Source organism: Cibotium barometz, chromosome 33 (assembly GCF_041138505.1).
Source record: "Cibotium barometz isolate CiBa-2024 chromosome 33, ASM4113850v1, whole genome shotgun sequence".
Taxonomy (NCBI): domain Eukaryota; kingdom Viridiplantae; phylum Streptophyta; class Polypodiopsida; order Cyatheales; family Cibotiaceae; genus Cibotium; species Cibotium barometz.
In genome coordinates, this window is record NC_141078.1 from 49,208,652 (window position 1) to 49,352,830 (window position 144,179).

General features: G+C 43.1%; 2 protein-coding genes and 1 non-coding gene across 3 annotated transcripts; 1 reads left to right on the forward strand and 2 right to left on the reverse strand.

Moving 5' to 3' along the window:
* Window positions 1–17,363: 17,363 nt before the first annotated feature.
* Window positions 17,364–18,210, reverse strand: LOC147619673 (uncharacterized). Its single transcript, XM_086773476.1, has 2 exons — window positions 17,858–18,210; window positions 17,364–17,815 (listed from the first exon to the last, which is right to left on the reverse strand). Exons 1-2 carry the CDS (start codon window positions 18,117–18,119, stop codon window positions 17,364–17,366), a joined length of 714 nt encoding a protein of 237 aa, XP_086629602.1. The 5' UTR covers window positions 18,120–18,210.
* A 4,894-nt stretch (window positions 18,211–23,104) lies between these two features.
* On the reverse strand, window positions 23,105–71,646 carry LOC147619674 (Phosphoglycerate mutase family protein). The gene is made up of 6 exons (XM_086773367.1): window positions 71,514–71,646; window positions 71,310–71,390; window positions 56,853–56,975; window positions 52,846–52,908; window positions 52,303–52,427; window positions 23,105–23,599 (listed from the first exon to the last, which is right to left on the reverse strand). The coding sequence occupies exons 1-6, from the start codon at window positions 71,640–71,642 to the stop codon at window positions 23,413–23,415; spliced, it is 708 nt and encodes a 235-aa protein (XP_086629493.1). The 5' UTR covers window positions 71,643–71,646; the 3' UTR covers window positions 23,105–23,412.
* A 57,577-nt stretch (window positions 71,647–129,223) lies between these two features.
* LOC147619675 (U12 minor spliceosomal RNA) lies at window positions 129,224–129,369 on the forward strand. The gene has a single exon (XR_015261921.1). It is a non-coding gene; the product is annotated as a U12 minor spliceosomal RNA (small nuclear RNA).
* The last annotated feature ends 14,810 nt before the right edge of the window (window positions 129,370–144,179 follow it).

Genomic DNA, 144,179 nt, shown 5'->3' on the forward strand with positions numbered 1-144,179 from the left:
CCTTATGACAAAAAGAAAGAAAAGGGTCTGTCGCCCTTGAGATACTTAGCGGCCTTTAGATTCTCTTGGCAGAGGTCTCTTGGCCATTGCTTGGGTCTCATTGGGATGGAACCTTCCTCTTTATCATCTTTTACACACACACCAAAAAAAAAAAAGGAGAGAGAAAGGAAGAAGAGGTCCAATCACCATTGCTCATATTTAGGAGTAGGTTTGCTACTTAGGAATAACTTAAATACTTGTAGGACATTGAGACTGCGTTCATAACCTGTGGTGTGCAAGCACACTTGCCTTTGCATAGCACTATCTACCACTTAGTCTCACTTTGACTAGTTTTTACTCACCTCTTTTAGCACTCTTTAAAACTCTAATCAGCCTTTCACTTGTATGCTCACGTGTGAGATTGTCATTGCTGGTTTTTTTTCAATAAAAGGCTTTACTTGTATCCATTGTTTTTTGCAGCTCTTGCTTCTACCGCGCTCGAGGACATGCGCAAAATAGGAAGGGGGGAGTGTTGCGTGACGAGTGGTGATCAATGCAAGGATGCAACAAAAAGATGCAAGCAGGAAAACAAGTGACATTCTTATTTAGGGCTCTTGTAAAGAGTTCCAAGTTGTAGAGGAGTGTGGGAGTGGGCTTAAGAATAATCCCACATGGGAAGTTTTAGGAGTTTTAGAGTTTTTGTATAAAAAGTGGCTCATTTGAGAGCTTATGTACACTTTGGGCTAAGTTCATGCAAGAGCTCCTTTGAGAGAGCTACTCTCCCTCTTCTCCATAGAGGTGAAGACTCTTCTCTCACCCCATCTACATCTTTGTATGAGATTAATCTCTTCATTGAATCAATAGCAATGTCATGAGTCTTTCTCATCCTCTTCTCTAATCATTTTACTCTTATGCATGCTTTTAGTATTTCATTTTTGAGTATGTGGGCTGATTTGAAGCTTTCATGGAAGCTTGATGCTTGAGTGTGTGCATGCTTGTAGGAAGATAGAAGTGGAGTGAGGTCTTTCTCTTTGCTTGTGTGCATAGTGATTGTGTTCCTCTTGCTTGTATTTGTGAATGAATGGGTGTGTAGGAATGAGGGCAAGTTGAGCTTGTGTGTGTGCTTAGTCTAGTGTCATGTGATGGTAGCCATAAGCATTCTCTCCATTTGTGGATAAGCTTTTGTGCACCGGTACGGGTTGAATCCCTAGCTCCGAAAGGGATGCAAATCCCATTGGATTGAGCTACACGTGGATCATACTACTCTTGCTACAAGTGAGAGAGTTTTCCATCTCTCCATAGTCCCATGGGTTAGCCAACCACCCAACCACTGTAGTGATGGGATCCAATTTAGAATTTGGTTAGGTTTTATCCCGAGTACTAGGAAAAAGAGTTCCCAGGCCCCCTAGCCGGATTTTCAAGCAAATTAACTCCAGTCACACCACTTACACACCCAATATGAAATTGTAGATATTAGCATATGGCACACGTGCATTGGTCATGTAAATATACAGTAGCTAAAGTCTATGCAAGCCCAAAAATTTATTTTGCAAGTTTGCGAAAGTTTAAAGTTGATGGTATGCATAAAGTATGTGAAGCATGCCAGTTTGGTAAGTAGGCCAAACATGCTTTCCCACATGAAAATCATGTCAATGCAAGGCCATTAGATGTTATACATTCAGATATATGGGGACTGGCCATGATTGCAACAATTGCAGGCTGCAGGTATTATGTTACATTCATTGATTACCACACTATGAAAGTGTGGGTTTACTTCATGAAGAAGAAAAGTAAGGTGCTTGCTCACTTTCAGAGATTTAAAGCCTTGGTCGAGAAGTAAAAGGCATGTAAATAAAATGCCTAAGATCAGATGGTGGGGGGAATATTTCTCACAATGAGGTCAACGATTTCCTGAGAAAGTGAGGAATCAAGAATTTACATGCAGGTACACTCTGTAATAGAATGGTGTTGCAAAAAGAAAAACCTACGCACATCGTAAAAGCGGCACGTGCCTTGATTGGATGAAAAGAATATGCCACATTAATTTTGGGTTGAAAGAGTAGCAACTGTTGTGTACATTATGAATAAGACACCCACTGCAACTATTTATGGTATGACTCCTGGAACAAAAGTTTACAAGAATAAAACTGGATGTGTCTCACTTGAAAGTGTTTGGGTGTATTGCATATATACATGTTCCTTATGAAGTAAAGGCGAAGAAATGCATCTTTATTGATTATACTATGGAGTGAAAGTTTATAGATGTTATAACCCTACCACTCATGAGATGCGAGGATCCAGCTTTAAAGCTTCAGCTTCATTTTCGAATTGCTCTAGATTGTTTTGGAAGGCTCGAGCTTGCTCTCGAATCAAGATATATTGCATTATGTGTTGATTCAATGTTGGATCTTCAGAGGGACCTTCCTGGTCACCTTTGCCTTTAGAATTACTTGTAGATTGGCCTTGATCTGTTTGCATACTCTCTTTGGCTGGCTATTGAATAGGACCAGACGGTCCAGCTCCTCCGTCGAATCCGCTTGCGCCACCAGATTTATCATCATTTTGTCGTTTATCAGAGCTCATCCCATTTAGGGTATTCTAGACCACCCACATGAGTTCTATTTCATCTTAATGTCTATCTACAAGAAGAGAGACAATAGAAGATGGGAGTTATGCATCCTCATTGCTTTTTTGATTTGGCAGCTTTGATGTAACTAAGCTAAATAATGAAACTATTTACAATTACTTCTTCTTTGCTTCTCTTCTTTTTTGTAAAAACCTTTGCTAATTATGCTTACCTTATATGACTATGATTAGGTTGAAGGCAAACCCTATAGAATAGGAGACCATGTCTTAAGTTGACAAATTTGATTGATGTTATATTTCTCATCCAACTTGATTGCCTAAACCTTTTTCAACTGCCAAAATATAGAGGTTTATGTGATGCCTTGATGGGTTCTCTTTTTCTTGAATGTGAAAAATTTTGGTTGTTTTCTTCTGAGCTACTAGTAGCTGGTAATTTTCTAGTTTGAGATTGCTCCAACCCTTGGCTCGCACTCTGGCTTCCAATATGGTGTTTGCATACTAGACATTCGTCTTTCCATACCCTAATCACTTGCAAGGATAGGGAAGCATAGTGATTGGCAAATTCAATCAAGCTAAACCTTGGAAAAGCTGGCATATGGTACCTGCACCCATCAGCCCCGCAAAAGGATGAACCACCAACCATCAGCTGCCTTGGTGGCCGTTTCACTTAAAGAGGCAAGGCCACTTGAGACTCTGCCAAATTGCCCTTGGGTGGACTCAACAGCCAGTAGGAGCCCATAATTGCATGAACATTGGTGATCATGACTCGTTGAGCTGCATATCAGCAAAACGCCTTCTCTCTAACTCCAAGGCTTGCTCATTAATTTGCCTCCTCAACATATCATGATCGTCAAAAATTGAATTCTTGCATACCACAATAATTCAAGAGAGCAACCTTAGTTGCATATCTCCTAATAGAGCTCCAATTGCTAAAGAAGGATTGTAATGTAAACATGCTCCATCCCACACCTGGAGAGAAGGGAAACTCTCTGCCATCAAAACTCCTAATTGGAAGAAATGTTGAATGATCCCTCTCTACTAATCTTTTGGTTGATAACAACACGGATTAGACATGACCACACCAACAATAAGAACTAGCAATTGCTTCACCAAAAGGAGGAGGGGGTTAACTTGTCATTATGTTTTCTCTTTTATTTGTAAGGTTTGACAACAAGCACCCATTGAGCCCCGAACCATCTTGAACCACTTCACATCAAAAATGAATATAGAAAACTTTCTGAACCCAACCTTGATAATGTCTTGTATCATTCCGCATGCCAACTTCACTATTCACGTCACTTTCACTTGAATGACTTTCTTGCATGAAATTGGCCTTGACACCATAATCAAATGTTGTTCTCTTCTTATCTATTCGTTCCACTTTGAAAGTGACGACCGCGTGACCAAAGTGCACCAAATTTGTGATATTTCAAGCAAAAGAAGATTATGAAATTGTATGAAAAATGAAAACTTATAGAAGAATATGTCTTATGGTTTCTTGTGCACATATAAAAACTCACTTACATGGTAATCACAACCATATGCAAGCTCCTCCTCCTCATCGCTTATAACCTCATCACCACTATGTTTTTCTTGTTGCTCGTATGGTTTGTTAAAGCCATCTACTAGAAAGAAATTCTAGTAGTTGAGCGAGCAAATCTGGGTATGGCAATGCTCGAGTTGTTTGACTCTTTCTAAAATTCAAATGATCTTGGTCTCTTCCATTCTTTTCTAGGTTATACCTCTCGATCCATTTCTCCACATCATGTGAGTTCATTATGCAAAATTTATTAATCTTCTGTCACAATGCCATATCCATTGTTCTTTGAAGGTCTTGTCCTTGAGGCTCTTCCCCAACAAGTTGATCATCCTATTCTTGTGTCCACAATTGTGGCATATTTGGGTCTAACGTATTAAGAGATTCTATTATGTATACAAGAGATTCTTGAACAAGCCATTCCATTGTCATACTTCCTTTAGGGCAAGCTCTTTGACAAACAAAACCTTTTAGTGTCTTCATAAATCTCTCGAGGAAAAACATCCATCAGCTTATGGGGACAACCCGTGCTATAGAAACGTTGTCAACCACATAAACTAGTAAGTGAAATTGAATGGTCAAAAAACTTGTTGGAAGAATTTCTCTACCCATTGTAGCTCCTTCAATGGAGTTTAGACGAGCTTCTTCCAATGTATTTCTTCTAATCTCCTTCTTTGAAATACACCGTACCACTGCACCAATCTTGTATATTGTCACTCTTATGTCCTCAGCAGTGTGGCAATCCTTAATGTCTATTGGTAGAACAAACTGTAAGATTTTGTGCCAGGTAGCACCATATGGTATGACATTTGGATCTAGCACTTAATTATGTGGTTGAGATGTAGTAGGTGTACTTAGAACTTAAGATTTGTGCAGGCACTCAGCAGTGCAGTGCAGGCCCTTGCAATGAAAACATTGAAGAGGTTGATTGCGTGCCATATTCTGGAGATTTTGTGCTCTTTATTGTACCATGGCTTCAAAAAAATAAGAGTAGTTAACCTCTTGAGTTGGTTCCGAATGTCCATAGGGATCGTATATTGACTGTATGGATCATGTGAGTCATATGACTCGTAGATCTCCTGCTTTGGACTCTTTGTGTCTGTAGGTAATGTCACCGAGTACTTTTGTACTAGTGTTGTCTTAGGAGGAACTGGTTGAGGTGGTAATGGCATTTGTGGTTATCTATACATTCCTCTTGGTAAAGGGTCTTGGTACGTAGACACTTGGTTTGTTGTACTGGTGTTGTCTAAGGAGGAACTGGTTGAGGTGATAATGCCATTTGTGGTTGTCTATACATTCCTCTTGGTGGTAAAGGGTTTTGGCGATGCACTTGGTTTTGTGCCTGTTGTTGGTTATTTGCTGGAGAGCAGGTAAGGCTAGGACTTGCCTCTATGCAGGTAGTGCAAGACGCTAGTTACATTGGTACCAACAATGAGCAGTGTTGTGACTCTCGTACCTTTGGCAATGAGCACAATACTGTTCTGGTGGTTTAGGTCTTAACATTGGACACTCTGTGTGCTTGTATTATTTCTTCTGATAGATTATCGCACACTAAACCATGTCTCTTCTAGGGTACATATGAGGGTTTTGCAGTTGTGGAGCATCTTGAGGCTGTCCTTGCATTGTTGGCCTAGGTGATTAAGAAATTTATCAGTTAGCTCTTCAATGCTCATGTCCTTGATAAGAATATTTTCCTTCGATGTTTGGGTTCCTTTGAGACTGAAGGCCTTAGATGAACCTTCCCCTATTTCTTAATTTGGGTGAATGACTTCAACATCCTTGTCTTGCACGCTATCTACTAGTTCCACTACCTCACGGCAACACTCATCAAAGGTGTAGTGTCTAGACCTATAGAGATGGTCATGCAAGCTTTTGCTTTTTAGACCAATCATGAATTGATCAATCATTGATAGATCATCGAGCTTTTCCCAAGGACTACACCTCATTAGAAGGTATTTAGCTTTGGCGATATGATCTCTTATGGACTCCCCCTCTTTTTGCTTGAGCTTATAGATTTGAGATATTGGGCTCCATCTAGCTCTGATTGGAGAGAATTGGACAATGAAGGTTTGTCTAAAGATCTCGTATGTTTGTTTCTCGTTCCGGTTTAGTGATCTCAACCACTGGTTTACTTTGTTTTCTAAATAAAGACCAAATGCATAGATCTTGGTGGGGTCATCCATTATTCTTCTTCCACAAGCTTCACAAACTTGTTTGAATTTTTCAAGATATTGAATTGGATCTCCATTTCCATCATATTTACTCATAAGCTTAGAGATTTGGACTTCTTGTCCTACCCTGGCCTTGGGCTCTTGTTGGTAGAGGTGCTATTTGCATGGAAAATCCCCTTCCTACTTCCCTTTCCAACATCAACATATCTTCTGTGTATCCTCGTGGCAGTGGTTCGTAGGGACGTGGGTGTGCATTACTCTCTACTCCTAGATTTATTGTCTGATACCCCATGGGGTTGGGTTGTGTTGTTTCCAAGGGCACTAGTCCTGTGTTTGAGAGACCTATAGACTGTGTATTGGCATCTAATCTTGAGGAATAAATTCGGTAGCTATCTCTTTTCCCTTCCCCATGCACATTGTTCTCTCCAAACAAATAGGAACTAGTCGTTGGATGTTCTACTCCCCCTAGTACTTGGTTTACTATTGCAGGGGACCATCTTGTTTTGGGAGGTACTAATCCTGTGGCTAGTGGGTCTTGATTTGGCATTGCGAATGTGGCCCTAGGTTGTTGTCTAACTTGTGGTGGGGTTGATCGGGCTAGATTGCTTGTGTAGGTAATGCCTCTACTGGATTTTGTACCATCCCTCTGCCAAGTTCTCTAAAAGTTGTGATTTTGGATAGTGTAGGCAATGTTTCATTTTCAGTGAACCTGGAGGCTGCTACTCTTGTGCCCACACTAGAAATGCTCCCAAAGATAGAGTGAGTAAAAGCTCCTTTTACTACGAAGTTCACAACATTATTGATAGAATTAGTGGGTGAATTTGGTGCCTGTTGGACCCTGGCACTTCCCATTTTAGATTAGTCCACCAATCCTCCTTCGAGATTTGAGTTTGGTTGACTCACGTCGTACAAATATTCTTCATTGGAAGTAGACTCAATTGACTATTTCCGTTTCAAAAGAAAGACGCTTTATTGGGTACTAGTTGTTTGGTGGGACCTTTTGCTATGGGAATCAAACACAGTATGATTTGAGGAACGTTATTCTAGTTTATCATAGTCTGGGACTCTTCTTGATCAAAGGTGCATCAAGAAGTGCTCCTCACATGTCCATGGAGTATCGTCCTCTTTGCGTGTGGCCTGGGGTGTCACTCGGCTTTGCTCTTTGGTTTGCCTCTCTTGGAGGTGCCCCTGTGTTGCCTTCTTTCAAAATTTTCGATAGCAAGCAAAGGTGGTTTTGTGTTTTTGTGTTTTCTCTTGTTTTTATTTTGTTTGGTGTTTTGTGTGTGTGTGTGTGTGTGTGTGTGTATACTTTAGGAGGTACTCCAAAAAGCTCACATTAAAAAAAATAAAAAAAAAGCTTACAAGTTAAAGCTCCAAAAAGCCCACACGAACGTGTAGAATAAAGAAACAAAGAGAGAGAGAGAGAGAGAGAGAGAGAGAGAGAGAGAGAGAGAGTTTTGGGAAATTCTTTAGGAGGTACTCCAAAAAGCTCGCATTTTAAAAAAAACTCGCAAGTCGAACCTCACAAAAAAAAGATCTCCTCTTTGCTTCAACCATCATCGTCGGAGGCTCTTAGTGGTTCTTGATATCCTTGGCGGGAGTCACTAGGCCATTGCTTTGGTCTCCACGGGGTGGTAGCTTATCACTCTTCATTTCACAAAAGAAGCAAAAAAAAACACACACACAAACTTTGTTATGTAAGTAATCGTCTAATCACATGCAATTTTACTTCCAAAGATAACATATAGCTTTAGATTGGTTTGTATGTGCATCATTGTATTTAAGATTGTGGTCATAACCATAGGCATATTTTTTGGACTCAGTTCATAAATCGTAGACTTGTACCTATTTCTAATTTAGATGTGCATTAATCTTTATCTTTGTAGCATCTTTGGGAAGCTTAACAAATCTTATTCCTGATTTCATAAATGATTGTTCAGCTATTTCCTTGATAACTTCTGCTTGTTGCTCAAAGAAAATCTTACTTGTTATTACTATGGCCATGCAGATCATATCAAGCCTTGCATTGCTTTCATCATGTGACCTCAAATCTTCATCAACAACATCTTCCAAGGACGAAATCTGCATATGGGGCATGTTAAGTGTTGTCGAAGACTTCTATGACACCACGATCGGCCACCACATATTTTGACATTCACTGGTCAAGGCACTAGAGAATTCATATTTCTCTTGTAATGGATGATTTACATGTGCGATCGGTACTTGTATACGAAAGGCACGCCATGGGATAATAAGGTTAGAGGTACTAGCTAGGACAAGGTGTTTGCACTATTGTAGGCATTCTTGGATGCACTAGGACCTCATTTTTAACACTGGCCGGCCAAGTGTGAACACTATGAGCCAAGTATAAAGGGAAAACTGTAACTCTAAATCCTCATTCTTGTATGCTCTCAAGTGAAGATAGTGCTCTATTCTTCTCTCAAACCTTGCCTATCTCTTGCCTTCAATGCTTGTGTGAGTGTGTGTGTGAGGGAGGGAGTGAGAGAGAGAAGTGGCTACACTTGAGGCATGGTGGTGGTGGCTTTGTTGAGTTACTTTGGCATGCTTCCATTGACGTAGCTACCATGATGAGTCCCTGATTCAAGCAAACAAGATAGAGGTAAGTGAGTTGCCTCACTAATGCATTGAGAAAATACTTCATTTGTGTGACCCAAGTGTGAAATTCTTCCCCAGAGAACTTTTCAACATTTGTGATAGTGTCTAATGCCATTGCAAAGGTCTTACCAAAGTTTGACTCTTGGCAGTGTCTAATTGCTTACAAATTGGTAATGTAATGGACTTTTAAGTGCAATCACGTGTAATGATGTGATTTAAAAGCATGTGAGTGTCAAATATTACCCCCCTTATAAGTTACATCAATTTTTAATTTGAACTATTAATTAACTGTTAATTATACTAATTAAGACTTAATCCTTGATTAACAATAGCTAAATTTGGAGGATCAAATTGAGCATGTATAAGGTAAATTTGATGGGGATTTTAGCACAGCTATATTGCCCTTAGTTGAGTGAAAGTCCCCAAGCCCCACAACCCCTCTAATAGTAGCACAAATCGATGACTTAAATGACTGGTTTTTTGCAAACTATAGCTCAATCAATGGTCAATTTGAGCTCTGCTTTGAGATGTGGGTATTTTAAGCTATGGCTAAGCTTTCCCTAAGAGGGTTTTAACCAATTGCAAGCCTACAGAGAGAATGGCGTGAAAGACCAGTCAGCTGTTCTCTACAAATTTCAGCCCATAGGTGGCGATTTGTGATGATTCCTCCAAGGGCTAGGGTCGCCTAGGAGTGGGTGTAAGAAGCTCCTAAAATTTTAGAGCCAACGATGTCTTGTGCAATTAGAATTTAGCTTGGCAAATTTGCGCCCCAAAGGGGATGAGAGGATAATGTTAGGATTAGTGCCTTAATGACATGATTAGTACAAATGATGCTAGAGAGATACTAATGAGAAGCTCAAGGAGAGAGGGAAGGTTCTAATACCATGATGAAACTTATGGAACCCTAATCAATGGTTATGGAAACTAACCCTAATCACATTGATTGAGTTTATCTAATCCTATGGAGTTAAAGCCTAATTACAAACACAATGATGAACTAATTGAACTAATCAAAAGACTAACTTAAATTCAGTTAGGTTACAAGATGAAAACTTGTACTCATAGAAATACTTGAGAGCAGCTTGTGTTCATTGCTTGAAAATGACCCCTTTTAATGAGGGAGGTACACCTCTTACAAATGTGTTCACGTGGGATGATGTCCGAGTGTGATGTGACTACATGCTCCTGATCTTGGTCCTCTGCTCATACCTGGCCCTCAATGGCACCAAAAATCTCAACAACTTACCCTTCCAATGATGATTTAAAACCCCTCATTCACTCGTTCACTCGTTCACTCGTTCACGAGTATCTCGAGGGGTTTACTTAAAAAATATGTAAGTCTACTACGTGTGATCCTTAGGAGGGGTTTTCTAAACCAAGATTGAGAAAAATTTACAGATATCTACTTACATAAGGAGGTTTTAAATGTCATTTTGAAAAAAATCCATAAGTTTATAAAGAAAAGGTACCATTTTATTAAGTCAAAATTCACAGAAAATGATATTTTTAGTACCCTTTGAATGCATGTTGTATATAGGTCTTCCGAAAAGTACACCCCCAAGATAAACACAGTGTGGACCACATGCACTTCAATTGCATGAAAACCTAGGCACTCTTACGAAAGCCACCCACTATGCAGCTGTACATAGTGGGGTCCTCTAAAAGCTCACCTGTATTTATGAAAAGCTTTGTGTTTTTCTCCAATGGCACTGAAATAGGCTTGTAGCCCGTCATACCATACTTGGACAACATGTCCAAGCCATATTACCTTTATAACAAAAAAAATTCCATGAGATGATTTCACCACCTCTATACCCAAGAAATATTACAGCTCAACGAAATCCCTCATCTTCAACAACATCCTGATATCATGTATGTCAACATCACTGTCACTAGTGATAATCAAGTTACTAGTGATTAATCAAGTCATCCATATATGTGACTAATAGCATACCTCTAACCTTCATAACTAGGGAGCACTCTCTTGAGTGTTGGTCATTAATTACTCTAAGACCGAAGTTGGTGGGTTTGAGGAGGTGTGGTTTGATGCATTGCAATTGAGTGTATTATTGTTTTGAACAATAATCAATCCTGATCGGGAGCATATCTGGAGTAATCCACACCAATTTTTACATGCCAAAGAACCTTCAGAAGAGGACTATGCTGCCCCCATAGACCTACACGATTGAACTATCCTCAAGATAGCTTGAAAAATGACATCTTCTATTGAAACTCACACGTATGTAGACAGCAACAAACCAACACTAACATTCTGAAATTTCAACACTAACAAAGAGCAAAGTTTTTATTTATGTAATGGCTTATTACAAGAAGGTCATGTAATAAGATCATTGGCTGCAAAATTAGCCAAAAGTACCAGTCTACAATTACAAGGTCATTTACAAAGATAGCAACACTTGGCATCATATAACCAAGTTGTTTACAAACTACCTTCGAGGCCCAGAGACTCGTGGATACTGTTTATCATATGGGTTTCATGCCCGCACTTGTTGCAATGTACCATATGGCAACTCTTCAATTCTTTGCTGGATAGCCTCCTAGCTTGTAGGCTTTGGATCTACACCTAGAAATCTCATGAGAGCATCGCTATCATCCATTTCAACATAATTCCTTCATTGTACGGCATTCATCCTGTGAAAAGTTAAACTTGAAGTTGAAGCGCAGTCCACCACCTAACGAGGGAAAGCAGGCTGATACAGGTGGCTAAGGTGCCTGGTGGATTATTAGTAAATCTATGGTTACTGGCTATTTATGACTGGATGGTTGATTATGGTGGCAGTGGTCACTATATAAGTGACTTATGGGTTTATTATTATGTCTTGACTATTGGTCTGTGATGGATGAGGATTACCGTCAGTGATTCGATGGATCACGGATGATCATGCCGAAGACCTCAATAGGTAGGCATTGGTGGTATACTAGTGTTGACTGGCATGGTTCGTGGTATTGGAGTTTTAGCCTCTTGCTTGGCTAGGCTCAGAGTAATCGTGCTCTTGCCATGGACTTGGGTTCATAGGTGGTCTTGCCGAGGTGACTGGCTTGGACTGTGAAGAGTTGAACCTTAGCTTCGGCTCAGGGGTGATCTCGGATAGAATCTATGGGTGGGAGGCCTGCACCCCTCCTATTTGGTACTAATGTGGTTGTTTGTGTTTAGCCAATTGCCTTTCTATCAAAGAGACCAAGGGCTCCACATTCTTCAAGGTCATGCTACTCCACATAGAGACCTCAAAGCGGGCCCCCAAAAATTTCAAGAATTTCATCAAACCAGGCCGCAAAGTGACACATGGTTGCACAATCTATGAAGATCACCCGCTTGGGCCATTTTAGGAGCGTCCTTCCACCATCTATTTACCAAAATGCCATTCAGATTAAATATAAGAAACTTCTTTCGAGGCAAGACATTTTGAGTATCACCTATAAGTAACAATGACATATACAAATCTAAATACATGAATAAATAACAAAAAAACAAGAAAAGCAATTTTTTGCATTTCATGTCATATACAAAAAGTAAGAAGACCATCACAGATACAATGTTCTCACTTCATAGAGAATCTTGTCCTACGATTGGAGATGGGACATTTTGTTGAGATATCGAGCTCATCTAGTGAGGTGGTGGACACTGATGACCCGCCTAGGGGATAGGCCCCACACTTACACCACTGGCATGGTTGGTAAGATCTTGGGTGACATGCGGCCAGTGGGATGACAGGCTGTGTGACAGCCATTCTAGAGACTGGCATAGTTATAGCGCCAGCTCATTTAGTCGGGTTCACACTATAGAGAACCCGTGTATGTATTTGGTTGAGTACCTTCATATTGTGTGTACTCTTATTCTTGTATATGGTGTGTTGAGTGTTGAGTAGAGAAGAAGAAGATTTTCAGCCTCTCACCTTATGTGTTCTCTATTAGGGTTTTGTGAGTGTGTGTGTGCTTGCAAGAGCTCAAGCTCTCTTCCCCCCTGCATCTTTTCATGGTATCAGAGCCTGGTTCGTGCTAAGGGCTGAGCTGCAAGCAAGAGAACCACAGGAAGCGGTACGAGGGTAAGAGCTTCAACTACTCTTCCCTATTTGTGTTGGTGACTACACCCTTGTCGGGAGCTCTACGGGAGGCACCGACAACGATCTCTGATTGAGGAGCTTTCTTCGCGGGAGTAAAGCTATAGGACAACTATAATGTCCTATCGGACCTATCGGACAAAGTTTTCTGGGCTGAAAACGTGTTTCGGGCACGTCTGGACCTCCGTTTTTCAGAAAGCAGGCGATTTCGAGCACTGCGGGTAAGTCATCGATTCTCTGCAGAACTCTGTTTTAAGAACTGCAGGAAGACATATTGACTGTGCAGACACTGTGGGTGCTGCAAAGAGGTCTACAGTTGTCATTGGGTGTATGTATGCACATTGAAGTCACTGCTGGTGACATTTGAGAGTACTACAGTACCGCTGTGCAGAAAATACAGCAGTTTGTGCAGAAAAACCAGAGTGCAGTTTCTGGTAAAATTGTGTATTTGGCAAGATGTCAAATGATGGGATAACTCAGATTGTGGCTGAGAAGCTTGACAAGAATAACTTCCATGCTTGGAGGTTCAGGTTGACGAATTTCCTGATGGAAAAAGGCTATTGGGACTACATAGAAGGTGAGCATGAAGAGGCACTGGAGATACCGGATATAAATCCGACTGCTCTGCAGATGTGAAAGAGTTTAAAGACTGGAACCAAGGAGCCAGGAAGGTTATGTATTGGCTCTCCATTAGTATACAGGACACTATGATTGGGCACATTCAGGATGCCAAGTCCCCCAAGGAGGCGTGGGACACCTTGGTAAAGCTCTATGAAAACAATACCAAGGCACGTAAGATACAGTTGAAGAATGAACTTCATACTGTGGAGAAAAAGAGCATGTCTGTGAATGACTATGCGTTGAAGATAAAGGGTATTGTGGAATCTCTTGCATCTATTGGTGTGTCAGTAGATGATGATGATAAGGTGGAGGTCTGTCTACGTGGTCTCGGGCCACAATACAAGGCGTTCAAGACGTCTATTCAGACTCGGGAAAACATTCCCAACTTTACAGATTTGGTGTCTGCTGATTATCGAAGAGAAGAACTTGGGTGAAGACCCCAACAGTCTTCACAAAGTAAAAACAGTTCAGAGCAACAGGCCTTCTACACGAGTTCAGGAAGAGGACGAGGTAGAGGAGGCCGTGGACGCGGTCAAGGAGGTGGCTGAACAGGTAATCAAAATTATGGCCAACAGCAGCAACAACAACAGTCCCAGAATCAACAACAACACGCAGGTGGAAGAGGCAAATTCAGAGGCAGGGGGAGTCAAAGAGGCCGTGGAAATTGGCAAAGGCAATATAATGATGCACGTGAATGCTATTATTGTGGTAAGCCTGGACATGTGCAGGCAGAATGTTATAAGAAGCAGGCTGACATGCAAAATGGAAAAGTGCAGCAAAACAACTATGCATCCTCCTCAAGCAGAAATAATGAGGATAATGAAAGGTTGCTTGTTATGCAACATGTCGTGAATGCCATGTCTGAAAACGTTGATGCAGCACAAAAAGATAATGTATGGTATGTGGATTCAGGCGCTTCGAACCACATGACGAGTCATGGGGAGTGGTTCAAGGAGATGAAAAACCCGAAAAGACCAGGTTTTGTGGAAACAGGGGATGACACTGCTCATCCAATTGCCCACGTTGGAGATGTGCCATTGTCTATGCAGGATGGCAAAGTGAAGTACCTTGCAGATGTACTTCATGTACCGAACATAACAAAGAATCTGGTTTCAGTTGGCCAGATGATTGAGCAGGGTTTGTAGGTTCGGTTTAACCCTGATGGGTGTTATGTTGAAGATTTTAAAGACAAGTGCAGGTTGGTTGCAAAAGGCAACAGAGTGGGCAGAATGTTTACATTGAATGTAGACATGCCTGAAATGAGTGCTGCGATGTTTGCAAATGGTTCAGGAGTTGTTGCAGACACAGACATATGGCATAAAAGAATTGGACATGTAAATGTGCAGAGATTGGAGTCTATGCAGACAAAAGGAATTGTGACAGGGCTGCCAAAATTTAAAGTGGAAGAAGGTATGTAGAAAATATGTGAAGCATGCCAATTTGGGAAGCAAACAAAGCATGTGTTTCCACGTAACAGATATGTGAGCAGAAATGCACTAGATGTTGTGCATTCAGATGTATGGGGTCCTACGAAGACCATATCTATGGGAGGCTGCAGGTACTATGTGACTTTCATTGATGACCACACAAGGAAAGTGTGGGTATATTTCATGAAGGAGAAGAGTGAGGTGTTCACTCACTTTCAGAATTTCAGAGTTTTGGTTGAAAAGCAAACAGGGAAATATGTAAAGTGCCTAAGGTCAGATGGAGGGGGAGAGTACTTCTCCAATGAGTTCTCTGAATTTTTGAAGAAGAATGGTATTCAGAGACAGTTTACATGCAGATACACTCCGCAGCAAGATGGAGTTGCTGAGCGGAAAAACAGGCACATTGCTGAGATTGCGCGAGCATTGATGGAAGAGAAGAATATGCCGCATTGCTATTGGGCTGAGGCTGTTTCTACAGCAGTATACATCATGAACAGGACTCCAACTGCAGCCATACATGATGTAACTCCAGAGGAGAGGTTTACTGGCAGAAAACCAGATTTGTCTCATCTGAAAGTCTTTGGATACATTGCATATGTGCATGTGCCAGATGAGTTGAGAACTAAGCTGGATCCGAAAGCTGAAAAATGTGTGTTTATTGGATATTCCCTTGAGCAAAAGGGATACAGGTGTTATAACCCTGCTACACGTAAGTTGAGGGTAAGCAGGGATGTTGTCTTTGATGAGATGAGCAGCTGGTATGCTGCTGAAAAAGAAGCTGTTGGGACTGATTTGAGTGGAAGTGTGGTTGCACAGAATGCAGGTCAGCAATCACAGTCTTTGAGTGGACCAAGAGAGTCCTCATCTAGTGGGTCTATTGACAGACCATGGATGAGATGGAGTTGAGCTCGAGGGGGAGTGTTGAGATATCGAGCTCATCTAGTGAGGCGATGGCACTGATGACCCGCCTGGGGGATAGGCCCCACACTTACACCACTGGCATGGTTGGTGAGATCTTGGGTGATATGCGGCCAGTGGGATGACAGGCTGTGTGACAGCCATTCTAGAGACTGGCATAGTTATAGCGTCAGCTCATTTAGTCGGGTTCACACTATAGAGAACCCGTGTATGTATTTGGTTGAGTACCTTCATATTGTGTGTACTCTTATTCTTGTATATGGTGTGTTGAGTGTTGAGTAGAGAAGAAGAAGATTTTCAGCCTCTCACCTTGTGTGTTCTCTATTAGGGTTTTGTGAGTGTGTGTGTGCTTGCAAGAGCTCAAGCTCTCTTCCCCCCTGCATCTTTTCACATTTACTAGGCTCATTTATAGGAACATTAGAAGTCTTCTCGGGACCAAATTTCCTTTTCTTTAAACCAGCTGGGAGAAGGCTACCGAGTGCACTTTTATCGGATAAGTCGTCTCCCTTAGAGAAAGTTTAGGATTGGAATAGAGGTGGATTCTATAATGATAGGGATGATGGGAATAGGGGGGTTCAGGAGGTCGTCTACAAAAAAACTCATCTACCGAATGATTACGGTTAGGAGATGGTGAGTTATCAGGGTTAGTTCTTATGGTTACTGATGAGGTTTCTAAGCTAGATAAATATCTACGCTGCCTACGTGAACCTGAACGTGCAGGCCTTACTAGATCTATTTGCAACGCAATATTAGTTGGAGCTATATAATGAATAAAATAAAGAGTGAGAGCTATTTATAAGAAATGACCACTCTATAAGTGACGTATTTATACATAGACCTATTTATAAGGTATTATTAGTACATCGCCATAACTCTTGACAAAATTTTAATCCATGGAGTTTATTGGCAACCACTTCTTGTCGTGTCGCGATGCCATGTTGCAAACCATCACCCGATGGCGTTCCCTTGGCTCTATCTCTTCACCTATCACACTAGATTCTAAAGCCCATTACCTTTTTGAGAAGTTTGTCATGCGATACTTACAAATTTAGAAGTTGTTCTTGACAATACTTTCACACCAATAATTTTATATGGACCATCACTTATCTTGGCCAAATACAATGCTTCAACAAGTACACTCAATCTCTCATGCGTCAAATGATCCACATTTACACGAGTTTGAGCATATTCAACTTCATCTCTGACAAAAACCAAGTAAGAACAAGTAGACTTTTTCATTACTTTGTGAATTTGTACATGACTGACAATAGGTATAGTGCTTCCTGGAGCACAAGCATCTATGACCACTTCCCTACTTCTTTGCAAAAAAGAATTTTTCTTGGACTTATAGTCCTTCAGCTCCATACGAGCATGCCAGGGCATTCCCAACAATACATCACATCCCGTGAGAGGAGCAACCGAAAAGCTCTCATGATCTAAATAGCCCTGGATATGAATGCGGAGTTTCCCAAATGGGAGTTACATTAACCCCTTGACCAGCAAAGGCAACATCAGCATTCATTTGCATACCATAATCTGAGACATTTAACCCAATAGCTGCAACCATCTCCATAGAGATGAAGTTATCTGTGGATGTATCATCAAAAAGGAAAAGAGCGGGCTGATCCTTCAGTTGCTCCCAAGCGTTGCATATAGTTCTGCTCTCAGCAGGCTGCCCCGTATTTCCCTGAACATCAGGAATTACATTCACATTAAGCTTCTCAGCTTTGTCCCCTGTATTCTTGGGATTCTTTGGACACTTAAGATATAAGTGGTCCTCGCTGCCACATCCAAAACATTTCCCATCTCGAACATACTCAAGCCTCTGCTGTTTAGACAACCCAAGATCCAAGAATTTACTCCCCGGCTTCTTAGACGAGCCTTCCTTTGTATCAGAAGAACCTTCCTTTGTATCAGAAGAACCTTCCTTTGTATCAGAAGAACCTTTCTGGTCACTTTTATGGGCTTGTCCCTCCTTTTCCTGGTCATAACCAGCCCTCTTTTTGCCTTTATATGAATCTGAAAATGGCCTATTTTTGGGTAAAACATGCAAATGTTCCGCTACAGTAACCAAATGAATGAGTTTTTGAAGAGTTTGATTCGGGTACACCTCTAGGCTGTTCTGTATTACAAAGTGCAAGCCAGCTTCAAACTTTCTTTTCTTTTCTTCCTCATCAATAGACATGAAGGGGTTACCCTCAACAGCGCCTTCCAAAATTTACCCACATAAACCTACACAGATTCTCCCTCATCCTACTTGAGCCAATCCCATTCTTTTTTCACATTCTTAGCAAAATTTGGGGGCAAAAAACTGTGCATAGAACTGCCTCTTAAAATCAATCCAAGAGAGAGCTACAATGCCATCCAACAACTTTGCCATCCACCAATCATTGGCTGTATCTTTCAAGTGCATGCCCACATGATGCAACTTAGACTTCTCTATGAAGTCTCCATAACAAAAAGCTATTTCAAATTGCGTGACAAAAGAAAGAGCCGATGTAGTATCCATCTTTCCATGGAAATTTTTAAATTTTATGTCCTTATCCGCCGATTTAAATTCTCGGGTCTTCTTTCTGCTGCGTAACCATTAGGGGAAACGGATCTGTCTCTCTTACTCCGAGAGTGAAAAGAGCCCTCATGCTTAGAGTGTTCCTGTTTCCGAGAGGCATGGCGAGAGGAGGCTCCATCAGACTCCTTAGAGTTTGCATGAGTGGCATGATAATACACGTCCTTCTTCATCTCTCCTTTTTCCTACAAATAAGATTTGGCCAATTCCATGGGATTCGGATATCCCAACTGGGCAGCTATGGCCTCAAAAACCTCACCATCTGTGTTACTCTTTTTCTAAGACAGCAAAACCCTATGTACATCGGGATCTTCTTGCACAGCCCTCAATGATGCAGTCTCATCACGGTATCGCCTAACTTGGTGTCTCAGAGTTTCCAACTCAAATAATACATCTGTAAGTGGTGCGGTAAGTGGGGTATTTTGTACATCCCTAGGCACCTCATCCTGCATCTGTCTGTCTGGAGTATTCATCACATGTTCTTCATCACTCACATGATCAGCCATGATTGCAGATAACCATTTCTACCAACACAGTAATCTTCTACGCCCAGAACGCTCTATCTGCTACCCTCGACGAGGGGATTTATCACAGACTAGAGAACTGAGGCTCTGATACCACTGTCACAAATACGGAAGCGTGTACATAGAAAACCTTATCCCATACATAACATCATGGCATCATACATAGCATCTGGCAGCATCATCATCATCATACTTTGATACCATTGAAACAACAATATAAAAATCTGCACTAAGACAGCTCTAGGGGTTGAAGTTGGGCCAGCCCCCCCTGAGGTATCTTTATTACCAACAGAGCGTTCCAGTACAAGAGAGCGGCTGCCAGAGAGTAAACACTCTTCAAATTGGCACCAGATACATCCACAGTAAGATGAAAACAAATCAAACAGTAGCCTGAGTACTCGATCTCAAGCTTCCAAGAGTCTCTTGGGCATAGCCACACTCTAGTACGTGATCACACCCTCTAGCAGTGATGTTGCCCCGAATAACCAGCCATGAAAACCTTGGCTCTGGCCACCCGAAGGTTCCACCCTTAGAGCCGCATGCCTCATGGAGGTTCAAAGACTGTTTACCTTCAATTCTGTCGCGAAGAACCTTGCTGAATTGGACTGCACAGCCCTGTTTTCAGCCCACAAACATGTTGTAAAAGTCACCCCAAGAGATGAAATGAGTCCTCGTTGGTTTGCCTTGGATCCCGAGCCTTCAGAGCATCAATAACTAGCCAAGAGACCTGTTGTACACTAGTCGAACAGCCCTATAGAGGGGCTAGGCATGGTCGCCTGCTCCAAGAGAGAGAGAGAAGAATCGCTTCTTGCTGTCCCCGCTATGGAGGTAGTCCCCCAGCTTTAAAACCGCCTTGCTCATGGTCGACCGGCTCTCTCTCTAGTCCCCTTGCATGTCTTCTTCACAACTGGCCAAGCCCTACATGCTCTACAGCCAAAAACAGTTGGAAAAGGAGGCAGCTAGCTGATTTTTGGCCCTCCTCCCCCAAAATAGCAACTCGTGGAGCTTTTCTTGGCTTGAGGGCTGGCCACTTTGTTAGAAATTGGTCCCTTTTGATGTGAACACCTTAAAAATTGTCCACCTGAACATAAGTGTGTGTACACTTTATAATTTGTCCGCCCAAATTTGAGTGTATGTAAACACCTGCACTCAAACCTTAGTATAATAAAATATAAGCTATAAATTGAGTTTGGGGTCACTTACCACTTGCAAAACACATAAGACCACCGCCTTAGTCCCAAACAGGTGTGCACACGTGTCCACAGGGTTTCCAAGCGTCCCCGAAGCCCATGGACAATCACAAGCAGAAATACCAGGCATTGTCCAGGCAGTCAAGACAAGTCATTCATGCATGTCAGTACACACACAAATGCTTTATGCATAATATTATGGATTCCATCTCCCAACTTATTCATCTTGTACCAAACCCTTCTCAAGCACCGCCCATACAGGTATAAAGAATGCTCACCAGGGTGTCCGCCCTTCCATGAGACTTCATCAGCATGCCAAGAACTCTCACCAGGGTATCCACCCTTCCATGAAGGCCTTCCACATGTACTGAGTCATGCTAGGAACTCACACCAAGATATCAATCCTTCCATGGAGCCCTTCCACATGTAACCAATCATGCCAAGAACTCACACCAAGATCTCAATCCTTCCATGGAGTCCTTCCACATGTATTAAACCATGCCTAGAACACACACCAAGGTCTATACCTACCCTTCCATGGTGTTCCTCCGCATGTGCATAGTCAGAAATATGACAGACAAAGACTCCATCAAGCGCAATACTAAAAATGGAATGGAGACCTAAAGATGTGTTTCCTCAGAGCCTAAGCAGGTGTGGAAGGAGAAGGCTATTGCTCTGACCATGCCTCAAGAAACACCACCACCCTTCAAGAAGTTGGAGGGTTCCCCGAGCATCAAGCATCAAGAGGCAATGCCAAAAGTCCCGAAGAGGTGGCCTTACACATTTTCACTTTTCCTCAAGATTGCGCTAACCATCGTGCCAAACTGCAAAGAGTGTCCAACACCCACCTCATCGGCACGACCAAGCACCCCTAAGGTAGAAGTGAACCATTCAATGTCTCATAGCACTCCCAAGTGCAACGCCACAACACCAACTTGCCAACTACAAGGACAAAGCCCAATCAAGTGCTCCAACAAAGCCAGCAGCAAGATGGCAGCTAAATTATCATCATGGATGAGTGACACTCTTTACCAGCCACTTAAATAAAAATACAGTTTTCCTTTTTACTCATTGTAACCAAGTATCAAGAAGAAGGTCTAGTGGGAACTTACCTCGATGTATGTAATCAGGGTAGCATCAAGACTACTCAACTAAGAGAACTTCCCACCATCCACATTTGGAGATATTTCTAAGGAGATTGTTATCAAATTGGTAGAAAGAAGATTATAGTTCAAGACAGCCGGTCAATAACTGGCACCCTTTTTATTAACTTGAACTTCAACACGTATAATTCCCAAAACTAATCGCCTCCCAACAGACAGAGTCTCTCCTCCCCACTCAGTTTCTCGAGCTCACCGGTTGCAGCCGGTTCTGTTGGTCAGTGGTACATGTAACCGGCCATTTCAAAGTGAAGTTTTGAACATGCACCAGTGGACCACTCCAAGTTGAAACACAGCAGGCGTGAACTGCTAAAATCTCCTCCGATGGACGACCAGTTGGGCTCCCTCATTCTCGTGTGAATAAGTCCAGTAAAGAAGAGGTTGTGAGGGAAGAGGAGCAAGGGGAGAACTGGAGATTCTTTATTTTGTGGTGGGAGGACCAACAAGGGTAGCTGGCGAATCTGAGAGCCGGTGGCGTTTGTCAATGTCGTGAGTGAGAATGTAGCACGTGAGGCTTTTGCTATAGTGGTCTTTTGTGGGCAGAAACTCATAGCTCTTCTTCTTGTCATCAAATTGGTTGATGTAGAGGGACTTAAAGGAAACCCACACCTTCATACAACTCCCTCGTCGCATTTACAATCTCCATATACCAGAAACCAGAAACCTTTCTCTCTCATCATTATAATTGTGTAGAGCTTTCACACTACCCCGTCTTTCCACACCACTGTGCTCACATAACTACATGCTACATCAAACAACTCATCACAATCAAAGAGTTCTAGAGAGGTGGGCAGTAGGGGGGTTGTTTTCTTCTTACACAAAAAAAGGCTCCTATGGATGTTTGTGTGCCCTTCTAAACCTTCAAAATAAGTTAAAACTTTTTTACTTGGAGGATTCCATGCTGTACATATTACTGGTAAGCAAAACAAATCTCAGCACACAACAATTAATTGCAAAGCGATTGGCCTCTAGAGCAATATGCATGATCATTAAGCTCTTCATTAACTTTCATGACTAGCTATTTAGCTACAACTCTTAAGGTTTCTACTACGCAATAAACCCACACCGGTTCTGTAACCGGGAACCTTGATCACCACCAGAAGGCCCGTACCACTTCTGCAATTTGTTTGCAATTAAATGAATCAAAAGAAGAGAGAACGTTCTCCATGTGTGTTTTGCATTTGCCCACTCACATGCACACATGCACAGGGTGTTTGATTTCGGTGCTTGTGCCTACGCTATCCGTACAAGAAAATACATCCATTAATGAGCAAGGGTCCATCTGACTCTTGAGGGTGAAATAACAAGAAAAAAGAAAAGAGAACCTATTGATCAACTAATATGGCCCCTGTCAACGTCTCAAAAAATCAATCAGATGCTCATTCCCCTCTCAATCAACTGCCCATTTCATTTCTTTTTGGCTGCCCTGACTATATGCAGTTAGATGCTCTATTGTTTCACTTGTGGAGTGGTGAGATCCTCTCTTGAGAGAGAGACAGAGAGAGAGAGAGAGTTATCTTATGGACACAAAAAATTACCAACTACTTTGATAAAAGCTGACCTCCTACATAAATGCATCCAGCGATTATTGGAGACCAGACTTTGTTAGAATTAATTTGATTGCTTAATCGAGATTAAGAACCATCTAATTTGAGTTCAGGAAAAAAGAAGCAAAATGGCAACTAATCGTGCCTGCCTCGGGGTCTCTAACTAGCATGAAAGCACCAAAGTTCAATGGTTAAAAACGTTACTAAATTATCAAAGACATTAGCTTGTTATTCTAGACATTTTACATATTGACCCTCATTCCTTAATCAAGGACAACAGTAAAGTTGGGTCTTAGCCTGTTTATGCCACCCGTCAGAGAGATTGCACTTGGACAGACTTTCTTGCCTGTCCAAGAGCCGCCCATCCATGTTTTTAGATAAAATGTGTAAGCACCATAATCAATGCCGGGAAATAAAATATGTAAAGAATGTAGAAAATGACAATCAATAAATGTCATTCATGTATTACCCCCCACATGAAGTTCCAGCTTTCAAATGAGCCTGCGAAGCTCTCCTGTTAGCAACGCATACTTCCGATGTTGTGATAACACAGTTTCATCAAACCCGCCTTCCTCATGTAGTTCATCAATGCTATTAGTGCCCTTACATGGTGCTGCATGAACTATGGTTTGCAATATTTGCAGTGGATCACCATGACTCACTATTAAGACCGCACATCTATGCAGAAAAACAAAACATACAGTGAGGTTAGTGCAACTCACAATATACCATGCAACCCTCCCTACATCTCTCCTCGCTCCCTCCACTCCCTTGCCCTCCCTCTCTCTCTCTCTCTCTCCCTCCACCCCCTTCATTGATGTATATCATTTTATACCCCCAGTATGGTACAGGATGGAGCTAGCTAGGTTGCATATCATGATTGTATACTCCATGCATATAGCTTTGCATTCTCCTAGTAGAGCTCCATCCCCTCCCCCACTCATTGTACTTATTGCACACCCAGATTCAGCTTTTTAGTTCAGTACTTTTTCATTTTGTTGGGATGACAGAGGATACCCCATACAGGTACACCGATTTGTCTCATAGGCCAAGTTCGGTCTTTTGGAAGACGTTAATAAAATCATTCTCTCTCTCTCTCTCTCTCTCTCTCTCTCTCTCTCTCTCTCTCTACGGCTCAGCTTTATCACTCTGAATGCCATGTTGCAGCGCCCCAGGCAAGATATCTTAGGATGATATGCAAGCCTATGCCTTTTGTACACAGATCAGCTCTCGCATTTTAGCTTTGTCATTTTCTTTCATTTCATTTTAGTACCCATGATGATGTATTCCATGGACATGTCACGTGCACCCTGCACTGGGGTACAGGGTGACACACTGGCATGATCATCAGTGCAGCATTTGTACAGAAAGAGCACATTTTTTAGGAATATTTGTCATACGCCGTGACCCCATTGTGAGCCCTCAGTCCAGGGACAGTCAGGCGCGAGCTATGTTGGTCAGTCTCTAAGCCTTAGAGGTCAGCCAAGAGTCAGTCCTCTTAACCCACTTGGAAAATTCATCATACAGGTACATGTAGATGTCAGCCATAGACGTAGATGCATGAATAGGCATTTTTAGGATCGTTGCATGTAGATGGGGCCAGCCCCAAGGCAGCCCCAATGTGGCCTAGCCTTGCAAGGGATAGCAAACCCCTAGCCATACAAGTTGGCCAGTCGGCAGCCCCTTTGGTGGGCTTGGCAACAGTCAGCCAGGCCAAACTGGGTCGGCCAGCAGCCCGCCGACCAGCCAACTATCCGACCAGCAGCGGACAGAGAATTACCAGCAGCCAACAGAGCTTTACAGCAGCCGACTAGGCATTTAATGCCAGTCGTGGGAATTCTGCAGGCCGACAGCCTCCTTAGGCAGCCGACTGCATCCCTGAAGGCATATAAATACATGCGCATCAGTCTTCAGTTATTCATTCAGGTAATTCAGCAAAAGTGCAGAAGCATAACAACATCCAGACGACTCCAGGCAACAAGGAAGCTCCTCTTGACATTCAGCCAGCATATGTGCAGTCCTACAGCTATCTTGACTTGCATCAGTGGCCCAAAGAGTCTTCAGCAGAGCATTGTATTAGGTGGATACTCAGCCGACGTACAGTCTTCCTCATCCTTGCGTTGGGCATCCATATCACTTGTTTACTCAAGCATTGTACAGCATTCTCCAAAGAATAATATAAGCAAATACTCCTGCTTGCAGGGCGCGGGGGGGGTGGGCGGGCGGGCTTTTAGTGGGTATTTGGGACGTCATCTTCTACATTCTCATTTTCTTCTCTCTACTCTAAATTGGATGCTACAAAGTCTCACCACATAAAGGTATAAAGAAGGCCCTCTTGTGCATTATCACGATCAAGCTGAGCATCAGGCTAGTGACCCAACTCAACTACCTAAAGAAGTGAGAGCATCCGGTGGATGGTAAAACTGCGGTCCCGAAAAAACACCCAGGCCTCCACCATGTCGGGAGAGAAATCACATCACGAAGAATGCCAACAAGAAGTGATGGAGGCACAAAGCTTCCAAACAGAAAGAACGCTTCCGCCAAGCACAGAAGAGCTCCTGAGAATAATTATGGAGCAAATAAATTCTTTGAAGATGCAGCTTGCCGCCGAAAAAGAGAAGCCCAACGAAGGCATCTTAGATTTGGCACATGTCCTTCTCACTATGGAGGAACAAATAAGAAAAGACGAAGATCAACGTGAAGAACCAAGAAGAAAAGACGAAGAAGCAAACAAAAAAGTAGAAGAACTGAGACATGTGGAGGAACAAAGGGATAAGGAAGCCACACGCAAATATGAGGAAGACCAATGCCGTAGAGAAAAGGTCGACCGAGAGTTCCAGCAAAGACTCGATTGGGAGGCTGTGCAAATCCAGCATTAGCAAACGATGGCTTAGATTCTAGTGATCCTCCCTCAGCAGGCTCCAAATTCCTCGTCCTCCACCACCCCTACCACCATCGTCATACGAACCTCTCCAAATTTTAGTAAGTATGATGGAAGTGTGATCATGTTGTTGTTACTCAATTTATTCATCAATTTGAAGCACATTTTCCTTTAGCTAAAATTTCAGATCCACAAGACAAAGTCCATGTAGCCGCACCCCAACTCACTGGGGAAGCTGTTACTTGATGGTGGCAACATTGATCACAACTTCACACAGGCCCCATCACAGGTCAATTCCGTTTTCATAGGACCACCTTCATGGCTGACCTCAAAGCCCGTTTTCTTCCACCACAGTACATGACTAATCTTGAGGACGAGTTTTACAAACTCACTTAGGGTGGTTCTCCTATTTTGACCTATTCCAACAAGGTCATTACAATGGCCCAGCTGTTGAACATATCGGAAGAAGATAAGCTCAAGCAGTTCATTCGAGGTTTAGACACTACCATTAGGTACCTAGTGAGGAATTTTGAGCCTCAAACTTATGCAAGGGCACTGACCCTCGCTCAGAATCAAGAGTTGATGTTGAACGGAGGTAAGCCCAAGTAGGTACAGTCTTCCCCAAAGCCCCAACAGCAGTCATCTACCTAGGGTAAGGCGGCTCAGAATAGCAAAGACCAAAAGGACCAAAAGAAAAATTCTCTGGGTCAATCGGGCAATTCTACGCCCAAGAAGACTCCTGAGGAAAAAGCTAAGGAGGGCATCACCGGAGGTTCTCTCCAACCGGATGAATAGACACAGTACAGGACAGAGAACCGTTGTTTCTTCTGTCACACTGTGGGACATGGAAAGAAAGATTGCACTAAGTTCCAGGCTGAAAAGTCTGCTAAGGCATCCACTTCCACAATAGCAACCGTACTAGCCACATCCACACCTCCACCATCAGCCTCGAATGCCGTTCAGCTTTTGCCCTCTTTGAATTCAGTGCCACCAATGGTATTTGATGATAAGCAGGAGGGTGAAGCTGAGGGAAAGACAAAGGCTCTCATCCGTGCCTATGGCACTGCAAAGGGACAGCAGTTCATTGTCCTCTTTGACATGGGCAGTTCTGAGGATGCCATCTCTCCGCAGTTGGCCACCAAGATGAGTTGTACCTTGGTTCCTTATCATCTAGATGTGGACGGGTTTACCCCAGGTCTATGTACACACATTACTCATAAAGCTCAGCAATTTAAGTTTCGGGTTCAGAGGGCCACATTCCAGCGGGATTTTATTGTCTCCCCTCTTTTAGGGTGCGACATGATCCTTGGGATCCAATGGTTTAGACAGTATGCACCCATTCCTGATTGGAGACAGGACACTTTCACTATCGTTGAAGGTTTTCCTGAGCCTCTCATGATTCGCGGGGATCGGAGCATTCCTGGAATTCCACTCATTTCCCACATTCAAGCCCAACGAGCCATCCGAAAAGGAGCAAAGTGTGCGTTACTCTATGTCCGCTCTCAGTCAAATGCAATTCAAACAGCACCCGCATGGGAGCAGCGGATGGCTCGTCTTGTCTCAATATAGCAACATCATGCTGCGAGACGACCTCCCACCCAATCTCCCACCTAGTAGACCTGAGGACCATCGCATAGAGTTGGTTCCTGGTTTAGAACCTCCAAGCAAGTTTTCCAAGGCATTGGAGAGCGAGCTAGAGCGACAGTTAGCCCAACTACTCCGGTCCGGATTTATCCGACTATCTTTCTCACCTTTTGCCACTCCCATTCTGTTTGTCCAAAAGAAGAAAAGTCCGCACGCTTATGTGTGGATTGCAGGCACTCAATAAGCTAACACTTAAGAATAGATTCCCTATGCCCAGAATAGAGTACATCCTAGAATGACTCAATGGTGCAAATAAATTTTCTAAAATAGATCTTAAGAGTGGCTACAATTATGTTCGGATCTTCGAGGCCGACATTCCAAAAGCCTTTAGGACCGAGCGTGGCCACTACGAATTTGTGGTAATGCCCTTTGGCCTCACCAATGCACCAATGACATTCAACAAAATGATGTCTTGGGTTTTTCAGGATCTCATTGGCAAATGTGTCTTCATCTTCTTAGATGACATTCTTATCTTCTCAGGGACTGTAGAGCAGCATGAGCGAGATGTGGCACAGGTTTTGCAACTCTTGCACGACAATGAGTTGTTTATCAATGCCAAGAAGAGTGAGTTTGGAGTATAGGAAATCCATTACCTGGGATACATCATCAGTTCTTCAAGTATTAGCCTCGCCCCTGAAAAGGTACATGCCATTCTCAGTTGGGATGTTCCCAGTAGAGCCCAGTAAATCCGCTCATTTGTGGGTCTTTGTCAAGCCTACAACACACACATGGACAAGTTTTCTGACCTTGCAACACCTCTCACTGACTTTCTCAAGGGCGTGAAGACTCGCTGTCAAAAAGTGTCCGTTACGGACAAGGCTCTAGAGGCATTCCAGGCAATGAAGAAAGTTGCCTCTGACTCACCAGTTTTGAAGTTGGCATCATGGGATGATCCTTTCAAGGTGATTACCGATGCCAGTAACCTTGCCATTGGAGCTGTTTTACAGCAAGATGGTAGGCCAGTGGCTTATTATAGCCGCAAAAAGAATAACGCCGAAAAGAATTATTTGGTGTATGACAAAGAGCTCTTGGGGAGTGATGCCACTCTTACGCATTGGAAGCACTTCCTTTACGGGAGGGACTTCATAGTTAAGACAGATCACCAGGCACTTAAATGGTTGCAAACCATGCCCAATGCCCAATGGAGTGACAGGCAGTCCAGGTGGAGTCAATTGTTCCAACAATTTGGGGGAATGATTGAATACATCCCGAGCAAAAATAACCCTGTTGTCGATGCTCTTAGTCGAAAGGGCACTATTCAGACATTGCAGGATGAAAAGATGCAGGGGAGAAGAGAGCTTGAGCTCTTGTAAGCACACACACACTCACAAAACCCTAATAGAGAACACACAAGGTGAGAGGCTGAAAATTTTCTTCTTCTTCACTCAACACTCAACACACCATATACAAAGATAAGAGTACTCACATATGAAAAGGTACTCAACCAAATACATACTAGGGTTCTCTATAGTGTGAACCCAACTAAATAAGCTGGCGCTATAACTATGCCAGTCTCTAGAATGGCTGTCACACGGCCTGTCATCCCACTGGCCGCATATCACCCATGATCTCACCAACCATGCTAGTGGTGTAAGTGTGGGGCCTATCCCCCAGGCGGGTCATCAGTGTCCACCGCCTAACTAGATGAGCTCGATATCTCAACACTCCTCCTCGAGCTCAACTCCATCTCATGTACACCAAGCGAAGCCCTGAATCTGCGGAGCTTCTCTGTACCCAATGCTTTGGTGAAGATGTCAGCTACCTGATCCTGTGTGCTGACATAAACAAGGTCAACGTCTCCTGCCAAGACCTTCTCTCTGACAAAATGGTAGCGGACCTCTATATGCTTCGTGCGAGCATGAAAAACAGGTTCCTAGCCAACTGTATACTGCTAATGTTGTCACAGAAAATGACAACTTGTCTATCCACTGATAGACCCAAATCTGCAAGTAGCTTTCTCAACCAAGCTACCTCACATGCTGCCATAGCAGCACCTCTGTACTCGGCCTCTGTACTGGATAGAGCAACCGTAGGCTGCTTCTTGCTGCTCCAAGTCACAGCAGCACTCCCGAAAGACAACATGAAGCCACTAGTAGATCTTCTATCTGAGATACTACCAGCCCAATCAGCATCTGTGTACCCATGTACACATCTTTGTCCCAGTTTCATAAAATAGTCCACAATGCAAAGTAGACCTCACATATCTCAGTATGCGTCTCAATGCATCCAAATGCGGCTTCCGTGGAGCCTGCATAAACTGACTCACCAACCCAACAGCATAGCTCAAATCTGGCCTGGTGATCATCATGTAGATCAAGCTTCCTACTATGCGCCTATGGATCCCCCAAAATCTCTCCTAAATCTGCACTCAACTTGCCATTCTGATCCTATGGCACTGAGATAGGCTTACAGCCTGTCATACCATACTTGGACAACATATCCAAACCATACTGTCTCTGCAGTAATCCAATACCATGTGGTGACCTAATCACCTCAATGCCCAAGAAATATCTGAGCTCTCCCAAATTACATAGATGACAACAAGCACAACCCCTCTATCACTGTGTCTCACATACAGCCAGAAATTTGCCTTGGCTACATGAAAGCCAATTGTGACAAGATATTCAGAAATCTTGTCAGCCCATGCTCTTGGTGCTTGTTTTAAGCCATACAAGGCTTTCTTCAACCTACAAACATGCTCAGGGTGACTCACATCCTCATAACCAGGTGGCTGCAACATATACACCTCTTCCTGCAAATCCCCATGCAAGAATGCATTCTTTACATCCATCTGATGTAAATACCATTTCTTTGACGCAGCCACTACTATCACAGCTCTCACTGTTGCCATCTTGGCAACTGGGCTGAAAGTTTCCTCATAATCAATGCCATATGTCTGCGCATATCCTTTGGCTACCAATCTAGCCTTGTACCTGCTTATGCTTCCATCACTGTTATGTTTTACTTTGTACACCCACTTGCACCCAATGGCTTTCTTGCCTTCAGGCAATTGCACTAAATCCCAAGTTTCATTTCCATATAGTGCATCCATCTCCTTATCCATAGCTTTCTCCCAACACACATTTCCAATAGCCTCATCAATGCATGTGGGCTCTACAACCTGCACAACTTTTGCCATGTATGCATAGTGATGTGCCACATAACGATTGTTGGGTTTTATGCTGTGTATGCACCCACAGGAGTGCTAGTGATCATCAGTAGATTACTGGGACACTTTTTACTTCAGTTAGTGGAGGTTTTTTCCCTTAGTTTAGTTCAGTTTCACTTATATGCAGTTTATAAGTGTTTTGGTCCACCCGGCACATTTTATGGCCGGACATGTGAACACTTATCTTTAGGGTCACTATTATGTGGCTATTGTACTTCACTTTGATTAATCAAGCATATACTGAAGTCGTGTTCTCTCTCTCTCTTGGTTTCCACGCCTGCTTGAAGCTCCTGTAAACCCTAACCCTAACACTTCATTGCCTTCATTTGGTATCAGAGCCTTGAAGGCTTGACTGTCCCTGCCAGTACACTGCCAGGCTGACCGTACAATTCCGTACGTTTTCTTGAAGCTCCTCCCGTACACCTGTGCGCCGCCTACAAATCGTCGCCTGCAACCTGCCGTGACTGTTCGCAGCTGTCAGCATTTGTACGTGGTCGCCTCAACGCTGGTCGTGTCTGTGGAGTACTCAGTCGTGTGCTGCAACAGGCGTCGCCTTGCTCTACACTGTGCAACACGTGGCCTTGCTTCCGTACAGTAAGCGCCGCCCTCAATTCTGTACTGCATCTGTCATCGCTGCCCTGTCATCGCCGCCTTCAGCATCTGGTCGTCTTGCTAGTCCTCCGTACAAACCTGCGCAGAGAGCCGTGCAGCATTCAATGCTGCGTACCTGCTTCTGTACTTTCGATTGTACCTACTGTGATAGTGATACGACTGCACCTTTTGTACTTTCGATAGTACCTGCTGTGATACGACTGCACCTTCATTTGGCATCTTCCATACCAGCTTTCGTACAGAACCAGTAGACTGTACATGCATAGTACAGTCAACTGTACTTGCTCTTTGGTGGACTGTACCTGCTGACATCACACTGTGGTAAGCATTGCAAGTTTTGAACATTGGGCATTTTTATTTTCTCTGTGAAAATATACAGGCACAACAGGCAGATTTTCTAGCAAAGAACTATACAGGTTTTTTGCACAGTTTGGGTGCAGCAAATTTGGGCATTTTTGGGGCATTTTGGCATTGTGTACGCCATTTGCTGCTCTACACAGTCATTGGTGCTTTGAACTGCACATTCAGAGGATTGAGAGTGCAGGCATATTTGGGTGAACTGTATTCAGTGGAGTACAGTTATTTTCAGGGTTTCTGCTATTGGGTTTTTTGATAAACAGGTACAACATTGTCATGTGCATCACAGATGCCATGGACATTTCTAGGGCTAGATCCAGAAGAGGAAAGCAGATAAAGACTATGAACCAGTAGAAGATGGACATGGAGCAGGACTTGGAGCAAAGCATGGATCAGAAGGGATGTCGGCTGGATGGAGGATGACATCAGCAACACCAGTGGGCTGTCGGCTGCAGGACAGAGGGGTGCTGGCTGAAGGCGCATCAAGAGGTTCAGTCGGCAGCATTTAAAAGGAATTAATGACTTATGAACTGGCCGACCAGCAGTCGGCCAGTTTCTCATGCACTCCAAGGGGCTATAAATAGCCCCCTTGCTCTTTGTATTAAGCATTCCACCCACTAGGGGTGTGGGTCACTTAGAGGTCCCATAGGGGACAGAATTTAAGGTTAGGAACCTTTTTATGAAGGCAGCCTATGGCTGTAAAGATCTGTACCTTTTTTGTACATAGTATATACTGAATTTCCAGCACTTCTCTCTCTCTCTCTCTACTCTCTCTCTACCTGCGTTTTTGCATCAGATGGTGCGTTTTTGCATCAGAAGGTTTCCAAGAGTGTTTAGGGCTGAAAGAAGACTACCCAGAGCTTCCGCGCGTTACAAACATTGTGCGTAAGCATAATGGCAAATCAACAGCAAAGTGATGTATTCACATATTTGTCTAAGGAAGACAAATTGGATGGCACGAACTACTCCTTGTGGAGTTTTATGCTGAAAAATGTGCTTGTGGCAAAAGGTCTTTGGGATTTTGTTAGTGGTGATGAACCACGTCTAGGTCCATTGGCTCCAGAGACTCCTCCCCAAGGGGGTGCTCGTGGACGAGGACAACAGGTACAGGCTCCAGGACAGCCATTGCCTGTTCAAAGAACAAATGCTCAAAAGACATGGGATGCCAGGGATGCACAAGCTTTGTCACTCATTGCATTGTCAGTACAGAGGTCCATTATACCTCATATTCGTTCAGCTGGCTCTTCACAGAATGCATGGGTGACTTTGGAGCAGATGTATGCTGCTCGTAATGAGGCTAGGATCTCATTTTTGAAAAGAGAGCTGGAAAATCAGAAAATGAATGAAGGAGATGATATGTCTAGCCACTTAAACAAGCTGCAGGATTTGAGAGAACAACTCATCAATGTGGATGAGATTATTCCTGAGACACAGCTTGTGTCCACCATCTTGCACTCTTTGCCAAGATCTTACTTGGCTTTTCATACCTCTTTGAACCTCAGCATGAGGAATGCTGTTGAACCCCTCAAGTATCAGGAACTTGTTGCTCTCTTACTACAAGAGGAGCAAATGAGGAAGAATATGAATATGAACACAAATGCTGAACAATCATTTACTACAGGTCAAAAGGGGAAAGGAAAAACTCAGCCAAAGAGTTCAAATCAAAATTCAGGTGATGGTGGTTCTTCACAGGATACCAAGAAAGGTGATGGACAGCCCAAGAAGAAGGGCAAATGTCATTACTGTAAGAAGCCAGGTCACTACATCACGGAATGTAGGAAGAGGATTGCCAAAGAGAAGGCAAAGGAAGCTGGGATGTCTGTTAATGATGCTTCTAAAGCTCCTCCAGAGACTGCTTCTTTTGTTGAGGACAGGGATTACTGTTTTTATACATGCAGCTATGATGCCTCTTGGTCTTCACAGGCACTCAGTTTGACAGAGCATGCATGTACTTGGTATTTTGATAGTGGTGCCTCAAAGCATATCACATCTCGCAGGGATTTGTTTAGTCATGTTGGCCCTGCCCCTCTTGGCAAAACTGTTCAGTGTGCCAACAATGCTTCATATCCAGTTCGTGGCATTGGGGAGATTCAGCTCACAGCCATTGATGGCTCCATTCTCCGCCTTACAGATGCCTTATATGTACCAGGGATAAAGAAGAATTTGTTGTCCATTTCTTCTTTAGCACATTGTGGTATGCAAGTCCACTTTGATGATGATAAATGCATGGTCAGAGACAAAGCTAATGCCTTGACCTTGATGCTTACTGGTACATTATGTCATGGACTTTATCAGTTGGATGCATTTCAGCCAGTGGATCAGTCTGCTTATCATGCATTCACTCTTACTCCAGCTATGGTTGATGCGGAGTTATGGCATGCTCGCATGGGGCATGTAAATTTTGGTAGTCTTATGCTTATGCAGCGACATAATATGTTTACAGATCTACCTCTCATGGAGAAGCCTCCAGATTACATTTGTGAAGGATGTATTTTGGGAAAAATGCACAGGTTTTCCTTCCCACGTGATCAGGCTCTAAGAGCAACTGCAAAGTTGCAACTTATACACAGTGATCTTTGTGGTCCCATGCAGACGAAGTCATTAGGTGGTTGCTTCTATTTTGCAACATTTATTGATGACTTCTCTCGTATATGCTGGGTCTATCCTTTGACACAGAAATCACAGGTATATGATGAATTTTTGGCCTTTGTAGCACTTGCTGAGACAGAGTCAGGATGCAAGGTGAAGACTCTCCGTTCTGACCGAGGGGGGGAATATATGTCACATATGCTGAATTCCTTTCTTGGGAGTAGAGGTATAAAACATCAGTATACTACTCCTTACACTCCACAGCAGAATGGGGTTGAAAAAAGGAAGAATCGGTCACTCATGGAGATGGCCAGATGTATGCTAAAGGCAAAAAGGCTACCACATATCTTTTGGGTGGAAGCAGTCATGTGTGCTTGTCATATTTTGAATCGATGTCCCACAAAGGCATTGGTTTCTATTACTCCTTTTGAGGCTTGGCATGGCCGCAAGCCTTCTGTATCGCATTTTCGTATCTTTGGGTGTCTTGCATATGCACACATACCCAAAGCGTTGAGGAGGAAGCTGGATGATAAAGCCACAAAATGCATTTTTGTTGGGTATAGCCGTGAGAGCAAGGGCTACAGGTTATATGACCCACTATCCAGGAAGATATTCACTAGTCGGGATGTGATTTTTGATGAAAAATCAGAAATATCCATGGCTGGTTATGAGGCAAATCAGGCTGAAAATGATGTGTTTGAAGGTCTACTACCCATGGAGTTTCATTCCACAGTTGGTGATCCAACTCATGAGGGTACAGGACAGCCAGTAAATGATGTAGGTGGTGCAGAAATTCAGCAGCCAAATGAGCCAGAAGCTGAACCAAATATGGGGCAGCAGGCACCGCAGGTCAGACATATACCTAGATGGTATTTGAGGACATTACAGGACAGCCATTTAGAGGGTCCTCTTGCTGGTCGTACTCGTAGGGAGACAAGGACCAATGAGCATGCACACATCATGGATTTGAATCTGGTTATGGCAGCCAGTTTACAGGATGATGATGAGCCTGATTCATTTGTGGATGCACGAGATAATGTGCATTGGAACAAAGCCATGCAGGATGAGCTTGATTCTATTAAAAGGAATCAAACATGGGATTTGGTTGATCTGCCCAAAGGCAAGAAAGCAATTGGTACTAAATGGGTCTATAAGTTGAAAAGACATGCAGATGGATCCATTGACAGGTACAAAGCCCGTCTAGTTGCAAAGGGCTATGCACAGAAGAAGGGCATTGATTATGAGGAGACATTTGCTCCTACATCCCGTATGTCGACACTTAGGTGTGTCATTGCATTGGCTGCACATCGTGGTTGGGTTGTTCACCAATTGGACATAAAGACTGCATTTCTACATGGGGACCTCGAGGAGGAAGTTTATGTATTTCAGCCCATGGGTTTTGCAGAACATGGTCATGAGGGGAAAGTTTGCAGGCTGAAAAAGGCCTTGTATGGTTTGAAACAAGCTCCACGAGCTTGGTATGCAAAAATAGATGCTTTTCTACTCACTCAGGGATTTGTGAACAGTCCATCAGAAGCCACTCTGTATGTAAAGAAAGAAGAGACAGATCTCCTGGTCATCAGTCTTTATGTGGATGATCTCTTGCTCATGGGATCAAATGATGACAAAATTGCAGCTTTTAAAGAGATACTGCAACAGACATTTGACATGTCTGACTTGGGGCTTGTACATTACTATTTGGGCATACAGTTTGTGCAGGATAACAGAGGCATTGGGTTGTTGCAATCACGTTATGTTGCTAAACTTCTGGAGAAGTTTAAATTTCAGGATTGCAAGCCTATTAGTACTCCTATGGAGCCTGGGATGAAACTGTCACTACAAGATGACAGTGTTTCCTTTGATGCCACTACATATGCTCAGGCTGTTGGGTGCCTTATTTACTTGTGTAATACAAGGCCAGATATTCAATATGCAGTCTCTCAGTTGAGCAGATTCATGCACAGCCCGCGGTTGTCACATTGGCAAGCTGTGAAGCGTGTATTCCATTATTTGCAAAGTACCTTGTCTCTTGGATTGCTTTATCCTGAGGGGGGTGACATGCAGTTATACGCTTACAGTGATTCAGATTGGGCTAGTGATTTTGATACCAGACATTCCACTAGTGGAAATTGTTTCTTTCTTGGCTCTTCATGCATTTCTTGGCTAAGCAAGAAACAGACCACAGTGGCCACTTCGTCTTGTGAGGCAGAGTACAGAGCAGCCTACACTACTACTGTTGAGTGTGTTTGGCTGCGTCGTCTCATGACTGATATGGATATTTCGGTGGAGGAGCCTACACCTATCTATACTGATAGTCAGCGTGCCATTGCTGTGGCCAGGAATCCTGTGTTTCATGCTCGCACGAAACACATTGAGATTCACTATCATTTTGTTCGGGAGAGACTCCAGGCAGGAGATATCAGTCTGATCTACTGTCCTACAGATCAGAATGTGGCAGACATCTTTACCAAGGCATTACCACGTCCGAAATTTGAAGCATTCCGCAATGCTTTGAATTTGTTTCCTTTTGGTGGATGATGTACAGTGATCACATATCACTCCAGGGGTTTTATGGCCGAACATGTGAACACTTATCTTTAGGGTCACTATTATGTGGCTATTGTACTTCACTTTGATTAATCAAGCATATACTGAAGTCGTGTTCTCTCTCTCTCTTGGTTTCCACGCCTGCTTGAAGCTCCTGTAAACCCTAACCCTAACACTTCATTGCCTTCAACGATCATAGGTAAACCTCTGCACAGGATTTTTCACTCTCCCAGATCTTCGCAGCTTTGCATTCATGGCTTCCATAGCCTTCTTTACACCAGGTGTTCTCATAGCTGGTATCCCAAGCTCCTCATCAAGGCTCATCTCTGAGCCACTAGACTCTTCATCAACATGAGAATGCCCTGCAGAAATGTCAGGCATACTAAGGAGCTCAACCACTTTCTCTTTGCCTTTATGTGATATACTAATCACATTTGCAGGACTGGTATTATGACGCAACCTGCCACTCCATGGTCTATCACACAACTGAACCACTAGATGAGGACTCTCTTGGTGGTCCACTCAAAGACTGTGATTGCTGACTTGCATTTTGTGCAACCACATTTCCACTCACATCAGCCCCAACAGCTTCTTTTTCAGCAGCATACCAACTGCTCATCTCATCAAAAACAACATCCCTGCTTACCCTCAACTCACGTGTAGCAGGGTTATAACACCTGTATCCCTTTTGCTCAAGGGAATACCCAATAAACACACATTTTTCAGCTTTTGGATCCAGCTTAGTTCTCAGCTCATCTGGCACATGCACATATGCAATGCATCCAAAGACTTTCAGATGAGACAAATCAGGTTTTCTGTTAGTAAACCTCTCCTCTGGAGTTACATCATGTATGGGTGCAGTTGGAGTCCTGTTCATGATGTAAACTGCTGTAGAAATAGCCTCATTCCAATAGCTATGCGGCATATTCTTCTCTTCCATCAATACTCGCGCAATCTCAGCAATGTGCTTGTTTTTCCGCTCAGCAACTCCATTTTGCTGCGGAGTGTATCTGCATGTAAACTGTCTCCGAATACCATTTTTCTTCAAAAATTCAGAGAACTCATTGGAGAAGTACTCTCCCCCTCCATCTAACCTTAGGAACTTTACATATTTCCCTGTTTGCTTTTCAACCATAACTCTGAAATTCTGAAAGTGAGTGAACACCTAACCCTTCTCCTTCATGAAGTATACCTACACTTTTCTTGTGTGGTCATCAATAAATGTCACATAATACCTGCAACCTCCCATAGACATGGTCTTCGTAGGACCCCATACATCTGAATGCACAACATCTAGTGCATTTCTGCTCGCATTTCTGTTATGTGGAAATACATGCTTTGTTTGCTTTCCAAATTGGCATGCTTCACATATTCTCTGTATACCTTCAACTTTAAATTTTGGCAATCCTGTCACAATTCCTTTAGTCTGCATAGACTTCATTCTCTGCACATTCACATGTCCAATTCTTTTATGCCAAATGTCTGTGTCTGCAACAATTCCTGAACCATTTGCAAACATCGCAGCACTCACTTCAGGCATGTTTACATTCAATGTAAACATTCTGCCCACTCTGTTGCCTTTTGCAACAAACCTGCACTTGTCTTTAAAGTCTTCAACATAACAACCATCAGGGTTAAACCGAACCTGCAAACCCTGCTCAATCATCTAACCAACTGAAACCAGATTCTTTGTTATGTTCGGAACATAAAGTACATCTGCAAGGTACTTCACTTTGCCATCCTGCATAGACAATGGCACATCTCCAACATGGGCAATTGGATGAGCAGTGTCATCCCCTGTTTCCACAAAACCTGGTCTTTTAAGGTTTTTCATCTCCTTGAACCACTCCCCATGACTTGTCATGTGGTGACCTGTCCGATAGGACAGTATAGTTGCCCGATAGCTTTACTCCCGCGAAGAAAGCTCCTTAATCAGAGATCGTTTGCCGGTGCCTCCCGTAGAGCTTCCGACAAGGGTGTAGTCACTAACACAAATAGGGAAGAGTAAATGAAGCTCTTACCCTCGTACCGTTTCCTATGCTTCTCTTGCTTGCAGCTCAGCCCTTAGCATGAACCAGGCTCTGATACCATGAAAAGATGCACGGGAGAAGCGAGCTTGAGCTCTTGCAAGCACACACACACTCACAAAACCCTAATAGAGAACACACAAGGTGAGAGGCTGAAAATCTTCTTCTTCTTCACTCAACACTCAACACACCATATACAAAGATAAGAGTACTCACATATGAAAAGTTACTCAACCAAATACATACTAGGGTTCTCTATAGTGTGAACCCAACTAAATGAGCTGGCGCTATAACTATGCCAGTCTCTAGAATGGCTGTCACACAGCCTGTCATTCCATTGGCCGCATATCACCCATGATCTCACCAACCATGCCAGTGTAAGTGTGGGGCCTATCCCCCAGGCGGGTCATCAGTGTCCACCGCCTCACTAGATGAGCTCGATATCTCAACACAGGAGTCCACTATGCTAGAAATTCAAGGCAAAGACTTGGACAGTATGAAGGTATAGTATCCGGATTCGGAAGAGTTCGGGACTCAATATCAGTTGGCCCTCCGTTTAGCACTAGGCCACTACAGTATACAGGATGATTGGGTGTTTTTCAAGAACCATCTCTGTGTACTAAAAGAAAAGCGCCAAGTCCTTCTCCACGATGCCCATGATTCTCTTATTGAGGGTCATAGGGGTATCAACAGTACCTTAGAGAAGTTAGAGAGGTCATTTTATTGGCCTAAGATGCGACGGGATGTCTACCAACATGTCCAATCATGCCAGATATATCAAAAAGTGAAAGCTCCTCATACCAAACACGCGCTCTCTTCCCGCCTGAGCTGGATCTAGAAACACAGTGTATGACAATTGTTGACAGATTCAGTAAGTTTTGCATGCTCATCCGTGCAAGCAGACAACCACAGCCAAGGACATAGCTCGCTTGTTCATTCGGTTTTGGTACCCCATTGGTGGTTTGCCACAGACTATCACATCAGATAGAGATCCTAAATTTATGTCCCATTTTTAGAGAGCATTGTTTAACAATTTTAGGACTAAGTTGCAATTGTCCAGCGCATTCCATCCTCAAACAGATAGCCAAACAGAAATATACAATCAATTAGCCGTTGACGTTCTCAAATCATATTACCATGACTAGCAGCAGTCGAAATGGAAACAACATCTTCCTTTGGTTCAGGCAATCCTAAACGATACTCACTCATCAAGTATTGGCCAAATGTCGTACGAGGTAGCATTTGGTCACCGGTTCTCCTCTCTTTTGACAAGACAAGTGTCACCATCTCTTGAGGCCAATAAAACCACCGAGACATTCTCGGAAATCACGGAGTCAGTTAAGGAGCCCCTTGCCAAAGCTCAGGGTGGGACAGATGAGGGATGGAGGCAAATGGAGAGACCACTGATTATGATGATTGCCCACATGATTTGGAGCAAATCGTTAGCACCACATGAGATTGTTCGGGCTGAGCTGGGTGCCCTACCAGTGGTAACCGAGTCCCTATTCCAGGCAGTTACCTTTTTACAGCGGCTATGGGAGCTCCCTCAACAGAGGTACTCCCGATTGGCATTGACCTCATCCATACAGTTGGCAGAGGATGGAGATACTCATTGTTGGTACGCTCAAATGAGATCATGGTTTGACCTACATGGTTTGCGGATAGAGGCACTACCACCCTTTCAGTACAGTCTGGATTGTCCATTTTTGGATCTCACCCGCTCAGAGCAAAACCGCGTGATCAGGATGGATATCATCAGAGTGGACACAGAGAGGACATGGACTAGCCCCCTTGAGCCCTTGGGCACGAAAATGGCTCATTACAAGAGCCATTTTCTACATCTCTCACCGAATGATTTTATCACCCGCCCGGCGTACATGGATGTACACCTATCACATGGGATACGTTGTGCCATTGGACAGATCTTGACCTCATCACACCAGCTGTGGATTGAGACAGGGCGATATGTGCATCAAATCGTGGATGACCGCATTTGTCAGCTATGCTACCAGGAGGTAGAGACAGAGGAACACTACATTTGCTGATGTACAGTCTATTATGAGATCCGAGGGAGATATCACTGCCTCTTTCGAGAGGGTTTTGGGCCGTTACGCAGGGTCATGGAGTTTTGAGGATCAGAGATGCCTGAGATTGTTTCTACTTGAGCTCAGGAGACACAGAGAGACTCTCTTGGCAGACAGGAGGCCAAGCCATTATGTACCTAGACAGCGGACCCTGACACATTCCTTCGGCACCAGCACCGGCACCAGCACCAGCACCAGCACCAGCAACCCAGCCCACACACCTCCTCCATTGGGCCATCAGGGCACCGACCACGCTCCCAGGGAGTCACCACTGGTAGAGCAGTTATCTTATGTCGTGCTCGTCGGCCACGCCCACCTGGATCCCGACCACGGCATCCTCACCATTGCCAGATAAGAGCCATTATTGCTCGGCATCGGAGGCGCCTACCTCGCTTCTACGACCTCTCCATTCTAGACAGCCCCATGGCGGAGATACTTGATCTAAGGAGAGTGCAACACTTCAACTGATCAACATACATGGATCTACCTGATATACATTTTTCAGTATTTTCCAATATTTTCTACTCAGTATCATCTCGGAGTCTTACAGTTCTGTTCTTATAACTGTAGGACAATCAGTTTATTGTACTTTTTAGTCTCATTTAGTTGTTCTCTTTGATGAGACACCAACTTCAGATGTACTCTCAGTTTTGGTCTCATAGGCCACTATGGCCTCTTAGAGACGTTAATATATCATTTCATTTTTCTCTCACACACTCTCGCAACTTGCCCACATGAAAGAAGTTATGCCCGAGATAAGGGCAGCCCGAGAGAAAGGGAAAGTGGCCTTCTATAGAGATGGTAGAGTGGTGATTATGGAGAGGCGCTCTTCATGACGGCGCAAGACCTATGGGACTACACTCAAAGTTGCTACTTGGAATTGTAATGGATCTCTACGCCTTGATGTAGGGGCTTTTGAGGATAGTTTCACTGGGAGAGACATCATCTTCTACTGTGAGAAGCATCAGGCTCCTGGACAGTCCATGCCACATGTTAGTGGATACCGATGGGAGACAGCTTGTAGACAGGAGACTCGTTCAGAGCATAGAGGACGGGGCTCAGGAGGAGTGGCAGTATTGTTTAGAGAGGAGCTACAGCCACTGATACATATAGTCCGTAGAGATGAGCAGGCTAGGTACATGTGGGTTAGACTGAGGGCAGAGACGGGCAGATATCTCTACATTGCTATATGCTATTTTGCTCCTAGTACATCAGTGTATGCATCACCTAGCGGGCAGTCTCCCTTTTCTATTTTGGATGATGACATTTGGGAGTTCTCCAAGGATGGTGACATCATTCTCTTGGGGGACTTCAATGCCAGGACCGCCCATAACCAGACAGTATTTTATGATACCTCAGAGGAGATGTTGAGGGAGCTTGATGTTAGGGATATGGGCCTATCTAGACTCTCACAGGATGAGGAACATCCAATGTATGGGCGGTATTTGATAGACATGGGGACTGCACATGGATTGGCCATCCTGAATGGCCTACAAAGATTCCCGACATCGGGCAGTTTCACTAGCTTTCCACATCGGCATGGTGCTAGTACAGTGGACTATGTTATGGCTCAGCCCAATCTCATTCCCTCTTTTCAGGATTTTATGGTAGGCACTAGGCCGGTTGGAATAGCAGTGGATCATGCTATCTTGTCCTTCACTCTCACATTTCAGTTCACCACCGCTCCATTGGGACAGGTCTCCACACACACTCGTTATACCTTTACGAGGGAGACTGACACCGTGTACACGGATGAGATATACAGACGCTTATGTGCCGAGGAGCCGGGACGGCCATTAGATGAGCTCACTCAGATATTGATAGAGACGCTTCATGCTGCAGCATCAGAGGCATATCCCCATAGTCAGCCTACACGGAGACGATATGGGAACATGCCCCAGAACAGCTGGTATGATGAGGAGTGCAGAGAGATGAGGATCAAATTACAGAGAGAGGTGCTCATGGGTGTTACCACTCACAGACAGTCACGGATTACCTTCCGGCACCTAGTGCGACGGAAGAAGAGGGCTTATCTTGCTCAGTTAGAGAGGGATTTGTATCAGTTATTTATGAGTCAGGACTCAAGCGAGGCATGGAGAATATTCCATGAGCATTCACCATCACCAGCCATTACCTCCACACAGATTTGGGGTGAGTATGCAGCATCCCTGTACACAGCACCAGGACAACCGCCCCTGCCAGACCCATCGGAGCTATGCCCAGAGACATGTGCTTTCTTTAATGCTGAGATGGTAAGGAAAGCTATTGACAGGATGAGGACTGGGAGAGCATATGATCATGATGGTTTGGTAGTAGAACACTTTATTCATGCCAGAGATATGCTTGCAGAGCTTATTGCTATGATGTTTAACCGAGCCATGTGTGAGACTTTTCCTGAGACTTGAAATATGTCCACAATTGTGCCTATCTTCAAGTCAGGGGATCCCATGCTTCCTGGGAATTATCGTACCATCATGATTGGTCACACATTGGCTAGATTATATGTATCTATTCTTGAGCAAGAGTTGAGTAGATGGGCAGAGAGAGAGGGCACACGTGCATCAAGGCAGGCAGGGTTCAGGAGAGGTTTCTCCACTCTTGACCATATCTTGACACTCAGAGCTATTATTGAGGAGGGCAGATTATATGGCAGGAGGATTTATTGTTGCTTTGTGGATTTCCGCAAAGCTTTTGACACAGTACCGAGAGCTAGACTGATGCGCAGACTACAGGAGATGGGAGTGCCCACAGAGCTGATTTGGGGAATCATCGCTTTATACAGGACAGTTGTGGGGCAGCTACATACTGCTCAGGACAGTTGTGGGGCAGGTACATACTACTCAGGGTATATCTGAGATGGTTCACTCCACTATTGGGGTGAAACAGGGCTGCCCCCTTTCTCCCACCTTATTTGGGATGTATGTGGATGAGGTTTCGGACTATGTAGAGCGGGAGGGTGACAGAGGAGCACAGCTAGCAGGGACATGGATTCCGCTGTTATTGTATGCTGATGATATTGTGCTGATCTCACATTCTCCAGAGGGGATGCAGCATCATTTGGATGCATTGCACACGTTTGCACAGGACAGTGGATTGTCTGTTAACCTTGGTAAAACCAAGGTGATGGTGTTTAACACCACAGCACAGTGGGTTAGGAGGTCAGTACCCACCTTTACATATGGCTAGGAGACAGTGGAGTATACAGATGCATATACTTACCTTGGTGTGGTTTTTAGTGGCCCACTATTTTCCTTGAGGAGAGCAGTGGAGAGATCGTAGAGTAGCCCTTGCAAAGTAACTTCTCTCATCGACGAATCTTGGGCAAAGAGATCCTCCAATTTGGACCATACTTAATGAGCACTGGTAAGAGTTTGCATGGCCGGTGAGACCTCCTTTGTGATGGTCCATAAAAGCACTAAATGTGCCTTTGAATCACCAGTCTTTTATTTCCACAAGAAATTCGTCCTCTTGATCCTGGGTCTACCTCTTAGAGTTCTGACACTCGGGCTTCTCTCACTGCGTGACTGCCCTGAACAATCTCCCACAAACCCTTGTGGATGAACCAAATCCGCATATTCAACTTCCAATGGGCATAGTTGGTTCCATCCAATTTGTCATCCTTGGTCGTACAGGGGGAAGCCATATCCATAGCAACAAAGTACAAAAATCTCAACACTCCAAGAATCCTCTCAAGCACTTTCCAACGAAGCAAGGCACGAGGATCAATCAGCCCCCTCTCAAATATGAGAGAAAGAGGCTGAACAGCAGCAAAACAGTCCACCAAATCACACGAAAACACCCAACCGGAGGGAGGGGAAGCCGGGGAGGAAGAAAACCAGAAAAAACCACTTGTCAGGCACCTCCACACGCGAACAAAACACCTGCAGCTGCTGTCGACTGAAGAACAGCCCTTCACCTTGCGAAACTGTTACAGCACTTTGAAGCTTGCCTTTGATGCTCAGCACGTAGCACAACAACAAAAGCAGCCAACAAACAAAAAATGCAGATGAAGAGGGGTTGATGAAGCAGAAAACGCAGGTGGAGATCAAACTCCAAAAAATGCCAGCAAAGAAGGAAGAAAGTCGCCTAGAATTGGAGAACCGGGACCTCAACGTCTGATACCATGTTGAAGGATGCAAAGGCGGAAGTGTAGACAAAACAAGAGAGAGAAGAGGGAGCAAAGGAGAGAGAGCTTGTGGACAAGATCACCTTTTATAATAGCATGAAGCTTTAAAATGGCAATAGCCAGCAAGATGAGTGTTGCACTGTGCTTGGGAATGGATACATCAAGTGAATATGAGAGACTCCTTTTATAGTGATGGGAGTGAGCTAGCAGCCGACTGCTCATAGAACTCGCCAACTGCTCACGACTTCCTAAAAATAGGAGAAATAGCTAAAATAGCCAATAAATAGGGAAAGCGTCATAACACTAAGATGCACAATTTCTAACACCCTCATTGAGGACTTCTGCAAAACCAAACCAAAAACCAATACAAGACCCGACAGAACCAGATTTCTTATAGCTAAGATGAATGTCTTTGATGGCTAGCATCGTAGCTAAGATGAATGTCTTTGATGGCTAGCATCGTAGCTCTACTAGCTGATCAGTAGGATTTCTTTTTCTTGTTTGGGTGTTTTTCCCTTACTGAACCACAAATTCAGCTCAAGACCTTCACGGTCTTCATGTTGTGTATTTGGTCTCATAGGTCATTTTGGCCTTATAGACACATTAATACAATTCTCTCTCTTTTTTTTTTTTTTCTGGACATCCAGAAGACATTGACGGATGTACATTGATTTGTCTCATAGGTCGAGTTCGGCCTCTAGTAGATGTTAATACAGCTTTCTTTCTCTCTCTTTCGAGTATGATGGGCTAGTTGGAGAGCACTTCTCATATGCACGAGACACTTTGGCTCCGCTCATCGTACATGTGTTTAATCGTGCCATTTGTGAGGGTTTCCCGACAAGCTGGATAGAGCATATCATTGTACCACTCTTTAAGAGTGGGGACCCCATGGTACCAGGCAACTACAGGACGATCATGATTGGTCATTACTTGGCCAAATTATATGGCTCTATATTGGAGTCGGAGCTGAGCCGATGGGCAGAGAGGTATGGTCATCGAGCACATGGACAGACTGGCTTCAGGAGAGGATTTACTACCTTGGATCACATACTGACACTTCGGGCACTTATTGAAGAGGCCAGGGCACAGAAGAGAAGGATATACTGCTGCTTTGTGGACTTCCGCAAAGCCTTCGATACCGTACCACGTGCCAGGCTTATGCACAGATTGCATGACATTGAGGTACCCGAGGATATGCAGTGGGGGATATATGCTTTGTATGAGTTTGTGACAGGCAGAGTCCGAGCTCCAGGCGGACTATCCGATAGGGTGACCAACACGATAGGGGTGAAGCAGGGATGCCCGCTATCGCCCACCCTCTTTGGACTGTACATTGATGTGGTCTCTGATTATGTAGACAGATTGGGAGGCCTAGGGGCATGCCTGGCAGGGGTGTTGATACCCATCTTGTTATATGCTGATGATATTGTTCTAATCTCAGACTCTCCAAGAGGGCTACAGAGACACCTGGATGCATTACAGGCTTTCTGTGCGGATAGAGATCTGACAGTCAACCATGGGAAAACCAAGGTTATGGTGTTTAACACCACACAGGCATGGGTGACGAGATCAGAGCCTCAGTTCACTTTCCGAGGGGAGCCGGTAGAGTACGTCAGGTCATATGTCTACTTGGGAGTTACTTTCACAGGACCGCGTTTCTCCCTGAAGGAGGCAGCAGTAGCTAGATTAGCTCGAGGGCATGCAGCCTTGGGGACACTTGAGAGGTAGTGTGCACACATACAGTTTCAGGAGCCACGAACCAAATTGTGGCTATTTGATACGCTTGTCACACCGACCCTCCTGTACGGAGCTCCAATTTGGGGGCCCACTATACATCACAAATCTCAGAGAGGGACAGATGAAGGATGGAGGCAAATGGAGAGACCACTGATTATGATGATTGCCCGCATGATTCGGAGCAAATCATCAGTACCACATGAGATTGTTCGGGCTGAGCTGGGTGTCCCACCAGTAGTAACCGAGGCCCTATTCCAGGCAGTTACCTTTTTACAGCGGCTATGGGAGCTCCCTCACTAGAGGTACTCCCGTTTGGCATTGACCTCATCCATACAGTTGACAGAGGATGGAGATACTCATTGTTGGTACGCTCAGATGAGATCATGGTTTGACCTACATGGTTTGCGGATAGAGGCACTACCACCCTTTCAGTGCAGTCTGGATTGCCCATTTTTGGATCTCACCCGCTCAAAGCAAAACCGCGTGATTAGGATGGATATCATCAGAGTGGACACAGAGAGGACATGGACTAGCCCCCTTGAGCCCTTGGGCACGAAAATGACTCATTACAAGAGCCATTTTCTACACCTCTCACCGGATGATTTTATCACCCGCCCGGCGTACATGGATGTACACCTATCACATGGGATACGTTGTGCCATTGGACAGATCCGGACCTCATCACACCAACTGCGGATTGAGACAGGGCAATATGTGCATCAGATCGTGGATCACCGCATTTGTCAGCTATGCTACCAGGAGGTAGAGACAGAGGAACACTACATTTGCCGATGTACAGTCTATTATGAGATCCCACGAAGATATCACTGCCTCTTCCGAGAGGGTTTTGGGCCGTTACGCAGGGTCATGGAGTTTGAGGATCAAAGATGCCTCGGATTGTTTCTACTTGAGCTCAAGAGACATAGAGAGGCCCTCTTGGCAGCCAGGAGGCCGAGCCATGATGTACCTAGACAGAGGACCCTGACAGATTTCTTTGGCACCAGCACCACACACCTCCTGATACCTCCTCCATTGGGCCATCAGAGCACCGACCACGTTCCCAGGGAGTCACCACTGATAGAGCACTTATCTTATGTCGTGCTCGTCGACCACGCCCACCAGGATCCCGACCACGGCATCCTCACCATCGCTAGATCAGAGCCATTATTGCTCGGCATCGGAGGCGCCTACCTTGCTTCTACGACCTCTCCATTCTAGACAGCCCCATGGCGGAGATACTTGATCTAAGGAGAGGGCAACACTTCAACTGATCAGCATACATGGATCTACCTGATATACATTTTCCAGTATTTTCTACTCAGTATCATCTCGGAGTCTTGCAGTTCTGTTCTTATAACTGTAGGACAATCAGTTTATTGTACTTTTTAGTCTTGTTCTCTTTGATGAGACACCAACTTCAGATGTACTCTCAGTTTTGGTCTCATAGGCCATTATGGCCTCTTAGAGACGTTAATATATCATTTCATTTCTCCTTTTTTTTTCGTGAAATGGTGTTTTATATTATATGTAAAAATGTACATCAACCACATGGCTCACAGAACCTATGGCCCCAAAAAACCCCCCACAAAAGATCCTCTAAAGGATTATGACCATGCAAACCTGTACACTAATAAGAAAGCCTCCTAGCCAAATAAGCATCCCAGATAAAAGCATCAAAGATGAGCCAGCCGAGCCGCTGTAGACCATAACGAAATAGCATCTGCATCCAGTAGCTGAGCTGAGAGAAGTGAAGAAAACTGCCAAAGCAGCAAACCGCGGATACGTAGAATGTGCCCATGTATTCCAGACAAGGAATCAAAGATGAACCCATTCTGTGTAGTCCAAATATGCCAAAGTCCTGTCCATCTAAGGAAATGGAATATCAGAAGGTGACTGTCCGAAGTAATGACTTGAGAACAAATCCCAAATATCCACTGATGAGCCGAAACAGTAGACCTCTCTACTGCCTCCCAAACGCGAGAGACAAAAGACCAAATCTGACGGGCCACTGGACAACTCATGAACAGATGCATAACTGTTTCAGTGCATGTCGTGCAGAAGAAGCAAGAGGCCAATGTAATTTTACGACGGTTGAGCTGATCCCGTGTAGGTAACCCTCCCACCAACATCCTCCAAATGAAAACCTTACCTTGGTAAGGGAGTTTAGACTGCCAACCACGCATAAGAGTTTTCTGCCACCATGATTTAGACTTGTGCAATCCCCACACCTTATTGGCCTTGGCTGAAACCCAATCTTTCTCTGATACAAGCTTATGATAAACCTGGTTAGCTGAAAGTGATATCAAGTCACCAGATTTACATAGTGCCCAATCAAGCCAAGGCTGATCTGCAGATGGCCGAGGCAATGGAGTAAAAGGCTCAACTGCATGCATGATGTCAACCCGTAGTGGCTGAAATGTCCGAGGAACCCTAAAGTGCTGCCGAATACGACGAAACGAATATGGCCTGTCACGACTAGGTATCACAGCATCTCGGATTCTAACCAAGCCTAACCTGACCATGCGGTTGAGTCGTATGCGTGAAGCATCTCTGTCTGGCCAAACAATGACACGCGACTCCACAAATGTTTCGAACTGCAAAGAGTTCAAAAGTAGTCTTTCATGACCAGGATCCCACCAAGCCAATAGTAGAACTTCATGCCAAGAAAGGAGAATATGCGATAAAATGTGAGATGAGCGAATACGGACAGGATGAGCCGCATTCACAATGTCCCACCATGAAGCCTGCACACGTGTCCGTCCATGTGACAATCCCTCCAACTCAATCAAGTGACGAGCCATGAATACCCAAGGCTGCTCCTGCAAACACATATCCTGAAAAAGCGCCCACCTACGCGCCACCATATGCAAGCGGACATCCAATAAAGCAGCCCCACCCATTCTTTTGGGCGTCGTAATGTGATTCCAAGCTATCCATGTTTGACCCATAATATTTCCTTGCCTCTTCCAGAGCATAAACTGAATGGGAGCAACCAAACGGAGAAGAGATTTGTGCGTCCAAGATAGCAAAGGCAAAAAATAGGAAATCATGCTAAGCATAATAACCTGAGCTACCTTAACCCTCATGTGCATAGGCCACCCTTGAGCTTTCCAATACATAAATTTATCCGAGATCCGAGCAGAAATCCAAGCAAGAAGCGCTTGGGAGTCCACATCCACACCCACCGGATACCCAAGATGACGAACAATGTCTCTTGTATGCACCACACGGCCTTGCCACCCTAATGCCTCAAGATCAAATTCCGTGCATACAATGAGAGCTGATTTTGTTGAATTTATTTTCAGCCCAGAAGCCAATGCAAAATTATTCCAAGCTTCCATTGCTCCATCTATATTGGCTTTTTCGGCCCTGAGAAACATAAAAGTGTCATCCGCAAGGGCTTGAGCAACCAATTGCTTGCCATGCGGGAGATGCAAACCAACCACTTCACCATGCGATGCCATGGCATCTAGGTGAGATAACATAGGATGAGTGGCAATGGCAAAGAAAAGAGGGCTAAGAGGACAGCCCTGCCGGAGAGAACGGGTGAGAGAAATACCATCCGAAAGTCCTCCATTGAGCATAATCCGCGTGATAGAGCCAGAGCCAAGTAAATGCACCAAATTAGCCATTTTGGGACCAAAGCCCATGGCTGTCATTAACTGAGAAAGGAAAGACCAGCTGATATGATCAAAAGCTTTTTCAAGATCCAACTGCACCATCACAATCTCTTGCTTCTTTGCCTTGGCATAATCCACTCCAATTTGAACATTAAGAATATTATGCAAAATATTCCTGCCATGCACAAATCCATAGTGATATGGATGAATAAGAGTAGAAAGCACCTTCTCTCTCTCTCTCTCTCTCTCTCTCTCTCTCTTGTGTGCATGCCATAGTGGTTAGGAAACACGTTTCCTACAAGGAAGGAAACTTGGAAACATTTCCTTGTGGAAACACGTTTTTTTCAAGCAAATTTTTACTTTTTTTGTCCCAAATCTAACGTCGAAATCTATGCGACTCTTTTGATAAAGTTTTTTATGTATGGTTTCTTTTTTGTGGCATGGAATGATGGATGATTGGATCATGGATCATGGACAGTGGACCATGGTCTATGAATCATGATCATTTGACATTGATGATGGATGATTATATGGTTTTTATTATTTGTGATTCAAAGATTGTAGGCTTCAAATTGATGTTTCCATGTATTCGATGCATTTAGTGTTATTTTTACATATCTTATACAGTATATATTTGAAATTTTGTACATGCGAAAACCCGTACGTAGGAAACTTTGGGCTGATTTTACAAAACCCGTTTGAAACGTGTTTGAAACTTTTAGGACACCCGTTTCAAACAACCCCATAACTACTATGACGCACGCATATTCACATGACTATCTTGCATTTTCAAGTAATCGATTTGGTATTGATAGCTAGTTTTTATTTTTCATTTTTCTTGACTAAGTTTGAAATAATTTTTTGGTCTCATAGACTCTTTGGGTCTTCTGCGGATGTTTAATCTCTCTCTCTCTCTCTCTCTCTCTCTCTCTCTCTCCTTGAGCGTTTCAATGGATGGCTTTATTGAGGCACCGGTTTGGTGATGGTGTCCTCCCACCACCTCAGGATTGAGAGGCAAGGGCATCTCGTGGGAGGACCGGGTCATTTTCAGTCTCACAGACCCTTAGGGTCTTTTGTAGATGCTTAATACAATCTTTCTTTGTCATCTACAACCGTGGACACAGCTAACCTCAAATCTAATCCCTGATGTAGATAGCAGTTTTAGGGTAGGGTTAGGGAACTAGCAGGCTCAGGCAGGGAAGAAGCAGCAAGTCCACCAGTATCAGGCCTCAGGAAGCTAGCCGACAGCAGGAGCTCACACATGGGTACCATCAGGGCTTACCAACGGGAGCATTCAGGGTTTGTTAGCCGACAGCAGGAGCTCACACATGGGTACCATCAGGGCTTACCAACAGGAGCATTCAGGGTTTGTTAGCAATTTTACCTCAGTCGTGGACATATGGAGCTGGCCGACAGCAATCGGCCAGGTTACAGGATATCATGACAGCCAATATAAGGCTAGGCCAGCAATAACCATAATCATCTGTTCGCCACTTGGGGCAGGTAGATCACAGTCAGTCAGTAGATAAGTCATATTTCAGTCCACTTTTGGAAGGCCAATGGCCATAGCAGTTGTACAGCCATATACATCTTTTTGTACCATATCAATATACAAAAAATTACAGTTCATCTCTCTCTTCTCTCTGATGTCTATTCATTGTGTTTGCATTAGTGTTCCTAATCAGTAGGCTTAGGGCTGGATCAAGTACAGCAAGGACAGTCAGCCAGTAGATAAGTCATATTTCAGTCCTCTTTTGGAAGGCCAATGGCCATAGCAGTTGTACAATCATATACATCTTTTTGTACCACATCAATATGCTGAAAATACAGTTCATCTCTCTCTTCTCTCTGCTGTCTATTCATTGCATTTGCATTAGTGTTTCTAATCAGTAGGCTTAGGGCTGGATCAAGTATAGCAAGGCTCCCACGTGCAACATTCTTTCTCCATATTGACAAATAAACAAAGAGTGCAGTTGGAGAAGACTCACCCTTGGCACTCTGTCTCTATCCGTTGAAGAACTTTTGCCAGGCGATTAGCAATGTCTGCCACACTTTCTCCACCAACAGGTCCAGTGAGAGGGTCATGCTCGTCAAGTGCCCATATTTTTGGGTACTGATGCATTGGCATACCCAAGAAAATATCCCAAGCATCAAATAAACAAAGAAAAAAGGATTCTTTAAAAGCATGTGAAAGCCAATGTTATCAACAATAAGATTTTTTCAAAGGTCTATCCCTTTAAAATGGCTGTGTGGCAAGATGGGCCAAAGTGATAGCCAATACAGGTTCCCTAAGAAGGTGGGCCCAACATGGACGCCCTAAGAATGGGCCAAAATGATAGACAGGAAAGCTTTGAAATAAAAAAGAGATTACGTCAAAGCAAACAGACAATCACTGACAACTTCCATCAGAAAACTAAAGCATGTATCAGAAGGATAAATCAGGGAGGACTGTAACATCAGAGTGCTCATGATGGGAAAACCATGATTATATCCAAATTAGGTGTACATTTGAAGACAAATCCAACACTTACATGCTCATGAGATTCAAGCTCCAAAGCAGGTCCAAAGTACCTCTCCCTCAACTCTTCAGAGTACTACCCGGCATGCACACACACCAAACAAGATGTCAAGCACAAAAACTAAGAGATGTTAAAACTTAAAATCAATCAAGATTCAAAACACATGCAAGTTGCATAGATAGAAAAAAAAACAGTCCTTTGTATAGCCTAGACCTTGTATGCTCATTGAAGGTAGTGGGAGGAATAGAAGCTCTAGGGTAAGGGGGCCGATAGCATAACGAATTTCAAAAACAACACACCATACCTCATTAATGTTTCAAAGGCATATTCTATGAATTTGTGCATGTGTCCATTCTAGATTCGCTAAAAAGTGTCACATATTAGGACAATTTTCTGTTGTTTCTGTAATTACAGATTCTTTGGTAATTTTTACTTTGTCTATTGTTGTTCTCAGTCGCACAGGTGCAGCTCTAAGGTGATTGATGAAGAGCCATGTTGTGCATGTCTAGTGAGAGAAAGAAAGAAAGATATATTAAGCATCTACTAAAGACCCAACGGGCCTATGAGACCAAAGTGGTACAATAATGTCCATGGCATATCTCATCATGGAATGGAAAATAAAACAGAATGAAAACATAAATATAGCTAGTGATACAAAACTGTCCATGGAAACTCGTCATGGAAAACTAAGAACATAAAAACATGGGAGCAACATCAGCTCCGAGTAGATGGTATACCACTCTCCAAAATGTCAAGCATGGGGTTGACGAGTATGGCCGAGAGGTCTCCCTCAGCTATGTCACGTGGAAAGGTAGCTCGATGGCGGTGGAGCATGTCCTGGACCTGGAGCTGATGAGGTGATCGTGGCCGACGGGGGGGGGAGGGCGAGGGCGTCGGGCACGCTGGAGTGCAGAGGCTCGGTCCGAGGTAACTCCTCTCGGGCGAGGTAGGTCCAGAGCAGCTCATGGAGGGTCCACAAGATCCACTATGTCGGTTTCCTCCACCTCCTCGGTCCGGAAGAAACTGGTGATGGTTGGCTGCCGAGGGAGGGGGCGGGGTGGCTGGGGCCTGTGTCTTAAGAAGGTGTCCCTGTGTCTGCGGAGCTCAAGCAAGAAGAGGCCCAGGCAACGCTGGTCCTGGAAGTCAATGATCCTAGAGAGTGGACCGAATCCCTCACGAAATAGACAGTGAAACCTCCCGCGGATCTCATAGTATACTGGGCAGCGGCATATGTAATGCTCCTCCATCTCAACCTCTGTGTGGCATAGTCGGCAAATCCTCTCCTCTCTGGGTGTCCGTATGAGCTTCCCGGCTCTAAAGATGCGCTCAGCTCTACCTGTCTCCACTCTGAGGCGGTGGAAAGAAACCCGTATCTGGCCAATCGCAATCCGCATGGCATGGGACATGTGAACACTCAAGTAGCCCGGCTGCTGGATGAATCCATCCTCAATGAGTGTGAGGAAGTGGTCTCTGTAAAAGTGCATCTTCGTGGGGAGCTCCGAGGGTGTGATCCATGTGCAATGTGTGTAGAGGCTAAGAAGATCTGACCGGATAACCCTCGTGAGACAGCTGGAAAAAAGGGGAGTCCAAACTGTACTGAAGGGGGGGTAGGGGGTCCATGCAGAGCCCGTATACTGAGAACCAAGTGGAAACTAGTGCATACCATACTCCAGAGTGCCCCTCAAGTGCTAGCTGTCTGGAGGACTCTAGGGCAAGCCTCGGGTACCTGTGGGGATCCATGTGACTGATGCGATGAAGGTACGTGACTATCTGGAAGAGTGCCTCCACTATTTTTATGGGAGAGAGCATGAAAGGATCACTTTCTTACAAGCTCCACTAGCCATTATGCATGTATCACAAATTGTTATTGGTTTACTCTTATGACCCTTCCCAATTTATCATTAATGTGAGGAATATTGAAATTTGGGGTCAAATGGAAATTTTGAATCATAGTTGAGAATGTCTAAACACCCTCACATATCAAAGGTTCAAAGTTCAAATGTTATTTGGTTTATTGAGATCTAAAAGGGTAAAAGAAGACTCTAGAAGAGTCCAAAAGGTTGTGTAGACATTGAATTCTAAAAGGTTATGGAGACATTGAATGATATGGACACTCAAATGGCCACATAGGTGGGATGTCAGGAATCATTACTTTGTCAGAGATCACTAGAGTTATAGATGAAAGCTTCACCAAGTACAATGCTTTTATAGCCTTAGAGGCTCATCTAAATGACATCATTGCATATGTAAAACGGGTATAATATCTAGATATTTATTCTAACCCACCTACACACACAAGTGAGTGTTCACACACACACACAAGAACAATAACCCTTTTAGGGACTGTTCACACACAAACAAAAGTACACAAACAGGGATACACATACATATGCACATGCGAGACTCCAAATCCCAAACAAACCTCCCTTCAAAGTCAAGGTGGTGCTATAAGGATTGATATATATACCTTCATAAGGTCAGAAAAATCTGAACTTACGAATTGACAGATTTGAGAAAGAAATAATAGTGAAGAAGGACAAAGACAAAAACAAAGCATTTGAAAGATCAAAAATAAATAAACTAACAAACCTAGCTACTAAGGAGAGGAAATCAAAAGATAATATCAAACAAAGACTTTTAATTAAGACATTAACCCAAAAAAAAACACAAAAAACAAAAAACAAAAACAAACAAACAAAAAAAAACAAAACAAAACAAAATAGCAAAACAAAGAACTGTAAACTTTAGACCTAAATCACTAAGAGCTAGAACGATTGATCTTCATATCTATGGCGATTTGGGCCCACAACTGCACACATGATTCAAAAGATCACAGTGGCCAACACATGGACTCTCATGCCAAGCCTGATAAGGAGCTTGACCACACATGATATATGTTAGCCAGCATAAACTACCCCCCTCGACTCAAAACAAGGATAAGAAAATTTTGCCATAACCTCCTTTGTATCATGTATGGCTAACCATTTTTCAATTTTTTTTCACTCTAAAGTATCTATCTCCGAAAGAGAAAAATCAGAGACGGTGGCAATGAAACATTTTTCACGTGCTGAAGTAAAGGCTTCCAGCTCCTCTAGAGCATCTTCAAACTCTTCATCTTCATCTGCATTTTCAGCCACCAGGTTGGCATGATTCTTCTCTTGTTCCTATGCCATTCTTTTGAAGCAACGGTCTACTATGTGACCTAGCTTCTTGCAGAAGGTTTGCTTGATAGCTTTCCCTTTGTTCCTGCCCTTTTGTTTTGTGAAGAAACCCTTCTCTAACTCAATGTTGGTGGCAGCTTGCTCTTGAAGTCGTCAATCCTCATCAATGAGGATAGCCACCATTTTTTCATTCAGCATCTCCCTAGATACCCGAACTCAATCTCTTCTAGGTTGGAGAAGAGTACCGCCTTTTTGACATCATCATCAAATATGGACTATCATCCTAGTACCTACAAAGCCTCATCAACACCAGCATCATAGGCATGGAGATATTACAGCTGCAAACAGCCACAGTTATGCAGTAATTTAAGGATCTCACCTATCACCAATCAAGCTCCAAGATCTATATATACCCAATGTAATTCGTTGTAATTGGATTAGTGGCTGTTCAACAAGGACTAGGACAAACCAGGCCTCGAAGTTTTATATCAAAGCTTTTGCAATCCATACAGCGTACAAAACGCTTCCTCCAAGACACGGTATCATTATGATCAAGGGGTTTTGTACATGTATGGAATGCAACTATGTGTAAACCTAAAAAGGTATTATACAATCTAAGAGAAAGAGGATTGTGATTGTACACTTTGACCCTCCAAATAGAAAGAATAAGGTTAGGCATGTTAGGTATGTTTGACCCACCCTCATTCAAATCGACACACTTTAATTGACCCCTTCAATACTAAATCATATGCTTGGATGATAACATAAGACAGGTCCATGCACATTACAAAAAAGGGGAAGAAAAAGATGAAAAGACAAACTCCAAAACTTCATCTCTAGAACACAGGAAGAGTTTACTTGCAACTTGGATGTGTCGAGTTTTATGACTTCGGCCACTGCTTTTGCTGTATCCATAGTTCTAGTAAAGGGTGAGCAGTAAATTTGCACTTTGTCAGCAGAAATGTTTTCCGCATCAATTTCCTAGAACATGAGAAATTCAAAAAATGATCAATTCTTAGGGCATCAAAAGCAAAACACCCCTCAGCCCTGACTGAGATGGTATGCATATGCAGAGGCGTCAGCTACCATTGAAACATTCTCATTCAAATAATTGGAGAAAATTGGCAATAGATCTCTAGTACATACAATAGTGAGCAGCTCAAAGACCTTGAAAAGACAGGGTACCTTCTTTTACTTTCCTTTTTACTTCGATTAATACACAAACCACGTCATCTTTTTTTTTATGGAGAATCAATTGTCAATGGCTGAACACAGCCAGGTCCCATGCTTTCTCCCCTCCAGATTAGCCCTGATTCTGCAGGCTGCAAATGCCACTTACGGGTACCTCTTCAAGACCCCCACCATACACCAGCTCTAGCTCATCTTCCTTTGGCAAAGGAACCAACTTTGGCCCATGGTAGTGCTTGATAACTCGGTCTTAATAACATCACTGAGCTGCTTCATGATCTGGGAGGCCCCTGTTTCTAAGTCAAGTCAATCTTTTTCCTTCAAATGGCTATCCAGTGGTCCTTGTCAACCTCACACACCTCTTTGTTTGAGCTTTCCAGTACATGTCCTGGACACATATAAGGCTGTCAAAACTGCTCCAAACTGCCCATATCCGGCCTCTAGTGCTATTCTAACATTGGTATCAAAACAAGATTTCTCAATACTATCTGACAAAGGTACTAAAGGAGTGTAGCCAATCTTTTTCTTTTGTAGTGCCTGGTACTCTTGGAGGTACTTTTTGAGCATCCTTTGATAAAGGTTATGGCTTAACGTTGGGGTTTCAGTGGGGCTCCAAGTATGGTGGTAATTTTGTGGCTCACATAAGGAGAGCATGAGTCTTGACTACGATCAAGACCGATTCACATATGTGATCTAATACATTGATGTGATTTCTCTATGGTCACATGAGATAGCTTTACAATTACCCGCATGTGGAGGATGGGTCTCTATCCAATTGATTTTCCTTGAGGTGTACTAGTTTTATTAGTTTTGTCTGGTTATTCTTAAGTGTCAAGTTAAGGTTCAACAGAATAGATATCCCTCTCCGTGATCGCATGGTCATGAATGAACCATGTCATGTGGTTGGTTCAACGAGTATACCGGGTGTCGTATGGTAGATGAGGATGTTGTCTTTATGACATGGTGATCCTTATCTTATTTCCAAGATACCTTTGGTTCACATGTGTGTTTAGCCCACATTTACAACAGATGTTCCATGGTCTTTCACTTCACGGATCAGTACATTTGTTGTATGGCTTCTCATGGGACATTCTCTACTTAGCCTCATCTCATTGTTTCTGGACAAGAGATGCTATAGCTTTGGTATGTAAGAAGAGGTTCTTTGATAGAACCTGGTTATCCACGGATTCTGGATCTACTGGATGGGGCATGTACATTGGGATGGGCAGATACAAATGGTGGGAAAGGGGTGAGTTTCCTTAGTACGATAATGCTGTCCATTGGGCAAAGTTACTAGCTGATCTATTGAGCCATCAATTCCCAACGGGAGAAGTCCTTCAAACATGGGAACTTCATTGTGTTGGGATTTACTGTCTCTTATGAGCAATGTGATTCTGTTTTGAGTAATATTTGGGATTCCCTAAGATTCTTCTCTTGTTATTTGGACAGTTGTCCATAGTGACGAGCTATTAGTTGCTCTTCAGAGATTCTTGTGTAGGACTTAGCTATGGTAGCAGTACTTAGAGACTGGTTAGCCATTTATGGCTGTGCTCGGTGCCAATAAGTAGCTACGAGCACGGTGTTCATATTGTCATGACCAGCAGTCCAAATGGGAACATTATCTTCCATTAGTCCAAGCTATCTTGAACAATATTCATTCATCCAGTGTCGGACGGACTCCATATGAAGCAGCCTTTGGTCGCCGTTTCTCCTCTCTTTTGATGAGATTGGTGTCTCCATCTCTAGAGGCTAATAAAACCACGGAAGCATTTTCCAAAATCATTGAGTCAGTCAAGGACCGCTTGACCAAAGCAAAGGAAGCTTATAGCAGACAAGCAAATAAGTCTAGACGAGATGTCCACTTCAAGGAAGGGGATTGGGTCTATCTGTGCATCATGAAACAAAGATTGAAATAACTGGGCAAACGTTGTCCCAAGCTTTCATTCCATAGTTTTGGACCTTTCCCAATAGTTAAAAAGTTAAGTGATGTCTCCATGAAGTTGAAATTGTCTAACAGTTGGACGATGCATGATGTTTTCCATGTTTCTTGGCTAAAACCATATGTTGGACCAAAAGTTTTTGATGTTTCAGATGAACAGCAGCTAGACGTGGTAGACGAAGCCGAAGTCATCATGCCTGAGTAGATCCTTCTTCATCGTTGGAAGCATGGTTCCAATCGACGGATACGTCAATTCTATATGAAGTTCCGAGATCGAGGTACCCACGAAGCCGTATGGCTAGACGAGGAGTTCTTTCAAGAGTACCCCCAGTTGTTGGCGGACTACTTGGAAGCCATGAACCTGCCGCCAAGCTAAGCACAAGGGAATGTCACATGCACTCTGCACTGTTGCATGGTGACAAGCTGGCTCATCATCATCAGTGCAACATTGTACAGTATTAGCACCTTTTAGGAGGATATTTGTCATACGCCGTGACCCCATTGTAATCCTCAGTCCAAGATAAGTCAGGCACGAGCTACGTAGGTCATTCTCAGCCTTAGACAATCAGTCAGTCAGTCCCAAGTCTCTTAACCCACTTGAAGAGACGCATTCATGCATGTAGAGTCAGTAGAAACCTTAGGGTTTGCATTAGAAAGCACTCTGCATATTGCATATCATTCATCCATTGCATATAGATCATTCTAGAAGCCTTGAAATAGCACCTGGCAGCCTTAGAATATTTATTAGGATTTATCTGGCATTTTTTTCATAATTTCCAGCATTTAATACTATTTATCCATCATCTACAAGTCGTGTAGCATTTGATATTTAGTCGGCCAGCATCTAGTGCCAACCGACCAGCCTCAGTGTAGTATAAATAGGAGTGCTTTGCTCATTCATTCATATCATATCAAAATTCAGCAAACAAGTCTCAAGCGTTGGAGCCTTCAGCCTAAGGAGCATCAACAATTGAAGATTCAGCACCCATAGCACTTCAACCTTCAGCGTTTTCAGCCAGCGTTTCATCCTTTAGCCACTAGGAGCATCAACGCATGTGCTTTCGGCATCCATCATCAAAACACAGCAGTTTTCAGCATTCAGTCATCAGTAAACCTTGTGTTTTCTGCATACACAGTTTTCAACATTCATCTCTTCATCGTTTTGCTACAGCCAATTGGTGAAGGTAAAACTCCGCATTCATATTCATTTACAGCATTCATACATAGCCTAGAACAGTCCCAAACAGCCCCTATCTCAGCCTCAGATTTGCAGCCCTTCCTCATTCCATTGGGAAGAGTTCAATTACGAATACTTCCGCTGCATGTTACAATACTGGATGATATTATGAGTCTTCCATTGGGAAGAGTTCAATTACGAATACTTCCGCTGCATGTTACAATACTGGATGATATTATGAGTCTTCTCCAATGATCTAGATGGACTTTATGCATATGGGATGAATGATATGCAAAATGCAGACATGATCTGATGCAAACCCTATGTCGTCTGCTGACTTCTATATGCATGAATGATTGTTGACATCTGTGTTTTCTATTTGCTTCGCTTTCTTTCGTACATCTCCCAAACCAGGCATCTTAATCGGGTGTTCTTTAGGTCCAATCAAAGAGTTCAAAACACTCTACAAAGCTGCTCTTCAAGTTGGTAGTGTAAAAATCAACACCTACACCATCCTAAAAAACTATGACACCGATTCCAAGGTGTTAAAACAGCACATGCACCCATGTGAAGGAGGCAATGGGCATCAAAATGATAAAATTAGACCTTTTTCACTTCAGCAAACTTAAAGAGCTATAAAAGTGCTAGAAATCTCCTACTCTAACATGCTCAAAAACAACCATCAAAACAAAGAAAATCATGACGGGAAAATTTTTTAAAATTTTTATTGTGCAAAATTCATCCAAAATGATTTCCTAGGCCTTTCCCCCCCCCCCCCCCCCCGGAAAAACGATCCTTCTATTAGTTAATGAGAAAACGCCATAAGGCTACAAAGCTCACCTCACAAGGAGGGATAAAAAACACACAGTGAACACCTGAGCTCCACCCCCGTGGGGCTGGCCGCTCTCTGGGGGGGGGCTACCTAGTAGTACATGTGGGAGGTGAGGAGCCAAACTGGAGGCCTTTAGTGCCAAGTGACATCCTCGCCCCTCGCGATGAGGAAAGGGCCAGGCTGCCAAGTGCGGAGGAAAGCCTTGCGGCGACCTCTCATGCGATCCGAGTCGCCCTGAAGTTTCCCCCAGTGTCCTCTCAAGGTGTGAATGATGTCCACCCAGAGGGCCTGTATGACCTCCGCCGGTGGAGTCGCCTGGCGGTCAATGGCCTCCCTGCATCGGGCTCTCCATATGTGCCAAGCCGTCATGCTGCTGATCATCTCCCATCTGTGCCCGTCCCCCTCCTGGGAGACTGCCGAAGAGAAGTCTGGCGTCGGAACCACCGCCATCGCCCTGTCAGAGACCTCGATGGTCGCACTGCCAGGGACGTCCTCATATCCAAGGGCCAGGCCGCTGTCCGTGGCCCAAGCCACCGCACCCCACGTCACCATCATCTCACCTGGCGAGCCTGCAAAAACCATCCTGAGAGCGCGCTGCCAGACCTGCTGAGCCTGTGGGCAATCCAATAAGCAGTGCCGCTGCGACTCCTGTGCATGGCCGCACCGAGGGCAGGACGCTGGGTGTCTGCCAAAAGCTAGCCAGGCCCCCACAGCAGGTCCTCTATGCGCTGTAAGCCAGAGAAAAAGCGTCACCTTCCGGGGCCGGAAGCTGGCCCAAAGGCGCTGCCAGAAGTCCCTAAGAAAGGCAGGGGAGAGCCCCTGTCGCCGCCAATGCTCGGCCGCCGCCAGGGTGCCCGCTATCCTGTGCCTCTGAATCTGCCGCCCCAGCCTCGCTGTTACTAAAAAAAGGGGATGCCTGGGCTAGTTGGGGCCGAGTAGGGATCTCGCCAAAACCACTCACCTGGATCCCACTGAAGGCAAATAAGAGGCCTGCTGTCCCAAGCCCATAGTCTCCAAGAACAGTCCTCCCCTATCGAGGCCGGTGAGGGGTCTACATGCCACTGTCTCTGATGAAAGCCGACCACCCGCACCCTCTGAAAAATACAACCCTGGAGCTCATCCAAATCTAGTCGTGTCCTCTGAAGCTGGCCACCCTCTCCCACCTCGAAAGTGAGTGGGGCGACTCTCTCTGCTGTGCCGCAGACCGCTAGAAGGATCTCATGCCGAGTAAAGACGCCCATCCACTGTGGAGGTGGAGGGTCCTGTACTGGGGTCCGCCACTCCTGAGGGATGGCCGCCTCAATGTCCTGTCTCATCAACTCTCTGCCCCTCATCCCGCTGAGTCTCCTCTCCTGAGCCTCTAGAGGCAGCTGCTGAAAACATATCCAGTCATCTAGGGATTTTTATTGTGCAAAATTCATCCAAAATGATTTCCTAGGCCTTTCCCCCCCCCCCCCCCCCCCCGGAAAAACGATCCTTCTATTAGTTAATGAGAAAACGCCATAAGGCTACAAAGCTCACCTCACAAGGAGGGATAAAAAACACACAGTGAACACCTGAGCTCCACCCCCGTGGGGCTGGCCGCTCTCTGGGGGGGGGCTACCTAGTAGTACATGTGGGAGGTGAGGAGCCAAACTGGAGGCCTTTAGTGCCAAGTGACATCCTCGCCCCTCGCGATGAGGAAAGGGCCAGGCTGCCAAGTGCGGAGGAAAGCCTTGCGGCGACCTCTCATGCGATCCGAGTCGCCCTGAAGTTTCCCCCAGTGTCCTCTCAAGGTGTGAATGATGTCCACCCAGAGGGCCTGTATGACCTCCGCCGGTGGAGTCGCCTGGCGGTCAATGGCCTCCCTGCATCGGGCTCTCCATATGTGCCAAGCCGTCATGCTGCTGATCATCTCCCATCTGTGCCCGTCCCCCTCCTGGGAGACTGCCGAAGAGAAGTCTGGCGTCGGAACCACCGCCATCGCCCTGTCAGAGACCTCGATGGTCGCACTGCCAAGGACGTCCTCATATCCAAGGGCCAGGCCGCTGTCCGTGGCCCAAGCCACCGCACCCCACGTCACCATCATCTCACCTGGCGAGCCTGCAAAAACCATCCTGAGAGCGCGCTGCCAGACCTGCTGAGCCTGTGGGCAATCCAATAAGCAGTGCCGCTGCGACTCCTGTGCATGGCCGCACCGAGGGCAGGACGCTGGGTGTCTGCCAAAAGCTAGCCAGGCCCCCACAGCAGGTCCTCTATGCGCTGTAAGCCAGAGAAAAAGCGTCACCTTCCGGGGCCGGAAGCTGGCCCAAAGGCGCTGCCAGAAGTCCCTAAGAAAGGCAGGGGAGAGCCCCTGTCGCCGCCAATGCTCGGCCGCCGCCAGGGTGCCCGCTATCCTGTGCCTCTGAATCTGCCGCCCCAGCCTCGCTGTTACTAAAAAAAGGGGATGCCTGGGCTAGTTGGGGCCGAGTAGGGATCTCGCCAAAACCACTCACCTGGATCCCACTGAAGGCAAATAAGAGGCCTGCTGTCCCAAGCCCATAGTCTCCAAGAACAGTCCTCCCCTATCGAGGCCGGTGAGGGGTCTACATGCCACTGTCTCTGATGAAAGCCGACCACCCGCACCCTCTGAAAAATACAACCCTGGAGCTCATCCAAATCTAGTCGTGTCCTCTGAAGCTGGCCACCCTCTCCCACCTCGAAAGTGAGTGGGGCGACTCTCTCTGCTGTGCCGCAGACCGCTAGAAGGATCTCATGCCGAGTAAAGACGCCCATCCACTGTGGAGGTGGAGGGTCCTGTACTGGGGTCCGCCACTCCTGAGGGATGGCCGCCTCAATGTCCTGTCTCATCAACTCTCTGCCCCTCATCCCGCTGAGTCTCCTCTCCTGAGCCTCTAGAGGCAGCTGCTGAAAACATATCCAGTCATCTAGGGATTGGGCTGGGCCGGAGCTCAACGGGCCCCACGACACGTGAGACCGCGATCCAACCATATGACCACTGGGAAGTCGGATCAAGGGGTTCCAGATCAATGGCTGCCTCCGGCGCTCCTCATCGGTGCCCGAGGGAGTCTGGAAGAGTGACGGCCTCAGATGCGCCCAGGCCCTCAGAAGGCTAGCTGCAAAACGCTCCTCGAAGCCAAGGCCCACTCCTCTGGATCGCTGCTTTGTAAAGATCCACCTGATGCTGGGGGTCTAGGGGCCGCTAAGAGAAGGAGTGCGGCTGAGAATCCTAGAAACAAGAAACTCCTTCCACGGCTCAGCACCTGGTAGAAGGCCACGAACCACCAACTTGCCAAGCAAAGCTCGGCTTTGGCAAATAGGATCAACAATGCCCAGGCCGCCTCTCTCCCTCGGCTAAGTGATCACAGCCCATGCCACCTTGGCCCTGGCGGGCCGCCCGTCGCCACCGGACCAAAGAAAGTTCCTGAGGACCTGATGAATGACCCACAACCCACACGACTTGTGCCAGTTGATCAAAGCGCCCGAAGCTCTGCAAAACCTGTCCATGGCTGAGGCGAAGCGGCGGAGGTTCTCCTCTCCTCCCTGAAGATAGACAGCAGTGTCATCCGCAAACTCCGAGTCTAGGAGCTCCTCCGAGGTGCGGATGGGGAGCTAGAGGCCCCGCAAACCTGTATCCTGTGCCGTCAAAAAAGTGCTCATGGCCTCCGCCACAAAAAGAAAAAGAAAGGGCGCCAAGGGGCACCCCTGCCGCACCGAGCGCGAGAGCTGGAACCTCTCTCCGCGCACGCCCTGTATCGGCACCTGGCTATGAGCCGATGTGTAGAGTGCAGAGACCCCACGGATCCACTGAGGGGGGAAGCCCATCCTCTCCATAGTGCCTTCCAAGAAGGCCCAGTCCACCCGATCATAAGCCTTCTCGAAGTCGAGAAGGAGCACTGCCAGATCCTCCTGCCGAAATCTAGCCAAAGCCGTAGCCTCCCAGAAAGAGAAGATGTTATCCAGGATGCTCCTATCCTGGATGAAGCCTGTCTGCATGGAGTGGATGATGTCCGGAAGGTGAGGCTGAAGCCGCCTGCTGATCGCCTTAGCTAGGACCTTGTAGGCCGTGCCTAGCAAGGTGATCGGTCTCCACTGTCTAATCTCCAGTCTGTCTCCTCCCTCTTTGGGGATCAAGTGAATCAACCCCTCTGCCATGCTGTCCGGCATGTCTCCCGACTCCATAATCTCCTGGAATGCCAATCTGAAACCCCTATGTAAGAGACCCCAGTACCTCTGGAAGAAAGCCACTGAGAGACCGTCCTCTCTTGGGCATTTGCCCCGAGGAAGTGCCTGAAGAGCCTCCTTCAGTTCCGTATCCGAGAAGGGGGAGAGAAGGGAGTGCTGCAAATGGGCCGGCACAACCGGTCTCGTGAAGCTCCAGACTGCCTCCCGAGCCTCTCTCACCCTGTCATCTGCTGGCTCAGCAGAGAGCAGATCCCTGTAAAAATCTGTGGCTATCGCCCGAACCCTGGGGGGATCCACCACAACCTGGCCATCAGCCTGCCGAAGACGCCTGAGACCCTCTCGTCTGAAGCGGGGCCCTGTCGCCTCAAAGAAATCTCGAGTCACTCTGTCTCCAGCCTGTGTCCAAAAAGAAGCCCGAGCATGGAATCGGAACTCCACCCTCCTCTCCTCGATGGATCTGATCTCTGTGCGAGCTGACTCCATCTGCTCTGAGATCCAAGGGCTCATGGGATCCCTCTCTTGGAGTCTCTGAAGGGACACTAGACTCCTCCGCAGGCTCCTCTCCTGCTCTCTGAAGGCCTCCAGACGGTCCAGGGCAACCTGTCTGAGCATCCTACTGATCTCCTGCAAGCCCCTGGCAAGATCGCTGGCTGCCGATCCTCTCCTGAACTGCAGCTCCTGCCAGACCTACTCAACTCTGGTCGCAATCTCGGGCTCCTCTATGAGACAATCTGGAATCCGGACGCTCTGGCCTCGCTCTCCTCTCGTAGGGTCCTCGATCTGGAGAAGCACTGGAAAGTGGTCTGAAAACGAGGAGCCTGCAAGTATGCCCACAGTGCCACCTCTATCACAAGCCCACTCATCAATGTAAAACCTGTCGATGCGGGAAAGGTTAACTCCTGTGGCCCGTCTATCCGAGCGCGAGAAAGATAAACTCCCCTGCAACCTGCCAAACTCCGAGAGAGTCCACGGGTCCTGGCCTCTCACCTGCAGCACTAGTTCCTCCCAGGCAGCGAGCTCCGGCCCATGAATGGTCTCCTGGCTGCCCCCCATCCTGTCCTCTGCATCCGGCACCAATGGTCTGCCATGGGGAGGGACTGCCTAATGGTGCTCCAGAACTCGGCTCTCCCGGTCGCCCCATTAGGGGCGTAGAAGTTGAGGAAGCCAATGCGGTCTTCCCCAACCCGAAGGATGATCCACTGCGCTCGACCCTGGACCAGAGTGCCAGAATCCACAACCTCGGATAGAAGCTGCTCGCTGACTGAGATGCATACTCCACCTTGGTTCCCCTGGGAGCCATATGCCGGTGACCAAAAAGTGTGACTCCTGCCTGGCAAGATCTTCCCGCAGGTGCGGGTACGCCCGGCAGAAAGGTGGTGTTCCTGGATGAAAAGGATATCTATGGGTCCTCCAACGAGAGCCCTCTGGATCTCCTGGCGAAGTCTGCCCCGACCAATGTAGCAGCGATGTCCACCGAGACCCTGGATGTTCCATGAGAGGATCCTCATGGATGAGCTATGGCAAGTGAAGCAGCCGCCACTGGCTCACCCCTCTCAGCCGGCCCGGATGATCTGCCCTCCACTCTGTGAGTCTTGGGCACCGGCTTGGAGGGAGAATAGTCACTGTCTGTCCGGGTGCGGAGTCTCTCCAAAAAAAGGGTGAACTGTCTCTGTGTCCAGCCCCTCCGCCTTCGCCCTGTCCAGGGCATAGGCGTGAGACCAATCCTCTGCATATATGTATCTAAAGGTAGGCTGCACCCTCGGGGCGGCATGGAGGAGAATCAGTAGCACCGCCTCAACTGAGGTGTGGACCGGATCCGCCCGCCAATCTCCTATGCCAAACAAACTCATGCGGGCTGAGTGTAATCGGGTCTGCAATAGGTCCGTGAGCCCCAAGTCACTGAAGTGGTGAGAAAACTCCAGTATCTGATCACGCAAAACTTCCTCTACAGAGTTGCAATCCCATGCTGTGTCTGGGGCAACACTAAGATGAAAGGAGAAGGCCACCATGCTGCTCACCACTGAAGGAGAGCGAGAGGGATGGCACACCACGCAAACTCGCAAGGGCGCAACCAGTGTCTCGAATGGGCCAGCATCCAGCTGGAGGCACCTGAAAAAACCGTAATCCACTGGGAGCCCCATCACTCGCGGGGGCCCCCCAGGGGAGGCCGGAGAGAACTCTGTGTGGCGGGCGAAGCTAGGATCGCCATCTCCACTGGCCCGGAGTGGCGGTGGAACAGCCGCTGGACTGAACTCTTGCCTACCCAGCTGCGCTGCCCGGGGGCAGTGGGTGGTCTGGCGAAGTATCCTGGAGAGGCCGAGGGAGGAATGGGGGCTCGCGGAGAGGAGGGGGGAGAGCGAGGAGAGGATGGAGAGGCATCTGCCAGAGGATAGGTGTCAGGGGGGGCCGCCGGGGGAGGCGGGAGGGGGGGGGCTGGGGGGGGAGAGGGGAGGGTGGAAGGAGTGCTCTCCGGGTGAGGGGAAGAGGAGCCGGGGGTCGCAAAGTGCGGCCCGGGATCCTCAGGAATCTGGTCCATGGAGGGGGCGGGGCCCCCCGCGGGGGGAGGCGGGAGCGGGGTCTCCACGTGGGGGGTCTCCACTGGCGGCCTCAACGGGCACTGAGTCTGAATCCTCGTCCATCGGGGTGGGACCTGCTGGCCGCCTATCCCTGACTGGAGCATAAGTGCGGGTAGGTGCCTGGACGCCAACCGGAGTCGCCTGTCCGCCAGCCTGTCCGCCAGCTTGTGCTGCCTGCTGGCGTCTGCGACGGTCCCTGCGGGCCGGGCGTTTCCGCCGGCGAACCTCCTGCCATCCGCCAGCCTCCTGGGTCTGCGCGGCCTCCTCCGCCGGGGCCTGCTCGTCAGATGATGGCGCCTGCTGAGACGAGCCAGGGATGTCCGGTCTCTGAGGTGGATGGCCACCCCTCGGGTCTCCTGCTGGGGGTCCAGAGGCGGCAGAGCGTGAAGGATGAACCCCCTTGCGGGGACAGGCGCGTGCGAGATGGCCCATCTCCCGACAGGTGTAGCACTGGCCGGGGAGGCCCGAATACTCCACGCGCTGTATCAGATGTCCTCCAGAAAGACAAGGGAGGAGGATCGTCTTCGGGAGGGACTCCGGTGACGGAACCACAACACGAATGGCCGGGAGTCCTGCTGCCCGAGCTATCACTGAAGCCGCTGTCTGAGGCGTCTCCACCACCTGCCCGAACGCCTTGCCAATGGATGACAAGAGGGGCAAGTACTCTCTACCTAGTCCAGGAAAGCAGATAGTGATGGGAAAACCTGTCGCGCCTGCTAGCGGGTCAGAAGCGGGGTCGAAACCGTGAGTCCATCGCGCCAGGAACGCCCGGGATGAGCGGAGGGCAATGGGGCTCCGAGCCAGCACCATCTGAGCTGCCTGGGGGGACTTGAAATCCACCTGGTAGTAGCCACGCCCCAAAAAATCGACGCTGACGATCTTGGCAGGCACGCCAACGAGGCTGCCTTGCAGAAGGTCGCGAAGCTCTCTCCGCATCTGACGGCTACCCACTATCTTGCAGACCAAGGAGGAGGCCTCAAGAGCGGATACTGTGGAAACAAACAGCTGATGATCTGCAGCTGTGAACTCCAGACGGAGACCGGAATCGGCAGGGGTAGTCGGAGCGGCTTCCATGGAGTCCTCTAGAGGGAAAAGGCCAGAAACCGGGGTCACCAACGGGAGGGACACAGCCCTACGAGGAAACGGAGGGGCGGAAGGTTAGAGGATAGCGGGGGCACCGGGGGGGGGGGGGGGGGGGGGGGAGCTGAGGCGGGGGATAGCGGTGGGGGGAGGGGCGAGACGGAAGGGGAGGAGAGGGAGAAGGCGGGGGGGAAGAGCCACGCAGCGCAGGAGAAGGCGGGGGGGGAAGAGATGGCGGGGGAGAGAAGCGAGGCGGAGGAGAAGGCGTGGGGGGTAGAGAAGGCGGGGGAAGAGATGGCGGGGGGAGGAAGAGATGGCGGGGGGAGGAAGAGATGGCGAGGGGGGAAGGAAGAGAAGGCGAGGGGGGAGGAGATGGCGGGGGAAGGAAGCGAGGAAGGAGGCGGGGGGGGGGGGGGGGAGAAATGGCGGGGGAGGAAACGAGGAAGGAGGCGGAGGAGGAGAAGGCGGGGGAGGATGCGAGGAAGGAGGCGGGGGAAGATGCGAGGAAGAAGGCGGGGGAGCGATGGCGGGGGAGGACGCGAGGCAGAAGGCGGGGGAGAGAAGGCGAGGAAGGGTGCGAGGAAGGAGGCGGGGGAGAGGACGGAGGAGAAGGCGGGGGACAGGCGGGGGGGAGAGGGGGGCGCGACGGCGAGAAGCAGCGGGAGGGGGAGAGGCGGATCTCGCATGCGCAGTCTCTTCAGCTCGAAATCAATTAGAATACGATTTCCTAGACTTTTACTTCTAATCTAGATGACATGTTTTATTTCTAACAAAATTTATCCATGAAAAAGGAGCATCACAAATAAGAATACAAGAATGTTGAGGAAGAAGTCTTGGTGGGGTGTCCTCAGTGTAGTTGCCAAGGCATTGACCAAGTCCCAACCCTGATATTACGATTTTGCACAAGAGCTGGAGTCGCCAACTGCATTGAGACATCTACATCCCAACTTGCAAGCCAACCCTTTCCAATGCCATCAACAACAACATTGGAAAGTGTTGGGCAGCAAGTTGGGATGGCCACATTGCCACATCACGTTAACGTAGGCTTTCAGAAAATAATGTTCTACCTCGTTTTCAATGAAGAGATTGGGAGCTTTGTTGTTAGGCGCAGTAGTGCCATTGCCATTGTGGTGCATCATCAACCGATTATTACTACCCTACATACTTAAAACACTCAATCATGCTCACGAGGAAGCACAAGACAAGAGTTGAGGTGGGGTGTGTTTTGGTGAGGAGAGCATGAGAGAAGCTCAAGGCTAGTCCCAACAACAAGACAAGGGTGAAGAAGGCGGGCATAAGTGAAGGAAAGGTGCATCACCTCTTAACTTTTAGTAGTGAAGCATGTGAAAAGTGTTAAGAGTGGTGAAAAGTTGAAGAACTGCAAAGTGGTTGAAATAATAAGAAGGTTGGAGTGGTAAGAATTTAGAGAAGTAAGAAAGATATGTATTGAACATATGTGGAATAGTGAGGGAAGTGACAAAAAAGGTGGTCTGGATGAAAGCAACATGGAAAGTGAGGTGAAGAGGCCATGCCTAGTCCTTTGCACCACCCTACCACTTGAACCCAACTAGAGAGCTTAGGTCACTATTGAATTAAAACTATTAAGGTTTACTAAGTACACTACTTAGACCAAACTCAAAACTAAGAATCATGGAAAGCAAGAGAGGTGTTGTCAATGTCAGAAATGGATGGTAAGGCTAGTAGTAAAAGGGAACAAGTATATGGCAAACCACAAGTTTTCCCGGTGACATCATGCTTGCAACCCTTGCTGAAGGCATGATACCATTGATGTTTGGTGGCTCGAACTAATGCTAATTGTCACTAGAAAAGTATGAAGCTACACCGTATGAAGCTCTTAGTGCGTTAAACAACCTTGTAAAAACTTCATGTAATACATGAATGTGCATGGTCTTCAACCTTGTAAAAACTTCATGCAATACATGAATGTGCATGGAATTCCACACACAATCGCAAAGAATGCTACACCACTTGATCACAAATGGGTTGTCATCTCTTCACCTCTTCTTGAGATTTTTACGTGCATCACATCTATCTACTCGGCCAATCATGTTTTGTGTTTCAATAATTTCATTTAAAAGATCAACACATGTGTGGCGTTGCATACCCTTACCTAGGACATCTTTTTTAAAAGGTATATGATTACCCTTTTATCTATATACACTTATGATGTTGCGTATGCTAAGCTAGTCCAAAACGAGATTAAAATGCTGATTCATGCAACGTTTACTTATGAAAATTGAACTCATTGAGTGTGGGTGTAACATGGAGCAAGATTTTGATCTCCTTTTTAATTTGCCTATCATATGCAAGGGTGTAGGAAATAGGGGTAATCAAATACCTTTAGGAAAAGATGTCCTGCTGCTTGGGCTTGCTCTACACCAACAGGTGCTAGTCCATGCTCCTCCAGAGTACCATTGCTCTACAAAAATAAAAGAAAGAAACAAATTGCGTCAATTCTCCATTATCTGAAGGCTACGACAAGCAATTGTTATCCCATGCATGGATCGTGGGACTAAGTAGTGAGGGCAGCGCGCGCGCTCACAAGGTGAGAGACGATGAGACCCTTCTCATTGGGCTTGCTGCGCCCATGTCGAAGCACCCAATACTTGTTCTTCAGCTTAGACGGCTCCATCTCTCTCTCTCTCTCGCGCGCGCGCACACACACACACATCGCATGATGCGGAAAAAATAAGAAGAATAAGGGTATAAAAATTTACGTTAATTGTTTTACTTGTTACTAGTATTGGACCCACGCGGCGTTCCTTCAAAGCGACCAAGGTTCTAGAAAAAAACCGGTTCCCTCTCTATAGCCATCTCTATCAGGAACTTGCCACACAAAAGAGAATCAAAGTACCAAAATTGCACACAATTGCATACAAAAGAGAATCAAAGTATCAAAATTGCACACAATAATCACGAATAAATATTCAACTCCAAACAAATAACAGATTCAGACATATTAAACATAGACATGGAAGATAAACCATAGACGTGAAAACTGTGCGCAAGTACAACGCCTCATTCGACATCCTCGTACTCATCATCTATACCTAACAAGTCAACAGATTAGGTGAGGCAATCAAACACCAATATCAACAACACTAGCATACGTACACATGGCATCACCCAATCACAGCATACATAGCATAGACTCGCAAAGCATATGCCAATCACACTTACAATGTAGTATTTAATATGACATCACTCACGATACTAATTGCAAGCATGGCACAATGGTCGGATGGGCGTCCCCAATAGACCATAGAGGGCCAATAATGTAACAATCTCTCTCTTTCACTCTCTCTCTCTCTCGCTCCTAGGCCTGCCCCCATCTCTTCCATGTGTATATGTGCACGTACATATGTGTGTGCATGTACATGTGCAAATGTGTATGCATGTGCATCTATGTATACATGTGTGCATGTGGGTGATGCACGTCCATGTGTGCAAACGTGTACTTTTGTACATGTGTGTGTGTATGTGTGTTTATGTATGTGCTTATGTGCATGCATATGCATGTATGTGTATGTGTGTGCATGTACACATGCACATTCATGTGTATTATGTATGTGTGCATGTATGCATATGTGCGTGTGTGTGTGTCTCTCTCTCTCTCTCACAAAGACACACAATCTCCCATGCACACACACACAAACATCCTCTCTTTTCTCACACACTTGTACACATATATGTGTGATTGTGTGTGCAATCATACACGTGTGTGTGATTATGTAATGTCAACTTCATGCAGACATGCGTCATGCAAGTGTCTTGATTATGTGTATGGTGTAAGTGTGTGTACGTGGTGTGTATGTTTGTGTTTGTGTGTATCCATGTGAGAGTGTGTGCATGTACATGTGTGAGCATGTGAATAGGTCCATGTGTATATCTTTGTGTCTGTGTGTGCACGTGCACATGCATGTGTGTGTGTGAGTGTGTATATGTACCACGTGCAAATGTGTATGCGTTTATGTCTATGTATACATGTGTACATATATGTACTTCTGTATGTGAGTATGTATGTGCTTGTGTGCATGTATATGTACTTCTGTATGTATGTGTGTATATGTATGTGCTTGTGTGCATGTATACGTATATATGTGTATGTGCAAGCTTGTGTGTATGCGTGTAAGTGTGTATATCTCTATGCGTGTCCATGAGTGCAAGTGTGTGTGTGTGTGTGTGTGTTTGTGTGCGTGTATCAATGTACGTGTCTGGTGTGTGTGTGTGTGTATCTATTTATATATACATGCTTACATACCTATAGATACACATACATATATGCATACATGCATACATAATATGTGTGTGTGTGTGTGTGTGTGTGTGGAAGAGTTTTTGTCCTCGAAAACAAAGGTAGGATATCGGGTCTTGAGAGTACTAACATCCTCCCAAGTTGAACCTTCTTCCGGTCTATCCTTCCACTTAACTAGATATTGTTGCCTAATTCTATGACGAGTTCGCTTCTCTTGAAAATCCAAGATGCGCTATGGCTCGTGTGGTAACGCTGGAGCCTCAATTAAATCTACAAGAACACCTGTATCCACCACATTGGCATCTTCGCCTAGTCATTTCCGTAGACCAGTAACATGAAAAATTGGGTGAACCTTAGAATGTTCTGGCAGAACTAACTTGTAGGCAACTTCACCTACACGCTTAAGTATTGTGAAAGGTCCACAATACCTAGGCGACAACTTTGGCACTTTGCCCGTCTTCAAAGTTTCCGAACTCGAGGGAACTTTAAGAAATACTTGGTCACCTTTTTCAAATGTGACCACTCTGCGATCTTCATCTACATAATGCTTGTAACAATCTTGGGTCCGTTTAACATTTTCCTTAGCGATCTTCAGCATATTATGATGATCTTGCAAAAATCTTTAACTAACCCCCATAGCTACTGGAGACCGGGGTTGAAATCCATACATAAGCATGAAAGGACTAAAGCTTATAGCTACATGCTTGACACTGTTGTAGCTACATGCTTGACACTGTTGTAGGCAAATTCTAAAATTGGTAAGTAATCTTCCCAATTCGTTTGCCATTTACTCACATATGCTCTTAGCATATCTTCGAGTACTTGGTTGATCCTTTTTGTTTGACCATCACTCTAGGGGTGGTCAGTTGTGCTCATACTGAGCATTGTGTCCAACCTTTTGAACATTGTCGCCCTAAAAGTGACTATTAAACTTCTAGTCTCTACCACTGACTATATTGGTTGGCAGCCCATAAAGTCGATAGATATTCTCAATGGAAAACCGAGCTAACTCTGGCGTTTTCATCGTTGTCCACCTCCCGTACAAAGTTACATTAGCAAAGAAGACAAACAATGCATATGTAAGATCACCTGTCGGTGAGTATTTCCATGTAGAGGGAACAAAAGTATTGAAGGACAAATCAAAGGGTGATATCAAAGTAAATTACGATGCCTTCAACAACATTTTTGTGGATTTAAAGAGACTTCAACAAGCAATGATCAAATTTTATAAAGTCTCTCATGAAGGTTAGTATGAATTAAACTTTCTTGGTGAAAAATCAAATAGCACGTATATCTAATCATGTGTTGCTTCATGATTGTAGAGTCTATGGGAGTGGTCTCTTTTATATTGAAGCTAGATGAGTGTCAAATTGTCAAAGGGCGCAGATTGGAAATAATGGGACTTACACTCATGAATGAGGCAATGGCACATGCAAAGGACAAGGACAAGGTGCCTTCTTTCAATGTTCAATTGTTGAGGTCGTCAAGCAAAAAATAAATGGTGAACAACTTAAAGTTCCAGGTATGGGTACCTTTGTAGTGGATTGGCATTTAGGAGGAGATTTGAAAACAATCAAATGTATGCTTGGTTGTGACACAAGTGCTACCTCTTTACTTCCTTGCCCTCTATGCATAAAGAAATCGAAGCAAAAGTGCAAGAAGGAAGATGAATTGCGATGGATTGATGGAGTTATATCATGAAACTTGGAAGCACCTCCAGACAAGGATGCGAAGGATCCTACATGGAATCCCATTATTTCATTCCCATGTGAAAAAATTCACTTCTGCACATTACATGCTAAGATGAGAATATTTGATAAGTTGCTCGAATTGCATATTGACTTTGCATTCACTATGAAGCCAGTTGCTCGATCCATGGAAGCCATTTCCAAAGTGGAGGATCTACTCAACTCTCTAGGGGTGCATGGAGGCAATGTCAAAATAGTGAAAGATGCAAAGATACGAGATAATCATGTTGTGGCGCAACAAGTATCAATGAGTGGAACAAAGGCTAGGCATTTTTTGCACATGTCAGGGAAAAACTCCAAAGAAAGATGGGAGTTGTGGAAAGAGTTATGCAAGTGTACTACTGATTGTGACAAGGATACAAGTCCTCGTAAGCGGGCAAAGGTTTGGGCTTGTTTTGACAAGATGGTGTCGATCATGCTGTTGAGTACTACCAATGCTGAACAACGAAGCATATTCAAGACAATCGAGTTTACTTAACTGGTCAATGACAGTTAGGGGAAAATATCAACCACCTATTTCATGGTACTTTTTTGTTATTATCAAGTTGTTACAATCTATATGTATTTATGATCACTCACGCAATTGCTTGTTTCCAGCATATTGTTTATGTTCATGGATCATATTACTTGGAAAAGTATGGTTCCCTCAACATGTGGAGCACCCAAAGGATGGAGGAATCACACTATAGGGCAAAGGGAATCTATTTCAAGAACACTCATCATGGTGCAGGGATGACACGAACAAATTTACCTCATTGAAATGTTTGATTATTTTTTTTCGATACACATTGAGTAGAAGCTTATTGAAGGAGAAAGCAAAGGCATCTTAATTTGCAAAAGCAATCTAACTCCACATATGAGGAAGACCAATAAGGCTAAATGGAACCAAAGTAGTGGGCCAACACGCCATGCTGCATGGCGTGCTACAATGGTTAGAAATGTCAAATTTTGGGTGAAACAACATTAAATTGTACAGGATATTAAGTTTTTTTGGTTTCACATTAAATTATCATTTTTGAAAATTTAACCTAATGTTGAAGTGCCTATAATAAGACTCTATGGCCTCATTTTTGTCATTTCACTTTCACTCTCCTCACTTTCTCACCCATGGCTCGAATTAAGAATACTACACGTAAAGTACCTCCTCGTCCTGCCAATGCTGCTACTAGTAGTAGAAAGCATCCTCGTGACCCCGATAGCATGGAATCGTCAAACTGACAGCGAGCAGGAGCAAGAGCAAAATAAGGGTCCTCCACCATGGGAATATTCCACCTCCACGAGGGTAACGTGCTGGGAAGACGCTCCCTACCAATATGGGTCCCCTTCCAACACGAGAGCAGCAGGCAGAGGACAAGGAGGCTCTACAAGTGAGGGGAGTATGCCTGGTATTTTATATTTACAAGCACCACCACAGTAGCAGGTAGTAGAACCTTCGTCGTGGGCTGCCCCAATTGACTGGAAGAAGGCTCCTCATCCTCCAAGGCCTCAGAACCCAAATGTGCCTCCACGTGCACCAAGGAGGAGGATAAAATATGCAGTCAAGGCACTCAAGGAGATATGTAAATTTCAAAAATCTGTGGATCTCCTTATTCCCAAGGCACTTTTCACACGTCTTGTAAAAGAAATCCTATATAGTTACTCTCAAGACTATCGTGTGCAAAGTCTTGCCTTGGGATCATTACAAGAAGCTACACAATCATTTTTGGTGACCTTTTTTGTGCTATCCATGATGCCAAGAGGGTTACTATAATGATGAAGGATCTTAAATTAGCTAGCCTTTGCATCGTCAAGACTTGTAATCAACAGTGCTGCTATGTAAGAACTTATCTTTATCAATAGAAAGCTCAAGTTTTTTTGTCTTGTCTCATTTTAAGCATGTATAGTCATGGATTTTTGTTTTGGGACACATTTTGAAATCTGTAAGTTTGAAATATATTTTATTAATGTACCATGTGAAAAATTGAACTCGATTGCACCATGTTTCACAGAGCAAGTTATAAAACACATAAGTGCAATTTTTTGTAAATTCTTCTAGAGAGTTTACAGATTTACAAAAAAAAAATCATATAAATTGCAAAATTAAATTCTGAATGTGTAACAAATTTTTTTGCTTGTGTGGCCCCAAGTCGCCCCGTGCTGGTCTAGGGTCTTCTGGGCCCATGCAACCCCCTCGAGGCCTGGGGGAGGGCTTGGAAGCCTTGTATAGGCTCAAAAAAAAGTTTTAAATTGTTTAATTTTTCTGTAGTTGATTTAAAAAAATGTTTTGAATTGTTTAATTTTTCTATAGTACAAACTCAACTACAGAAATTGAACTCACTCCATTCAACTATAAATTCATAATCAACTACAAATTCATAATCAATTGCAAAGTTAAAAAATTCACTTCATGTAAAATTCAACTACAAAAATTCACTTCATGTAAAATTCAACTACAAAAATTAAAATTGGCCCCAACGGAGATACTTTAAAAAAGTGCATTTTTATTACCAAAATAGGGGATTACATGATAAGCATTACAATTTACATCCCAGTTTTTTTTAGTCTTTTGATTGCTTCTTTTGAGGCCTTGCGCCTTCTCTTATTGAGGGAAAGAGTGCCTGACATGATGGAATCTACAATACACTTGGCATCTCTCTCCTGTACACTTTCAGCGATGGCTGTATTCACAAGAACCTTAGGAGCATATCCTCCTTGAAAGGTTGCAAAAATGGGTGACTTGCTGATGAGGATAATTTTCTCTGCATTCTTAGAGATGCTAGACAAGCACAACACTTTAGATAAGGCCTTGAGAGCAAAAAGTTGGTATCCTCCCATAGGGCTAAAACCATTATGGACAACCACAATGTCTTTAGTTGGAATATGGCCCATGTAATGGGCCAATGCTGAGTTAGTTCCAAAGGGATCCCTTGTGCCACCCTTACGATGTGCCCAGGCATCCAACTCCATGACATGATGCATACAAACCACATTTTAGTAATCAAGCATGCCATGAATAGGAGTAAACAACTGAGGATTATTAACTTACCGAGTGTAGTTCATCAGATGCTATCACATCTAGCTGTTGAATGTTAATTGACAACTTGTGCTCCTCTAATTGTTGAGGAGGCAAATGCACCAAGATGACTTGGGGAAACAAGATAGCTTGTACTTCTTTGAATTCCTCCTTGGGCACCTGACCCTGCTTAGCTTCCTGTATTTTCCCTTGAACAAATTGGACACTCTCTAATACTGTACCATCAATTGGTATAAGTTGCTTTGTCATGTATTGAGAGGATCTCTTGTCAAGTGGACAATCTAGCCTAATGGCAAAGGAGAGACGAGCACTCATCTTGCTTTACTTTAAATATTTTTTCTAAGTTCTGCAAGAAGAGAAACTCCTCTCCATCTACCACTATGGAGCTAAGCGTACTTAGTACTAACTCGGGCATATCTAGTGTTGCCCCTATCTCATCTGCCTCATCCGTGGGTGCATCCACATCCACCATTGCTGATGACCCTTCTCCACTGGCCTGTGAGGTGGTACCTTTAGATGTTTCTACCTCTTCGCGCAAAGAAGAACCAAGGCTAGAGCTTGCTCCACCACTTGATCAAGGAGCTTGAGCTTTGGATCTACCTCCTTGCCCTTAACTAAATCAGCTAGGGCAACGTCACCAACCTCAACCTCATAATCAGAGTCTTGTTCATTTAAGATGAGAATGAATGTTGAGATCCGTGACAAAAAGCTGGTGCCGATGTTTCCCTTACCAAGGGCAGCCATTTTCTAAGTGGAGAGCACCTTGAAGTGCCTATCTTCTTGTACAACTTGTTGGTACCTATGCAATCTCTTAGGATAGTTTGCATCGGTTTTGTTGATGTATTGTAGAAGCTCACAAGGGACCCTGAGAGTGTTACTGTCAGGGATGATCATAGAAAAAGGCTTTATGTATGTTTCCATGTTATGCCTGTACGCTTAGGAGCATGTGCTCATGGCTTTAGGAAGGTACGACCGTGGCTTTAGGAGGAAGGTACAATCGTGTCTAAGTTTTTTTCGGGTATGGTATGCTCGTACACTTAGGAGTGTACGCTCATGGCTTTAGGAAGGTACGGTCGGGCTAAGGTGTGAACGGCCATGCCAAAGTTTTTCTTTTTGATAAAAAAAAATTCAGGTACATCTGTATGCCGCGCAAATTTGAATTTGAGGTGAGGTGATTGTTGAGTGAGGGACAACTAAGATCCCCTCATTAATGCAAGGTAGGGGGGAAAAGGCTAAAGTTAGAGGTTAACTCTAGATTAGTAGTTTCCAACTAATCTAGAGGCACTCTAACTTAACTAACAATTAATCCTTCTTAATCCCAATGTTAATCACCTTTTAACCCTCTTCTTAGCTCTCTAATTACTCCCTAATGGGGTGAGAAATTTAGATATGGGGTTAGATAGGTGGATTAGCAATGTTTAGGCTAGTCTAATGAGGTAACCATCCCTAGTTAATCTTTCTAATTAGGTTTGTAATTAACCCACTCAAAGAGGAAAAATTAGGCAAATGAGATGTAATTAGTGCTAATTCTCACTAATTGTGACCTAATGGGAGTGGTCTAGGCATGGAATTAGTTCAAGTCAAGTGTTTAGAACACTAATGCCACTCCAATTAGTCCAATTGCAAGCAATTAGGCTCAATTTTTTGATTTTTAGCTCTTTTTAAGCTTACTAATCACTAACCAATAGATTAATGATAATTAGTGAAAATTAAGAGATTATTTGTGATTTTTTTAGAGTTTTTAGTTGATTAGGGTTCTACCTTACATTCCTAAGCTACCCATGCACACTAATCTAACAAAAAACATGTTTGAAAGCAAAAAATACTATGTTTAAGTAAAAACCCTCTTCTTTGAGCTCTATAATCAGTCAAATCTCCTGTGTTTTTGCTCAAACACTTGCTAATCCTACTCCCAACCATAAGCTATGCATAAAATCAAAATAAAAAACAGTAAAAAAATTCAACAAAACAAATCAAACAACCCAAAAACCAAATGCCATAGTTATTTACTTGGCACCAGGCTGTGAAGACTCTACCGTATTCGAATCAAAAGAAGGCTTTGATAAGTAGCGGAGTGGCACTCCTCCACAATGGCACCAAAGATCTTAAGCTCACCCTAATGTGTCATGGAAATTATTGATTTGCCAAGCTTAAGATCTTAAGCTATGCTTAAGAGCTTGACCGAGCCGCTTGTCCCCACCGCTATCCTCCTGCACTCGTTATCAGATTTAGGCGGTTGCTAATCCAACGGGTGATGCAACCTCTCTCGCGAAGATCGCATGGGATCTCCATGTAAGATGATCACGATGGTAGCCTAATCACTCAAGCAAGAGAGAGAGAAGAAGCAAGAGGGAAGCAAGAGAGAACAAGTGATTAGCACTCCTAAACCCTAACCCTAAGCACACCACACATGCTAGATTAGAGTTTCAAGAGTGAGGGAGAGAGAATACTCCACTTATATTGCACAAATGGGAGAATGAGTACAAACAAGAGAAATTGGCTTTTATAGTTCCAATCCTTTTTCCACTAGGCCGCTCGAGAGTAAGTGGCCCGAGGCATCCAAAACATAGTTACAAGGCTTTTCTCTATGGTTTGGCCAACTGATTGAGATCCTCTTGTCTGCCCTTTGAAGCTCAATACTTGGGAGCATCTTTAGGGCATTTCCCTCATCAAATGGTGGGATTTGCAATATAGTGCAAGTGCCCATTACATAAGTGTACGGACATAATTGTCGTAGGAATGTGTTAACCAATATGTGGTTAACAACTTGGCATACTCCTTTGGCATACTCTAAGGTCGATCTCAGGGAAGATTGAACTAGAACCAAAGTCTAAATGTTTATCCAAGTAATAACTAGAAAATTGATAGACGAGATACCTAGCAATGCAAGCAAGCACTCAAACAAATAGTAAATGGAGAATCATAAAGAGATTTAAACAATAGCAAAAGGTGAGGATGGGTTAGAATATACACCTGGGCAATGAAGAAAAATCCTATCCATATCGAGGTTGCACGTCCATCGCATGTTGTAATTATGGATCTGGTCTACACGACTACACCTCAATAACTTGTAATTCAATACTCATCTAGAAAGCTCATTGCTAGATAACCATAGTACATAATCATGTTCTGATTCTTCATCACTAGGTTGATTTTCCTCCTCACTTGAGTGTGCTTCATGTATATATGTGTCCTCTGGTATACTAGGCAATGGTGTGAGTGCATCCTCACTATGAAATGGCATGGGTACTATAGGTAAGTGAGCCAAGTAGCTACCGTGAGCTAAGCTATCTTGAAAATCACCCACCATACTCCATAAGGAAAAATGAGTCGGACATATTACTCCGAAAAATGATGGTGTAAGTCCATGAGTACTTTCCCTCCTCCACTGATCTACAAGTTGTTCTTGTGTAGTTCTATTTTGATAGGGTCCTCCCATTGGGTTGCGTACACTCACGTAATTGTGTCATTATTTTGTCTCTCCTATCCATGGATTGTGATTGTCTTGTTCCATAGTGCCTAAAATAAGTTCTTCACTGTTAATATAGGACGGATGCTACATACAACATGTGATGCCTATAGGTAAGGCATGGACGCTACGTACAACATGCAATGCTAGAGGTAAGGCATGGTGCGATGGGATGGAATTGTAGATAGAACAGGTCCACAAAGGTGGATCCACAACGTCTCTCCCCAAATGGTGCATAAAAATAGTGTGAGTGGGTCTGGAAAGGAGAAATACTTAGTTGCCCTTGATAGTACCATTCCTGGCAAATTTGGGTCCAAGATAGGGTCACTCGTGTTGATCCACGAAAAGTTCATACACAACATGTAGTCATAGCAGAGTTGTACTTTTCTCATCATCTTTTTAAAAAATTTATTTTAAAAAAAAATTATTTGGTCAGTCGGATTTTTAGTATGTGTATAGCTGCTATATTGTTGTACACTATTGGTTCAAGCTATATTGTCATGGGTTAGCTTTTTTCTAAGAGGCTCCCTCTTGATATGGACATGAACTTTGTCAGGGAGCAAAACGTGGAGGAGGGTAAAAGTAATGATATTAGCATAATTCCCCTCTTCCTTCTTTCTATCATACCTCAACCTTACGGAAGGTATTGTAGGTTTTTTGTAACCATCCCTTCCAGCTTTTCTCCATCAATGTTTGCTGGCTCTAGGAGCGCTCTTTGTTCCTTGTGGTGGTAGGTTAACTCTCAGCTTTAATGGTGCGGCAAAGGTACCAGATGGAGCTTATAGGTTCACCCTTATAGATGATTAATGGAGTTGACACTTGCATAGTCGGTCACTATAGGGAGACCAATGGGGTTAGGGCTTTGATAGCCAACAATGGTTCTGTAACCATTGTTGGCTATGGAGTTGACACTTTGATAGTCGGTCACTTGCATAGTCGGTCACTGTAGGGAGACCAATGGGGTTAGGGCTTTGATAGCCAACAATGGTTCTGTAACCATTAGTGATGTAGAGGCTTCACCATCAATCACCATGTCTTGTGTGATAGGATCTAGACTTTTCTAGGCGTTGGTGGTGAAAGTTCTTTTACAATAGCTTTTCCTTTGTTGGAATTTGAGCTATTGAAGCCTTTATCCATTAATTAGGAGGTTTGGGAATTTGTAAGTGATGGTAGGATACTAGTGGTATACTTTTATGTTTTGGTATCCAAATACAATGGTTACCCTTGTAGTAGCCTTGAGCTTTTAATAAGCGTTTGGTGATCCATTTTGGGGTAGCTTGTAACTTGGGCTTCCTGCATCAATTCTTGTGTTGAGGTCCTCCTTTCTTGGGGTCGGTTGAGGTGGTATGGATTGAGAAATCTTGGGAACCCATTAAAGGTATATTTGGGTTGCCACTTTGTAGCTCATCGTATGTGTTTGTTCTTTTGATATACAGGTGTATGTTGTGTAGAGGTAGAAGAATAGAGCGTTTTTGAATATTGGACGCTGAAGTGGAGGGGGTTTCCATAGATTTTGTGGATGTTGAAGATTTCTCCTCCTTGTGACCCTTGATAATAGTGAGAGGTGTTAGGGGTTTATGAGTAGATTAGTCTGTTGTGGTTTCACCCACAGAGACACACCCTATTGACCAGTCAATTATACATCATATAACCTTTATCCATGTACGACGAAGTATTATTGGTTTAGGTAATGTTCTAGTAGGCATAACCAGGAAGTTTCCCACCAGTTTGCTAACTGCCATCATAGTATATCTCTATTTGTAATAGCCAAAGAACCTTGGTATTTCTACCATGGATACCTTTCACCTAAGGAGGTATCTACGAGTTGGGGTTTTCCCAACTGGTTCCATGCATTGAAGGAAATTAGATTGTGACTAGCCCCCATATATCAAGTAATGAATTATAGAGCACTTTACCATAAGGGCTAGGCAATTGAATGGATGTTCATAGAGGTGCTATGTGCTTCTCAGTGTCCCCTTCAACCTCTCCGGCAGGCAGGTCTAAGGTTTGTTGCAGTTTGACTCATCTTTCCCTTACCTCCTCTTGGGTTTGGGTCTTCTTTTGAGCGGCCCATTCCTTGGAGGCTTTCATGTAAGGATTCTTTGGTAAGAGGTCCATAGTATTTTTTAAACTTACTGCCACTAAGGAAACCAACAGTTTCAACTTCGTCAAGAGTCTCAACACGTATAGTACCTTGTGGAGTAACTTCACAAACCCTAAATGGTCCCTTTCCCCAGTATATTTAAGACTTTTCTTTTCACTAAGGACCCCATATATAAGTACAAAATCTTCTACCGGATCTCCTTGTCCTTGAGATTTCTATCAAACCACTTCTTTCTTTGGTTCTTTTCTCTTAGCATGTTTTGCACTGTAATTTGTCTCTCCTCGGTGAGTTGTTCTTAAACAAAAAACCGATCAGCCAATTCATTACCATCAAGCTTTTCACTTATTATAGCTACCCTTAAACTAGGGATCATGAACTCCCAAGGCATTACTACCTCAAGTCCATACACCGTCTTAAAAGGCATGCAACCAATTGCAAATTTGTATGATGTGCGGTAGGCACATAAAGCTGATGTGAGCTTAGACTCCGAGTCAGTGCATTGAGCTTCTAGTCTTTGTCAGTATTGAAATAAGAACCTTGTTGGTGCCATTTGCATGTGGGTAATATGGCGTTAACTTATAGTGAGTGATCATGAATGTGTTAGTGAGATTTTTGCTTACATCATTGATAAAATGCTCACCTTGATCAGCCACTAGCTCAAATGGACATCCAAAGTGTGTAATGATGTTCTCATATAGAAACTTAGCAGTTGCCATGGCATCCGCTTTTCATGAAGCTCTTGCTTTAGTCCATTTGGTTACATAATTTGTGGCAACAATGATGAAATCTAAACCCCATTTTAAAGGTTGGTTGACTCTGACAGGATGCAGTGGCATCATGTCCTTATTCTTTGGCTTTGCATATTGTTGGCACTTGTCACATCCATTGACAAATAGTGCATAATATTTGAAGAGCGTGGGCCACCAATACCCTAATTGGAGTATTTTTATTGTTGTAATGTTGCATGCGAAATGTCCACCAGCTACCCCTTGGTGTGCTTGGTCGATGATATATAAGTATTCATCCTCCCTCGGACAGCGTCTTAGTATGTCATCCTTACCTCATCTATAATAAAGAGTTCTGGCAATAAGTTGGTAAGGTGCACTCTCTTTTAGAGCAACTTTCTTGCTAAATCTCTCCTTAGTTCCTTTCCTTCTAGAAAACCATTAGCTAAAAAGTTAGTGATTTTCTCACTCCATTCTAGAATAGCCTCAACCTTGAATAGCGTGGCATTTGGTAACTCGTCCCCATCAACCCCGATTGGTTCTTCACCATTAGGTATGCGAGATAGATGATCCGCCATGACATGTTTCTTGCCAGGCTTCACAACTACTATGAAATCAAACTGGAGAAGAATCAACAACCACCTTATGATCCTTCCCCTGGAGCATGGTTTGTTTACTAGATATAACAAGGCTTGATGGTGAACATAGAAAAAAAAATTGTTAGGAAGAAGGTAATGCCGAAATTTCTTTATAGCATAAACCATTGCTAACCCTTCATGCTCAGTAGTTGTGTAATTGATTTCAACCTCATCTAGTTGCCGATTTGGAAACAAATAGGATAGTCCAATTTTTGTTCCCTTGGCTGTGCTAGGACACATCCAATTGCAAAATTAGAGGCGTTAATGTGCACATGAAAGATAATATCCCAGTTAGGTATTTGTAAGATTCGAGCATTAGCCAAGGCTTGCTTCAACGCATCATAAGATTGTTGACACTCCTTGGTCCATATAAATACAATCAATAGCTTGTATAAAGGATGAGCTATTTCTGCAAGGAAAGAATGAACCGACGGTAGTAGCCGACATGGCCCATGAATATCTAGACTCCCTTATAGTTTGTTGGTGGGGGTAATTCCAAGATGACCTCGGTTTTGCTCTCATCTATGGAAATCCCATTTTTGGACACTATATGCTTAAGAATAACTCCGCGTTTCACCCAAAACTGGCATATATGCAATAAAATTGACATCTTTCAAACCCCTTTTTTAGGCACGCTAGGTACTCTGTCCAAGACAAATGAATGCACAAATCATCCAAGAAATCTTTGAGAAACTTTCTTAAGAAGTCCCTAAAAGTAGTATTCATAAGTCATTGGAACGTGGCGCGTTGGTTAGACCAAATGGCATAACTCTGTAAGCATATACACCATGCTCAGTGACAAGGGTTGTTTTGGCTTGGTCCAAGAAAGCTTCGAGAAACTTTCTTAAGAAGTTCTTAAAAGCAGTATTCATAAGTCGTTGGAACGTGACGAATTGGTTAGACCAAATGGCATAACTCTGTAAGCATATACACCATGCTCAATGACAAAGGTTGTTTTGACTTGGTCCTCAGGTACGATCGAAATTTGATTATAGCCTGAGTATCCATCCAAAAAGCCATAAGCCTCCTTGCCTGTAACTCGTTTGAGCACATGTTTTGAATATGGCAAGGGGTAGTGATCCCTGCGCATGGTAGCATTCATGTTCTTGAGATCAACTCACACTCTAAGTTTTCCATTCTTCTTGGACATAACCACAATGGGTGAGACCCATTCTGAGTGTTCAATCTCATAGATGAATCCACACTCAATGAGTTTATCGATCTCTTAATTAACAATGCTTGCATATTTGGGATTCATGAATAGGGTCACTGCTAGATTGGTTTAACTTCGGGTACCATGGGGATGGTGTTTTGTACCACTTCTACAGGAATTCCCTTCATATCTCATGTTAGATTGGTTTAACTTCGGGTACCATGGATAGGGTCACTGTTAGATTGGTTTAACTTCGGGTACCATGGGGATGGTGTTTTGTACCACTTCTATAGGAATTCCCTTCATATCTCATGGTATGTCCACACAAAGCAATCTATACTCCTTGAGGAGAGCTACAAGTTCAACCTCCTTGGCCTTATTTAAGTCCTTGGCTATGTAGATAGGCTTAGGATCTTCTCCTAGTTCAACCAAGTCTACTTCCTTGACCTCTGTAGGCCCATCATAGAATCCTCCACTCTCACATGTGGGGTTATGTTTGGAATTATCAAACACTAACTCAGGTGCTGGGTACAAATTAGGCTCATTTTTATTTCCTTCATCACCTGCTTTAGCTACAACCTTAGCCTCTCATTTCTTTTGTGTGCGAGTTCACGATTTTGTTTCCGTATAGCAGAGCGACTTGGTTTTGGTTCATCAAAGACTTACATCTTAGCTATATCAAGTGGGGGTGGTCTACAATACTTGAGCTTTTGTAACTCTTTTCCCCAATCGTCTATAAACTTTCGATGTAAGTCAACTGCACCCAAGTACTTGAGCCATTCAGCGGTAGTAGTTCTTTCTTGCAGCCTTTTTGATGATTCATTGCATATCGTTTACATCTCCGCCATCTTTGGAGATTCACCTTAGCATCTTGACAAACTTCATCCCTTCCTTCAAATTGGGAATCTGTATCAGATTCGGAGCTACTTCCTAAAGTTTCTTTGGATGTTGTAGGATTTGTTTTTATCATGGTGACTAAGGAGTTGGTGTTGCTTTCACGGTTACAAGTAGTCGGTGGCATGTTTGAGGGCACTGCTTGGTTGACATGAGTAAACTTCAAAGGGCATTTCAAAACTCGATGGGGACCTTGACAGTGGTAACATTGAAGAGGCATTCTTTTAGCTGTGGCATTAATGTCCCGACCCGTGCCCATCGTGTAGCAAGTTGGTAAACTGGCTTGACTCCCCCTTTGCCATCCACTACATAATAGTCAGTGTGAAGCTCTGTGGGGTCCTCTCAAAGAGGTGGGGGTGGGTTCGACACCTACCTCATATTCTTGGTAATCAAAAGGCTCCTTGGAGCTTACTTGATTAAGAGGTGTGATCCTTGGGGGAGGTGGTTTTGAGGTCCCAAAACTAGTGGAGGTAAACGACACATTCAGCTCATTGTAAATCCCCAATAAGTTGTATCGTTTGATTGCCATTGGGTTGAGACGTTGCCATAGGCATTATGGCTTGTGGTTGTGATGGAGCCAGTAAAGCCAACTAATGACGCCTAGAAGCATTAGTAAGGATTTGTAAAACGCATGTGGCACTGTGAAGCCTCATGACCATAACGTCCATAAAAAGTACAATTACCATTATAGCGTGCCCTTAGGACTGAACACTCACTGGTCTCTTGAACTTCCTTGTCGGTAGATTGAGCATCATTGAAGCTCTCTCCTTGGGTACATATGTATGTTTTTGGGGGCTCTATTGGCCTTCATTCCCTCTTAGAGTGCTTTTCATGAAATCTGTTGTGACTCTGGAAGTAATAGATTTAGAATCCGATGCTTTAGATCCTTTGACCATGAGATTATCCTTTAGTTGAATGGAATTTGTTGTGAATTTATCCCATGTAGTGATCCCTCTAATGACTAAGCCATTTATAGATTGCTTTTCATGGTTAAGCCCGTGGTGGATGAATCTATCCAACACTTGATTATTCAAATAACATTCATGGGGCGGAAGGCAACGAGAGTTCAAATGCTTGAGATGGCTAATAAAATCTCTAACCGATTCCTCTTCTTCCCTCTTAGCTTTGTGTAGTTGTGAAGATACACCTCATAAGACTCCTTCACGTACAAATTACTTCAAGAACAATCTCCTAAGAGCGCTGAAGTCCAAGCATTCCTCAACCCTGAGAGTTCTATATCAATCCCTAGCCTTATCGTCTAATGTTAGACTAAAGGCATTGGTCTTGGAAACCTCATTTCGTTCTCCTAGGGCCTCACACACTTGAGCAAATGCTTCCAAATATCTTCTAGGATCACTATCTACAGTGAATTTATGAGTTAGCTTGGCACTGGGTCTATGGGTAGAGATGGTGCTGGCATAACAAGAGCAATGATAGGAGTAGGTGGAGGTGCAGCATGTGGCACTGCATGAGGATGCATCATGGTGAGGGTAGATGTGCTACATAAGGCATGTGCCCTATTGGCACGCCCCAAGAGGTGCTCGTCATGTGGGCAGCATTAGGTGCTCTAGTCATGTGGGCAGCATTAGGTGCAACTGGTCTCGCAGAGCAGGGGAACTAAGACTTACATCCCTCAAATGACCTTTGACCAATTTTAAGGTTTGGAAATGATGCCATAAAGTGAGAATACTCCTCTTGTGCTTAATGAACACTCCTCTTATGACTCTCTTGCATAAAGCTTTCTTGAAAATTGGTGAGGCATGGCAATTCTCCTCCTAAAACCTTTCTATCAAGGCTCTAGTGGTTTTGTCTAATAGGTGATCATGCCTCGCTACAGGGGATGGGCACATAGCGAGTTTCTCAGAGTGGGTTTTTTTACAACCACTCTCTCTCTATTCCCATGTCTTCTCTTTCTTCTCCCCTCCTCCCTACTCTCAGCCCAGCAGCCCACTACCTCTCCCCCCTTCCCCCCCATGCTCTACATCCCTCTCCAACCCACTGTTGCAACCAACCAACACGCTCTCCCTCTACACACTCTATCTCTATCTCTCTCCCTCTCTTTCTCTTCCTCCTCCAACACACACCCTCATGCACTCCCTCTCCCTCTCTTTCTCTTCCTCCTCCAACACACACCCTCATGCACTCTCTCTCCCTCCAACCCACTGCAACCAACACGCTCTCCCTCTACACACTCTATCTCTCTCCCTCTCTTTCTCTTCCTCCTTCAACACACAACCTCATGCTCTCTCCACCTCTGTCTATCCCTCTCCCTCTCTCTCTCATTGCCACCGTATGCTCCCCCCTATCTATCCCTCTCCCTCTCCCTTTCTCCTTCTACACACTTTGTCTCTCTTCTTCTCTTTCTCATCCTCCACACACCCTCATGCTCTCTCCACCTCTGTCTATCCCTCTCTCTCCCTCTTTCCCTCCCTCCCTCTCTTTCTTTCTCCCTCTACACACTCTACTCTCTCCCTCTCTTTCTCTTCCTCCTTTAACATGCGCCCTCATGCTCTCTCCACCTTTGTCTATCCCTCTTCCTCTCTCTCTCCTTGCCACTATAAGCTCTCTCCCCCTGTCTAGCTCTCTCCCTTTCTCTCTCTCTCTCTCTCTCTCTCTCTCTCTCTCTCTCTTCATGCCCTCTCTCCCTCCCTCCCTCTCTCTCTCTCCCTCTCTCGCTCTCCCTCTACACACTCTCTCTCCCTCTCTCATTCATTCCTCTACACAATCTACACTCTCTTTATCCCTCTCTCACTCTCCCTCCCTCTACACACACTCTCTCTCCCTCTCCCTCTACATACACACTTTCTCTCTACCTCTCTGTCTATTTCTATTCGTCCTTCAACATGCACCCTCATGCTGTCTGTCTATCCCTCTCCCTCTCTCTCCATTCTCTCCCTCTCTCCCTCTCTATATTTATGTTCATAGAAAGAATGAGAGAGGGAGAGAGAAAAAGGATCGATCCCACCAATCTCTCTCCCACTTTCATGTAACTAGTCCCCCTCAACTCCACTTTCTTATCCCCCCTCTTTCACTCTCTCCCTCTTCTTATGCTTAGTCTCTCTCTCTCTCTCTCTCTCTCTCTCTCTCTCTCTCTCTCTTCCTTATGGTTAGTCTCTCTGTCTCTTGCTTTTTCTCTACATCTCGTTCTATCTCTTTCGACCTCTGTATATGCAAATGACCTAATTCATTACTTTATGGCGAGGAGAGATATTAAAGGAAAAAAACAAACAATACCATACTTGATCAAATAAATTCATGTACACAATAAATAATATTTTCCAAGGAAAATACATTCCTTAGTTAAGAAAATCTCCATACAAATCCAAATGCCCCCGTCAAATCCCTATTGCATTACTCAATTTTAAATTCCATTGATATATATCTCCATTTTCAAACGGACCATCTTCATTGAGTTTTTCCAATAGCTTTTGTGCTTCTACACCCTATTACATGCGCTTAAATATTTCACATTCATGCTCTTCTCTCTCTCTGACTTGCACCAACAGCTTAGACAAGACCTTGGTGAAGGTTTATTTCATGTTTGTTCACAGTGCTACTGGAGGTAGACATGTTGGAGTGTTAAGAGGGAGAGCGAAAGAGGGTTTAGGGTTTAGGGTTGAGAGTAAGAGAAGGAATGAGGAAGAGCTTCTTGAGGTCATTACCACCACACTGTTCACTTGTTATTCGAAAAAGAATAAAGAAATTCCCTTTATTTTTTTATTTTATTAGAAGTTCTTTGTCACCACTCTGTTCACTCGGTTACGACAAAGTAAAATTGAATTCCATTCTATTTGATAATTGAATAAAAGTTAACTAGTTTACAAGGTTGTTTGAAAGAAACACAATTGTTAATCATAATCTTCATTAACATCATAAAAAACTTATATATTTCCTCCTTGAAAAAGATGGTTGCAAGACATGGATTTCAGGAAATGAAGAACTTTTATGACACTATTCATAAATACAAAAAAACCATCCGAAGGCATGTGATTAAGAATGTACCTCGGCAACCACTCGCTTACACTGGGGCATTGATCTTCTTGCACTCAAAATCCTAGCAAGGTCTTTCTTCTTCGGATGTGGTTGTGTATTCATGAACATATTATTGTTTGCCATCGAGCCTAAGTACACATAGGTAGACAAAATGCATGTGCTTACATGTAACAAATGGACATCCACCACCTGCTCTCATTTGAAAATTTGGACATGTACAGCACGGTAGCTTTGCAATCGTCACATCATACCTCTCACCTTTCATCATTGAAGAGAGTCTCTACTAGAAACACCTCATGTTCCATTTTCTTCACAACCCTTTCTGCAATTACTGAAGTTGACAAAGTGAGAGCATTGTCTATCCTCTTTGCTACTACTATTTGGCGGCACTCCTATCGTGTCCCTTGGGGTTCTATTTGCTATTACGTTCTCCTCTTGAAAACTCTCCTTTTGTAGAATAAATCTCGATCCTAGAGCTTGCATCTCATTGCTCGTAAGGTTTGTGCCCTTTTGATTTGGCCAGATGCTGGGAGGCTTCACAGGTGCATTTGTGATTATGGAGCATATGGACCATGTGTGGTCCATGCTTGTATGTAGAACCACATGAACTGTCTACATTGCCGACCTGTCCACTCATGCATCCCATAAAAGCTTGGCATCAAGACCCCTCTTCCCTGTTGCTTGATTTGCTTTCTACATTTCCCTGCTTGGCCACCTAGACATGCTTGACAAGTGACTTTGTTGTTAATTTTTGTACAATGAATTTCCCACATTGTGTCATGAATATATGATTCCTAGACTCTTTGCAATCCCTCCTCTTTTTCCTCGATTTGCACACCTCCATTTGTTTGTTGCTCTTGTGCAAATTTATTTATTTTTCCTTTACCCTTTCGAGGTTGATTCTCAGTAACATATTCAGACCTATGGGAACTATTTCCATCCTCATCCATGATAGTTTGTGGGTGCCACTTACGGTGCAATGTCATGTTGTTACCCATGACATTGGGAACATGAAACATGGGAGTTCCTCTAACTATTTCTCCCACCAGCCTACTTGTTATCGTTGGGCTTCCTGTTAGCACACCTCTCTAATAACTTTGTGATGCTTGGACTAGACCCTAAGTGCTTCCCTTGTTGGAATGCTTGCCTTTTTGCACTTTGAAGCAGTGTGTTTGCAAGGTTTGTCACTCTGCTGCATCATAAAGAGACATGGTCCCCTTGAAACCCTCACCAACAAGCCAACTTACATGCTTAGATTCCACCAAGATCGTCTGCGGAACCGTCTGCGGAATGTACTCTGACGTAGAGTCATCCACAACCTATTAATGAAGAAGGAAATCAAATATAATATTAAATACAATATTGCTACCACCAACAACCAGTAAATGATTATCTCACCTTGTGATAAGCTCTTTTCTCCACTGAGTGTATTAGACATTCCACCAGCTCAGCCCAACAATCCATAGTAGGAATATTTCCATCTACCACTAAGCCATTACCCCACCATGCTCTTATATATCACAGCACACCTCCATTGCCTACACAAAAGCTGATGCTCATCTTGGTAATTCTTCACCACGTACTACTATGTGTGTATGTGGAGACTCTGTTCCCAATGGAATAAGCATGATCTTTCTTTACCCTCCATTTTGTTGTCTGGCTCACCATTATAAATAGACCTCATAGCCCTCCAATTCACCCTAGCCTTGTTCACCAATGAAGCCAGCAAAGTCTAGTTTTGGTAGCCCCTTTTGCTCCACTACCTCATTAAGCATCTACCAAAACATAGCTTGTACATCGGTGTCTTCCTCCTTCATTTTGCAAGTGGAAATTTTCATAAGCTCCTGTACACTGAAGCATGATCTTCTTTACATAGGTACATGTAAAGTCTTAACAGGCATGGACTTTGCATAAGTACACTCACGAAGTATACCTGGGGTCATAAAAATGTTCTACCATTGTAGTCCACCTTACAACCCTACGCATATGGTCAAAGTAAACCCAGGCATGTCTCAGATCTCCATTCCCAGAGCAATGCATCTGACTCACCAGGTCGACACCCAAAGATGGTCCACCAATAGTAGACATCTTGAAGGCATAGAAACACTCATGGTTGTTTGTCCCTTGTTTAGGGAACCTACTCCCATGAAAGAATTCATACGCACATTATTTCTTCAGCTCTAGTATGTTGGACTCTGCTCCACTAGACTGTCCAACATACTTCGAAGCCTTAACCATTCTCTTGAACCTAACTATACAAACGAAATATGAAATTAATATTAAAAAAACCTTTTAATTGAACTTTGATTGAAATATATACATTGTAGGATCATGTACCTGTGTGCATGAATGAGAGGTTGTAGTTCCTCTAGAAGACTCCCATGACTGTATCCATGTGACAAGGTGCTTCATGATTGTCATTTGTATCTTGCATGGTCAAGAGGATGATAACTTAGATACTGCCTCCTTCATTAGCTCCTTAGTCCTATTAATGACAACATAACAAGTCCCTTTTTGGACTACATGTTCATGCTCACCTTGGTGTATCATCACCATCGTGAATGAGCAAGGTCAGGCATGCAGTAGTATACACAGGCCCCACATAGTTAGTTGCATCATATTGTGTGAGTACTAAATTAAATATATACAAACATTTACCACACCATAACATCTTGTTTGCTTGGCCCTTGATTCTGAAGCTCCCACATAGACTATTAGTGCATTCAGAAACCCATCCACAAATAGCTCTTCCTCACAACGCCTGGAAACTTCACAGTAGTCTTCCCTGGTTTGGTTCAGCAATGGTCGTTATACATTTGTTCCATTCAATGCATGGGAGAACGAGAAGAATCACCTATGCATGGGAGCTCAAAAGCAATGTTGCCATTATATATTTTAGGAACTTCATAGACTTTTTGTATATACAATCATGTCATCAACATTTTCTTAAAAATATCACCATGAGTGTAGGACTTCATTATGAGGTTGACCATTAATGCTGTTCAGCTCATCACCCTTTGGCACCACATCCAGGCTTGTTGTCAAAGGTTCATCGATCATGAGATGAACCACCTCTAAAGACCCCGATGGAGCTCCTTTTGTGAGATCCACAAAAGTACTTTCATCAATTGGAGTAGATTGCTCAAACTCACTTGACAAAATCACTAGGTATCTGTTTGACAACTCCCTATCAAAAACATACACGGTAGAGAGGGAGGTGGCCTTGCTTGGATACAATTGGATTAAGTGATTTGGGTTGCCTTCTAACCTACATATGCTGAACGCAATAATAGAAGCAGTAGGATTACGAAAGAGTGGAGATTGTAACTCCCAATCTTTCAGTACCAAATATTGACCTACACATGGGAAGGTGACCATGTGGTCATTGTTGCAAGTGCCAAAGAATACTGATATAGTAGAGCAATCCATTGCAAACACAAGCTCTGAATGTACACTTATTAGAGAAGCTAGAAGCGTGATTAGCTCAAAAACATTAGAGAGATAGACTTAGAATCTCCAAATCCAAGAAGAAGAATCTCAAAATGAAGAATAGAATGTAAAAAATAAACAAATAATATAATATAAATGCACTTAAAATTTTTTTTAAACCACTGAATTATTTATACCATTGAGAATGACCTAATAGATTATAATTTCATATGTATCAATAGAAAATAGAAAGATATAAAATATTTAAAAATTAATAAAGAATATTCAACATTAAATGAAAATTAATGAAGAATATTCTGCATTTAATATAGTACAACAAGATAGAGGGAGAGACATTAAAGTAATGAAACTAAGGATCAACTTTATAGTGCCCAATTACAAGCAACAATTGTTGTAAAGATTGTTCCACCTGAAAAGCTATTGGAAGTTTGCCTAGTCAATATGGCTTTCCTATGGGTCTGTTGAAAGAGTGTTTGATTATGATGCATAGCTCTCTTCTCGAAGGTTTATTTGGGCTCCACCATTTTTAGTAAAAATGAAGCATCAATGCCAACATGTCAAGCCTCTAGGAATAGTGCAGGTGTTATAAGATGTGATTTTCTAGTGGTATTCATAGTGCTTAAAATGTAAGAGATTGCTGGATCATATCCCATGTTTCTAGGGTGACCATGGCTCTAGGATGACAAGATTAGATAGACTTGAAAAATGGAGGAGGGGGGGCCCAACCCCCCCCCCCCCCAAGTTCTTCTCACAAAATATGCTCCTCACCCTCCCTTGTCATTGCCAACTCTCTCTATCCAAGATGGCCGTTGTTTTCCTTCCTCTTGCACAAATTTCTCTCTGGTTGGATAAGCGGCCATATGGTTTCTCTCAAGGCTTTCTTTGCTTATGTACTTTCTTCTTTGCTTGTGTGCATGCTTTTACATGTGTATTGCTTGCTTGTTGGATTAATGAGTGTGTATTCTATTGCATTCTTGATTGCTTTAATCTATTGAGTACGTTTACATAATGCTATGCTTGTGTGGGTTAAGGATGTGTGTGTAGCCTAAAGAGGAGATGAGCTATGAAGACCCTTTCTTAACAGGTGTGATCAGTTGTTGACAAGTTTGATGATGTCGGTTATAGATGTAGGTGGGCAATATGTAGCAGAGGATTACGCTTCAGATGATTTGAGTGCCAATGATTATATTGTCTCACGTAATCAGCTAGCCATTCTACTAATGCTAATGTTGTCTCTTCTAGTTCAACCAAAGATGATGCTTCTACTTCTACTGATCTAGGCATGGATTATGGCTATGTTAGCTTGGCCATAGCTACATAGATTTAATTGTAATTAAGCAAGAGCAGCAAGTAGACATTGATGGATGATGATGAGTAAGAAGAATAGCTTAGGGATTCCATGCGGTGACCTCATGATTCTACGCCACCAATCAAATTTGGAGAAAAATGAGTTTGGCGATGAAAACAATGGCAATGATTCTACTCTCCTTGTGTAGAAGTTTCCTCCATATCTTACAAAGCCATGCTTTCTAAATATCTTGTTTAGAAGCCCTCCTTGTGTAGAAGTTTCCTCCATGTCTTAAGAAGCAATTCTTTCTAAATATCTTGTTTAGAAGCCCCATCATATGACAATTCTACAATGACATCTATAAAGACGCCCCATGCATGTAATGATGATTCTATTTAGCTCATGCAAGAAGTCTAAGCGAGCCTTTTTTAGAAGCACCATGTATTGAGATGCTAGTATTGATTCACTCATGTTTGGTATCATCATCTATATGGCAACAAAAAATGCTAGCACTAAGTTATGCATTCTAAACTCTTAAAAATACAATCCATGTAAGGAAATACTACTACTTTCTCTTTCCAATTGCATCTTCATATATGGGATTCTCTTTTCTTGCTCTCCCTTTTGGGATGCTTTCACACCCTAGTCGGGTGTTCTCTTTGTGATAAGAATGATTAGGAGTTAGGCATAGCTTGTCTCACATTACCCTCTTGTGAAGAACTCACAAATACATAAAAATCCATAAACATTGTTTGTTTTTAAGTTCATAGCATACTAGTCCCATGCTTAAATATTGCTTTTGTTGATGTACAAAGGATTAGGTACGCCGGAGTTTTTGTCAACATCTTGTACTCACTCTAGGCTAGTTGCTCCATTCCTATCCATCATCCAATACAAATTGAATGTCACTAATTTTTTATAGATTTAATTAATGAAAAAAAATCAATTTCCAAATTTTGGTTTGTTTTTTTATGTTTAGCAAATAGTATGGCTTTTTCAAGAGGAGATCACGTGAATCTTATCCACAATAATGTGCATGTTAGTTCTGGTATCGTATTGCAAACGGAAGCTAGATGACATAGAGTTCATGGTGTTCTTTTGCCTAAAACTCACTCAGGCATTTCTATCGATGCTTGTGAGATGAAGAGAAAAACGTACCTCGACCATTCCCAATAGAGAATGGTGAAGTTGCATATCTTCATGAGGGAATCAGATCCATCATAATTTGGCCTACGAAACATTTGGTAAGAGAAGTATTTTCTTCTTGTGATTTTTTTTTGTCTATCTTGCTTTGTCAATCAGTAACATTTTGTGGTACATTGTTATGTAGGTACAAATGGAGAAAGAGGACGTTGCACAACAAGAGGTCCAAGGTTGGGAAAAAGACTCAACTATTGAGAAAGTCACGAGTGCTTCCAAATGGAAGCAAGTTTCTTTGATGAGAAGTACTGCTTCTCACAAATTCCAAGAGAAGAATCGTTTGGTGCCTGACGATGAGGAAGATTGGATCCCATCAAGTACATGAGAACAAAAAAAGAAGTCAAAGAGTCAAAGGGGAAAAGAGCATGGAAAATCTATACCTAACCAAAGGACAAAAAGGAAAGAGGAGACTACCCAAAAGACATTGGAGCAGTATGAAGAGAAAGAAGTGGAGGTGATTGTAGAAAGTGAACAGAAAGACGGAGGAAGGAGTAAGGGAAGAAATGTTCAAAGTAACATATTCTACCAGGCTTTGTTTAAATTTATATAGAACATAATAGAGATACTTATGGTAAGCCTTTTACCTCATTCATTATTGGGATTGTACTTTGTTCGTGAAATGTAACATAATAGAAATTGCACACTTCTTATCCTCATACAGGTTACAAAGTCCACTCCCATGCCTCCTATCCCTCTTTGTCATTTAGTGAGCAACCCTTGCATAAGAAGGGTTCAAAATGGATATCAAAAACTCAGTTATGAGTTTTTTAATTATGGATATGTGAGGGACAAGGTGAAGTTTATATGCTCATTGCAGTTATCGAAGTTTTGTATGAGAGACATAACGGAAGCTGAGAAGGCATCTTGGGATGACATATGGCACAAGAAAACCGAGGACTTTGAGAACTTGATCAAAGATACAAAGTGGTCATTCCTCTCGAAGAAGATGTTCTACATTTGGGATGGAAATCGTCGGTTGGTTGCGTAAATGGAGGAGATAAATAGAGGTATGCATTTAAATCAATCAATTATTTAAATGTTCTTAAAATTTGTGAGAAATGAATGTCCTGAGGTTTTAAAGTTTAAAATGTAGCATTCAAACATAGAGAGGACTACCACCTCTAGTTATGGACATGATTCTCTTGGAATTCAAGGAGGAGGTAGAGGGGGGAGGTACTTTCTCTTGTTGCTAGATTGAACATGTATGCATGTTTTAAACATGCCATGTATCTCTACGTATACACATTTCTGGGATCCCATATTAATAATTTTGCTATGTTAGGATGAATGAGGTTGGATATGTTCCTTCCTCTCCCATTGACAAGATTGTGCTAATAAGAGCATTGGGACAATCTGACAAGGAGACAATAGCTCAAAAAGCTTCAGAGTTGGATAAGATGTGGAATGAGAAGTACTTCGAGATCCAAAGAAGAGCTAGTCGACCATCCTGGTACAATTTCTCGCTTGGTGTACTCTCACAAATAGTTTTCCAGGTAACCACAATATAATTGTAAAACTCCACTAATTTTCAACAATTTGATTCATATATAAACTCATGCATGCATATATCATGTCATGTTCCAAGATGAGTACTTGGCAATAACAAGAGAAGTTGAGATATTGAAAGATCAACTCTCTCAAAAGGAATTCAAGGAACGGTGGAGGGTTGCATACTACAAGCCTGATCCAAGGTTGATGAAAACTACCCAAACATATGCAGTGAACAAGGAGAAGAGTTATTCACGTATATTGAAAGATCAACTCCATCGAAAGGAATTCAAGGAATGGTGGATGGCCGCATACTACAAGCTTGATCGAAGGTTGAGGAAAACTACCCTGAGATAGGCGATGATTGCTAGTCCTGAACAAGGAGAAGAGTTATTCACGTATATTGAAAGATCAACTCCATCGAAAGGAATTCAAGGAATGGTGGATGGCCGCATACTACAAGCTTGATCGAAGGTTGAGGAAAACTACCCTGAGATAGGCGATGATTGCTAGTCTTGAACAAGGAGAAGAGTTCTTCACGTATAATGTACTATAAAGCTTTATAGCGTTTAGTCCCATAAATAAACCCTAAATTTTATCTAAGATTACTATCTCAAGTGAACTGGGAGGAGAAGCTTACTTTCTTGAACGAGGAGAGGCTATACGGCTTAGCTTCTTCGATCTTGCCACCTTTCAAGAAGACAAATGTGTTAGGTGCTATGATTTTAGGAGACGCACACAGGCTTACATCTTTCAGAGTACCTAAGTGTAAGTTATTGTTATTGAATGTGACGTCAATATAAATAAGTCGTAATTATTATTGAATTACATTTAATGCATGAGAGCTAGAATAATGAAATTTGTGACTGGCTATGCAGAGGGAGGTGATGTGGCATCAAATAGTGGAGTATGGATGTCTATTGGTTAGACATGTAGAAGACACGTATAGAGTATTCATGCCAACCACCATTTCTATGGAGACCTTCAAGTTGAAACGCTAACAGAGAGAAAATTTGTTTGAGGAGTGCACATTGAAGGTTAGATCAAACCAGAGCATTGACTCACATTGGGATGTCAAGCTTACAGCGACAATGTAAGATTCCTCCTCAGCCTGAATAATGAATAAGCTTTTACCTCAATCCCCTGTAATCATTCCCTATTTCAAAATGCAAGAAAATATTATTTTTCCTTGTTTTTGCCTAGAGAGAAGAAAAATTCTAGAGAGAGACAATTCAATATTGAGATATTTTTAGATATAAAAATTCTCTTAATATTTAAAATATATTTCCCTGAAACAGAAGTTCAAAATAAATTCTCCAATGTGCATTAGGAATCAATTAAAAATGGTATAAGGGACCTTAGACTAAGGGTCTAGATTTTCAAAAATTTCCAATGGGCCAATAGGATTAATCCAAGTGTTGGGATGAGATAAATCCAAAGAATAAAAGAAAATACCCAAAAATGAGTAAATTCTCACATAAGATGAAGAGTTGACTGAGTACAAGGTTTATTAGTTAAAAATTAAGAGATATTACTAAAAAAATGAGATATTTAGGAGAAATGATGCATTTTGACACCTCAGTAAGGAGAGAATGCCACCTCAAGGAGGAACCTTTTTTCTCATGATTACTTGAGTTTTTAATCCAAAAATGGGATATTTTCTCTCTTCTCTCTCTTGGATCAAACTGGATCAAAAAGGGAGCTAAACTGGTCCAAATCTTGTCCAAATTAAGTCAAAGTGAAGCTGAAAAGCTCTAGAACCCAGTTGGACTTGGTTAGAGACCTCCCTCACCTGTAAATAGACCCTCACTCCTTTGTATTGTCATCTTTGAGCTATACCATGATGCCAATATTACATTAAAATAATCATATTTTCTATTATCACTTAATTTTCCTCTACTTTTGGGGAGCTTGGAGCTTCTCTCTCTCTCTCTTCAACAACTCTTGGAGTTCTCTTCTCCTCTTGCTAACCAATTGATTGGTTGGGGGCTTCACTACTAGAGAAAGAATTAACCAATCCTAGAGGTAAGAATGGATTTTATGGTTTTTTTTCAATTTCCTAAATGACTTTCTTCTTCTCAACCCCTCTCAAGCTTGAGAAGCTTTCAAAATGATTGTTTTAATTCAAATCAAGCTTTCCCTAAGAGTCTTAATGTTTAATTAAGAAAAAGTTAATCTTTATGCTTGTTTATAATGCTTTCTTTAAGTAAATTTCTCTCTCTCCAAAAAGAATAGTCATCTCTATGGCTAATTCTTTAACAAAAGAATACTTCTCATTGATAATTTCTTATTTTAAAACTAAACTCTAGGCTTGATAAGCTAGAGATTAAGAAAATGGTATTTTTATGATTTTGTGTTAACAAAATAATGGTTAATTCTTTTAGATTTTTTATGAGTAGGTAATAACAACTTTAACTCATTCTAAATAAGAAATGGATTATCCTAACAAATTGGGAAAAGAGGAATGTTGAAATTAGCTTAATCTAGAGGGATAATCATAATTATATTTATGATTATGGTTAAAATTATGATTTAAATTCATAGTTTAAATTTAAGCTTAAAAGTAGAACTTCTATCATATTTTCATTACAAGCTTTTATTCTTTTAAGAAATTTAAAAATTATCAGTAATAGCAGCGAAGCTATGGTAATTTTTTCTGAAAAAAATACATATCTTATTTTTATGCATAATACTAAAAGAGGAACTCCTACCATATTGTAGGTTTAGAAATTTAAAGCAAAAAGAATGATTTTGACCATATTTAGGAAAGAATACTTTTTTGTATTTATGCATAATCATTTAATTAAGAAAAAAAGAAATTTATGATAAATTTATTTTATGCATAAGAATTTTTAAATGATAAAAGAGGAATTCCCATGACATTTGGAATTTAATCATTTAAATGCAAAAAGGTGAATTTTTGGCATATTCAAAATAATGGATATTTTATTTAATTTAAAAAGAGAAATTTTTGATGAATTTATTTTATGCATAAAAATTTTTAATCGATAAAATAGGAATTCCCATGACATTTGGAATTCAATCATTTAAATGCAAAAAGAGGAATTTTTGGCATATTTAAAAAAATGGATATTTGTAGAGGATTTTTTACGGTAATTTAAGTAGAAAGAGGTTTAAATTAATTTTGATGACAAAAGACCAATTTTCACCATAATTCCACCTATAAAATTAGGGTATTTTAATGTTGTTCTTGATAACTTCATATGAACAGTGAACACTTTGTAGCACCACCATGCCAACTCTCCTCTCTCTTTGACCTCCAATGTTAGAAAGCGCCTTGCACTCAACCATGTTGGGATGATTGATCAAAGCATCAAGTACGCATGCATGTGATGAAGGCATGAGGTCTTTAAAATAGGATTGGAAGATTGCATAGGCATGGTGATGCACCCCCGACTTTGATAATTCTTTCCTATCCACATTATGGGTGCCCAAGGAAGGAGGGTGGGTTCTTGTGCAAGAGAAGAGGGGGTTCTTGAGGAGGAGGAAGGAGTAGTTCATGTGGATTATCTAAACTAAGGGATAGTGGTGGAGAAGAGGGTGGAGGAATAGTGGTTGGTGCACCAATTGAGTATTGGAGATGGCACTACATTGTTAGGAATGGAGATATGGAAGGTGTGTTGGTCCCAATGTGGTGGCCAAAGCAACTGAGTCATGGAGTTCCTTGATGATATATTTGAGCTCAAGCCTTTGTAAGTGCCTTGCTCGGTGCCCTAATAGCAGAGTTGGATGACATTGTACACAAATGCTAATGGAAGAATAGCATGGGAATACTCCTTTATGTGGGTATGGTGTGATTGTTTTCTATGGTGGAGGTAGGGGCTTGAAGCGAGAAGCCAAGAATTATGTGGGAACATTATCTAAAGAAGGTGTTCAAGGGGTCTTCCCATGGGGTGAGAACAATAGTCTATGCCAAATTAAAGTGAAAAGGCTTAGAAACCTTAAAAATATCTAATTAGCATAGTGGACTAAGGTCGTGGCATAGGCGAGGGGAGGTGAAATCAGCCAGCCTGGTGGTGTTGATTGTTGGCGCATTTCCACACATAGCTATCTGACATAATCATGGTGCTAAGGTGGAAAGAAGCAATATTAAGACCAACTCCAGCGAGCTTGTATGGCCTTAGAATAGTATGGAAATCAACCAGCCCGATGGCGCCGACTGCACAAGAACCTTCGAATAGAAGCAACGAAGGCTTTGAAAGGTGGTGCGGTGCGGCTGTGAGGCTAACGTTGAGCTAAGCAGAGCAAGGAGGTGTCAGCGTGTGTGGAGATTTTCATGAGGTGAACTTGTGGAATGAATTGAAGATGATGAGTCCTCATACTGCTATACATTCAAGATTATGTGGTGTAGAAGTGTTCGGGTCCTATCTATCCTCATTCTCAAGTTTTTTTTTCAAATGGTGGACATTATTGTTAGAAGATTATTTCATACTGGTCTATCAACAAGCATGGGGTCATCTATCTATAAGTTTTCTTGAAGTGCCCAAAGCAATTGTGAAGGGAGGTTATGTGCTAACCTTGTCAAAATGATGGCAAGTCTATATGTTTGATCCCAAGCTTTGTATCTCTTTTCTTGTGTTGTGGACATTGTGTGGTGATGTCGTGTTGTATCAGTTCTTTTTAAGAGAGTCTATAAGATGTGAAAACCATTTGTCACGTTGTAAAATCATTGTACCCTTGTGAGAGAGTGAGTCAAGGGGAGATTGAGTCGGTTTTCTTGGAAGGTTGGCATGTGTTGCCCCAAATTAGAGTGAGTACAAAAGTTGTTCTACTTTGATTGATTGTATAGTTTGAGTGGGTGTGAGATTAGTCCGAAGACAACACAAGTATCACACTTTATCTTGTTCATGGTACTGGTTTGTTTGGAGATCAAGACAACTACCATGATTTTTTCTTTTGGTTCTTGAATCACATATCCGACATATTGTTTGTATTGGATTCGCCATAGAGGTGCTTGGCTCCTTGAGAAATGAATATGAATGGTTTGTATTGTTGAGGCTCCCCGAATGGATGGATAACCTTCACCTACCACACCTACCACACCTACCAGAGTAGGTCCTGCATGTTGAGTTCTGTGAAGAAGAAGATCTCAATTAAATCAATTGTAATGGCAAATTATGGCTTGTTAGTATTATAGAAGCATAAATAACGACAACTTCAACTTAATTTGCTTTCTTTCAGTGTTGCATCAAATTCAATAAAAAACGCTTTTGCTTCCATCCATCATCATAAAGTTTCAATTATACAGTTATCATTGAAAGACAGAGGGAGTTGTTTGCAAATTATACAGTTATTATCAAGTTGTGCCAGTGTTGTTCCACTAGTGGATTATAGTGAAGTTTGGGTAGCGATAGAGGCATTTCAGTTTAAAGGCCAAGTCTCACATGTTTTGGTGTCCCCATTGAGGATAGAGAAGCTTAGTTTTAGAGCTTTGATCAACAGGTTGGAGACCACTTTTGCAGGTCAACTCAAGACCTATGGGCTGGTGCAAGGTATGAGTTGTTTAAAGGAGACAAGGTGAAAGATCCCTACCCCCTCCGTGCAACAAATTCGGGGGTGCTAGCAGCGAAAGTAGCACTTCTTGCGCGGGCCAGAGCCTCTCACTCGGGGCCTCGCCCACGGATATCCGGACAAGAGACTAATCCCTCGGTTCTTCCAAAAACCACACCCGAAAAAAAACTTCTCTCGCCCAGAAAGCACAAGTGATTCCTCCGGGTGTGATTCTTCCAAAACCACACCCGGAAAAAAACTTCTCTCGCCCAGAAAGCACAGGTGATTCCTCCAGGATATTTCTACTCTAACGTAGTCAAGGTCATCACTAACCTAACTGATCCGACCGAACCTGTAAGACACTTGGTCAGATCAAGGAAGAAACTTACACTTGGATCATAGAGACCAATGCTTTTTTCCTCATCGAGAGGCAGATCCGTTGATTCTTTTCCATAGAACAATTACTATCCGGGATTTACTTCATCTATCGTACCATAACAGAATTAAGTCTCATTTTAGGGATCCATTAGTCCAGTCTACCCCATCCAGTCCCATGGGTTAGCCAACCGCCCAACCGCTGTAGAGTGATGGGATCCAATTAGGAATTTGGTTAGGTTGTCCTGGGTACCAGGGAAAAGAGTTCCCAGGTCCCCTAGTCAGATCTTCACATGCAAACTTCAAGCTAGTCACACCACTTATACACCCAATATGAAATTGCCTTTTTCACAGATTCAGTTGTCTTTAAAACAATCTTTTTATGAAACCATAGTGTCACTGATCATAATCCTCCAAAATATCCGGTTGAATTCTAATTTCTAATTATTCCTTCATCGGTGTACCTATGGCATCATTGGCAACCAGAACGTTCACCATCTGTCCACTCAGGGGCCTTTTCAATAGTTCCTAGCTCATAGTACCCGAAAATATATTCACTTATAAAAATCCAGATGGACTCTTCATTGAAGATCACAGATCAACCAACAGATTCATATAAAAAAGCCATGGACTCATCCGTTGAGGACGAGCAAGGTCAATCAACGAGATCCATGCCTGAATTCAGAAAACAACTCTTACCTGGGTATCTTTGGTGACCTAGAGCTCGAGCACCGTATGGTTAGCACCCTCTAGGATCCTTCGCAGGTCACCTAGCGCTTCACTCATAGGCCGCTTCCTTGGTCCCTCATCCACCGTATCGGAAGCTCACCATTTAAATCGAACCGAGGCTGGTCAAGACCTCGGCCGACCTTGCTACGCGAGATGTCTTCCATAACTCTCTGTCAGCTGTTGTAACTTTATCACTTAGGTCTCCCACCACGACCTCATTCACAAGACAGTCAAAATGCTTCCCTAGCATTCTTGACATAAAACAGTCATTTAAAAACAAGTCATAAATACAATTTCTATAATGAACTCTCATCTTTCCACATTGTTCCACATCAATCCACATTACTTAATCCAAGTCCAATCATTTGTATTACCATCGTCATTCATCCATTCTCATCCAATCACATCATTTTCCATCTCATCATATCTTTCCACATTTATGCTCATCACATCTCATCCACTCGCATCTACCCATATCCACATCTCATCACATCATATTCATTCACATCTCGTCCATTCATATCTACCCCGATCCACATCACATCACATCCATTTCACCTCACATCCCATTCATTCACATCTATCCCGATTCACATCCCATCACATCTCCTCCATTCACATCACATCTCATCCATTCACATCACATCTCATTAATTCACATCTATTCCAATTCACATCATATCACATTCCTTCACATCACATCTTATCCATTCACATCTATCCCCATTTACATCACATCACATCATATCCATTTCAATCACATCTCATTCATTCACGTCTCCCGATTCACATCACATCACATCTCATCCATTCACATCTATCCCAATTTATATCATATCACATCACATCCATTTCACATCACATCTCACCCATTCATACTTATCCAACTCACATCACATCTCACCCATTCATACTTATCCAACTCACATCACATCACATCTATTCACATTTATCACATTCATTGTATCCCCATTCCATCACATACATTCTATCCACATTACATCACATCCACATCATATCTCATTCCATCACATACATTCTATCCACATTACATCACATCCACATCATATCTCATTCATACACATCCCATCTCATTCATCCACATCCATCCATCATTCACATGCACGACTATCCACATCTATCCCCATACATTCACATCTATCACTTCACATCCACATATATTCACATCACATCTCATCTCTTTACATCACATCACATTCACATCCACATCTCTTTACATTACCTCACATCTCATCCATGTTTCCACAGCACATTCACATCCACATCTCTTTTTATCTCATCACATCTCATCCACATCTGCATCACTTTCACATCCACATCCCTTTACATTACATCACATCCTTTCACATCCACATCCACATTCATTTACATCACATTCTTTCAAATACACATCCACATTCATTTATATCACATTCTTTCACATACACATCCACATCCATTTACATCATATTCTTTCACATACACATCCATATCCATTTACTTCCAATCTCATCCTTTCACATATCCTCTCATCTCATTCTCATCTTATCATTCACATCCACATCCATTTACTTCACATCTCATCCTTTCGCATATCCTCTCATCTCATTCTTATCTCATCATTCACATCCACATCCATTTACTTCACATCTCATCCTTTCGCATATCCTCTCATCTCATTCTTATCTCATCATTCACATCCACATCCATTTACTTCACATCTCATCCTTTCACATATCCTCTCATCTCATTTCATCATTCACATCGACATCCATTTACTGCACATCTCATCCTCATTCATTTTCATCACACCACATCCTATCACATCCCATTCACATCTTATCGCATCCCATTTACATCTCATCTATTCACATCCCATTTACATGTTATCACATCTATTCACATCCTATCACATCCTATTTACATCTTATCACATCCATTCACATCCTATCGCATCCCATTTACATCTTATCACATCCTATCGCATCCCATTTACATCTTATCGCATCCATTCACATCCTATCGCGTCCCATTTACATCTTATCGCATCCATTCACATCCTATTCCTATTAAGTAGCTTTTTCTACCCCTCGATACTGATAATGAGACTTTTTCTAAATTTTTGCCAATTGCTTGACCTAGATAGAGGTTCTTTTCCTCAACGACTATTTTCATATTCTTTCTCAATTTCTCAAATGAATTATATTCAATATTCTTCTTTTGAATAAAAGAATTCATGGGATCTACAAAAATCAATTCTACCCATATTTCCACCTTTGATAAATAATCATAAATTGAACTATACTAAAAATTTTTCTTTTTCCCATTTAATTTCTTGGACCTCAAATATCATGGGAATTCCTCTTTTTGCATTTAATTATTTGCATTCCAATATCATGGGAATTCCTCTTTTATCATAAAATAAATCTATCTAAAATTCCTCTTTTCTTTAATAAAATATCCATTAATTCAATATGCCAAGAATTTTACTTTTACTATTTAAATGATTGAATTCCAAATTTCATGGGAATTCCTCTTTTATCATTTAAATATTTCTCATACATAAAATAAATTTATCTAAAATTCATCTTTGAATTTAAATAAAATACCCATTACTTTCAATATGCTAAGAATTCCACTTTTCCTATTTAAATGATTGAATTCCAAATGTCATGGGAATTTCTCTTTTATCATTTAAATATTTCTCATGCGTAAAATAAAATTATCTAAAATTCATCTTTGAATTTAAATAAAATACCCATTGATTCCAATATACTAAGAATTTCACTTTTCCTATTTAAATGATTGAATTCCAAATGTCATGGGAATTTCTCTTTTATCATTTAAATATTTCTCATGCATTAAATAAATTTATCTAAAATTCATCTTTGAATTTAAATAAAAATCCATTAATTCCAATATGCTAGGAATTTCACTCTTCCTATTTAAATGATTGAATTCCAAATGTCATGGGAATTTCTCTTTTATCATTTAAATAAAATTACCATAATTTTCTCTTTTCTTAATTATTTAATTATACATAAACCTTAAAAATTAATTTTTCCTTGAATGTGATGAAAATCATTCTTTTAGCCTAGGATATTCAATCCTAGAATATGGTAGGAAGTCCTCTTTTCACGTTATGCATAAGAATGAATTATGTGTCAATTTCTTAAAAATTTTACCATAGCTCCGCTGCTATTACTGATAATTTTTAATATTTTTGAAAAGAATAAGACTTAGTAATGTGATTATGATAGTATAACTATCTTTTAGCCTTAAATTCAATTTATGGATTTAACTCATAAAATTACCATAATTTACTAGCATCATATAAGTATAAAAAACCATTTTCTTAACCTCTAGCTTCACAACCCTAGAGTTTGATTTGTGAATTGAGAACTTCTCCATGAGAAGCATCAATTGAATAGAGAATTGGTCATATGAATGACCATTCTTTGGGGGAGAGAGAGATAAACATAAAAGTATCCTAATTTAAGCATAAATGTAAACTTTTCTTAATTATTCATTACAACTCTTAAGAAAAGCTTGCTTTGCATTATATACACTTAATTAAGAAACTTCTCAAGCTTGAGAGGGGTTGAGAAGTGAAAACATTGAGAATAGTAAAGAAAAACCATAAAATTACACTTTACCTTTTGTTTTTGCTTGCTTCTCTATCATAGAAGAAGCCCCCAACCAATCAATTGGTTTGTGTGTTGAAAGGAAAGCTCCAAGGATGGTTGAAGAGAGAGAGAGGCTCCACTCTCTCCAAAAGTAGAGGATTTTTCAGGGATAATAAAAAATATCATTATTTTAGTATAATACTGGCATGGTATAGTTCACAGATTTTTTTACAAAAGACTAACAATCTATTTATAGGTGAGGGAGGCCTCTAACCAAATCCAACTAGGTTCTAGAATTTTTTAGGTTCAGCTTGGCTAAATTTAGACAATATTTGGACCTAGTTTGGCGCCCTTTTGATTTAGTTTGATCCAGGAGAGAGGAGAGATAAAAATATCATAATTTTATTGAATTAAAAACTCCACCACATGTGTGAAATAGGCACCTCCTTGAAGTCCCCCCTTTTCCTTACCAAGGTGTTAAAAATATATCATTATACCAAAATATCTCATTTTTTTTAGTAATATCTGATAGTTTTTAACTAATAAATCTTGTACTCAGTTAACTCTTCATCTTATGTGGGCATTTACTCAATTTTGGATATTTTCTTTTATTCATTGGATTTATCTCCTCCCCACACTTGGATTGATCCTATTGGCCCATAGAAACCTTAATTGGACCATAATCCAAAAATTTCTGAAAATCTAGACCCTTAGGCTAAGGTCCTTTATACACATTTTCAATTAATTCCAATTGCACATTGGAAAGTTCTTTTTGAATTTTTATTTCAGGGGAAACCATTTTAGACACTAGGAGGATTTTTATATCCAAAAATATCTCAATTTTGGATTATCTCTCTCTAGATATTTTCTCTCTCCAGGCCAAAACAGGATAAAACAGGATCTTTCTTCTATTTCAGAGAGGGGAATAATTACAAGATCAGAAGGGGAGGTTCTTACACCTGTACACCTCAAAAGCTCGAGGGAGGAATCTTACACAGGGATGAGGATAAGGATAGATTTCTAAGAATAATAGAATTAGCAGCTCTTAGCAACAATAGAGATGATGATGCCCATAAATTAAGGATGGTAGGGTTACTCTTAGAAGGAGCAGCTAGGGAATGTTATTAGGATATGGTAACAAAAGAGGAAAAAGGTAATTGGGAGCGGCTAAGGAATGCTTTGAAAAGGAAATATGGGAAGGCTAATAACCCAGAAGACCTTTGGAGAGAACTCGGTAGGTTGTATCAGGGGGGGAAGAAGAAGAGATTACAGCCTTTGTGAGTAGGTTTGAAGGGGTTTAGAGAAGGATTTTGGGGGTTTTAGGAGAGAATCAGATGCCACCAGACTTCTTGAAGAAAGATAGATTTATAGGATTGTTACATGGAGTTATTAAAGAAAAAGTGGAGCTTAAGGATCTTGACACCTATGTAGAGGCAGTAAGGATGGCTCTACAGAACAATGGAGAAAGAAGGTGACGAAACAAGAGTTGGCTCAGAAAGAAAGAGAGGCAAGCATGCAAGTTAGGTATGATGATGGACCATGTGGGCACATAGTGAAATCTTTGCTTGTGGACATGCATGTAGAAAGGGAGCTTCGTGTAGAGGCTCCAAGGATTGTAGAGAAAGACAGAGGACAAGATGGTCTGCATCAAGAGATTCAACGGTTGACTGAGCAAATTGGAAATCTTAATCTTGCTATGCAGGTTATTCAAAATGAGGTGAGAAGACCACAAGGAGAGAGAGGCCACATAGGAATCTAATGGAGCACTTCCAATGCTACAATTAGAGCCAAGAGGTGCGTACCCTATCATTCAAAGGCTAGAAGGTAATATGGGTGTTGGAAATAGGATGCAGGCAATGGGAATCAGGTGCCAATGCAAGGGCAAGCACAACCTCAAGGTCCTTTGGGTAATGTGAATGTACTCAAAGCCATTGTGGAAGAGGAAGATGAGGTTGATGTGTTGGCCAATAAGAGGACAAGGATGTAGAGATCAGAATTTGAGGATGCAAGTAAAGAAAAAAGAGCCAAGAGGAAGAGAGAAAAGGGAAAGGTGACCATAGAATAGCTAGGATCCAGCAAATAGGGAAAGGCCATAGCTAGAAGAAGAAAGATTGGCTTGGATGATTTCCAGTTGGGTGAAGGGGAGTCCCCTTATAATCTCTTGGCTGATGTAAAACATAAGAAGGCTGATATCACCTATGGTCAGATTTTACAATTGAATTCCAGTATAAGGAGATAATGATACAAGCTTGCAAATGTTAGACGAGCTAGATTTAAGGTGCCAGAAGCTAATGTGGTTCAATTGAGTAGGGTTTTTGACATTTTCCTATTGTTGATGTTTGGATTCATGGCAGGAAAGTGAAGAAAGTTTACATAGACGGTGGAGCCTAGGTGTGTGTCATGACTGAAGAAACAGTACATGACCTCGGATTGGAGGTGACAGCAAAGTCTATCTTCAGTGTGAAGATGGCCAGCAATTCAAAGGTGAAGTGTCTTTCTGAGGGTATGGAGTTAAATGTTCTTGGACAAAGAGTGGTAATTGATATGCATGTGATGCCAGCAGGGGTTGGGGCATACCCCATTATTTTGGGAAGGCCTTAGATAATTGCTATGAAGTCTAGGCAGGATTGGTATAGAGGTTGCATTGATTTATTTGTTGACATGTCTAAGGAGAAAAGGACAAGGTATGATTTGAAAATTGCCAAGATTTTGGAGGTCGAAGAGAAGCTGGAGTCGCATACAGGAGCTGATTCAATCTCCCTTGATAGTTGTGATGCTTATTCTACAGGGTCCTCAGATGAAATTGATGATGATTCATGGTTGGTTGTTGGAGCTTGAAGTTGACATATGTGGGATGCATGTAGCTGATCATATGACTGAACAAGATCGTGTTCAAGGCGAGAAGCCCAACATCCTAGAAGCTAAATTAATGGAGATGCTTGCTAGTGATCTAACTAGTGAGGAAAGAGAATAGTATAGAGTTTTTCTTGACAGGTATCCCAAGCTTTTTGCCAAGGATTATAGTCAAATGAGAGGTACTTCTAGTGTGGTTCATGAAATTAAGTTGAAAGAGGGAGCAAAGCCAATAGCACAGAAATTAAGAAGATTAGGTAGTACTATTCAAAAAGAGGTTTTAGAGGTAGAAGTCAGTAAGTTGTGTAGGCTGGTTTCATATACCCTGTTGATGATAACAATGAGTTTCTCATATAGTTATTGTGCACCTAAAAAGGGTAACAAGTGGAGGGTTTGTGTGGATTACAAACCCCTCAATGCAGCCTGCAAAGAGGCATCACAATCCCCTTCTTTTCCAGGATGAGATGTTGACCAAGTGGTAGGACATGAGAGATATTCAGTCACTGATGGTTTAGTGGATATTTTCAGATTAGGATAGCCCTAGAAGATCAAAAGAAGACCAATTTTATCACTCCTTGGGGGGTATTTTGTTATAGGGTTATGCCTTTTGGGCTTCTCAATGCATATGCCAATTTTCAAAAAGCTGGGTGGATAGGATCCTTGCTAGGTGGATAGGATCCTTGGGGGGTATTTTGTTATAGGGTTATGCCTTTTGGGCTTCTCAATGCATATGCCAATTTTTAAAAAGCTGGGTGGATAGGATCCTTGCTCCCTTTGTTAGAATTTTTATGGATGACTTATGGGTTTACAGTGATAGGTGGATACATGTGGAGAGGCTTGACTCAGTGTTTAAACGACTTGATGAAGATGGAACCCAAATCAATCTAGGTAAATGCAAGTTAGTAAGAGCTCAAGTTGTACTCTTGGGTCATGAAGTGAGTGAGAATGGTATAGCCCCAAATCCTGCAAAAGTAGAGAGCTTACTCTGCAAATGGAGAGTCCAAAGTCAATGAAACAATTTGTGAGTTTTGTTCAAAAACTCGGTACTTGTCCAGGTCTTTTTGTATGCTTGCAGAGAACATGTTTACCCCTTGCAAAAATCCAGTCAATGAGATCCATTTATGTGGAGTCAAGTAGAAGAGGATACCTTTGAGAACCTCAAAGATATGCTTTCTACCCTTCCTATCATGATGCCCCTAGATTGGAGCCAGCCATTCTATTTGAGGCTGTGTTGGAAAGCATGCAGGTAGTAAGAGCAATGCTTATGCAGGTAGTAGGAGCAATGCTTATGTAGAAAGGCACAAAGCAATCATACATGAGGGCTGTCTACTATATTAGCAAGACAATGGGTGAGATGGAGAATTCATGGCATGAGGTTGAGTTATTAATATGGACACTTATGTATGCCACTAAAAGGCTAAAAATCTTATTTGATTTATAGATCTTTTGTGGTACTTACCTCTTGTAACTTGCTACTTCATGTGATGAGATACCCATGTGATAACCTGAAGGTGCAAAAGTGGATTATGACTCTATAAGAGTTTGACATGAGCTTCCTCAAAGAGGATACTGTGAGAGCTCACATGGCAAATATGCTCACCTAGAAGGAAGTCTAGGTTAAAACCAAACTTATCAAAGAAATTGAAAAGCAGGTTGTCCCTAATCCTAACATGCATGAGGAGTTACAAGAAATAGATGAAACTTTGTTTTTTGATGAAGAATTTAGGAAAATTATTGGCAAATCAGGTGTGCAGGGTTTGTTTTTGTTAACAAGCAAGGAAAAGAGTTATGGTTTGGCAATCAAGAAATACAAGTAAAAAGAAACAATGAGGTCGAATATTTTAGCCTCTGTTTGGGTCTTAAAGAGTGCAAAAGGAGAGAGGTTAAGAGGCTAATTGTAAAAGGTGATGCCATGCTTATCATAAGACAGGTATAGGGCAATTGGAAGGTCAACAAAGATGAGATGAAGGGCTGGTTTTTTAAGGTGAGAAAGATTCTTAATAGTTTTCAAGGTTTTCAAATATGGCATGTGTCCAAGGATGACAACAAGAGGGCTCATGAATTGGCGGAGCAAGTTTTTACCAAGGATGTGCATGCTATGATGATCTAGGAGCCTTTGTACCAAGGTAGAGAGTCTCTTTATGAGGAAGAGCATGTTCTTCTTACAGGTTTTGCAAGGAAAAGATTGGATTCTTCAAAAAGGAGAGCCGTTGTCAAGAAAGCCACGAGGCATGTGTTGATTGGTACTCACCTTTATCACAAAGGAACTGATGGTATTATAAGGAGGGTTTTATGTCAAGATGAGATCCATGATTGCTTGAAATCTTGCCATGAAGAGGGATGTGGTGGTCATTATGGAACTGACATCAATCTTGACATCTAAGCTTATGTGGCCAAGCATGAACAGAGACATTAATCATGAAGAGGGATGTGGTGGTCATTATGGAACTGACATCAATCTTGACATCTAAGCTTATGTGGCCAAGCATGAACAGAGACATTAATCGTTGGTGTAGGAGTTGTCATGAGAGTGTCAAGATTTAACAAAAGGACATTAGTTCCAGAGCCTAAACACCATATTTTGAGCTATGGAGATTTTGAGAAATGGGGTATGGATGTTATTGGACCTCTTCTAGGAACTAGAAGAGGTCCAATAACATTAGTTCCAGAGCCTAAACACCATATTTTGAGCTATGGAGATTTTGAGAAATGGGGTATGGATATTATTGGACCTCTTCTAGGAACTAGAAACAAAAATCATTACATTATCACCACAATAGACTACCTAACTAGGTGGCTAGAAGCCAGAGCAACAAACAATTCCACAGCACAATAGGTGTGTAAATTCATCTATGAGATGGTTTGTTGTCATTTTGGTGTTACTTTGGACCTGGTTACTAATCAAGGAAGAGAGTTTAGGATTGATGTGGTAAAAGATCTTGCCAGGAAGTTGGATATAAAACACATATTTACTACTCCTTATCACCCCCAGTGCAATCGGCTTGTCGAGAGTTTTAACGGTGCCTTACATAAATTATTGTTCAAGCTGGTGGAGGACCATCCAAATGATTGGGATTTATATTTGGATAGGGCCTTATGAGAATACAGGGTGTCAGAGAAGAATGCTATAGGATTTACTCCTTATCACTTAGTTTATGGTGAGGAGTGTGTATTGCCAGTTAATGTTATGCTTCCTTCACTTGACTTTCTTTTCCAGAATGATTTGATAGAGGAAGAACAAGAGAAAAGGAGGTGGACTAGTCTACACTCTCTTCTTTTGGATAGAGAGGAAGCCATCAAATGGTATGAGAGGACTAGTCAAAAAAGAATTAAGGCATTCAATGAAAAGCTGGGCAACAAAGACTTAGAGGAATGTATGCTTGTGTTGAGGTACAACAATTCTCTTGACACCACATTCCAGACTAAGTTTAGGGTGAAGTGGGAAGGCCCTTTCATTGTGCATGAAGTTTTTTCTAAGGGGAATTACCAATTGAAAGATCTTGATGGTTAGTTGCACTCCAGTAGAGTTAATGGCTTACGATTAAAGCCACACCACATTAGAGTTATGTAGAGCAGATAACACAAAGTGAAACACTTTAATGTGTTTCACAACGAGGTTGGGGAAATATGTGACAGGTTTTTTTGTGCTCCATACAAATGATATCTCAAACTCTAGAAGGAACAGTGATTTGCATTTGCTATATATTGTTGCATATCATTTTCTTATTGTAAAAATATAGCATGGTTGTTAGTGTGCTCATGATGATTTGAGTTTTTTTGTGCAAGCTTGGGAAGTGATAACACCAGCATTATCTCTCTCTTATTACTTAATTTGAGTTACTATTTATACTTTAAAGCAACCAAGAATGGAGCTATTGTGCTCACATAGCAAGGGAAGTTATTATGGTTGGTTGTTGGTGCACCCATTGACTATTGGAGATGGCACTATGTTGTTAGGAATGGAGATATGGAAGGTGTGTTGGTCCTAATGTGGTGGCCAAAGCAACTGAGTCATGGATTTCCTTGATGATATATCTGAGCTCAAGGCTTGCTTGGTGCCCTAACAATAGAGTTGGATGACATTGTACATAAATGCTAATAGAAGAATAGCATAGAAATACACCATTATGTGGGTATGGTGTGATCATATTCTATGGTGGAGGTAGGGGATTGAAGTGCAAAGCCAAAAATTATGTGGGAACATTAGCTAAGGAAGCCTAGAAATCAACCAGCCCGGTGGTGCTGATTTCAGCTCAGAATAGCAAGTAAATGAGGTAGAAACTGATCTTAGCAAGTGCATGGAGCTGATAATGGCTTAGAAGCAGCTTCAGGACCTTGTCCTAATAGCGAAGGTGTTTCGATATGATGACACTTGGCTGCATACTATTTTCATTACAGACGAAAGGGCAACTGATTGTAGCTTGTGGAATCAAGGATACAACATTAATTGAAATGAAGATGATGAGTCCTCCTGCTCTGCTATACATTCAAGATTATGATGGTGTAGAAGTGTTCGAGTCCTATCTATACTCATTCTCAAGTTTTTTTTCAAATGGTGGACATCATTGTTAGAAGGTTATTTCTTACTGGTCTATCAAAAGCACGATGATGGGGGGTCATGTGTCTATAAGTTTTCTTGAAGTGCCCAAAGCAATTGTGAAGGGTGGTTATGTGCTAACCTTGTCAAAATGATGGCAAGTCTATATGTCAAATCCCAAGCTTTGTATCTCTTTTCTTCTGTTGTGGACATTGTGTGGTGATGTCGTGTTGTCATCAGTTCTTTTTGAGAGAGTTTGTAAGATCTGAAAACCTTACATCATGATTATTGTAAAACCCTTTTGTCACTTTGTAAAATCATTGTACCCTTGTGAGAGAGTGAGTCAAAGGGGATATTGAGTCGGTTTTCTTGGAAGGTTGGCATGTGTTGCCCCAAGTTAGAGTGAGTTAAAAATTTGTTCTACTTTGATTGATTGTATGGTTTAGGTGGGTGTGAGATTAGCCTAAAGACAACACAAGTATCACACACTTCATCTTGTTCTTGGTATTGGTCTGTTTGGAGATCAAGATGACTACCATGAGTTTTTTGGTTCTGGAACCACATATCTGACATATTGTTTGTATTGGATTCACCATAGCGGTGATTTTCTCCTTGAGGACTAAGTATGAATGATTTGTATTGCTGAAGCTCCCCAAATGGATGGATAACCTTCACCTACCACACCTACTAGAGGAGGTCTTGCATGCTGAGTTTTGTGAAGAAGAAGATCTCAATTGAATCAGTTGTAATTGCAAATTGTGGCTTGATAGCCATTATAGCTTCGAAGCATAAATAATGACAACTATAACTTAATTTGATTGCTTTTAGTGTTGTACCAGATTCAATTGAAAATTCTTTTGCTTCCATCCATCACCATAAAGTTTCAATTATACAGTTATCATTGAAAGCTAGAGGGAGTTGTTGCAAATTGAGGAGAGAGAGAGAGAATTGTGTTGGTGTTGGTAGTTGTCTAGTGTTGTTCCACTAGTGGATTATAGTGAAGCTTGGCTAGCTATAGAGGCATTTGAGTTTAAAGGCTAAGTATCGTAACGTTTTCGACTCCTATGACTTTGAGAACCATTCTCAAGGAACCTAAGAGAGAAAAAATTATGAGGGCTCAATGATGGGATAGTACTAGAGGTGTGCTTATATAGAAAAATTAGCTTATCCACTTCACATCTCATTAGATTTCCTATCTATGTAGTACATGATTGATTAGATAATTAACATAAATAATGAGATAAAAAGAAATCTATTATCTACTTTAAGAATATATTATTAAAAATAAATATTTACAAATCTAAACATTTATCATATCTAAATATAAAATTTAAAAAATAGATTTTTATCTTTTCTTTGATAATATAACTATATTTTCTTCTAGAATGTGTTTTTTTAAAATTTTATTCAAAGGTTTTTTCTACACATAATCATATTTTCTACACATATTAAATTCAAAAAATTAACTTTTTAAAGTGAAATATTATGGACATTGAAAAAAAAACTATTTTCATAATTTAAAAAAAAACAAAATCCTTAAAAATTAGTTATTTAATTTTTTACATTTATATATTATATACTTTACTCTTTAAAATTCTATATTTTTATTCTCTTTCTATGTATGTTTCTCATGTATGATGTTATCTTCAAAAGATTAATATATATTAAATTAATTTAAAAAAGTAACATTAAAAAAATGGGAAGGGTGTAGGGAGGTACCACGTGGCAAGCATGCATGCCACTAGCACCATTATGGGGCTGATGTGGCTATACTACCCATGTCTAACACCCATGTCTACATGGGTGTTGACATGTGGAGGGATGATGTGGAAGGATGCATGACATGGCATTCCATGATGTGGCATGTGATGCCACAAAGTGTGAGGTGGCGTGCAAAGGTGACTTGAATGCATGTAATAAATGAGACTTGGGTTCGATTTCGGATTTCTTGAGTTTCTTCCTTGGCTTAATGAACTTAGCATTGGATGACTCATAAGAAGAAGGCATGTTTTACCAACACGGATTAGTTCAAACTTCAATAGGAGTAATCTCTCTCTCTCTCTCTCTCTCTCTCTCTCTCTCTCTCTCTCTCTCTCTCTCTCTCTCTCTCTCTCTCTCTCTCTCTCTCTCTCTCTCTCTCTCTCTCTCTCTCTGTGCATGGACGAAGAGGAGATTGTCGCTGAACTCAGAGGAGCCGCCGATGCTGCATTTCATACACTGATAAAGTCCCCTTCCCCTTCCCCTCCCCTTCTGTGACCTTGAAGTTATCGGTGTGGAACTGCAAAATGGAGCCCTACGGGTAGATGCAAGGTAGATGCATTCGAGGACACTTTCAAAGGCCGGGATATTGCCATGTATAGAGAGACACACCAATGTGCAGGGAGTAAATTATCGGAAGTCTTGGGTATAGATGGGAATCAGTATGTCGACCCCAACCACGCATAGCAGGGGGGACTAGAGGAAGTGGGGGGGTAGCAGTACTATTAAGGGAGGACTTACGGGAGGCAGTACATGTGATGCATAGAGGTGTAGATGCATGCTACATGTGGATCAATGTGAGCACAAATAGACCTCGGGACATTTACATTGCAGTTTGCTACTTCCCACCCTGGCACATTCCAGATATGCTACACCAGGAGAATCACCATATATGCCGCTGTACGAGGACATCATGAGATTTGCGAGCTTGGGAGACGTACTACTAAACGGGGGATTTTAAAGCTGGGAACAATCAGCTCTCTATGCTACGAGCCCATGTACTGTGAGCTAGCCAATGGATGAGATAGGGATGTAGAGATCTGCCCAGGATGACACAGGAGAGGTGTAGAATATGGAGACACTTCCTAGCTTTGGGGAGTGCACATGGGCTAGTTATCTATAATGGCCTATCCCGTTGGCTAGGCTCAGATGCTCTCACATGCTGGAACAAAAAGGGAGGAGCTAGTACAGTGGATTACCTGATGGGCTCACCTACCTTGATACATGATATATAGGATCTCTCCATTTCGGGCAGACCCATCGGGATAGCAGCAAACCATGCATATTTGACATTTTCTGTGACTTATGGATATGTTAGAGGCACACCACCCTCTAGTCATACCAGATACCCAAGATATCACTTTACTCGGGAGACCTCTAGGGTATATGGCAGTGTCCACTTGAGCACGCCTTGTGCGGAAGAAGAAGCGAGATTACCTGGCCAAGCTTGAATGGAGATATACCAACTATTTTTGGGGCAAGACAGCAAGAGGGCGTGGAAGATGTTCCATGAGCGACAGCCACACACATCTATCAGAGCACTTGAGGCATGGCATGAATATGCAAGAACTTTATATGAAGTACCACGGGAGCCACCCATCCCTCATCCGTTAGCGACTCGCCTAGATCATCGTACTTTTTTCATCATTCAGATGGTTTTGGATGCTAACGACATACTACATAATGGAAGAGCCCAAGACCAGGATGGTCTGGTGTGGCAGAATATTTTTCACATGCCAGAGATGTATTGGCACCACTGCTAGTACACATGTTTAACATGGCCATTTGTGAAGGTTTCCTAGACAGTTGGTTGGCACATACTATTGTACCTCTATTTAAGAGTGGTGACCCCATGATACTAAGGAACTACAGGACCATCATGATATTTTGGATCAAGAGCTGAGTAGATGGGTTGAGACACATGGGCTCAGAGCACCTTGGCAGAAGGCAGGTTTCACGACTTTGGATCACATATTTACCCTCAGGGCTCTCATTGAGGAGCTCTCATTGAGGAGGGACAAGCATGGGGGAAGAGGATATATTGCTGCTTTGTGGACTTCTGCAAAGCCTTTGACATGGTGCCACATGCCAGACTCATGATGAGGAGATTACATGACATTGGTGTTCCCGAGGAGATGCAGTGGGGCATTTATGCATTATATGAGGCAGTGGATAGGCAGAGTAAGAAATCCAAGAGGCATGTCGAATATGTAACCCTAGGGGCACTAGAGAGACAATGTGCCTACATTGAGTTTCAGGAGCTGCGCACCAAACTCTGGTTGTTTGACACATTGGTCACACCTACACTCTTATATGACTCACCCATATGGGGACCCAGCCTCTACCACACGAGGAGGGAGCCGCTTGTTGACCACGTCGGGACTAGAGAGAGATTTCTATGATGGATGGCAAGTACTAGAGAAACCACTGGTGACTATGATTGCAAGCATGATTCGGAGAAAACCATCGGTACCTCATGAGATTGTCAAAGCAGAGATAGGAGCCGCACCAGTGGTTACTGAAGCCCTGTTCCAGTCATTGACATTTTTGCAGAGGATATGGGAGCTCCCCAGACAGAGATACCCACACCTAGCACTTATCTCAGTTAGCAACAGACGGCGATACACGATGTTGGTACACCCAGATGTGTACCTGGCGGAGATTACATGGCATGACGATTGATGTACTCCCTCATTTAATTACAGCCTGGACTGCCCCTTCTTGGATCTTAGTTGCTCTGAGCAAAATAGGGTGATCATGATGGACATCATGAGGCTAGATGCAGAAAGGACATGGTCCAGCCCCCCCTACCACTAGGCACGAAGATGGCCCACTATCGGGACCATTTTCTGCATCTTTCCCCAGATGACTTTGTGACACGGTCTACATACAAGTGGACACCCATCCCTCACATGGCATTTGTAGTGCCATTAGACAGATCTGCACTTCATCACATTAACTCAGGGTAGAGGCTGGCAAATATACGAGGGGATGAAGCTAGAAGGTCGCATTTGTCAGGTATGTCACTAGGAAGTGAAGTCAGAGGAGCACTACATATGTCGATGTACTGTGTACTATGAGATACGAGGGAGATACTGGTGTCTCTTCCGAGAGGGTTTTGGACCATTACAACATGTGATGGAGTTCGAGGATCAGAGGTGTTTGGGGCTTTTCTTATTGGAGCTCAGACGCCATCGAGAGGCTCTCCTATGAGCCAAGATAGCACACCAGGATCCACCCTGTCACCAACGAGCCATGATAGATTTTTCAGGGCCAGGACCACCCTGCCACCAACGAGCCATGATAGATTTTTCAGGGCCAGGACCACCCTGGCAGATACGACCAGGACCTCCACTACCCCCTCGGCGAGCCAGACATCCCAAAGATGTCCTTTAGGAGGAGTAACCCTTGATAGAGCCATAGCACTTTGTCGACCGAGATGCCCACGCTTACCAAGACCTCGTCCACGGCCACTTCATCACCGGTGGATTAGAGCCATCATCACCCCACAGGAGACGACTGCCCTGCCACTTTAGTTTCTCTATCTTACAGCACCCCATGAGAGAGATACTGAGATGAGCAAATTACACCAGTCTTATGCTAGTTGTAGATATTATACACTTTTGTTGTACCTCAGTAGGAGTATTTTCCTTTCATAGCTGTTTAGGATTGTTTTAGGACTTTTTTAGTCCTTTTTGTCTTACTGTTGATGAGACACCATCAACTGTGTACTATGTTTTGGTCTCATAGGCCGCTTTGGCCTTTCGCAGACGTTAATATATCTTTCTTTCTCTCTCTTCTCTCTCTCTCTCTCTCTCTCTCTCTCCACATACACACAAAACCAATTGTCGATTTATAGCTTAGGTCACAATTTAATTGTTGATTTATAGCTTAGGTCAGCATGAAGAAGGCACGTTTTACTACCAACACGGATTAGTTCAAACTTCAATAGGAGTCATCTCTCTCTCTCTCTCTCTCTCTCTCTCTCTCTCTCAAAAGCAATTGTTGATTTATAGCTTAGGTCACAATTTAATTGTTGATTTATAGCTTAGGTCATAATTTAATTATTTGGCATCCCCATCTCTCTCTCGGTCTTTAGTAGACTCCTAATCTCTCTCTCTCTCTCTCTCTCTCTCTCTCTCTCTCTCTCTCTCTCTCTCTCCGCTGCCCACTTGGGCTTTAGCATTGGGCTTTAGCATGTAGCCTGTATGCCTTTGTCTATGCTGCCCACCTGCGATGCCTGCTCTATGCGCCTTTGGCTGCTCTGTCTACGTTGCCCACCTGCGCACCTCTGCCTGCTCTGTGCGCCTCTGTCTTCGCACCTCTTCCTGCTCTGTCTGCGCTGTCCACCTGTGTGCCTCTTCCTGCTTTGTGTGTAGGCAGTCGCCTGTATACTGTGCAGCACCTGTGAACTAGGGGTAAACATGTCTCAATCCCAGGAGGGAGAGCAGGATGGTGATGCACCAAGACAGCCCCCCACCCCCCTCCATTGGGAGCTAGACCGGCTAGCAGCACATTTTTTACTATGTGGATGGTGCTAGATGGGATAGACAGGTTACAGAATGGAAAGGCACGGGATCATGATGGGCTAGTTGGAGAGCACTTCTCATATGCTGTCACGGGACCCTTTTGTACTTCTTGAAGAAAATAATTTAAAACTCATAAAATATATCCAAATTAAAAACAGACTTGAATTAAATTGAAATCAAATAACATAGCATAACACAAAGCAAAGGAAATAAAATAACATCACCATAAAGACAAGATTGGGTGTAATCTCCCCCCCCCATGCCTTGTAGATCCACTTTCACAACATGAGTATTTAGATAATTTTATTCATAGAAATAGCCCAAGGAGCTAATAATAGATGAGCGTACAAAATTGGGCTTGTTTTTCCCACTTTTGGGGTATTTATTTACATATTTTTAATCATATCAAAATCCCTAAGGTTTGTATATATACAAATCTTTGCCCAAATATAATTGCTAGTGGGGCTTGTTACATAAAATAACTTTGTGCACATTTTCACATATAATAATCTTATGCACATTTGCACATTCCATTAAGCCGATTCCTGCACACACATCAAATCAAGCATATTTTTCTTTGATTATTAATTTATCAAAAATATGATAAATATACCTATAACAGTCCTCCCGTTGAAGGAAGCAACTATCCTCAGTTGTGTAAAAGAAAATGCTACAACAACAAAAATCTCGTGCGACACCTAAATTGGTGATCCTGCACCATCATCAAATCACAAATAATAATAAAAATAATATGATATAGACAAGATCCCTTATGTGTGACAGACACACATTGCTCATCACCTATTTCTGTAAACATATCCCAATTAATTGCTTAGTGTATAATTAATCCTGATATGATACATTGATAAGCAGAAACATAGCATATATTCACCTTTTGTTTCACTATGATGAGAGTATCATTATGTACACATCATCTAGCATGGTGTGAGTTGCCACTTGTTACACTCCAATGAGCATGGCACATCAGTTGCATAAACCACTTGTTTCACTTCGACTGTGTGTAGTTGTCAAGCATAGTCCACTTGTTTCACTTGACCACAGTATAGTTGTCAAGCATGGCACTACTTGTAACACTTTAACAACATACACCCATCAAGCATGGTCTCAAGCTATGCCAATACCACTAGGTAATCAGTATTTAATGTGGAGTCACCCATGATACCAATTCACTAGGATGGCACACTAGCGTCTGGGCGTTCCCGTACAACTAAAGGGTGGACATTATGTAACATCCCTCCTTCTTGGATAAGCAAGTGACCTCAGATGCTTGTTTGCTTATGCGAGCAAAGGAGATCAATTGTCATATACTATATAAATTCAAGTATGTTCCCTAACAAAATACATTATATCAAGGACTTCTATGTATAATAAATTCTAGTGTCCCATACCACCAGAAATTATCCCACACAAATGTAGAGATAAGTATGCATCGGAATCCTTTACATAGGATTAATCTCGTGTCCCATACCACAAGACTAATACATAGTGAAAAATTCATAAAGTATAATTCAAGATGGTGGAAGGGCCAGTTCCTTCAAGAAGTTCTACTTTTGATGCATAAAAACTCTCCTTAAGTTCACCAAAAAGTGTTAAATAATAAAATGCAATAAATAGGTTACCTCAAGAGTCTGAGTAGTCGTCCGTGGTATTTTTCTTCTTCATCTTCATCGATCATATTGAGTCCTAATGAAATAGACTTTGACTTCTGTGGACAATTTGATGTGATCTGTCCAATCTCGTTACACCTCCATCGTTGTGGTGTGATTGAAATAATCTTGAGTTGGAAAGGTTGTTTGAGGGGATGTGAGATTATAAATGAAAAATGGATAAATTTGATAAAACACCAATAGCTAGTAATGATTTTAACCATCTTGATTAAGTGAACAAGTTTGGATGAGGAAATATTAATTTACATTTGTAGTTGAAATAGACTTGAATTATTAACATGAGACTTAGCAATTATAAGGTTGAGTTAAGCGTAAGAGAGTCGTACCTTATATATATATATCCGATCGCAATGATGTTCTACATTGAGAAAGGTGAGAAACAATGTGAACGGATTGAAATATAATTATTCTTTCAAGAGTAACTAGGGTTATATTAAATTACAACTTCATAAGAAATAGAACTAAGAGTAGTATGAATTGAAATTCTATGCATAATTATTTAAGCATGATCATTATTGTAAGAATAGGGATGAGAAACTTACTTGGAAGGTGTTTGAGTCACCGTCTGAAAGATAAAACTTACATAGAAATATTGGAAAATTATTTACTAAGCTATGAAGGATAGCAACTTACTTGCAAAAGTCGAATAGCTTTGCTATAAAATACATCATTAAAAGGACACAAATATCACAATCATAGGTGATGTTTTAATTATGGAAAATGGAGGAACTTACTTGGGAGTGCTAGAATCATTTTGAAAGAGAAATATTATTGTACATGCTACATGGTACCAAACAATTTAAAAGTAGTTCTAGGATTCATATATCTTGAATTAATTATTACCAATTTTAAGCACATAATGCAATTAATGAATGGGTTGAATATGTACTCATATGATGTTGGGAAAGCACAACTACATGGTAAAGTGTTAGATAAACAAATGTAGATATGATAGATGTAATTAATACTGACGGGTCAGAAAAAATTCACCTCAAGGTGTGACGAGTTGAGAATAACACAATAAAAGTGGTGTTCAAATATCACAACAATAAAAATATGATAACTCTTGAAGTTTTCACACATTGTTGTAGATATCCTGAAAATATTGTAATCTCTGCATCACAAAAAAAATTAGACTGGAACAAGAAAAAATTTAGAGTCTCTTCTAAGCCTTGAAAGGATGTCTTGGAGCAATATTTTGGTCTCGATGATCTAAGGTCTTACTCCCAAAAGTTAACGCTTTTTGAGGTTTTCAACAAAGTTTTTCTTTTCCTTTTTATTATGGATTTTTCTAGCATGCAAACTATATATATTTTTAAAATAATTTAATTAAAAACTACGAAATAAACGTTGAAATAATTAATTTTGCACATGCAAAATGAAATAATCATCCTAAAAAAATGTGATTATCTCAACAATGGCTTATGAAATTTATTTGGATTTAAAAAGATACTGTTTGACAATTTTAAACAAATTTAAAGAATCAAGGACAATAAATTAAGGTTTAATTGTAAACAATATACTCTCAAAATACTTGAATATTTGAACTAAAAATATAAATAGAGAGAGTATAGTAAATACTTAGCTTAGATATCGTGTCAGTTGGCTGCAAAATAGTTGATTGGACAACACAAAATATGCATGCAATAATTTAATTAATTTGCAATTGGTAAAGAGTAATTGTAACGAAGACTTAGCTCATGATTTGTGGGAGCCGAGTCTCGATGGTGATGACGAAGCAACGTTTCCCGTCATTGCTCCAATGAATCTGCCTTTATCTCTTTCACCTCTTTGTCCACAAGTCTTTGACCGCTTCAAGAAGATTAAATTAAACCAACGCTCTGATACCACTGTCACGGGACTTCTTGAAGAAAATAATTTAAAACTCATAAATTAAAAACAAACACTTGAATTAAATTGAAATCAAATAACATAGCATAACACAAAGAAAAGGAAATAAAATAACATGACCATCAAGACAATATTGGGTGCAATCCCCCCCCCATGCCGTGTAGCTCCATTTTCACGACATGAGTATTTAGAGAATTTTATTCATAAAAATAGCCTAAGGAGCTAAGAATAGATAAGCGTACAAAATCGGGCTTGATTTTTTCACTTTTTGGGTATTGCTTTACATATTTTTAATCATATCAAAATCCCTAAGGTTTGTATATATAAAAACCTTTGCCCAAATGTAATTGTTAGTGGGCCTTGTTACATAAAATAACTTTGTGCACATTTTCACATATAATAATCTTGTGCACATTTGCACATTCCATTAAGCCGATTCCTGCACACATTAAATCAAGCATAGTTTTCTTCGATTATTAATTTATAAAAAATATGATAAAATATATACCTGTAACATATGTGCGCGACACTTTGGCTCCGCTCATCGTACATGTGTTTAATCGTGCCATTTGTGAGGGTTTCCCAGTAAGCTAGACAGAGCATATCATTGTACCACTCTTTAACAGTGGGGACCCCATGGTACCAAGCAACTACTACAGGGCAACTACTACAAGATGATCATGATTGGTCATTACTTGGCCAAACTATATGGCTCTATATTGGAGTCGGAGCTGAGCCGTTGGGCAGAGAGGCATGGTCATCGAGCACATGGACAAGCCGGCTTCAGGAGAGGATTTACTACCTTGGATCACATACTGACACTTTGGGCACTTATTGAAGAGGGCAAGGCATAGAAGAGAAGGATATACTGCTGCTTTGTGGACTTCCACAAAGCCTTCAATACCGTACCACGTGCCAGGCTTATGCACAAATTGCATGACATTGAGGTACCTGAGGATATGCAATGGGGGATCCTAATTCTTTGTATGAGTCTATGAGTGATAAGCAGAGTCCGAGCTCTAGGCGGACTATCCGATATGGTGACTAGCACAATAGGGGTGAAGCAGGGATGCCCACTATCGCCCACCCTCTTTGGACTGTACATTGATGTGGTCTCCAATTATGTAGCTTGGACTTGGACTTGGAGACAGATTGGGAGGCCTAGGGGCATGCCTGGCAGGGGTGTTGATACCCATCTTGTTATATGTTGATGATACTGTTCTAATCTTAGACTCTCCGGAGGGATTACAGAGACATTTGGATGTATTACAGGCATTCTGTGCGGATAGAGATCTGAGAGTGAACCTTGGGAAAACCAAGGTTATGGTGTTTAACACCACACAGGCACATGGGTGACAAGATCAAAGCCTCGGTTCACTTTTCGAGGGGAGCTGGTTGAGTACGTCAGATCATATGTCTTCTTGGGAGTTACTTTCATAGGACCGCGTTTGTCCCTAAAGGAGGCAGCAACAACTAGATTAGCTCAAGGGCATGCAGCCTTGGGAGCACTTGAGAGGCAGTGTGCACACATACAATTTCAGGAGCCGCGCACCAAATTGTGGCTATTTGATTGATACGCTTGTCACACCGACCCTCCTGTACTACGGAGCTCCAATTTGGGGGCCCAACATAGATCACAGATCTCAGAGAGGGACGAATGAGGGATGGAGGCAAATGGAGAGACCACTAATTATGATGATTGCCCACATGATTCGGAACAAATCATCGGTACCACATGAGATTGTTTGGGCTGAGCTGGGTGCCGCACACCAGTAGTGACCGAGGCCCTATTCCAAGCAGTTACCTTTTTACAGCGGCTATGGGAGCTCCCTCAGCAGAGGTACTCCCGATTGGCATTGACCTCATCCATACATTTGGCAGAGGATGGAGATACTCATTGCTGGTATGCTTAGATGAGATCATGGTTTTGATCTACATGGTTTGCGGATAGAGGCACTACCACCCTTTCACTACTACAACCTGGATTGTCCATTTTTGGATCTCACCCACTTAGAGCAGAACCGCATGATCAGGATGGATATCATCAGAGTGGACACAAAGAGGACATGGACTAGTACCTTGAGCCCTTAGGCACAAAAATGGCTCATTACAAGAGCCATTTTCTACACCTCTCACTAGATGATTTTATCACCCGCCCAGCATACATGGATGTACACTTATCACATGGGATACGTTGTGCCATTGGACAGATCTGGACCTCATCACACCAGCTGCGGATTGAGACAGGGCGTTATGTGCATCAGATCTCGGATGACCGCATTTGTCAGCTATGCTACCAGGAGGCAGAGACAAAGGAGCACATTTGCCGATGTACAGTCTATTTTGAGATCTGAGGAAGATATCACTGCCTCTTCCGATAGGGTTTTGGGTCGTTACGCATGGTCATGGAGTTTGAGGATCAGAGATGCATAGGATTGTTCCTACTTGAGCTCAGGAGACACAGAGAGACCCTCTTGGCAGACAAGAGACCGAGCCACGATGTACCTAGAGAGGATCCTGACAGATTTCTTTGGCACCAGCACCAGCAACCCAGCCCACACACCTCCTGATACCTCCTTCATTGGGCCATCAGGGCACTGGCCACGCTCCCAGGAAGTCACCAATGATAGAGCAGTCATCTTATGTCATGCTTGTCGGCCATGCCCACCAGGATCCCGACCACGGCATCCTCACCATCGCCAGATATTGCTCGGCATTTTCTACTTAGTATCATCTAGGAGTCTTACTTACAGTTCTTATAAGTGTAAGACAATCAGTTTATTGTACTTTTTAGTTTCATTTAGTTGTTCTCTTTGATGAGACACCAACTTCAGATGTACTCTTAGTTTTGGTCTCATAGGCCATTATGGCCTCTTAGAGACGTTAATATATCATTTCATTTCATTGCTCTCTTACTTGAGCCATCAGATATACGCAATCGTAGTTGTGATTATCCACCTGGCGTTAAAAGTGCCTTCTCTAGCTTGTTTGACTTGGCCTATCTCTCTCTCACACATACATACACATTCTCTCTCTACACGCATGTAACTATTGGTTATAGCTCAAGCAATTCATGTGTCCCCCCCCCTTCTCTGTGTGTTTGTCAGGGTTGTGTGAGTTAACAAGGACAAACTAGCCAAACCTAATGCCGCCCTTGTGGGTCTTGGCCAAGTTTTCTTGTAACCACATGGGTTCAAATCTTGGTTCCATCAGATTTACTCCTAAGTTTTATGTATTACTAATATTACTTCTATTTCTCTTTCTGCGTCATTTTTTTGTACCTAAGTCTAGGTCCTGAGGGTTTGTTGATGAAATAACCCATATGCAGAAATACAAGTCTTGTTTATATATAAACACGTTGGATTCACCGTTCTTGGTTGCCTTAAACTAATGAGTAAGGAAAACAAAGCGCTCGGGCAAAACCGGGCGCAGCGCTGAGCTTATCAAGAGAGCTCTATTTTTGGAGGGGTGATAGGCTGGCCGGGCGTTGACGCTGCAGAACTCGCCTGAGCAGGCCTCCCACAACTCACTAATTATCTTCATTTTCACAACTCACTAATTATCTTCAGAAAATGAAAGGTTTGTGTCAATGGTTCACCCTTTAAAGTTTGGTTAAAGACAAATCCTGTTAATGCTAGGCGTCCTCAGCTATGGTTAAATTAATGTGCTTGGTAGTTGTACGCAAGTCGATTAAATCTTTTGCGTATTGCAAGTTCAACCTTAGGCTTAGGGTAGCTAGATCATCACATGTGAAATGTGTTGAACTACATAGGTCTTTACGTGGTAACATGTGATATGTGTTGAACTACATAGGTCTGTACATGGTAACGTGTGATTTAGGTCTTCACATGTTGGCATGTGACACAACTTTTTTTCCGAGCCAGTCTGATGTCCCGAGGACAGACATTATCCCCGCCGGTATTGCAGGCTTTGCTACTGTGCAGTGTGGCAATGCACTATGGTTGTTGCTATACTAGGAGGTGAGAGAAGAAAACCCAGGAGCAGTAGGACGGTGCAAGGCTGCCATTCTAAGCTCTCCAGAGCACACATCTAGTTGGTCTCCTGAGGGCAGACACACGAGGCTGTTCCAAATTGAGGGTTGCCTCAATTTCTCTTCCTGTGTGCTCGGTCGACTTTGGAATGAGGAGGGTTTAAGCTATTGCCAAGCTTGGAGGAGGCTGGCAACAAAGTGGCATGCAAAGGCTCCCCTCCCAGCTGTAGTCCATGGACAAAGAGCTTGCATAATGGGACCCTGCTCACACTGTCAAGCACCCTCAGTGATGAGGACATAGAATTGTACCCCACGAGACTGTGGCCCTGATTCAAGATCAATTCCCAGATGTGTCCAAGTCTCAAGATGATCTACAATATTGAGGTTAAGTAGCACTTGGTTAGTTACAACCACTTAGCGAGCCAAGGAATGGCAGGCCGTGCTCCAATACGTGAGCTTCTTGCAATGCTCACTAAAAGGGGGGCTTTGTCAAAAAGGCTTCTAAAAACATTAAGTACCTAATTGTCTGATGTGCGAGATGCTCGCATCCTAAACAAGGTTTGTCTGAGAGCTTTGTGTTTGTTTCTGTTTCCAAATCATAAGCGATTTCTGTTGCATAGACATCAGCTGTACCGTTTCATAGAACTATGCTTCAGAGCTCGATGTGCTGCTGACCACCGCCTTGTTTGGGGATTGATGGGGCTCATTTGTTTGGTATCAAAAGGATGAGCTCCTCGTGCAGGTTTGCACAATCTCATTGAAGACTGACTCCATGAGCTCCCAGTTGTCCTGGAAAGAAGCCACAAAATCAACGGTATTGATTGCAGAAGGGAGTGTCTGGAGTCTGCAAGCCCACGAAGGACATACACACAGACTCTCTCCTTGGATTCCAGATAGGGGGTAAGTGGAGTCCTCAAGTTATTTATGGTGATCTTTTGGACACGGGGGAGAAAGTGTTATCTGAGCTGCCACACATTATTGTGGCAATGCTAAGCTTAACAAAAAAAACTTGTTGACATGATGCTATCAAAGGAGGCAATGGCATCAGAACCATCCAAGGATATGCTCTAAGTACAATATCTTATTCACTGCAAACCTCCTGTCGCATCTCAATCATGCCCTCCACTTCTCCAGCCTTGATACAACCTTGACACCATAGCCTTTTGAGAGATGGCATACTGATGCACTAGTCTAAGAAAGTGACAATGCACAGAGGAAGGTGAAAATCCTCATGGTCTCTCCCTTAAAAACTTCTAGGTCGATAAAATAATGTAGCAGACCGGCAGAGGGGGTTCTCCAAGAGCAGCGCTGACCTCAGGCCCACACAGAGGGGCATCTGACTCTCGAAGATCTGGAGCTGTAGCCAAGGGAGCCTCTGAGGCCACCGCGGATCTCCCGCATCGTCCGCATGTAATCCTGAAGCTAACGGCATGTCTAGAGCTGAAACCAAGGGAGCCTGTGAGGCCACTAAGAATCCACCTACCTCTCCCCCGTTTCCCCCGGCCCCCCCAGCCCCTTCTTTCTCTCACATACACGCACACACACCTTGTACGTGCATAAGTGCCATTGTGTGCGTGTATATGCACGTGTGATTGTGTGTCAATTTCATGTGCACATGTGCATGTGTGTGTGTCGGCTGTGCATGTGCGTGAAGTGTGTGCACGCACATCTGTGCATGTGTGTATGTGTGCACGCGTGCATGTGCGTGTACCTCTGTGTGCATGTCTACATGCGCATGTGTGCCTCTACATGTGTGTGTGTGTGTACGCGTGCATTTGTGTGCGTACATATGTGTGTGCACACTCAAGCACGTGTTCCGGCAGGTGACCCACCACTGTTTCAAGGTTAAGGGAAAGCATGCATGGGGACAACAGTGAACGGATGCTCAGTTCTTCATCAAAGACTTGAAAGTCAAGATCAGAGTAAAGGTGTTCAAACCAAAAATATTAGTCAAAGTCAGTAAGTAGATGTCAAAGTCAGTAAGCAGTAGCAATTAAAGGTTCCTAGAAGTCTAGGGAGGAAGGATGACAGGGTGTCCACCCCGTCATCAAGTTTAGCAGAAACGAATGTCACGTACACACATGTGCCATGGCATAAACCTTAGCATGAACATGAGTAATCCGTGATTAAAGTATCAATCAAGGTCATCATCAGTGTCATCAGCATTGACAACATCAGCACATCAACACCATTAGATTGTCAGCATCAACATTATCCTCATCATCATCTACATCATCATCAGCATGGTCATCAACATGATCATCATCAGCAGTATCACCATCTAGCACATGGGAGGGCACAAGGACCTATCGGCTGGCAAGAAATAGCCTGTTGGTTGGCTGCAGGTCTTGTGTAGCAAGCGGCCATGGGCTACAGACAGGGGCAGCCGGTGTGGGCAAGACCAAAAGATAAGCGCAGCAAAGAATACATTATTTCAAGCATTTTTTCCCACACACGCGTCGACAGCAGGCATATTGGCTGACTGCATCCCTTAGCATAATATATTAGCATCACCTCATTTTCAGCAAGTCTCAAGTCAGTTCATAATTCATTACTCATCTAGCATTCAAAAAAGAACTCATGTAGAAGGGCCAAGGGTCAACCCTTATGGGCTGACCACAACCCTGTACCATATGAATAAAGAAAAACCTAACACTCGCCTCGGTCTTTAGGCGAAACCAAAGGGCGGTGGAAAAACAAACTTGCACACAAAACACTCCAACACCATCGAGGACCTAGAAAAGGAAAACAAACAGGGGGAGCTAGAGTGCTCCTACAAACAGTACACGAACACCGATTGGTCCCAAAACGTAGTGGCGCCCCTTGCGGTATTTCTTTAATTGATTATAAGAGCTTTGATTACAATAAGGCTAGAAACTCAACCGTCATAGTAGAACTCCTGAAGCCTGCAAAGACCCTACATCAAGGCTTCTTGTCCACTCAGCATCCACAAACAAGTCCAGCTATTGTTCACATCAAAAGTCTCTTTCACATGAGTCTTGCACACAAAAGCTTTCTCCCTCGATCAAGGCTGCCACAACCATCCATAGCCTCTCTCCCTATGAACAGCATCACACCCTGACACATCCAGTGGTCCTGCATCACAACAAAGACTCCAAATTATTTCCCTGAAAAGGGCTCGCATCACAGCACATCATACAATACAGTCGACACACCTGTACCAACCCTCTCTGCCTTCCAAGGGTACTATCCATCTCAGTCATGGATTCCCGAACCCTAATCAACAGCAAGGCTATACCAAACATGTGTCCATTCCTGTTCCCACCATTGCCTGCATGTGACCTATCTCCTGGAGAAACCAAAAACACGTTTCTTCAAGAAACCATGTACTTGTTTCCACCTGAAACCAAAGACCTGTATCCCATAAACCATAGGCCTGTTTCCATGAGAAACCTACAAAGACACCATGCAAACACGGTGCCAAAACCAGGGCTATTTACCACAATAAAACCCTGTGCTTTTTTCGTAATAACAAAAAAAGAGAGAGAAAGGAGCCTCTCAGTTGTCAGGCTACCCATGACGTGACGTATGTGTGCGAATGTCCAGAGCAGCAAATCTCCAAGTTCTTCCATTTCCACTTGCCAGAGAGAAAGAGAGAGATGCCTCAGCCCTGCACCAACATACACACACACACACACTCTCTAAAAATAGCCCCTAAAATCCATTCTCCACGCTGCCAATCCCCTCCTCTCACGAAGGGCTTCTCTGTATCCTCCAAGATGCACTTGCCCGACCAGCCCTCTCTGCAGACCTCCTTCCCGCTGCTATCTAGTTGGACCCTTCTGCAGCCAGCCGCCTGCCTTCCCAAGAGAAAAGCTCCTGTGCACTGTAGCTACAGCCAACCCAATTCTTGAGAGAAAGTGTCCATGTGTTGTTCAGCCCTGTGCGCCTGCAGTCCAGCCCATCCACCAGCAGTCGATTGCAAAGAGAGAGAAAGCCCGCGTGCTGCATCCTGACTGCTGTAGTCCAACACACGTGCCCGCCTTCCCTACGTGGGGGAGAGAGAGAGAGAGAGAGCAATCCCACCTTGCGCTTGTAGCCCCCTGTCGCGCCAAAAAGCGCACACGCCTCAAGCTGCAGCTCGACTCCCTCCAAAAAGCAAACACGCCTCAAGCGCACACACCTCAAGCTGCAGCTCGACTCCCTCCAAAAGAAGCATATGCCCCAATAATAGCATAAGGGCCTAGATTATCCCCTAAAAGGGGTTCTTTTATTTTTAAAGGATTTTAAACCTTTGTCCCCTCCAAACCCCTTTGTCCCCATGGGTTATGAGAAAGGACTTTAATCACTTGGCCTCAAACTGGTGCCATTCACACTGTCCACCATGTCCCCATGCACACTTGCATACTGTCAAGAGAAAAACACAGGGTCGTAACATACCCCCCTCTTGAAAAATGGCAAGCGTCCTCGATTGCACTCAATGGCACAATAAGCCATCCAATGAGCAAAGACGCCCCATATGACAAAAGCAATCGCCCTCAAGTGCATCTGGGTGATGAAACAATCATCTTGCATAATATGGCTCGACTCCCTCCAAAAGAAGCATATGGCCCAATAATAGCATAAGGGCCCCGATTATCCCCTAAAAGGGGTTCTTTTATTTTTAAAGGATTTTAAACCTTTGTCCCCTCCAAACCCCTTTGTTGTCCCCATGGGTTATGAGAAAGGACTTTAATCACTTGGCCTCAAACTGGTGCCATTCACACTGTCCACCAGGTCCCCATGCACACTTGCATACTGTCAAGAGAAAAACACAGGGTCGTAACATACCCCCCTCTTGAAAAATGGCAAGCGTCCTCGATTGCACTCAATGGCACAGTAAGGCATCCAATGAGCAAAGACGCCCCGTATGACAAAAGCAATCACCCTCAAGTGCATCTGGGTGATGAAACAATCATCGTGCACAATATGGCCACAGCATCATGTCAAAGTGACAAACAACTCTTGCTTGTTCCCGGAGAACCTGCAACAAAAGTCTAAAACCAAGTGGAAACACGTAACCTATGTTAGCCAAAAACAAAACCATGTATCATTCTACATATGACACATATGCATGACACACATATGCATTCGCAAGCAATATGCCCCTTAAGATGCGTTACCTACTCTAAAGTAACAGTCTAAGGGCTGCTCGCAAGCCTTATGCCCATGGGCATCCTGTGGGACCCACGACTGGTGATACATCATGAGCATATGAAAGCACTCAATGCATCCAAACAATACATCCACTAGGTACTTTCCACATATGTCCCTCTTGATGCTTTACCCACTTTGCTCATGGCCATCCCACAGGAGCCACACCCAATGGTGCATCCATGAACATAATAAAGTACTTGATGTATCATACCAACATACACAATTCGGAGTATTCCCAATGTATTCTCAAGGGTACCAGGATCCAATGGCACTAGAATACAATAATACCTCAAAAAGTGTATGCATACATGCACAAATAGAGTTCGATCCATATATCCATGAACCAAACCAACTCTAGGATTGCTCACAAGACATGCCCTCCATAGAGTCTGTAAGCGTTAGCTCAGGCTGCCCGCCGCAGACTTTGAGCTCAACCAAACCATGCCATTCCATAGGAGACGAGCTCCACAAATAGCATCCATCTCAATATCCAATTGACCAATCCTGTGGTCAAAAACAGCCAGAACCATATGACAAAGATCAATGTCCAATCTTCCTCAGTCATACCTTAGTTCCAAAAGCAAAAACCATCTCTGTTAACCATTGATGTAGACAGAGCTATCCTTAGTTTTGCAGTTATAGTTCATGGTGCGTCCGACTGTGAACCATACCCAACTGTAGCATCTCATGTGACTAGTACACAATATCATAGAAGTCCCATAAGCAGATGTACTGTCAGCTATGAGTACCTGCGGGTGAATACAAAGATGTCACCAAGCGACTCCTAGATGACAACTGAGCCTGTCTGTAACAAGGGAGTGGAGGTGCTACGCCCCTCTTGAGCATCAAGCAATGCTCCAGATCCCAGCTCTGCTGAACCTGAATGAGCCATAGCAAGAGTCAGCTCTAACTCAAAGGCATCAAGATAAAGCTGCAATACTTGAGGTGAATCTGTTAAGTCACCCTCGTCCATCCACTTCGCATCCATTGGTGAATAGTTCTTAAACTTCACAAGATAGCGATGGGAAACTTTACCTTGTACCTTTCTTTCCTTATGTACTAGTATCTGCTCGGGAATAAGAACCTCATCAAGTTCCTCCACTTCCATCTGAGCCTCATCTGATACATCCTCAGGCACCTAAAACCTACTTGTACTCCACCCAAGTGGTAAGCACAAATCCCTGATGAAGCATAGTAGATCACCATTGCTAAACATAGAAAGAAGCTGCCTTTTGAACCCATGAAGCTACCGTGAAGATACCACCGGTGACAAAGTGTCGAAAGCCATAGCCTTCAACCCATCTTTTGCACTATAAAACTTCAATTGCTTCTTGTTCCTGGTTGATTAATTCTTCTCCTTTGGTGTCTTTTCTCCTAAGCTTCATCCTTAGCTTTTACTCTTCACCTCATACCGCCCAAGACACACAATCCTGCACTTCCTTTTCACTTTCCACATGTTGAAGCTTTTGACGTGACTCTCATGAGAGAGCCACAAGCTCACCCCCTGGGAAAGTTGGTGATTGCCCCAACCAGAGCAACCCACGGGCTTGCGTCCTTGAGAAAGTTGACGATGTCCCGGCCAACGGAACCTTGTAAACCGGCCTCGGTCTTTAGACGAAACCAAAGGGTGGTGCAAAAACAAACTTGCACACAAAACACTTCAACACCATCGAGGACCTAAACAAGGAAAACAAACAAGGGGAGCTGGAGTGCTCCTGCAAACAGTACACGAACACTAATTGGCCCCAAAACGTAGTGGCGCCCCTTGCAGTATTTCTTTAATTGATTATAAGAGCTTTGATTACAATAAGGCTGGAAACTTAGCCGCGTCATAGTAGAGCTCCTGAAGCCTACAAAGCCCCTGCATCAAGGCTTCTTGTCCACTCGGCATCCACAAACAAGTCCAGCTATTGTTCACATCAAAAGTCTCTTTCACATGAGTCTTGCACACAGAAGCATTCTCCCTCGGTCAACAAGGCTACCACAACCATCCATAGCCTCTCACCCTGTGAACAGCATCACACCTTGACACATCCAGTGCTCCTGTATGACAACAAAGACTCCAAACTCTTTCGCAGAAAAGAACTTGCATCACAGCACAGCACACCATACAGTCGTCGACACACATGTACCAACCCTCTCTGCCTGTCATGTGCACAGTGTGTATCTACCGTGTGCTACACGCACGCAAGACTAGTTTCGAGGCTTGGGGAAGCTTGGAACTAGGCAGGCTGATTGACGAGCTGAGTTAGGGAAATACTAACGGGCGGGCACCCAAGTATGGACGGGTGGGCAGCCAAGTGTGGACGCCCGATGACCGGCCAAGAGCCTGTAAAAGGGTGGCCAAGGTTAGTTATTGTATGATAGAGAGTCTCACGAGTTTGTGAGAGCTCTATGGACTTGGAGCCTGGATCTAGTGCAGACGTGCACCTGCTTTACGCAGCCGAGGCCGGCAGCAGTCTCGAGGCCCGCGAGGGCAGCTTTGTGGCGGTATGGGACGTCGCGAGGAGGAGATTGGTCGGTACGTCACCCTAGTTAGCTCAGCTCGTGGCTCAGTGGGGACAGCCAAGACTGTGGGCTTGTTACCCACAGCTATCATGGTTGGGAGGTGAGTCAGGCCTGCACCCCCTTGCTTGCTTGTTTGTTCGTTTGTTTGCAGGATTCGAGTTTCGAACCAAGATCGATCACGAGGGGATCCGTGGGGATTTGACAGTGGTATCAGAGCATACCTCGTGAACAAGCAAGTCGGTAGGTAGAGAAGAAGAGGTCGATGAAAGGTATGTGTTAAAAGCTTGTTGTTTTTTCTGTGCATACTACAGATTTCAGAATAGTATGTGTTTTCCTTCATCAAAGAAACCCATGTTGATGGGAGATGGTAGTCTGAGGGTTGATTGCTTTGCAAAGAAGAGGCATGTTTTGTTGTGCAGTCGCATGTACTGTAGAGAGAGAAAAAAGGAAAAAAGCATGTAGCTTTTGGTTGAACGCAGGAGAGAGAGAGAGCGGTTGTGAGACGGAGGCACTGGCGGCTGGCAGGTTGTGCGCTGGCACGTTTTGCAGGCGGTGGCTACCGGCGGCGGCTGAAGGCGCCTAAGGCTAGGCGGCCAAGCAACCAGGCCAGGCCGACGCCCAGGCCAGGCATGGCGGGCGCCGAGGCCACGTGGCTTTGTGGCCAGGCTAGCGCAGCCAGCCTAGGCGGCGCCTAGGCCAAGCAGGCAGGCGCCCAGGGATACGCTGTCGTGCTGCCCAGGCCCACGCAGGCTGGCGCAGGTGCACGAGCAAGCTGGTGCAAAGGAGCTGGCACGACGGCAGTAGTGACGACAGCATCCGCCGGATGGAAAGCATGCGCCGGCAGCCTCAATCGCCAGAGTTAATCCTAGAAAAAAGAAAGGGTGAAAGCACACGTTTTTTTATGGGCTTTCTCTTTTTTGAGTTTAATTTTTTTTAAGGTTTTAAAAGAACTCTCCTCCAAGGTTTTAAAGTGTTTATTTTTTTAAAGAACTTAGAATATATATATCCATGTATATATATATTAATATATATATATATATATATATATATATATATTTATTCAAAAAAAACACAAAAGCAAAGGCAAAAGCCAAAGTTAGCTTTTGGGGGCTTTTAGTTTTTTTGTGAAACCTTTATAAACCCCCTCAAGTGGGCTTCTTGCCACACATCTCTCAAGTTCTCAAGTTTTCAAGCTCTCAAGCTCTCAAGTTCCCGTGCACTCTTGTTGTGCAAAGATCGAATTTTCTCTCCGCGTACCCTCTTCACGATGTCGACCCAAGACTCGGAGTTGGAGCCCCTTGTGGAACGTGAAGGCTTGCTGGCTACGGAAGGTACCGATGCCGATCTTTTTGACAATTTTGTGTCAAAATCAGATTTCCAAGAGTTTAAAGTAGCTCTCGAAGCTTCTTCGACGGAACGTCGGGCACAAATCGCAGCCCAGATGTAAGCTTTGTAGAACTCCATCGCTCTATTGACCACTACTCTCTCTACTTTCTCGGGAATGGATACCTTGGCTTCAGCTTTAGGCCCCAACATTACTCCGAAACCGTTCGGGGGCGAGCAAAAGCAGCGCACCAAGGAGATCGTGGACACTTGGCTACACAAGTGGCAAGTTCACTTTCAATTCCATCCATATGATGATGAAAAGAAGATCCAGTTAGCAGCAGGTTTCCTATCCGGTAAAGCTTTGCTTTAGTGGAAGGAACTCAACCCTAAGCCAACGACTTGGGCACAATTTGAAGACGTTTTCAAGAAAGAATTCCTCAAGAAAGAGGATGATTACGATGTTGTTGCCCGGTTTTCAGCTTTGACCATGACCTCGCAGCACCGCACTTATGAGGTCTACCTCCAAAAGTTTCGTGACTTGCAGATGAAAGCTACAAAGATGGATCCCACTACTCTTTTGGGGTTTTTTGTAGCTGGTTTACCAGACTCGTACCGATTACAGGTTAAAAATAACAAATGTAAAACTTTGGACGAGGCCATTCATTCAGCTCGTATCTATGATGATACGATGGTCTCTTCCAAGTCGAAACCTGTTACCGAGCAGGGGAATAAGCATAAAAGAAAGTTCTCCGCACCTATGGCTAACACGACAGAGGGAAAGTCTTCGGACCAACCTTCAAAGAATTCAAGTTCGACACCAGCGAAGAAGAAACGACTCCTTAGGGCTTTGAAGCTCAAGAAGGAAGGACGTTGTTTTATCTGCGAAGAAAAAGGACACATGCGTAACGAGTGCCCGAAGCAAAAGGGGGTTGGGGTATTTGCAAATGATTGCTTTTTTATATTTTTGTGAGCCTTTTTTTTTGTTAATATTTTTTCTCATTTTATTTTTTTGGCAATCATAAGCAAAGTGACATGGGATTTTGTATTAGTTGGGAAACTAAGAGATGTTAATAATGGGAGAGGAGAAGAGAAGGAAGGATCTGGAGGAACACAGACAAAATCATCAGAGAACGAGATTGTGATGCTCAGTTCTTCATCTGATTCATTGAAGCGACATTCATCATTTGAATAAATTGGCCTTCGATGAAGTCCTTTTTTGTGGCAGGATTCATGTCAGATGTTGTTGAGTAGGACCTATTCCTACATGCTTCTTCCCATGTACTTTTTATGCTTTTATGTACATTTAAGTGCTCTATGAGAAGCAGATAGACATGAAGTACATTAAATAAGTCAAATGGACTCTTATTGAGCTGTTGTTGTTGAGCTAGCTACTTATTGGTGAGGCTTGAAAGAATAACGTCAACTTGCAAGGCTTAGATAGATGTTTTCACAAAGGATTAGATATCATTGTGTTGTGAAGACTTTAGCTTCTGCCCTCTCTGTGTGCATTGAACTCTAGAGTGCTAGCAGTGGAAGTAGAAACCTCACACGCAGGGCAGAGCTTCCCACTTGGGGCCTCACCCATGAATGTCCGGGTAAGGGACTAGTCCGACGGCTCTTCCAAATCCAAACCCGAAAAAAACTTTCCTCGCCCAGAAAGCATAGTTCCTCCAGGAAAATCTTCTAACCTAGTCAAGAGCCTTAACTATCCTTTGTATTCTGCCCAAACCCGCGGGTCACATGGCTGAATCAAAGGAGGAACTTGCACTTGGTTCATAGAGACCAACGCTTTTTCCCCCATCAAAAGAGGCACAACCGTTGATTCTTTTCCATAGAACAAGGATCATCTTGTGACTTACTTCAACTATCGTAACTTGATTAGAATTGAATTTTAGTATAGGAATCCATCAATCTAGCCTAACCCTATCCAATCCCATGGGTTAGCCAATAGCCCAACCACTGTATTGATAGGATCCATTATAAAAATTTGGTTATGTTTTGTCCCGAGTACTAGGGAAAAGAGTTCACAGGCCCCCTAGCCAGCTCTCGTGCAAAACTTAAATAGACACACCACTTACGCACCCAATATGAAATTGCCTTTTCTTAGACTCAACTATTTCCAAAATAGCATTGCAATAAAACCACAATGTTTCCATCATAATCCTCAGTATTCTAGATCCAGGGTCCAATTTTTAACTTTTCCACTTTCCAACCATAAAATCCAAATTCCAGTCATTCCTTACTCGACGTACCTATGGAATCATCGGCAACCAGAACGCTCACACCACCTGGTCAGTCCCTCTAGGCTCACCTCATACTTCACTCAGGGGCCTTTTTGATAGTTCCTAGCCCATAGTACCCAAGAATATAATCAAGTATTCTATTCATTCCTTCCTCAGTGTACCTATGGCATCATTGACAACCAGAACGCTCACCACCTGGTCACTTAGGGGCCTTTTCAATAGTTCCTAGCTCATAGTACCTAGGAGTATAATCTCATAGAATCCATATGGACTCTCCATTGAAGATCAGTTAGATCAACCAACAAGATCCATTTAAAAGAGCCATGAACTCATCCGTTGAAGACCAGCAAGGCCAATCAACCAGATCCATGCCCGTATTCAGAAAACAACTCCAACTCATTTTGTTCCTCGATGTACGCATGGGTATCTTGGGCGACCTAGAGCTCGAGAACCGTATGGTCAGCATCCTCTAGGCTCCTTCGCAGCTTCACTCATAGGCCGCTTCCTTGGCCCCTCATCCACTGTACCGGAAGCTCACCATTTTAACCGAACCGAGGCTGATCAAGACCTCAGCCGATCTTGCCACGTGAGACATCTTTCTTTGACAATAGCTGTTGTTGCAACATTTTCCACTTAGGTCCCCCCACGACCTCATTCCATAAGATGGTCAAAATGCTTCCCCAGCATTCTTGACATAAAACAATCTTTAAAAAATAGGTTTCACATACAAATACAGTTTCGAAACAAAATTCCCATCTTTCCACATCATTCTTCATCACATTTCACATCATTCCTCACCATTTCTCATCATTCCATATTATTCCACATCATTCCACGTCATTTCTCATTATTCCACATTTTTCCACATCAATTCACATCACATCATCTTACATCATTTCCACATTCATTCACATCATTTCCACATTCATTCAAATCATCCCATATCATTTCCACATTCATTCACATCAACCACATAAATCTCATCAATCCACATCACTCCACACATCAATCCACATCAATCTCATCAATCCACACATCCCACACATCACTTCTCATCACTCCACATCATTCCACACATCCCACACATCACTTCTCATCACTCCACATCATTCCACACATCCCACACATCACTTCTCATTACTCCACATCATTCCACACATACCACACATCAATTCAATTTCTACAAACAAGATGGTCTCTTTTCGCTTTGAGCGAATCATGTTTGATTATCAACTTTCCTTGATCTAGTTATCGAAATTTTTGTTCCACAATCAAACAGGTTAAAAGTACAGTTACTCTACTTTTTATATTGACAGAACTTTCTAAGTCTTGGTCAATTACTTGGCTCAGTTAAAGGCAGCTTTTTCTCAACTCAATTCAATTAAGTCTAAATTTTCGTTCACTTTTGGATCCTCGATCCTTTCAAGAATTCCAGATTTCTTTCCCAGGTCATTTTCTCGTTGTTTTCTAAGAAATCCTTTTCTCGTTCTTCAGAATGTACTTCTGCCAAGCAGAGAAGAGCTCCTGAGAATAATGATGGAGCAAATAAACTCTCTGAAGATGCAGCTTGCCATCGAAAAAGAGAAGCCCGAAGAATGCATCTCAGACCTGGCACAAGTCCTTCTACATATTGAAGAACAAAGAAGAAAAGATGTCAAAGCAAAAAGAAAAGAAGATGAAGAAAAAGAACTGAGACGTGTGGAGGAACAAAGGGGTAGGGAAGCCACTGGCACAAATATGAGGACCAATGCCGCAAACAGAAAGCCAATTGAGAGTTCCAACAAAGACTCAACTGGGAGGCTGTGCAAATCCAGAATCAACAAACGATGGCACAAATTTTGGTGGCTCTCCCTCAGCAAGCTCCACATTCCTCATCCTCCACGCCCCTACCACCACCGTCATACGAACCTCTCCAAATTTTAGTAAGTATGATGGTAAGTGTGATTATGCTGCAGTTACTCAATTTATTCATCAATTTGAAGCACATTTTCCATTACCTAAAATCATAGATCCACAAGACAAAGTCCATGTGGCAGCACCCTAGCTCACTGGGAAGCTGATACTTGATGGCATCATTGGTCACAACTTCACAAAGACCCCATCTCACAGGCCAATTTCGTTTTCATTGGAACACCTTTGTGGCTGACCTCAAAGCCCATTTTCTTCCACCACAGTACATGACCAATCTTGAGGATGAGTTTTACAAACTCACATAGGGTGGTTCCCCTGTTTTGACCTATTCCAACAAGGTCATTACAATGACCCAACAGTTGGGCATATCGGAAGAAGATAAGCTCAAGCAATTTATTCAAGGTTTAGACACTACCATTAGGTGCCTAATAAGGAATTTTTAGCCTCGGACTTATGCACGGATACTGACTCTTGCTCAGAATCAAGAGATGATGCTGAGTGGAGGTAAGCCCAAGCAGGTACGGTCTACCCCAAAGCCCCAACAATAGTCATCCACCTAGCAGTCATCTACCTAGGGTAAGGGGGCTCAGAATAACAAAGACTAAAAGAAAAATTCTTAGGGTCAATTGGGAAATAAGAAAGATTCTAGGCCCAAGAAGACTCCTGAGGAAAAATCTAAGGAGGGCATCACTGGAGGTTATCTCCAGCCAAATGAACAGACACGGTATAGGACAAAGAACCGTTGTTTCTTCTCTCACACTGTGGGACATGGGAAGAAAGATTGCACTAAGTTCCAGGATGAAAAGTTTGCTAATGTAAGATTCCTCCCTCTAGCTTTTAAGGTGTAAATGTGTAAGAACCTCCCCTTTCTGTTCTTATAATTATTCCCCTCTCTGAAATAGAAGAAAGATCTTGTTTTACCCTGTTTTGGCCTAGAGAGAGAAAATGTCTAGCGAGAGATAATCCTAAATTGAGATATCTTTGGATATAAAAATCTTCCTAGTGTCTAAAATGGATTCCCTTGAAACAAAAGTTCAAAATGAACTTTCCAATGTGCATTAGGAATTAATTGAAAATGGTATAGGGACCTTAGCCTAAGGGTCTACATTTTCAAAAAAATTTGGATTATGGTGGTCCAATTAAAGTTCCAATGGGCCAATTGGATTAATCCAAGTGTTGGGATGAGATAAATCCAAA

Bases quoted from the DNA above. Each gene is read 5' to 3' on its own strand.
- LOC147619673 (XM_086773476.1), bottom strand. From the start codon at position 18,119: ATGTCTATTGATGAGGAAGAAAAGAAAAGAAAGTTTGAAGCTGGCTTG. The intron at 17,816-17,857 runs GTTCTTCTGATA...ATACAAAGGAAG, and splicing joins TTCTTCTGATACAAAGGAAG to GCTCGTCTAAGAAGCCGGGG.
- LOC147619674 (XM_086773367.1), bottom strand. From the start codon at position 71,642: ATGTGTGTGTGTGTGCGCGCGCGCGAGAGAGAGAGAGAGATGGAGCCG. The intron at 71,391-71,513 runs GTGAGCGCGCGC...TTATTTTTGTAG, and splicing joins GTCTCATCGTCTCTCACCTT to AGCAATGGTACTCTGGAGGA. The intron at 23,600-52,302 runs GTGAGTCTTCTC...TTTTCTGCATAG, and splicing joins ATAGAGACAGAGTGCCAAGG to ATGTGCGGTCTTAATAGTGA.